Genomic DNA, 142140 nt, shown 5'->3' with positions numbered 1-142140 from the left:
GGCTTGCTCATCGGGACAAACTGACTCCCTGGCGTCTTTTAGGAAGTGGGGCGTTGAGGCGCAAACAGTACTAGGATTCCTGATACAGAGGGCTTCCCCAACTCTGTTGCCCCTTGACTCCGAGCTTGTCCAACTTGAATGCACAGGATTCACCTGGTGAGCTTGCCAGCATGCGGGTTCCTGGGCCCCCAGCCCCCCAGACTCAAGTGCAGTAGGTCTCACTCTTGCAAGGTCAAGAGAATGGCATGTTTCATGAGCCTGCCCCACCCCCAGCCCCCGGTGATTCTGGTATAGGTGGTCTTTGAACCACACTTTGGAAGCTCCTCCTTGGGTCTTCTCCCCAAGGACTGGGAGCACCAGGGTGGATCTGGAAGAGGTTCTGGTTGCAAAGTTGGAGGCCTCGTCTCTCCCAAGGCCCCTCAGACCCAGGCCATCTGGCTCCAGAGTGTCTCTGAAGGCTCATGCAGGCTGCTGGAATTGACCGACCCACTCTGAGCCAGAAGTGGGTCCTGTGAGGGGCCCCACAGTCTGCCTTAGAAGCCCCAGACCCTAGGCTGGAGCCGGAGCTCCTGAGAAGGGGTGGCAGTAAGGGCCCACGAGAGTATGGGGAGAAGCCCGGCAACAGAGATTCTAGACGCAATGGGCCCCAGGAGTGGGGAGACTGTGCCAGAGAGGAGGGGGTAGTGGCCATCCCCCACCGCCAGGACTAACTAACTCCCCTGGGCCAGCCCTGGGGGTGACAGTCACAGCCAGCGGAGCTGGGAGGGCTGGGAGATCAGCTAGCCCCTTCACAGAGCAGGACTAAGGAGTTTCCATCTTGAGCACGTACAGGATTCTTCCTGCAAGCACATGCCTGTAACTTGCTGCGATGCAATAAGCTCTGGGAACAGTGAACTCAGGGGACAGTGAACCCCAGCTCTGCTAAGTCACTGAGACCCTGGGAAGGACTTCCCATCTCCCGCACGCGCTGTCCCCATCTCCAGTGGGGAGAGCCGGTTAAACCAGGAAAAGCAACAATCGATGGACAGCGGTTTCCTCAAGCACGGAATGCAGAAACACCGGGGTAGGGGGTCAGGGCTAGGGGGCCCCGTGTCTGGTACGAGCTCACTGAACCCCCGCAACAGCACCCTGATAAGGGTTCACGCTCTCTCCACAGCGGAGAAAGCTTAGGGACCTTATACCAGGATTCAGTTAGCATGGGGCTGAGCCGGGGTTTGAACCTACATAGTCTGGCTCCGGAGCCTGGGCCCTTCCCCACCACATCACGCAGCCTCAAAACTGACAGCACGGAAGCTCCCCAGGAGTTAATGGCCTCCGGGCACCGCAGGCTGGGATGAGCGCACCACACATCTCAGTCTCTGCTGCCACATTTCCGCTCTATGGTTCCATCAGCCACAAACCAGCCCACACGGAGGAGAAGGGAACGGAGCAAGGCCACACCACAGGTCACGGAAGATTGGAGCCCAGAGCTGCCATGAGGTCCTCCCATTTGAGTTCACTGCACCATTTCATGCCTCCCTGGTCTAGCCTGTATTGGGGCCAAAGGGTGCCGTTTACTATTGCTTGCCAACTGCCTACCTAGTCCTGCCTCTGGGCCTTTGAACATGCTGATCTCTTCCTCAGAAACATCTTTCCTTCTTCAGAGTGCAGCTCGAATATTACCTTCTCCGGGAAGCTCTTTCAGATTCTCCTGCAAGGACACAGAGCTTGCCCTTCCTCCGCAGCCCAGGCCTGGCCCTGAGTCGCATCCCCGCTCCCGTATCCCCCCGGGGGGTCACAGCTCCCAGCTCCCAGGTCCCAGCTCTGCGGGTACCGCACGGAGCCAGGTGCATCGTAGGTGCTCAGTAAGAGACAAGGGCACTGAGGGGAACTGAAAGCCTTCAGGATTCTAGTTCATGTATTACCATCACATTTATTCTATCAAGCTTTTTTTCCTGAAATTAAAAAAAAAAAAAAAAAAGACTTCTAGGCCTGCCTGTGAATAAGGATTTAAAATCATATCAGTCACAGAAGTGTGATAGTTTCTCTCCCAGCATCTGGTCTGTTGACCAGCTGCCCTTGTCAACCACGTTGGGCTGCTGGTCCCCACTGGCTGTCGAATTTGCAAGTCTGTCCAGCCTGACTGACCCTCCTGAGCCTCCAGCCACCTGGGCCCTGCTGGGGAGTCAGGGCAGGGGGAGACCACGACAGATGGTCCTCTGCCTTCCAGGAGCCTCCAGGCTAATAACCAGGCTGGACACACACAAACACATTCATGCCCGTGCACGCACCGCTCCAGAAGTAGGGGTTCGTGGCCCAAGGCCTGCTGAGGAGAGGAAGTGCCAGGAGACTTCCCCATTTGCTCAGCCCTGGTTTCTTCTCCCTCTTCTTAGTTAGCACAGTCCTCTTCTTCGCAGGGCCTGCTGGGAGGGTGGACGGTGGGAGTGAGCCAGGTGACAGCAAAGGTGGGGCTTCCAGCGCGGGGACGAGGGGCAGGGAGCCCCCGGGCGGAGGCCCACAGCGGCCTCAGCACTTGTGGCTGCCCCGGAAAGCCATCCCAGGCCAGACGATTGTCCTGGGGCTCAGCCGGGATGGCACCTCCTCTGGGAAACCTCTCGGACCTCCCAACTGTAATAGGGGTCCCTCCTTTGCGCTCCCACACCCCCCCAGACCCCTCTGTCGCGGTGCTGATCATGCACACACTTCTGTGCCTGTTTCCTGTCGGTCTTCCCCCAGGAGAACGGGCATTCCTGGGAGGAGGAGGCCTGTCAGGTCCCGGGCAACCAGCGTGGAGCCCAGCAGAGTCCACATGGGCTCATCAGTGAGTGAGGAATGAATAAATGGAGTCGACGCTGGGGATGGGATTTGCAGGGCCTGCACACAGGTCTCTGTTGGGAACACCTGTGCATTCTTGCTCTCTGCACTTGGCATTTGACAATCACAAGTTCTGTATTTTCTTCTCCCTCCTACTTCATCTTCTAAACCCTGATGCAACACTACACCTACACACACTCACACATAGGCACACACCTCCACACAAACCATAGACACATGTACAGTTATACACACGTGACTTACCCACAAACTCTAGACAAATAACACTTACACACAATAGTACAGTGACGCCCGTACACCGCACACAGTAACACGCGCGCCCTCATGAGCAAACCACAGCTATGCTCTGACCTACCCGCACACACAGTCCCGCAAATGATACCCATATACACAAATGCAGACGTATACGCACGGACAGGCAGGCAGATATACCCACCACCTCAAGGACAAACTCAGAATGATGCGTTCGTCTGCTCTTCCATCTAGGGATTTCTTCCTTTGTCTTTCCTTTCCCTTAGATCTTGCTTCACAATGAACAAAGCAGTTGCTTTTGTTCACCTAACTGCCAACCCATATGAAGCTGATCAGGGCTCAGACCTGCCCTCGGGAGGTTCTCAGTCTAGTGGAGGAAACAGACACAGAAATGCCAGCCATAAGGCTGGTGGGACCACTGGATTCAAGAACTATTTCTTGAGGACTTACTGGGGGCTGGGCTTGTGCTCGGCTTTGGAAATCCAGAGGGAAGTAAGGTCCAGTCTCCCTGGCCTCAAGGAAGCTCCAGACCTGGGGGGGAGGGGAGAGAGACAGGTGAAAATAGAATAGCTTCCTATGATGTACACAGATCAGTGGCAGCCCAGAGAAGGGAGTGATTAACTCGGCCCCGAGATAATCCGGGAGGACTTCACAGAGAAGGTGGTATCAGGTTTTGTAGGATGGAAGAGCAGTTCACGGTGAAGACTTGAGCCTGGAACAGGTTGGCATTTGATGCAGCACAAAAGGCATCGACCTCAGAGAGGTAGACCAACAGTTCTGTGTGTCTGGATTGTAATGACGATGTGGGTTGGGGGTGGGGTGAGAGCGTGGAAGAGGTGCCAGGGGGAAGTTGAGGCTTGAGAAGATACACAGGGGCAGAGAACAACGTCTCCATTTTACAGTCGAAGAAACAAGCTCAGGTTGGTAAACGCGGCTGTCTTTGACCTTGATTGGACTCTTTCCTGTTCTTGGGGCCAGCTGCAAACCCCACTGCAAACCCCATTCTCTCCAAATGAGACAAGGCTGCTCGCTAGTAGCTGAACACATTAAAAGCTCAGAGCTGGTGGGAGGCATTATTATTGGTTGTGATGATTATTCTCTAAAGTCCAGCTTGGCAGATAATCAGCAGCTCAGCAGGCCCCAGGCTGGGGTGATTTGGGCCTTGGAGGTGGAGCGCCGCCCCCCCCAGCCCCGGCCCCCTGCCCAGCAGCTGGTTGGCGGCTGTGGGTCTCTGTCAGCTGAGTCCCTGAACCAGAGCGCACACCCCCTGGGGGTTCACTGGTTCTTACCCTCTGTTTGGCCCACCTCCCCCTCACCGCCAATTAGTCTGCGTCAGGCAATTAGCGGTTCCTTGTTCTTCCTGGGTTTCTACTTCCCTCAGTGCCGGAGCTGGTTCTGGAAGGGGCTGAGTCATTTTCCTGAAAGGAATGTTGCCTGAGGAAGTGGCCCGGTCCCCTTCTCCCACAGCTGTGTGATCTCGGGCCAACTACTTCACCTCTCTGAGACTCAGTTTCTTGGCCTCGAAACGAGGGTGTTAACCCAACTGGATAATGACTACAAGGGGCTCACACTTGGACAAGTCTCTTGGCCACCCTGGCCACCCTGGGCCACCCTGGGCCTCAGTTTCCCCCTTGTGAAATGTGGGGAAGGGGTGAGGTCAGAGGTCAGAACCTAGTGATGACTGAGGGACCAATCTGGCCAGTCATTTCTTTTGACTAACATCTTGTTTTCAAAAAACTTGCAGTTGGGCAGACCGTCTCTCCTTTGCTGTCTTGCCCACCATTCCCATGCAGTGTATTCAATAAACATCTAAAAAAAATTGCAATTTGAAGGTGCACCCCAGTTTGCCCAGGTCCCACCATTTTCTACAGTCTCACCCCGGCTATCTCCTATGGCCCCTGAGGGCCCCTGAGTTTGAGACCCCTGGACAAGCTGGTCTCAGAGTTTGCACAGGGCTCTTCTGTGGCCATGGGTTCTGGGGCGGCCAGCCCAGCACAGGACCACTCACCCATGAGCCTCCCTCCCCTGATCCAGGCCCGTGGACCTTTGCCAAAGCCTCCTCATGCTCTCCCAGCCCCAGGGCCCCCTGCTCCTGCCCTGGCTTCTGTCAGCAGGGTTTCTAGGAGAAAACTCAGATTTGATCATGCTACTCTTTTGCTGGACATCACCACCCATTGGCCTCAACTCCCAGTCAGGCATTCAAGGTCCCCACAATCCAGCCCCTGCCTACCTCCCCAGCCTCATCTCCCTCTCCCCCACCCTCAGCCTCCATTTCCTGAGTAGCTCTCCTCCCCATGTCCCTGCATTTTGCATAGGCAGATCCCTCTGCCTGGAACTCCTTCCCTGCCTTCTCCACTCTGGAAAGCCTGCAAGGCTCTCTCCCGCGTTGCCTCCTCTGGGAAGCTGTCCCTGATTGCCCCTGATTGCCCCAGGTGGAGGTCAGGACTCCCTCTTCTGGACTCCTCCCCCCTACCTTGGCTACAGCAAATGCCAAGGTATAGTGGAGGTGGCTGGGTCAGCGTCTTCTCCTTTCAATGTATTCAGTAGACTTTAAACATTGACCCCCTGATGTCAGCCGGGCCTTGAGCAGGAGGGCAGCAACATGCCTCCATCACCTTGTGTCTGCAGAGCCCAGAGAGGAGGCGGGGCACAGTTAGAAAGTGGTCAGTAAATGTTTGTTTCGGGAATCAACAACGAAGAAGGGCAGGAAGTCTTGTCCACCTCCCCCCTAACTCATTTAAAATGCAAGAGGAAAGAGAGCCGGCCACCGTGAAGCCCCACACCTCCCACTAATGACTCCCTCCCTCTGCACCTCTGTAAGACATCACCTGACAAAGCACTGTGACATCCTCACCATCAGTCTCCTGCAGACGGGAGATACTGTGCTGTGTCTTCCCTGCCCTGCACTCCGGCCCAGAGAAGCGTGATGCTTGCTGGGGGCCTCGATGCAGGGAGCCCCCACCTCCCTGGAGACCCTGCGCTCCTTCGCCCTGGGGGCGGCCTCCTTCTCCTGTCCCTCCAATAGGGACACAAATCCATCTGTTTGCTTCTCTGGGTCCCTTTGTCCTTCTGTGTTTCCCTCGTTCTTACCTCCTGTCTTTCTTTCTGTCTTGTTTCTCCAGCCCCCCACTCTTCTTTTGTGTCGCCTGCTGAGCCCTGCCTCTGTCTGTCTCTGTCCCTGTCTTTCTGTCTCTGTCTCCACCCCCCTTTTCCTTCTCCTGGGCTGTCTCTGTCCGCCTTTCTCTCCATAATTAGCCTCACTTCTAGCTTTTACTCTCAGGTCTCCTGGGTGGTGGGGGGCGGGCAGCGGGACAAGGAGGGAAACATCTTTCCAGCATGCAGAAAATGGGCCAATTAAAGCCACAAGGCTGCTCAAGCAGCCGTACAAGGAGGAAGCAGAAATAGCCCCAGGCGGGTCTAGCTGGAAAGATAAATAGAGAAACTGGGAGAAAGGGCAAAATGGATGCAGAGTCCCAAGTCACGGGTGCTCCTCGTCCAAACCGCCCCCCGCCCCCTGCTGGAGGTGGCTCCTTCCTTCCCAGACCCAAGGTTTGGATTCTGGCTCCTGCTTGTCAGGGTGTCCCAGCCTCACCCTCTACCCCTGGCCGGACCTGGAGGCAACCTCAGAGCCGGCCAGACCTCCCAGGGCCTCCCCCAACTGCACCTGTTCCCCCGCACACCTTTGGGCTGGGTTGCTGTGGCAATTGTCTCTCCTCACCACGTGGCCTCCTCCAGCCTCTGGGGACACAGGGAACTGGGAGATGCGGGTGGGGGAAGGCACCCCACCACCACCAAAGACCTTCTATCTCCTGCCCTTGAAGCCCCAGGAATCTGGGGCCTGCTGCACACCAGGCACGCCAGAGCCAGGGATGGGTTGACCAGGGATGGCCACAGAACAGCAACTCCTGCAAACATTCTCTTCCTAGGAGCTCGAGGTCCAGTGGGGAAGCCAGATAAACAGGCAAGAACTGGTGTGGTCCTGTGGGAGGGGGAAAGCGTCCCCCAGGAATCCATATCCGTCCCCAGCCTGCAGAAGCTGCAGAGGGGCCTGCACCGATTGGGGCTGTGGGAGCTGAAGGCTATCTCAAGCAGAGGAAAATGTAGGGAGCCGTTTACGGAAATGAAAGCAGCCCCCAGGAAGCCTAGGAGGGGTGTGGGGAGTAAAGATATGTGTGTGTGTTTGTGTGTGTGTGTATGGGGTGGGGTTGCTTGTAGTCCAGGACAAGGAGCTTAGAATGTATGCTCAGGGCCCAAGGGAGCCATGGAGGGCTATAGGCAAGGGAGGGGGGCCGTGATATGCTCCTTTATGGAGAGTCTGCCACCTGCAGGGGAGAGGGAGGACAGACAAGGCTGGAGGCAGGTAGAGCAGGCCAAGTGCTACCACAGACCATCAGGGAAGAGGGAATAAGGCCCTACAGTGGCAACGTAGGTGGGCCAAAATACTTGGAAGAAGAATTCGTTACTCAATCTTGTTTTTCAGCTGGCCACCGAGGCAGGGGCTGTGATCTGGCCCAAGCCCCTTCCTAAACCCTCTGTGTGTCCTCTTCCCACTGCCTTCCCCCCAGACTACTGGATTCCCTGGACCTGCCTCGACTTATTCCACCTCTGTGTCTTTGCTCCTTTGATTTCTTCCTTCTAGAATGTTCTCCCCTCTTTCTCACGTATCTAAATCCTACCCATCCATCAAGACCTAGTTCAGATGTCCTCTCCTCCATGCAAACTTCCCCCTTCTCCTTCCTCCAGGTGCTCAGGAAACCCTACCTGGGCCTCTCCTATGGCATAGGACACTTCGTGCCTTCTGCATCTTTTTTTGTACCCACTCCAGGATCCCCTACACATTCAGAGCACCTTCAGGGCTAAAATCTGGGTCTGATTCGATAGTCCTCAGGATAAGGCCTGACCCAGAAAGAGGTCTCTATGACGGCTTGGTGAAGGAAGGAAGGGAGGGAGGGAGGGAGGGAGCGGGGGGGGGGGGAAAGAGAGGAAGGTGTGGCGGGGAAGTGAGAGTCTATAGTTATGAGCTCACTGTGCATGTGTGAGACTTGAATCGCTTTAGCTGGATAATCCATTTCTCTGGTACTCCCTGCCTAGGTGTGTCTGCAATGCGGTTCCAATTTTCTGAGTCTGATCTATATTCTGGCATTCACATCAGAGAACCTGGTTTTCTTCTTTCCCTAAGACTTACTGTAACTTCAACCTCGTTTCTGCCTAGCCGTAGAAATATGTGGGTGGGTGGGTGGAGGGATAGAGAGATGGGTAGATAATTGAGTGGATGGATGGAGTGAATGGCCAAATTAAAAACTAAGAGAAAGCCATCCAAGAACTATTCATGATAAATTGTAAGAGATGTGATACCAGTATTTGGTGGAGATCAATCAAATTCTGGCCATGTATTCATTCATTCACCCGGCACTAACTGAGCACCCACCATGTGTCAAACACCATACCAGAACCCAGGGATCCAGAAGTGAGTAAAATACATGGTTCCGGCCCTCACAGAACTTATAGTCTAGTGAAGGAGACAGAAAAGAAACTGAGGAATTGCCAAGATAGTAGAACAGGAGAAGCATTATGATAGAGAACTCGTGGGACCATGTGGGAAGCTGTCTGAGCAAAGAAGAGCAGCGTACATCACACACTCATTCAGGAGTGTCAGGGAAGGCTTCCTGGAAGAAGTGACCTCTAAGCTGTACAAGGAGAGACTGATGAGTAGCGAGTCGGGAGGATAAGCAAGCCCGGCAGAGGGAACAGCATGTGCAAAGCACCGGGAGGGAGAGAGCACAGGACAGATTTTGTTTAGGAAACTAGAGAAGTTCAATCAACAGAAGCACAGAGTGCTGGGGTTAGCAGATGAGCAAAGAAGGGAAGCCCGAACCTACAGGGCTTGTGGGCTCCCAAGGAGCTCAGGTTCTGTTCTAAGAGGGTGGGGTTGGGGTAGAATCCCTTGAAAGTTTCAAGCCGGGAGAAATCTGACCACAAACACAGGAAGACGATTCATTGCATGATGTTTTTCAAAATTCCTTCTGTTAATGCAGAAAGATTATTTTCTTCTACTGTTTTCCCATAAATAGTGTTGTTGCCAAATCTATAAATCATCTGGGAAATTAAAAAGCAGGAAATCTTGTACTGCTTTTCTTGGCGATGAAAAACCAAGGAAATGAAAATTAACCTCACACTCTCAAATTTAAGTTTCTTATTGACCAAGCTAACATTGTTCTGTTTCAGTTTTACCATTTCAAATGGTTAAAAAGGTTAAAAGTTAAAAGTTTAAAAGACCACAAGGTTAAATGTTCAGAAATCAAAACTCAGGCCTGTTAAAAATTATACAAAGCTTCACTGAAGAAAAAGAACCAGAAAGCCAAAGCCTATTCTTTCGGTGAAATGGTACATTTTCCGGGTTGGATACATTTCAGAAATCATTCTCCAGCATTCACAATGGCTGGGATTAACTTATCTCTGGGAGTATAGAGTTCACATGCTAAATAAATGACTGCTTCCAATAGCTTAGGTAAATCCAGTTTTTTAAAAGTACCGTTGGATTTTCTGATGTAGCTGCAAAAAAGTGAATAGAAAACAGCACTTGCTGTTTAAAGACAACAGATGCCTGTCCAAAGGCAACCTACACCGATCTATCCTGCAATCAGCGTGCCTCATTGATTCAGCAGGACAATGGGGTGACTAATAAGCAGGGGCGTGGAGAGGTGCCGCTTCCTTTAGGCAGCCGTGGGTAGGGAAAGCCACGTTCAGTGGGTGATTTGCAGACCTGAAGAATGAGGTCTGACATTAGAAGAACCAAACAACCGGTGGTCCTAGGCCAGGAGGCAGATCAGGTGCCAAGCTCAGCGACAGGAAAATACTTAAAGGGAGATGAAAAGTGACAAGCAGGTTGGAATCCCCATGACGTCACTAACAGGCTGGGTGAATGCCGGCTCCCTGAGTGCTCCCCACTGCTCCCCCCGAGTGCTCCTTGTCTCCTGTCTGTGTTTTGCTTCTTTCTTCTTAAAGTCGGGGGAGAGGTGGTCCCAAGGCTCTTGGGGAACCTGCCTTCTTGGTCTTCTGGTCTACCTGTTCTCCCCCAGCTTCTGTCCAGACTGCCCTCCGGCTGCTGACACCCTGGCCATCCCAGACCTGGCTTCTGTTTTCCTTTTTGTGTTAACTTGTTAATTTGTACTTTTTATTGTGAAACATACCTACGTTAAAATAATGTATAAAACACATGCACATTTTAAAGAAGAAAATGTTTATTAAAAAATAAACAAATGAAGGCCGGATACTACCAGTCCTCTTAAGAAGCCACATTGCCAGAGCCTCCCGAGCCCCCTGTGCGCCCAGCCCTGTGCACGTTCCCTACCCCTTCCCACCCCAGTTAGCCGCTGGGCCCCGTGTGGTGTTGCTGAGGCCGGCCCACCCAAAACCCAGGAAGACACCTGCAGTAAGAAAATGTGAGGTTTCTTAAGCTTGTAGCTACAAGGGAGCATGCAGCCCAGCGAAACTCAGAGGTGTCTTGGTGAGGGGGATCAGAAAAAGCACCCCCGAGCGTCTGGGCTTGTGCCGGATGAATCCGAGGAAGGCTGGAGAAGCGAGCCCGGGTCTGGACTGAGTGCCGCCCGGAGGCTGACCCAGGAGGCCCGAGGGTGACAGCGGGGCTGGGTTTGTCACTTCGAGGAGCTGTAGGCAGGCAGAAAGGCAGTGAAAGGAGGGAACCCTATCATTATGGGGGCGCGGGCAGCCTGGTATCCGTCCGACTCCGAGCACCAGCACGGTGTCTGGTGTTCTGGAAGCATCATCACTTTGTCAGCAACAGACTGTCATTACTCCGTTCTGTCTCTCACTCTCTGTGACGGCCGAGGGGCTGCGACCTGCAGGGGCTCAACAGTGAGGCTCTGACACACCTTGTTCTGGCTCTTGCCTTTACGGTGCGGCTTCTGACAACCCTGCGGCTGTGAGCCTCAGTTTCCCCACCTATGACACGGGGCTATCAGTCACCAGCCTCAGTGATGGGTGGTGAGGTCCATAAATTTAAGTGCCGCCCAGGTGGTAAGCATGGAGTGGGAGCTCGGTGAACGGAGGCCCTTGTCCCCATCTGGGGGAGGGCTGGAGCCCCAGGCCAGCAGGGTCACCTTCCGCCCAGGCCGCTCCTGGAGGTGCTCTGTCCCAGCCCTGCCCCGGCAGCAGGGGGGCCCCCCGGAGAGTGGGGCACCCCACAGTGATGGGTATGCAGCCAAGAGTGAGGGGAGAGAGGAGAAGTTCTGACAGGAAAGGAGGATAAAAGACAGGAAGAAAGGAAATTCAGGAAGAAGAAAGGAATGAAGGGGAGGGAGGCGAGCACAGAAAGACTCCGGGAAAGAGGAGCAAATGACCGAGAGAGAGCAGTAGAGAGGGGAGGGGAGGCCTGGGGGAGAAGTAGAGGCAGGGAGGCCAAGAGGGAGGCCAACGGAGGAAAATGTTCCGTGTGGGACAGGACAGGAGAGAGTCTTCCAGCCAGGACCACAGGCCAGCCCTGCCTCCCGTCCGGGCCTGGGGGAGGGGGCGCTGGCTGGGGTGGGGGCAGGGCAGGCTGGCCTTGCCAGCTACTGAACCACCTCCCCCTCCCCCCGCCTGCTGCCACAGTGGGATCCCACCAACCTGCCACGCCGTCCGCTGGGAACAACGGGGAACTGTCAAGAGTTGTGTCACCAGCTGCCTCCCCAAAAGGAGGTGACAGCAATGTCTCCCTGCCCCGGGCCTCGGGACCAGGTGCCAGCCCAGTGAAAGCCCCGGGGGAGGGCCCAGCAGCTGGGCTCCTTCTGTCATGACTCCTCCCCTGGTGCCCACCCTCCTCCCTCTACTTCCTCCAGGCTGCTCTCCACAGAGGTTCCCCTACATTTGGCTGCTATTTGCTCCTCGTGGTGGGGGCACGCTGGGGCAAAGGGCAGAATGGAGAACACTAGGGTGTCAGGACGTGTGGGTTTCAGTCTCAACTTTGTCACTGTGACAGATACGGCCAGCTGTCCCTCATTATCTGTTCTCCCCTTCTTCCTGATGAATGGCAGCCCTAACTCTGGGCTGGGCACATAGCTGTCCTGAGTAAAGACTTCATTTCCAGCCTCTTTTGCAGGTAGCTGTGGCCACATAACCAAGTTCTGGCCAACGCAATATAATCACAACACCCAGGACATGCCCTTTTTGGGAAGGACACGTTCTTTTTCAACCTGTCTATTTTCTGCTCTGAAATGCAGACGCAATGGCTGCACCTAGGGCAGCCCTCTTGGGTCATGAGGTGGAAGTCACATGTTGAGGATGGTAGAGCAAATTAGGAGCAGCCTAGGTCCCTGATGATTGTGGAGCTACTGTACCAGCCTGGAATACTTACCTCTCTTTGTTTACTGGAGAGAGAAATAAACTTTTTAAGCTACTGATGTAGGGGTTTTCTTGTCACTTGTAAAGGTATATAATACTAATCGGTAGAGTCTGTAACTTATGGTATGACCTTAGGCAAGTCATTTTCTGCCTCTGGGCCTTAGTCAATCCACCAGAGCAATGAAAATTTCGAACTTGTAGAGTATCTCCAAGGACCTTTCTTGTTTTGAATTTTAAGGTCAGAACCTAGGGTGGAAGTTCATTGCTAAGGTTTAAGGGCCCCCTAGTGAATTGACTTTACAGCAGAACAAAAGACTCTGAAAAGTAGAAAAGTTTCCAAGCACTAAACGACCATCAAGACTGGGAGAAAGTAGGGACACCTGGGTGGCTCAGCTGGTTAAACATCTGCCTTGGGCTCAGGTCATGATCCCAGGGCTCTGGGATTGAGTCCTGCAATGGGCTCCTTGCTCAGAGGGGAGTTTGCTTCTCCCTCTGCCTGCCACTCTCCCTGCTTGTGCTCTCTGTCTCTCGGACAAAAAAAAAAAAAAAAAAAAAAAAAGGACTGGCAGAAGGGAATATAAATCAGTGGCTCACCAGGGCCCACAGGGTCCTAGCTGATTGGTGCCCTGCCCACCTCTCCCACCTCATCTTGTGTGACCCCCTGTCTTGCTGCCTACACTCTAGTCACACAGGGCACCAAGCTTATACCTACCTCAGGACCTTTGCACCAGCTGTTCCCTCTGCCTAGAATGCTCTCCCTTCCAGATCCTTATTCCAGCCTCTGCTCTTTGTTACCTCCTCAGAAGGGCCACCCCAACTCTCCTATCTAAGGGGAGATACTGCCTTCCACTCCCTATCAAAATAAAGCTCAATGTTCTTTACAGCACTTCCTGATAGTTACCATTTTCTTGTTTATTATTTGCTTCTTTTCTTCTGACTTCTCTAGTAAAACATAAAGTCCAGGCACCTGGCGCATGGAATGCCAGATCACCAGGACTCAGAATAGCCCCCGGCCCATGGTAAGTGCTCAATAAACACTTGGTGAATAAATATTGGTGAGGGGGGAAGGACAATAATTGACAAGGGGAATTGACATTTATTGAGCACCTACTATGTGCCAGGCACCGTGGGTCATCTCATTCACAGTTTCTTAACACTCTCAGCTGTTTCCAATCTGGAAGGGCAGTTCTCTCCTCACAGATGACTCGAACTGTGATCCCAGAACTCGAAGCTGTGGGACTGGGGGTGGAGCCCGGGTGCCCTGGATGGAGCGCAGTGGGCTTTTGCTATCCTGGCCAGGCCTGACTGTGTGCTCTCAGGAGATAAGAGGTGTCCTCAGATGTCCTTCATGCTTCGCGTTCAGCCCAGCCTCTCTCCACGCCTGCTGAGCAGCTCCCCATTGCCTTCCAGGCGGCCACTTCACTGGCTTTGATTTTCATCGTCTTTCCCATTATCTTCTCAGGAGAATGTGCTTAAAGGCCGTGGAATCACCAAGGTGCCGGGTGGCGTGAGCAGAGATGCTTCTTCCCACTCTGACATGTGAGGATTGTTTCCTTCAAGAGAAGGAAGAAGAGGTTATGATTTCCAAACACACCTTCTGCCAGGCCTGCTTCAGGAACGCCGCTCCTGCCAACGCTCCTCCCACCAGCTTCGCGCCAACCGTGGCGGGGAGGTAGCTGTGGAGGCTTGAAATGGTGGTTTTGCCCCTCCGGGCCTCCATCTTCTCATCTAGAAAATGGGGATAATGGTGACACCACCCTTGCAGGATGGTTGAGAGGTCAATGGGATGAAGGTTGGGCTAGGGGATTTGGTTTCAAGGCTTAAGCCAAGGGCATTTCCTTCAGCTAAACAGGAACACCCTGACCTCCATCCTGTGGACGACCCCATGCCTCTGCCTGCAGCTTCCTAGCATCATAACATATCAATAGCTCGTGAATTTGAAGATCCCCCTTTATCCTGCATTCTCGCCTGTCTTGGCCATGTGACTTTAAACAACTCCCTTCACCGGGCTGAGCCTGTTTCCTTGTTCATCCACCGAAATTCCAAAACTTCCCTATCAAAGAAAAGTCACACTTTAGTCTCTTTAATATGGGTCTCTGGGTGATGCGTCCAAGTTTGGAGGTGCCTACAGCTGTGGGAGAGCATGGTGGGCAACATGACAATTCTCCAAGGAATTTGGAAGGCAGGGGAAAGAGCCACACAGGAAACATCACGTCATTGGCAAAGGTGCCAAGGAAATGTCAGAACAAAATGTGCTGGCTGAGATTTGGAGATGAAAAATCCATTCCTGGCGGCCCTGAAGCAAATCCCCCCACTTCCCAGCATCCATCTCAGGCAGAGGAATTAGTCACTTGTCAGTTCTCTTCAGCACCGTGGACAGCACCCCCAGAGTCACCTTTCAGGTCCCCACCCCGGCCCTCGGCCCTCGGGGGCCAGTGACTGGCAGCACTGCCAAAAGGAGGGACAGCCTTGCCCCCCTTGTCCCCAGGAACTTACCATCTAGTTCCAGGGAGAAGGGTGACAGGCAAGGAGCACTCACTCACACAGTGCTGGGTGTTCACTTGTGCTGTGGAAGGACCCTCCCAGCCGACGTTGGACTTGTTTTCCATTCATGTGTTTGGCTGCTATTGAGAAGCTGCTGTGGGCTTGCTTCTGCACCAGGGTGCAGAAAAAAAAAAAAAAGCATAACAGGGGCATCTGGGTGGCTCAGTCAGTTAAGCGTCCGACTGTTGATTTCGGCACAAGTCATGATCTCAGGGTCCTGGGATCAAGCCCTACGACTGGGAAGTGTGCTTGAGATTCTCTCTCTCCCTCTGCCTCTGCCCTTCCCCCTGCTCTCTTGCTCTAGTAAATAAATAAATCTTTAAGAAAATAAATAAAAGCCTAACAAAGTGGCATCAGTAGATTTCAAAAGCATCAGTACAACTTATACTAAAGGATATTCTATTTAATAAGGTAGGGAAATAGGTCATGTTTTTTAAAAAATAATTTCATCCTAAGGTTAAAATATAATTTGAAAGTTTGAGTAATTAAAAGAGCAGACCCTCAGCTCTCCAGGTTAGCTAACTGCCCCTAGGATCCAGGGGACTGAAACTTTTTGGGGCCTTGCATTTTCAGGGCACCTTTCAGAACCCTGTCCTGTCCCTCAGCTTACCTGATCCTCACACCTACTCCATGAGGAAAATAGGCAGAGAGACCACCCCCATGTCACAGGAGAAGAAGCTCATGCTCTTCTGCTCAGAACCCGCCCAAACAGTTCTTCATCCTCAGGATCAGGCCTGGAGCGCAGGTTTCAAATGCTGGGCTCTTAACAGCCCTGGTGTTTTCCAACAGGGGTCCAAGGGAGCCCCACAGGACTTCAGCCTGAGAAGGCAGCTTCTTCAGACCCCTTTCCCCACTGCCCACCAGATGCACATACTTGCGGGCTAAGAGGAGCCCCCTCCCCACCCGGCCCCAGATGCGTCTTCTCCATCAGAGGAGGGGACTGGTGAGGAACTTCCAGCCAGGGAAGGCATGTGGCCAGGTCCTTAGACCTGGGAGACCGCCTGTAGGGCCTTCTGGGGAGCCCTGAGTTGAGGACCCAAGGCAGTGCTGGGCCATGGTCTTGAGCACCAAGGTGCTGCAGGACCTGAGCCATGGTGTGATTAATGAGCTCTGAAGGCTCTTCCTGACCCGCTTTCTGCAAGGCTGACTTTCTAGGGGCTGGAGATGCACATGCCGACTGGACCCAGATGAGGGACGACGCCAGACCAGCCTCTCAGCACTCCTAATTGCCTGCATAAGGTGAAGCATCCCAGCTGGGGCCCCCTCCAATCCAGCTACCCTGGGAAGCCGGGTGAAAGACCACCAACAGCCTTAGGCTGAGTCTCCCTCTCACTGAGTCATCACACAGGACAGCTGAGGCAATCGATGCATTGACTGCGCAGTCAGGGAAGGCTTCTGGCGGCGGGGGCGGGGCGGGGCGGGGGTGGTGGTGGTGGCAATGAGATTCTTAGGCTGGCTGACTAAATGGGCCGACTGGACGGGAGAGTCTGCCAGGTGAAGGGAGAGCAAATGCAGAGGCAGAGGTGGGACCAACTAGACCTTACTGGTAGAGAACGCGGCCCACTGAGACAGGGCAGGTCAGTGACTCAGAGAGCCGGTGACAAGGGAGGGGAAAGGGTCACACTAGAACCTGGCTTTCTTAGCTCCCAGTCCAGCGTTCGCCTCACTCTGAGCCCCAGCCTGCATTCCACCCTTTTGTCTGTCTGGGTGTCAAAGGACTGGGGCCTGGGTGGGGGTCACCTCTGTCATATCTGTTGACCAGGGCCCAGGATGACCACCAGCAACTTCCCCTGCCTCCCACCCAAAGCCCGAGAAACCCTGAGGGCTCCCCAGGCCCAACACCGGGCGCTGGGAGGCCTGCCTCAATTCTGCACTTGGTCCTTTGGCTCCATCTGGTGGTAAATTTATGAAATGACAGTAAGGTAGCCCTCAAGGAGAGGCTGCGGGGCGGAGAGGGAGAGGAGAAGTCGGAGGCGGAGGGCCAGGAGGAATGTGAGAGGGGGCAGAAGAGGAAGGAGAAGTCGCTGCCTTCTGGCTTATGTGGATCACCAGATGCTTGGGTAAGAGGCAGACTAATCTCGGTCCTACCCATCGGCAGCTGTGCACAGCCGTTCCCTGTGCCCCCAGTTTACTCATCTGTGGAATGGGCATACATAACCCCAACTTTATAGTGTTACCTTTGTTTTAGTTTATTTATTTATTTATTTATTTATTTATTTATTTTTTTAGTAATCTCTAGACTCAGCCTGGAGCTCGAACTCACGACCCCAAGATCAAGAGTCGCACGCTCCACGACTGAGCCGGCCAGGAGCCCCTTTGGCGTTACATTTGGCCAGGCAGTGACTGAGGGGTTGGAGGGGGCCTTCAAGGTGCTGGCTTCACAGGTGTAAACGGTCACTGAGCTGCACTCTCCAGGCTTGTGCACTCTCTATGTTATAAACATACGTATCAATACAAAGCAAACACTAATGATACTGACCTCACAGGGCTTTTGTGAGGACACAGGGAGACCACGTCACAAAGGGGCTTAGCTCAGAGCCTGGCACCCAGTAAGGATGCCCTGAGGGTGACCATTGCCGCTGCTGTCACCAAGCACTTTCAAATATAGCTGCGCTTCTGGCTTTATGATTCCGTAAGGTGACCCACATTTCACAGCTGAGGGACTGAAGCTTGGTGAAAAATGCTCCAGACTGTCTAATTCTGTGCCCTAGACTTTTTCTCCTAGGGCTTGCCCTCAAGCCAGCATGGGCCATCTGAGCAGTTCCTAGGGCCACTGTGCCCGGCAAAGCGCGGCGTCAAGGTGTTGACCACGGGCCCCCAGGAGCGTGGATGTTTTGGGTCACAAGGCAGCAGAGGGGCCCCTCTCAAGCAGAGTGAGTGGGAAAGGGCCACACTAGCCACTGAACACAGGGTGATGAGAGCAGCGTGAGAGTGTGGGGGGGTGAGAGAAGCAGGGCAGATCTGGGTCTCAATCCAGGCTCTGCTGGGTGACCAGAGACCAGTCATTTCTCATCCATGGGCATCGGTTTCCTCATCCCATATGTGTCCTTCCTGCTGCTCCAGGTTGCCATGGCAGCTGAGTGACACGTGGGGGGCGGGGTGAAGACACTCGGGTCCTCCCGCTGAGCTTGCAGGGCGCGCTAGCGCTGAGGACCCTGAGGTTTACAGGCTGCAGACCGTCTCGGGCTCCTACCTTAGTCCTCAGCCCCGGATGAGTGTGGCATAAACACAGCCCAGGAAAGAAAGGGGAACGAAGGTCTAGGGGTCTAGGGTCCTAAGGCCAGACCAGAAACCTACTAGATTCAATGGGAAGATGTGGCCAAAGGGACTGGAGAGTGAGGCATCCTAGAACACAGCCCTTTGCTTACCTCAGATCAGCCCTCACAGCCTGGGCCCCCACAGCTGCGGCTGACCCAGCCATCATTGGCAGCCAAACCCAGTGGAAGAAACAGGCTCCCAGGGTCAGGTCTGCTGAGGGTGGCCCGTCCAGGAGCCCCGCGTGGCCCTGGCCTGTCATCTAGTGGCCACACTGAGGATTGCCAGGACCAGACACCAGTGTCAGGTCCTGCCTTCCCCTTGGCAGGGCTGTGCCAATCTCTGCTTGACGTGGGGTCCATGAGGTTTCTCTGCATGGATTAGTTGGGGCTTCCCAGGTCAGGTCCTGCCTTCCCCTTGGCAGGGCTGTGCCAATCTCTGCTTGACGGGATCCCAAGAGTGAGTGTCCAGAGACAGCGAGGCAGAGTCGCTAGCCCCCAAGGTCACACAGCATCTTCTACCGTACTCTCCCGGGTGAGGCAGTCACCAAGTTGTGCGCAGGTCCAAGGGAGGGGCACAGGTCCTAGCCTTTGATGGCAGCGGGGTCAGGGTCACACTGAAAGGAGAATGTGGGATGGGAGATACTGTAGCCGTGTCAGGACAGCCCGCCGGCCACGCCACTGCACCTGGAGCGGTCGCTTGCTGAGAACAACAGGCAGACTTTTCCAGAGTGCCACCTTCAACTCCAAGAAGCAAGGCAGCGGGGAGCAGGGCGGCCGGCTGGGCTTGCAGAAGGGGAAAATCCCGCAGTAAGAGATGGAAGTTGGAGCTCAGAGGGGAAAGCTTTACTGTACCTGGGGTTCGGGGACCCAGGCGCCTCAGCCGAGCGTGTGACGCACAAACACAAACACAGAGTCTGAATTGTGGCCCGCGGTCAGCTCTGCCCCCAAGTTGCCGGGCAATCCCAGCTTTGTCAGCACACAGGTGAGGGTCTTCAGGAATGATGGGACTCAAAGTCCAGGCACTGCAGGGGTGGCTAGGCACAGGGTCACGGGGTCAGACACCCTTGGCTCGACACCTGTCGGCACCATGTGTGTGACCTTGGGCGGATGATGCCTCCAAGCCCCACTCTCTCACCTGCAACGTGGGGATAATTCAAGTTCATAGGGTCACAGCCTATTCTGGGACAAGGTCTACAGTGGTCAGGCAAAACTTGAGTACAGACACAACGACCCTGGAAAGCCCCTTGATTCCCCCCACAACATGTCCATATCCACCTGGTTTTGGGTGCGCAACCGCGAGGAGTGACTCTAATGGAAACTGAACTTGGAGAACCAACGAGCTAGGATGGAGAGGGGCAAAGGGGCAGCCAAGAGCAGATGGCTGGACTCTCACACCATCTGCCCCAGAGAGAATGTCCGAGCCCTAGCCAAGGGGAGCCTGATTTCTCCCTCTTCCGCTTTCCCATGAACCCTCTCGAATGTGGATAGGTTAGACTTCTGTGCTTTCGTGAACGTCGAACTAGATAACATACATGAAGGCTCCCAGCACAGTTCCTGGCACACAGTAGGGGCTCAATAAATGTGGGCTGGATTTGAGTCTCCATCTTGCTCCACGTGACAGGTTCGTTTTCAGCCAGGACAACTGTCCCAGTTACACCATCAAAACCTGTCCAAGGCAGTTGGTAAATAATTGCTATCCCATTCCCCTTGCATGTACCCCACTGTCCCCCAGTTTCCCTGGCCTCTTACCTGGGACCCCCATATCTCCCCATGATCCAGAACCTTGAGGGGGTGACCCTGGTCCAGTGGGGCGCCCAGGACCTCGTTCAGGCACTCAGGCTGAGGTCTGTTCCAAAGAGTTGGTTCCATGAGCTTCTAGGGTCAAAGATTTCGGGGAACGCCCTGCCTAGGTGCCCACTGCTCGGTGAAAAGCTGCAAGAAGGAGCTGACACCTGCTCCCAGCTCTTCTCAGCTGGCATGTCCTGCTGGGGCCTGCAGGTCCTCACTTGGCCTGCGTTCTGATTCCTACCCTTGGGGCCAGTTTCTATAGCCAGTTATGGCCTCCTGATGGGTCAGCACACCTGGGGAGGTGGGCATGAGGATGAGCCGACGCTGGCGGGAGCACGGAGCTGTGCGTAGGGCCCCAGCAGGAGCAGGGGTCTCTGAAGTGACCCATCGCCTCACTGGCCTGCCCTGCAGCTCGGGGGAGCCCCAGAGCCCGTGGCCAGACCATGGGTCCCAGGGCCTCTCTTCCAGCACTTTCTTCACTCCCCCCTGAAATGCCTGCTAATGCAAGCATGAGCAAGTTTACCTGGCAGGCCTGGCAACCAGCCCAAAGTACCTGCCACAAGTGTGACATTTCTTTGAAGCCTTGGGTTTTGACTCAAAATCACATACAGATTCTGCATTCTGCTCCATGATGTTTCCATTTTTGTTTTATCTAAAAATAGTGCTTGAAATTACTTCCACTGAAGAAAATCAGCTCTCCAGGAAGGTTCCAGGCTCATCCTGTGGCTTCATAGATGCCTCAGGCTCCCAGCCACAGACCTCTGGGCACTCAGGACTGGAAACTTGAAAATGTTGGCGCCACCCCTCAGGTGGGCTGGACCTCTGACTTTCGCCTCTGACCTGGGCATAGACACCCTTATGGAGCCACCTCTAATATCTGTCCTTCTGTCACTGTAAATAACCCTGCCCAGTGCCCTAGGGCCATCAAGGATTTGATGGTCTCTTTCTGCTGGGGACCACCTTTCCCACCCTGCCCAGAAGTGAAAGCAGCTCAGCCAAGGAAAAGGGAGCCCCAGCAAACAACAGCTCCCAGATGGCACCGTTGGCTCTCCGGGCGCCGGCTACACTCTGCTCTCCCAGGGGAGAGGCCTAGAAATTCCTCTTGTTTTACTTAAGCTGGGAGGAGCTGAGCTTTAGCACCTGTAGCTGGAAGAGTCCTAATTAATCAAGCTTCCCTAGAGAGGGGACCCCTCAGGGGACTTGCTCCTTGTCAAATGCTTGGAGGCCATCACGGGGGTCGGGGGGGGAAACGTGGGTCAGAACCAAGACCGAGATGTAGGGGACGGAATGGGGCAGATTAAGGATGGGAGAAAGAAATACTCTGAGTCAGATCCTTCCAGAAACAGCAGATAATGAGCTCCCTGTCACTGGAGGGAATGTAGACAGAAACTGGGGCCTCCTGGTAGGGAAAAGGTAGAGGGAGGGATGGAGGTGCTAGATGGGGAGGGATGGGCTCTTTGTCCATAAAGTCACTTCCCTTCTTGAATCTCTAATTCCATGATACTCTAAGCCCTGTCCAAGTGTGTCACCTTTTGGCTCCAGTGATGACGCCTGCCCGAAGTGGTCATTCCTCTCTCAGCTGGAAACACTATGTGGTCGGCAGGTGGGTGCATGGACCCTGTGAGACTGTTCTCAGCAGAGGTGTGGGAGCTGCTGTCCACGTGTCGGGATTCTAGCGAATAGGAAGACCCATGACCCTTGTCTGAAACTCTCCACTACGTGGTTTATGCCCCTCGTGTGCAAGCATCCCTGCGAGGGGCAGTGCAGTCTTGGCAATGCTAAGTTCAGCCTGAGGAATTTCTCATCCCCTCTCTGGCCGGGCAACTTCTCCCCCAGGAAAGATGAGACCAGAACCAAGAAGTGGACATGTTGCAGTTAGAAAACACAGACCCAAGGAAAGTGTGCTTAGGAGGTCTGACTTCCCTGAATCCCACTCCAACCCTGACTAAAATGACCTAGAAAATGTACAAGTGTGGGGGGTGGGGCAGGAAGCGGGGATTGTAGGTGCATTAGAATAAGGTAAAGAGACAAGTGCACACCATGGGTTTTGAGGAATTTCTAAACACAGCATAGATGAGGCCAGGTTGGAGAAAGTTCCTGAAAGTGAACCACAGCCCTATAGATGGCAAACATCTTGTGGGCTGGTAGGGCCTAGGGGCTCTTCTTCAAATGTGGGCAACAGCGCCCAAACGGAGGACAGGCTGCTGGTCTGGCCGCCCTGGTACGAGGACCTATGCCAGACACCCTGAAGACAAAGGACCCCGTCAGAGTGCCCCCCACCATCCGTGGGTGCCTGACGGTGGGGCCCAGCTTAGCTTCCCTAACCAGCGCACCCGCTAAGCCACCAGGCGGCCGGCGGGCTGGCGGGCTGGCAGGCTGGCGGGGTATTACTTCGGGATTCCAGCAGAGGGCGGTAAAGTGCTCCCAGAAGAGGCGCCTTCCCTGGATTAGCGCAGAAACCCTCATGCTCCTTAGGGGGCAGGAATCTTGGAAATGACAACTCTCTAGACTCAGATCTAAGGGCAAGATTCCTTTTTCTACTTACATAGCTCTAATTTTAGTCAAAGCAGTACATCACTTTTTTAGATGTCCAGTGGGTCTTTAAGCCTTATAACAAAATCCAGGGGTGCCTGGGTGGTTCAGTCAGTTAAGCGTCTGACTTTGGCTCAGATCATGATCTCAGGGTCCTGGGATTGAGCCCCATGAACCCCACGTCAGGCTCTGTGCTCAGCAAGGAGCCTGCTTCTCCCTCTCTCTCTGTCCCTCCCACTGCCCATGTTCTCTCTCCCTCTCTGTCTCTCAAATAAATAAATAAATAAAATCTTAAAAAAAAAAAAGACATAACAAAATCCAGCCTTTCTGGCTCACTTCATCCGCTCTCCATATGCATGCAACAGCTCTCGGTTAGTTGTTTCTAATGTTGTTTAATCACCATATTTCTAAATAACCCGCTTATAGTTCTAGTGCTTGATTTCTTCATTGTAGGCATCACTTTGACTTATGATGATGAAAGATGAAGAGATTTCTCTTTCTTAAAACCTTCCCCAAGTTGCCCCTTCATGCACGCACACACACACACACACACACACACACACACTCTCTCTCTCTCTCTCTCTCTCTCTCTCTCTCTCCTCTCTCTCCCAGGGCATTATCTCACTATTTATTTTTTATTCAATCAATATTCTGCCTGTGTATAGATTTCTGCCATCTCTGGACAGATGGAATGCCTGATTTGCCATCATGATTTTCTCCCTGACGTCGCTCCTGACCAAGATATTCATTGCATGGCAAAAGGGTGACAATGGACTTGGGCCCGTAGAAATCCCTCGTCTTACCCACACTACATCATCCGAAGCCAGCAGCCTCACTGGAGAGTGGAATGGCTTTCAGAAGACTCAGTCGTGCTTGTACTCTAGGGACAACACCCTGGGAAGTGGGGGCTCTGTCCTAGGATGCAGAATATGCTCTCACTCAGCCATCAGTACCAGGCATTTCCCTCCCACGTCCACAAGAACAGCACCAGAAAACAGAGCCTGGCAGTGACTTCTCTCCCTGTGATACCTGATAACCACCTGCACAATCTCTGTTGCTTATCCCCACAACTGTGAGCTCTGCTGATTTGGTAATCTCTGTTCCCCGGGGGGAAAATGCTTCCCCTGTGGAACCCAGCAATGGGCCACACTCGGTTAGTGGGTGAGACTGGGAATTCTGGGTTCCTCCTGCCATTGAACCAACGGGCCCAAGAGGAGGTTACTCTATTGCCTCATGCGATTGATGCTGGTCATCAAATGAGGCTGCTTCAATTCTGCAATGAATGAACAGCCTACGTCGGAAACCCAGAGGACTTTCTGAGGACACCTCTTAACTCCTCCACGTCCAATAATAGAAGCTAATGTAAAGCTACTGCAAGCAAAAAAGGCAGGATCCCTGAAAAATCAGGTTGTTGCAGAATGCACAGTTGGACCACAAAACCATCTAATATGGAACACGGCATGGATGGTAGAAGAAGGAAATTGTAAGATCAGCTCTGACTGGGTGACCCATAAGGGAAGCAAGGACTATTGCAATAATGTGTATTTGCTTCTTGCTTAGTGTGTGTGTGTGTGTGTGTGTGTGTGTGTGTGTGTGTGTGTGTGTGTGTTTATATTCGTATATATTGCTAATTTCCTTTTCACTATCTCCCTTTTTCCCCGTAGGATTTCATTAAAGGACTGTTGATGATGGTTGATTTCACAATTTAGTCTTTAGGTCACAGGATAGTCAGGTGACAGTGTGATTCAACTTGAAGAGTAATTAATATCCCCCAGAGATGAGCACTGTGACTGTCACCCCAGGGCTAGAGACGATGAATGTTAGGACGGTGTCTCCCGTTTTGAGACAGTTCCACGCCCACTCTTCTCTGCTCTGCTCTGTGATGCCAGGCTCAATCTGATCATTTCTTTTCTCACTTGTCAGCTGGCTCTCTGCCATCTGAGGCAAGAGAAGGGGAGGAGGGACTCACATCCCTTCCTCCTTGCTCGCATCCATTCCTGTCAGTATAACCCCAGCAAAGGCTGTTGACCTTGGCAGTGGCAGCTGGCTCTGAAGGACGTTGGTTCCTCTTTCCAACTTCCTTCAGGAGTCCCAGGAATAGCCTCATTGCATCCCCTTGGAGGTGCTAGCAACAGCTGGGCAGGGCCCCTTTCTTAAGGGTCAGAGTCTCAGCAATGTGAGGCTCTCCTCTGAGATCTCGATGTGCAACGAGCAGCCAACAGCACCCTCGTCCCAGGAGCCTAAGTGACAGCGATGCAGAGCCTCTCCTTTGAGCTCTGGAGATGCTAGCACTGGCCGGGCAGCAACCGCTCCAGCGAGGTCTGAGTCCCAGCCCCATGGGACACCTCCTCCACAAACATCTCTTCCCCTCCTCCCGTAGCCCTGGGGTGGTAGATATTTCCAAAGGCCACTGTCTCTGTGTGTCCTCAGAGCTGCTGTCCTGTGCTTTCAGTCCTCCAGGGCCTGATTAAACAATCCCCTCTGTACTTCTCTTTCTCTGGTAAACCAGGGTGCTTTCTGCTTTTATAACTGGGGTCCGAATGATACAGCCCTAGTGGGTAAATATGGCTAATCCCATATCTCGTGTTTGGAAAAAAAGAAGGAAGATTGTGCTCAAATTCTTACAAAAGTTTTTAAATTTTATTTTATTTCTTTGTTTGAGAGAGAGACAAAGAGAACAGGAGCATGGGGAGGAGCAGAGGGAGAGGGAGAAGCAGACACCCCGCTCAGTGGGGAGCGGGGCTCGATCCCAGGACCCTGAGATCATGACCTGAGCTGAAGGCAGATGCTTAACTGACTGCTGTACTCAGGTGCCCCACAAAAACTTTTTTTTTTTTAATTACCAAATAGTTTGTGATAAATCGCTCAAGGGACTAGCATCTAGAGGAAGAAAACTACAAAATGTTTGTGAGCAACGTAAAATATGAGAAAACCAATGGAGACATCTATTGTTAGAGGAGGAAAGTCCCAATATTATAAGGCTATCAAGCAATAATTGTACATATAAATCTACAGATGTAGGGGTGCCTGGGTGGCTCAGTCGGTTAAGTGTCCAACTCTTGATTTTGGCTCAGGTCATGATCTCAGGGTCATGAGATCGAGCCCCGTGTCCGGCTCTGCACTCAGTGGGGAGTCTGCTTGAGGACTCTCTCCATCTCCCCCTGCTCGCACACTCTCTCTCTCTAAAATTAATAAATTAATCTCTAAAAAACATCTACAAATGTAATGAAATTCCATTTAATATCCCTCAGGGATTTTTTTTTTGAAGCATAACCAAATAAGTCTGAAGTTTATCAGGATGAATGAATCATCAATAGTCAATAAAGTATTGAAAAGAAGGGGAACCTGCAAGACATTTTTTAAAATACATTACAAAAATACAGCTATTAAAATAGCATGAACTGGTTCCATGTCCAGTAACAATGAAATGGCTTTCATTGAGTTAAAATTTCCTTTGGGTAGTAATTATACACTCTGAACAAAATATAAAAGCACAACTATTTTGAGGTACTAAAGAGTGAATAGAAGTCAGAAATGAGTGAGAAGGGAAACTGTTTGAAAAATCATGTTTGTTTTTTGGGGCACCTGCATGGCTCAGTCGTTAGGCATCTGCCTTTGGCTCAGGTCATGATCCCAGGGTCCTGGGATTGAACCCCGCGTCGGGCTCCCTGCTCTGCAGGGAGCCTGCTTCTCTCTCTCCCGTTCCCCCTGCTTGTGTTCCCTCTCTCACTGTGTCTCTCTCTCTCTGTCAAATAAATAAAATCTTTAAAAAAAAAAAAAGAAAAAAGAAAAATCATGTTTGTGTTTTAACCTGACAGCACTCGTTGGTCCGTGCAGTATGGATGGCTAAAACTGAAGCAGAAAACTCTAGTCTCACTGAGGAGGGAAACTCCTGGAAACTGCCCGAGGAGTCATATGATGGAGTTTGGGGCAGCAAGAGCAAATAGAATATGACGGTGAATCCCAGAAAGGATGAAGCCGTAAAAGGAGGAACCAACAAACTGGGTATAAACTCTAAAAAATCCTGGGCTGACCCCGGAGATTCCAAGGTTACTGGTCAAAAGCAAGAATAGAGGTCTGAAAGAAATAACGAAAGATTTCAGCTGCTGCCCCTTGGAGAGGAGACAGTTTGTACTTCCAGTCCAGCCGAGTTAACTGATTGCCGGAATGAATATCAATGCTCTTCATGGGAAGATAACAGATTCTACACTCTCTCAACATACCATTCACAATAAGAAAAATTACAAGACATGTATGAAGAAACAGGAAAATATGACCCAGAGTTCAGGGAAAAAATATTAACAGAGACCAAGGTTTGGGGGCGCTTGGGTGACTCAGTGGGTTAAGCGTCTGCCTTTGGCTCAGGTCATGATCTGAGGTCCCAGGAAGGTTAGGCTTCCTGCTCAGTGGGGAGTCTGCTTCCCCTATCCCTCTGCTCCCTACTCCCCTATTCGTGCTCGCTCTCTTTCTCTCCCTCTAACAAAAAAATAAAATCTTTTTTAAAATTAAAAAAGAAAAAAAAAAGAAACCAACATTTGCATGACAAAGATGTTAGAATTTGCATAAGGAATTTAAAGCAGATATTATAAATATGCTCAAGAACTTAAAGGAAAAATGCTCATGATGAATAAACAGAAAACTAAGGCAGAGAAATAGAAACTCTAAAGAAGAATTAAACAGCAATTTTGAAACCAAAAAGTACAATATATGAAATGAAAAGCTCACATAACAACAGATGGGAGTTGGCAGAAGAGTCCGCAAACTTGAGCCTGATAAACAGAAAGTATTCCATCCGAAGGGGGAAAGAGGATGAAATAAACTAAGCAGGGCCTCAGAAATCCATGGGACACTATTATTTGGCCTAACATGTGTGTAATTAAAGTCTCAGAAGGAAAGGAAATTGACACTGGAGCAGAAAAAAATATTTGGAACAACCACTGGCTGAAAATGCCCCAAACTTGGTGGAAAACATAATCTACATATCCGGTAAACTCACTGAATCCCAAGGAAAATAAAGACAGAAGGAAATCGTACTCAGGCAGACTGTAGTCTAAAGACCAAAAAGAAAGGGGAAAACTTGAAAGCAGCTAGTAAAAACAAAGCAAACAAAAAAGACATATTGCATCCAGAGGTGTGCATATGAATGAGGGATGACATATCACCAGAGACCAGGGAGGCCCGAACAGAACGGACTGCCGTCATTACTGTGCTGAGAGGAAAAACTAAATCCAGAATCGTATACCCAGAAAAAAATATCCTTCAAACATGTGGGGAAAAGGACATTCCAAATAAGTGAAAGCCAAGAGAATTCATTGCCAGCAGACCTGCTCTATAAGAAAGAGTAAAAGAAGTTCTTCAGGCCATAGGGAAGTTACACCTGAAGGAAACTCAGATTTAGAGAAAATTAGGAACTCTAGAAATGGCAAACAAGGAAGTAGTTATTGAAAAAAAAGTTATTCTCTTAATTTAATTTAAAAGATAGAAATATAATTTAAAAGGTTTAATATAAATTGATAATTTATGTTATATATTATAATATAAATTATAATTTATATAAGATTTAATTTAATAGATATAATTGAAGTAAAAAATTATAATCCTGTATTACAGAGTTTATAACGTCTATAGTAGTAATATATATGAAAAAAGTAACACAAAGAAACAAGAGATTGTTACAAAGTTCTTACCGCTGATGGGAAGTGATAAAATATCTCTGAGAAGCTAAGGATACCTACTGGAGTCCCTAGAGCAAACACTACAAAATAATGCAAGGAGGTTTAGCTGAAAGGTGAATAGAGAAAAGGTTGTTTTTTAAATGCTTAATTAATCTAAAATAACAGAGGATAAAAGGGACAGAGGAACAAAAGAGGCATGGGACATATGGAAAATACACAGCAAAACTGATAGGCTTACACTCAACAACATCAGGAATTATGTTAAATGCTAATGAATTAAACATTCCAGTTAAAAAGCAGAGCTTATCAGACTGTCTTAAAAGAGCAAGAATCCTTATGATTTTCTTGATGACATTTTCTTTTCCTTGGCTTACTTTATTGTAAGACTACAGTATATAATGCATTCAACAAAAAATATGGGTTAATTGACTTTTTGTTATCAGGTTTCTGGTCAATAGTAGGCTATTTAGTAGTTACATTTTGGGGGAGTCAAAAGTAACATGCAGATTTTTGCCTGCATTGGGAGTTAGTGCCCCTAACCCCCCACATTGTTCAGGAGTCAACTATTAGATCAAAATCTAATCATCATTTGTAGAATACCACACCAAACAACTGCAGAATACATATTCTTTGTAAGTGCATATAGAACATTTACCAAGAGAGTCCATATGGTAGTCCATAAAATGAGCCTCAAAAATTTTCAAAATATTGAAATCTTACGAAGTCTGTTCTCTGTGAACAACAGAATTAAGTTGGATATTAACAATAAGATACCTAGAAAATGCTCAAATAATTAGAGATAGAACAATGTGTCTTTAAATAATGCATTGGCCAAAGAGGAAATCATAGAAAAAAATTAGAAGATATTTTGGACTGAATAATAACGAAAATACGACACCTCCAAATGCGTGGAAGGCGGCTAAAGCAGTGCTTATAAAGAAATGTATGCCATTAACTGCTTATATTAGAAAAGGAGAACAATTCAAATCAAACTAGGTGTAAATTTCCACCTAAAGAAACTAGGAAAAGATGACCAACTAAACTCTGTATAAATTACAGACTTCGGTTAATAATAAAATATCAATACTGGCTCACTAACTGTAACTACTGTATCATAGCAATGGGAAATGTGATTAATAGGGGAAATGGGGTGAGGAGCATGGGAACTCTATACTGTCTTTTCAATTTTTCTGTAAATTTAAACCTTCAAAAGTAAAATCTATTAAAAAGAAAAAATATTAACAGATGCAACTCAGCCACACATAAAAGTGATGGTACATCATGACCAAGTAAGATTCGTTCCAGGAATGTGAATTTGTTTTAACATTCCAAGATCAATCAGTATAATTCACCTTTACCAGTTTATTCTGTTAACAGAATTTGACAGACTTCAACACTCATTCATGATTTTTTAAAAAATTTCAACAAATTAGCAGTAGATGGGAACATCTTCCACCTGATAAAGGAGAGATGATAGATAGATGATAGAGAGATAAACTTTAGCTAATTTTCTATGAAGAAATGACTAGATGTTTTTCTTCCAGAATCAGCAGTAAGACAAGATATCTGCTCCTGTTACTTGTACTCAACATGGTGCAGATAGAACAAGCTAGTATAATAAAGAAAGAGGAGAAGGAATACATAAAGATTGAAAAGGAGGAAGAAAAACTGGCAGAGTTTGTATAGGATTGAAATGATCAATTTTGAGCATGGGCTGAGAATCTGGCTTGGCCCAAGCAGAGGGACTCTGGTGAGGGAAAGAGATATAATCCATTATGGTGGTTGCCCGGGTCTGGTGCACTGTTTTATAAACTGAAGGAGGTCAAAATGCAAGGTCAATATTCCCCCGTAGGAGATTTGCTGTGTCCTGGGGAACCCAGGAAGCTAAGGTGCTAAGCTGTAAAGACAGAGTGAAAACTCCTGGCTTAGGTGGTTAAGAGACCAACTCATGTTAAAGGAGGGGCCTGTAAGAACCACACACTAGTTTCTTTCTCAAGACATGTGTCATGTTTTGGACAGGTACAGTGTGGGAGGTGAAAGCACTAAGCGCCGAACACCCAAAGGGCAGATTTTTCAGGGCTGAGGAGACAGAGAGCTTTCAGGTTCTTAACCAAAAAACCTGGGAGGATCGCAGCTAAAGAGCAGGGATGAACCAGAAGTGGGCTGAATCCTATTCATACAGCAATCTATCCATTACATACCTCAGTCTTAGACTGAGATCAGCCTCTCCCCCTATTTTCCTAACAGAGAAAAGAAGAAATCCTTGCTACTGAAAGACATAATTTATATAGTCTCCATGATCCTTTTATACACAATGTCTGGCAGTGACAATTTAAAAAGTGGTAGACGTGCAAGGAGGTAGGAAAAAGTCACCAAAAAATACGAGACCCACTGATGATCCAGATGGCGTAATTAGCAATCATATATATATATATATATATATATATATATATATATAATTAATACATGAAAATAAATGGAGGGGCACCTGGGTGGCTCAGTCGGTTAAGTGTCTGCCTTCGACTCAGGTCATGATCCCAGGGTCCTGGGATGGAGCTGCGCATTGGGCTCCCTGCTCAATGGAGAGCCCACTTCTCCCTCTGCCTCTGTGCTCTTTCTCTCTCTCTGTGTCAAATAAATAAATAAAATATTTTAAAAAAAGAAAATAAATGGAGAAAAAGAAACATTAAGTGGCAAAAGGTAGTGAATTCCAACAGAGTATTAGAATATTTTCTAAAAATCTAGTGACCACTCTGGAATTGAAAAAAAAAAATCAAAATTTAAGAACTTGTTGGATAGATTTAAGAGCAGATTTGACATAGTACTTGATCAGATCAGTGAATTCAAATGAACTCAATAGAAAAATATCCAAATTGAGTATGAGGAGAAAAAATACAGGGGTCAGAGGGCAGAGCAGAGCATAACAGGAGATAAATATGTAAGACACATTCAAAATTCTAACACACATGTAACTGGAGCGCCAGAAAGAAGAGAGAATCATAAGGCACAATCAGTGTTTGAGGAATAATGCCCGAGACTTTTCCAAACACCACAGATTCAGTTGTATTCAGTTATATAAAGCACAGCAAAATCCAAGCAGGATAAATATACGGTAAATCACATGTAAGCTTCTAACGAACTGCTAAAAAGCAAAGACAAACTATAAAAGCAGTCAGAGGTGAAAGGAACCATTACCTTAAAAGAAGACAATTGATTTTTACTGGAATTTATGGAAGCTAGGGAACAGTAGAATAATCTTTAAGGTGCTAAAAGAAAAAGTTGCCAACTTAGAATTCTATACCTACCAAAAATGTCCTTTAAAGTTAGAGGTGAAATAAACATATTTTTGCACAAACAAAAACAGAAAACTATTACCAGCAAACCGGCACCAAAAGAAATCAAAAGGAAGACCTTCAGAATGAATGAAAATAACCCCAGAGGGAAGGACAGAACTGCAGGAAGGAATGAATGGTACCCAAAAAGATAAATAGGTAGATGAATATAAAACAATATTGATTACTTAACCCAGCAATAGCGATAATGTATCCTAAGCTTCGAGTAAATGCATGAGCACATGAATCACAATAATAGTAGAAAGGACAAGAGGAGGTAACGTTCTTGCTTTGTTCAAGAAGTAAAAGGTTGACCTTAAGGTAGGCTTCAATAATGCCGAGATGCAATTCAGATTCACTAAGAGAAAAAAACATATCTCTAACTAAAATGCTAACAGAAATGAAAAATATAAAAATAGTTGATAAATCAAGAAAGGCAGGAATGGGGGAATTCAGGAACAAAGAATAGATGATTCAGATAAAAATTGAACCACATGATGGAAGTGTTAAATCCAACCATGTCAGTAATTAGATTAATTATAAAGGATTAACAAGTCCAATTAAAATTTTAAATTGTCAAGTTGGACTACAAATACAAGACCCAACTATCAGTGGTTTATTAGACACACACATGATATAGGCGCACAAAGGTTGAGTTAAAAAAAATGAAAAGAGATATTGCATGAAACTATTAGCAAAAAGCTGATGATTATATTATACTGTCAAACAAAGTAGATTTAAAGGCAAAAATATTATTAAATGCAAAAAAAGAAGGAACTTTCCAAAATTCATATCCTCCCAGTTTAAAAGCTTCAAATATTTAGGGGCGCCTGGGTGGCTCAGTTGGTTAAGCGACCGCCTTCGGCTCAGGTCATGATCCTGGAGTCCCGGGATCGAGTCCCACATCGGGCTCCCTGCTCAGCAGGGAGTCTGCTTCTCCCTCTGACCCTCTTCCCTCTCATGCTCTCTCTCATTCTCGCTCTCTCAAATAAATAAATAAAATCTTAAAAAAAATAAAAATAAAAGCTTCAAATATTTAAAGCTAGAATAACAAAAGTTTTAAAAAGAAATGGAGAAATTCAAAATCAGAGTTATAGATTTTTTTTTAAAGTTGGGTATTCATCCTTTTTTTTTTTTTAAAGATTTTATTTATTTATTTGACAGAGAGAGACACAGCGAGAGCAGGAACACAAGCAGCGGGAGTGGGAGAGGGAGAGCAGGCTTCCCGCCGAGGAGGGAGCCTGATGTGGGACTCGATCCCAGGACCCCGGGATCATGACCTGAGCTGAGGGCAGACGCTTAATGACTGAGCCACCCAGGCACCCAGAGTTATAGAATTTAATATACTTCTCAGTAAATGATAAAACAAGTGAGCAAACAATAAAGTAGCAAAATATGGAATAGTTAAACAAAATGATTAACCAGATTGACCTAGTTAAGACATATATAAAACATTATATTCATTAACTTCAGAATAGATATTCTTCTTAAATGCTTGTGGAACATTTACCAAAATAGACTATATGATGGGCCATAAAGCAAATAACAAAAATTTTCAAAGGGTTAAAATTGTACAGAATATGCTCTCTACTGGAGTGAAATTCAATTAAAAAACCTATACAAAAGGACAACTAGAAAATGTCCAAATGTTTGGAAATTAAGCAACACATGCCTAAATAGTCCATAGGTCAAAGAAGAAATCACAATAACAATTAGAAAATATTTTGAACTAAAGACTAAGGAAATCTTCTGAGATGCATCTAAAAGTAGTGATTACAGAGAGATTTATGCTTTAGATGCAATTATTAGAGAAAAAGACACATGGAAAATCAACTTTTCTAAACTTTTATCTCAGTAAACTAGAAAAAAAACCAGCAAATTACACCTAAATAAAGAAGGCAAGACCTAATAAAGATGAAAGCAGAAATCAAATTGATAGAAAAAATACACAAGTCAACATGGATAAAAGGTAGGCTTTTTTTTTTTAAAGGTAGGCTTTTAAATAAATAAATAAAATCTATAAACCCCTGTCAAGACAGATCAAGAAAAGAGAGAGAGTGAGAGAAGAGAGAGAGGGAGAAAGAGAGAAAACATAGATTATGTCACTGAGAAACAAGATCATTGCTACAGATTCTATAAACATTAAAAGATATGGTGATATCAAGTACCACTGATTTATTTATGCCAGCAAATTTGACAGCTTAGATTAAATGAGCAAATTCCTTGAAAACATAACTTATGATACAAGAAAAAGTAGAAATACTACAGTCTGATATTAATTTAAAAAGCTGAATCTTTAATTAAAAACCCTCCCTCAAAGTAACCTCCCGGGCCAGATATCTTCACTGATGAATTCTTCCAAATATTTAAGGAAGAAGTAATGCCAATTATATATAAATACTTCCAGAAAATAGAGACAGAGAGAAGACTTCCAAACTTGTTTTATAAAGCTAACATAATTCTGATAACAAAATCTGACATTTTTATTATTATATATTATAAGAAAAGAAAGGAAAATTACAGGTCAATATCACTCATAAACATAAATGTAAAAATCCCAAGCAAAATATTAGTAAATCAAATCTAGTGACATATAAAAAGGGGAAATAAATCATGACCAAGTGGTTTAGTCCAGGAAGGCAAGGTTACTGTAACATTCTTTCAATGCAATTCACCACGTTAACAGAATGAAGAAGAAAAATTATATAATCATCTCAATAGATATAGACTTATTCTTTGACAAAATTCAATATTTGTTCATAATAAACGACCAGAAAACTGAGAATAAGAAGGAACTTCCTTAATCAAATAAATGGTACCTACAAAAACAGTTCGGTAACATCTTTTAATAGTGAAATAGGGAATGCTGTCCCCTGCAATTAGAAACAAGACAAGGAACGCTACTATCCCTGCTTCTATTCAGCATCGTACTGAAGATTTAACCAGTGGAATAAGGCAAGAAAAAGGAAAGGCTTAAGATTGGAAAGGAAAAAGTAAAACTAGCATTTATTCACATATGACATAGATGGTATATGTCAACAATTCAAAATGATTTGTGAACAAAATATTAGAATTAGTAAAAAACCTGGGAAGTTTGTTTAAACAAAGTGACTTCACAAATCAATTGTATTTCTGTATAAGCTTAAGATGAATTGGAAATAGAACTTTAACATCCACTATTTAGAAGTGGATTTTTAAAATTTAAGTGCCTCAGAATGAAAGTAATGAAAAAATTGCAAGATACGCGCACTGAAAACTATAAAACATTGTTGAGACAAATTAAATGAGACTAAAAGAAACAGAAAGACATTTCATATGTATTGATTAGAAGACTCAATACTATTTCTCTCCAAATATCAATTATCTCTCCTAATTGACTTATGGACTCAGAGACATCTCAATCAAATCCCAGCAGGAAATTGAAAAGCTGACTCTAACATATACACAGAAATGCAGAGCAACCAAAATAGCCAAAATCGTCTTGAAGGAGAATAAAGCTGGGGGACTCACACCACCAGATATTAATACTTAAAATATAAAGCTACAGTGGTTAAGAAGACTATATGGTTTTGACGGAAGGATAAACAGATAGAAGAAGGAAGTGGGATAGAGTCCAGCAACAGACCCACACTTCTATGGTCAACTGATTTTTTTTTTAATGGTAAACTGATTTTTTACAATGGCCACTGCAATTCAAGGGTTAAAGGATGCTTTTTAAATAAACGTTCAATGTTCTTCCATCAGCTGGATATCCATATAGGTAATAAGGAACCTTGATCCTTACCTCACATCATACACAAAATTAATTTGAAATGGATCATAGATCTGAATGTGGGAGACAAAAGAGTCTAATGCTTTTAGCTGAAAGCATAAAAGGATGTCTTTATGACCTTGGGATAGGCAAAAAAATTCTCAAACAGGACACCAAAACCATGAACCATAAAATAAGCTTCATTAAAATTAAGACCATCTGTTCATTGAAAGACATCAGGAGACTGAAAAAGCAAGCCCTATACTGAGAGAAGATATTCACAATACATATATGTGAAAAATCAATAAAACAAAGACAAGCAACTCAACTAGATGTGGGGCAAAAAACATAAGCACTTCACAAGAGAGGATATCCAAATGACCAATGAACACACGAGAAGGTGCTCAACATCATTATTCATCAAGAAAAAGCCAGTGAAAACTACAATGAGACATCACTACCCACCTTCCAGAATGAGAAAGAATAAAGGCTGACAGTACTAAGGGTTATTAATTATGTGGAACACCTGGAACTCTCTCACCTAATGTTTTGGGGAGTGTAAATTGATATGATTACTTTGGGGAACTTTTGGACAATTTTGTATAAAGTGAAACATACACCTATCTCATCACCAAGCATTTTGAATCGAAGGTAACTACCCAAAAGAGATTACTATACATGTGTCCATCAAAAAGCATCCAAAAATGTTACTAGTAGCTTTGTTCAAAATAGCCAAGAACTGGACAAAACTTAAATGCCCACCAACAGTAAAATGGATCCCTGGTATAGTCACGCAACGAAATACTACACAACAATGAAAGTAGCAAACTTCTGCTCTTCTCAACAATATGGGTGAATCTCACGGCTATAATGATGATCAAAAGAAGTAGATATTAAAATCTATACACTGTATGATTTCGTTGTCATGCAGTTCAAGAATTAGCAAAAACTAACTTGTGGTGATAGAATCCGAATAGTGGTTGCCTCTTGGGGTTTTTGTCTGGGTGGAGTCTTCTGGGGCTGGAAATGCTCCATTTCTTGATTCGGGTGTTGGTTATATGGGAACATACAATTTGTGAGCATTAAATCCGATTTGTGCAATTTTCCTTATGGATGTTGTACTTCAGTGACAAGTTAAAAAATAGAATGTTAACAAGGAAAGCTGATGACAACAGGAGGGGACAATGCTTCGCCATATACTTTCCTGGAATAATTATAAATCAATACAAAGTTTTGGAGGGAAAATTAAAGAAAAACCTTAATAACAGAGGTACTGTTTATCCAGTGATTTCATTCTTAGAAAATCCCTAGAACCAGACAAACAGGCAAAGATGTGTGCGCAAGGATGTCACTGTGATTATTACACGGTCATTATTATTACAATGTCCAAAAAAAATCGACAACACCTGAATGTCTTGTGACATGCTCAGTACAATGCAGCTATTAAAAATCCCACCACGGATGAAGGGCCATGGACTTGTGAAGATGTCTCTGGTATATTGCAACATGAAAAGATCATTTGACTCTTGCTTCTCAAACAAGGCATTTCTCCCTCCTGCTGCCTTCCATCTGCTTACATTGTGATCTGAGATTTCTGCTGCCTCCTCCTTCCACCCAAGGCGGATTTGGTGTTCTGTTTTTTTTTACATGAAGACATTTTATTATTTTGCTATATAACATATTAGTAAATATACTCAATTGCATTTTCTCAAATGGCAAATGAGACACAAGATAACATCTTTTCAATTCCTGAAAACCTCAGTATCATCTGTCTTTTGGAGGATCCAGTTTCCTACGCCGTCTATGATACTGTCCACGAGGATACCAACGGTGCTTAGTAGTAAAGAACATTTTGCTAAGTTGTTCTATCATGGGTCCTTGCTCAAATCGCTCATTTTTTTCTTCTAATCTGGTTTTCAGCACTTGGTCATGTGTTTCTTCATTATTATGCACAGGATCTGGCCGAGGGATAGGTTTTGTATGTTCATATGGAATGTCCACAGAAGGGTGGTAGCATACTATTGTCCTGCCATCCGATGTCAAAGCAAGCTCTACTTTGCAATTATAGTCATCTGGTAGAGAAGAATACGTAGATTTATGACAAACACAATATAAAGCTCCATTTTGAATTGGAAATAAATGTTTCCAGATAGTTCTGTTTGATATCGCCCATTTTACTGCTGCTAACGCCATGGTGAATCAAGATGCTTATTAGGTGGTGTGAAAGAAGATGATCTGAAGAGAAACTGATTTTAAAATCTTCTTCCAGATATACCTATTTTCATCCCTGACAGCTGCTTACCGCGAGCCCGCCATCTTACTTCAATTGGTGTTCTGTTTTTTCTTCTTCTTGTCGGAGGCTGGTCTTCAAGAAAGGAGATGGAATTCTTTTCGCTTCGCCTTAACTTGGTAGGCATCCATGAATCTTGGAAGGGAAATCTTGTCCTGTCAGCGTCCAATTATTATTCCAGGTAATGTTTAGAATAAAGTTGAAAGTTTCCCCTTTGGTCTGCTTCCCTCAAAAATATTCCATTGAGATTCTTTAAATGGGCTTTATTTTTTGTAAAAAACCTGTCTAGGTTTGCAGAACCATTGCAAAGATATTACAGAGTTCCCATATACTCTGCACCTGGTTTCCCCTATTATCAACATGGACGTTAATATGATACATTGGTGACAGTTAAGGAACCAATATTGATACATTTTTGTTAACTGAAGTCTAGAGTTTATTCAGATTCCCTTAGTTTTTCCCTGAAGATGTTTTGCCGTGGGACCCCGCTTGGGATACGACCTTGCTTTAGTTATCATATCTCCTCGGGGTCCTCCTGGTTCGCCAGTTTCTCACACTTTCCTTCTTTCAGATGACCTCAATTTTGAAGAGTAATGGTTGGATATTTATAGACTGCCCCTCTATTGTGGTTTACCTGATGTTTTTCTCAAGGTTAGATTGGGGTCACGGGTTTGGGGGAGAAAGCCATCAGGATTTTGATGGGATGCCATCACATTTATAGGATAATTTGAGCAGAATTGACATTTCCACAATCCTTTCCTTCAGGGATATGGTACGTTTCTCCAAGAGACTCAAGTCTTCTTTTACAATCGTCAGTGAAGTTTTATAGTTTGCTTCTTGTGGACCTAACATATTTCTTATTAGGTTTATTTCAAGGTATTTTATAGCTTTTGCAGCTATTGTGAGTAGGCTCTTTCTAAAGATCCTGATTACAGTTATTTCTAAGTTACCTTTATTTCTAAATTGTCCTTGCTGGTCTACTGGAAAGTCAATGATTTTTGTAGATTTATATTTGGACTAGCCATCCTAGAAAATTTGCGCATAGTTTATGATCGTTCCGACTTGATTCTCATGTTTTTTTTGATAGACAAGAATCTCTTACGCAAATAATTATTTTGCCTCTTTCTTTTAAATATTTATGCATCTTAGTTCATTTTCTTTTCTTATTACATTCGTTAGGAGCCCCAAAGCAATGGTGATTAGGAATAGAGACAAAAGGTATCTTTGGTTTTTCACTGACGTCAGCTTTTCGCTTGTTTTTATGATGTTTCTTATAGGTTCCTGATAATCTCTTCCATTTTGGAAATGTCCTTCTATTCCTATTTTAGTAGGATTTTATATTAGGAATGAAAATTGAATTTTATCAATGTCTTTTTTGATATGTGAGGATTAGCACCTATTTTTTTTTTTATATTAACTTCTTAGTACAATAATTATTGCTCTGTTTGGTTTCCCTTCATGGTGCCAATTTGCTTCCTGGACCAGGCGCCCTCAAGGGAACTTCTCTGCCAGCCTTAGCCCTCTGCAGCTGGGGTAAAGCTCACCCATACGTCCCTATACCTCTGGCCACCTCAGACGATGAGGCACATATGCGGAAGCCAAACAATGACCCACCTACACAATTGCTGACAAAGCTCCCATCAGCTACCGATGGTGAGTGCCCAAAGGGGGGCCATGGGAAAGGAGAACGCCAATTTGCCCACCCAGAACCACAGGAAAGGCACAGGGATAGGAGGGACCAGGGGCCTCAGAAGGTTGAGGTGAAGTCTATGGCTGAAAATACAGGAATCTCTATTCAAAACCTATGCAGGGAGCAGTATGAACCCCCCAGATTGCCCACCCCAACCCCTCCCATGGCAGTCAAGGGACTATCCCTCTCCTGTACCTGCAGACCATTAGAGATGTCTTTTCTAGAGAAATGGACACAGAGAATCTTCTAACTTGATTTCACCAGACATTGAAGAGGGTGGGAAATTGCTGTATTAAAAACAGATACTTGGGTGCCTGGGTGGCTCAGTCAGTTAAGCGTCAGACTCTTGATTTTGACCCAGGTCATGATCTCAGGTGGTGAGATCAGGCTCTGTGCTGGGCTCTTCACTGGGCATGGAGCCTGCTTAAGATTCCCTCTCTCCCTCTATCCCTCCCCAGCTCTCAAAAACAAAACAAAACAAAACAAAACAACAAAAATAACACACACACACACACACACACACACACACACACACACAAACACAGATGATTAAACAGAAGTCAGAGACCTCTAGCTTCTTCCCCACTCAAGTCCAAAATCAGGGGTCGTTCTGACCTGGTATCACTTTGAAGTCACCTAGGACTAAACTTATTACCCCAACTCCCACCTCTGTCCCGCACACACATACACACCGGTAGAGTAGAGGATCACTTTTTGCCAAGGAAGGGAAAGCTTGCATCACATGGACCACATGGAACCAGCCTACCATAGCCTCTAGTAAGCTCTGTCTACAAATCTACAAATCCACCCACCCAAGCACATAGAACCCATTTAGTGCCCTACTCTCAAAAAGGAAAAGGCAGCCAAGGATCACTGGACATTTGAAGAAAACCCCAACATGAAAGAGAACACAATAAATAGGGGAGAAAGCAGGTAAGGGAAGGAAAGAAGCAGATAAAACAGAGAATGGTGGGAGGGGGCAATATTCCTAGGGAAGAGACAACGTGGAGCCCATTAAAAATAAAAGAAGCTGTAAGAAACAGAGAACAAGAAATCTCGTTTCTATGGTTTTTTTTTTTTTTAAGATTTTATTTATTTGAGAGAGTAGAGAGAATGAGAGAGCACAAGCAGGGGGAGCAGCAGAAGGAGAGGGAGAGGAGAGATGATGTGGGGCTCGATCCCAGGACCCTAGGGTCATGACCTGAGCCGAAGGCAGATGCTTAACTGACTGAGCCACCCAGGCACCCCAAGAAATGTTTTTTTTTTTAAGATTTTACTTATTTGACAGAGAGAGACACAGTGAGAGAGGGAACACAAGCAGGGGGAGTGGGAGAGGGAGAAGCAGGCTTCCCTCAGAGCAGGGAGCCTGATGTGGGGTTCAATCCCAGGAGTCTGGGATCATGACCTGAGCCGGAGGCAGATGCTTAATGACTGAGCCACCCAGGCACCCCAATAAATTTTGTTCCTTAATAAAAATTTAAAATATGAGAGCTGAAAAAAATTTTTAAAGAGTTTAAATGTTGAAAGATAAGGTCATGGAAATCTCCCAGAAAGTACAATAAAAAGGCAGCAATGCTACCTACACTAAAAATTGACTAACTAAACTAATTAATTAACTAAAAATTAACTAACTAAACTAATTAACTAACTAAAAATTGTTGCTTGAACCAGCAACAACATGAATGAATCTCAAATATTGCTGAACAAAGGGTTGCAAAAAAACAAACAAAACAAATAGAAACAAGAAACCAAAATAAAAAGAATATGTGACAGAGGGTTTCCTGGGTGACTCAGTCAATTAAGTGCTCGACTTTTGATCTCAGCTCAGGTCTTGATCCCAGGGTCGTAAGTTTAAGCCCCACATTGGGCTCCACACTGGGCGTGGAGCCTACTTAAGAGAAGAAGAAGAAGAAAAAGAAGAAGAAGAAAAAGAAGAAGAAGAAGAAGAAGAAGAAGAAGAAGAAGAAGAAGAAGAAGAAGAAGAAGAAGAAGAAGAAGAAGAAGAAGAAGAAGAAGAAGAAGAAGAAGAAGAAGAAGAGGAAGAAGAAGAGGAAGAAGGAGGAGAAAAATATGTGACAGAAGTCATAGGTATCCCATGAAGCTGATAGTATTCACTATTTGACTCTTTTCAGAAGGTTTGCTGATCCCTGCTAGAGGAAAAAATGTCTCTAGGAAAAAATGAAACTCTGATATATAATCTAACAGGTTTGAGGATGTTGAAAATTATAGTGAAAGGCGTTCTCTATAGGGTTGGAGGGTGGATAAAATCTCAGTTGTTAAAAAAAAATAAGCAAATGAGAAAAGATGAGTCTATTGTGATCTATTATGAACTCTAGGAAAAACAAAAAGCTGTAAAATAAAGGAAATTTAATTATAGTGTGTCTTTGGCTCCACAGCTCACAATATTCATGTGGTCATTACAATGAAAACACAGAGTAGGAACACAGCCCAACATTGAGATCTGACCAAATTAAGCCTGTGGTGGTGGTACATGGGGGACATCATGGAAAAGAAAATGAATTAAAGAAATGAATAAGTTAAAGACTCTCATCTACCATGTCAGAAAAATCAACAGATAATATCTAAAATTGATTAATCAAAAGCTAGCAATCTAAGCATAAAATTTAGGAATATGGAGGCAAGTGCTATAACTGTACCAAAATAAATTCCAGATGGATCAAATATTTAAGCAAAATATTAAAAGACAATTAGAAGAAAATCGAGGGCAATGTTTTTACAATTTCCTGAAGGAGGTCTTTCTAACTATGCCCACAAAGCCATAAATAAAGGAAAAACAGAAAACTTTTGAATTTCCATATAGCAAAGGATATCATAAATAAGCTTATAAAAATGTCTGAATTGAGAAAATAAATTGCATTATATATTCAAAGAAAGGCTTTTGGTCTCCTTAATATATAACTACATTTATAAGTCAATAAAAAGACACAAGATTCCGAATTTAAAACGGACAAAGGATATGATCAAGCAATTCACAAAAGAAGTACAAAAGATAAACTTGTGAAAATACACTCATTTTGCTAACAAAATCATGTCACTTAAAACAACAATGAAATATATCACTTGCCCATCAAATTATTGAAGATTAAGCATATTGGTGATGTTCAGCCTGAGGGTGTAGAGAAACCAGCCCACTCATACACAGTCAATGAGAACTGACATCAGCTTAGTCTTTGGAAGGCAATTTGGCACAATTACTTCAGAATGTACAGCTGGGCATATGCTTTGACCCTGAAATTCTACTCCTGGAACTTATTCCAAGGGAATAATGAGAGAAGCACACAAAATATACATGTAAGGACATCTACTTCAGCATTTTTACAAGAGAAAAATATGAACTAACCTAAACATTCATTTGTTTGTGTGCCCTTACGTTGGTCTCCCCTGGTTCCCTGCGAACTCCACGTGAGTAGTGGCTCTCTCGGGTACTATCCAGTTGTGGTAGGTCTTAGTGTTTTAGGAACAGATGGTTGGATGAATGAGTCCATGAAAGAGGAGAGGGAAAAGGGAAAACAATGTTGAAGGTTATTTGCAGTTATCTAGTTTAGTGATTCTTGCATTTCTTAATTTCATATACTAAATAGACATTCCAAAAAATTGAGGGAACTAATTGCTATACGTTTGATAACTTTTTATTTTGCCAAGTAAGGTCACTGGGGGGGAAAACCCCACAAAGCTACCTCCATCATTTACATATGCCGTAACCACCAGTTCATAAAAGAAAGAACATTAACACCAAAATAATAGGGAACACATAATCTCAAATATAAGCTCCTTTAAGTTGAACAGATTTGCTTTATGAAATGATCCACATTGCTTTATGGTTTTCATCTTCTCCACAATCAGGGAGAAGTTCTTCCCTGGCAGAGGTGTCTCCACGGATTGGCATGTGAAAGCTGGCCTGTCATTTTACAGACTGTAAGACTGAGGCTCTGAGCAGATGTAGGACCCAACTCTAGCCCCCTAACAGCCTAACAACAGAAGGAGGACCAAAACTCACATCTCTTGACTCCTGTTTTCATGACAGTACCTACAACCCAGCAATATGGTTGCACTTTCCTAGAATCGAGAATATTCCCCTATTGTGGGCACTTTGGAACTCACCAAACCTGAGATCTGACCTGGGCATAAATTATCTCCACAAGAGCAGGAAACTCACTATTTGCAGTAGCAGCCCCTTTTGTTGTGGGAGTGGTTCCTTTGCTTCGGCAGTTGTCCCCCGCCCCCCCCCCCCCCCTCAAGCCCCAGCTGAAATCTGTCTGGATGTGGTTGCACCCAGCAGCCCTGAATCTGCTCCCTCATCTGCACGGGGTCCTGCAGGTTTTGGAATGTGTGGCATTCAGGAGTCTTATCCTAGAATTGGTGGGGAACTGGAAAACAGACTCTCTGATACCTCAATCTCCACCCCTCCCTCCTTTCTTACCCCTAATGGACAAGAAGAAAAGAACACTGGGAACATCTTTTATCATTTGAATGATGATTGAATCCAATCCATCCAAACCAATTTAGAGAGGAGACAGAGACTTAGGGAGAGAGAGAGCCGTAAAAGCCATCTGTTCCAACACCCCACATAGGGGAGGTCCCCCAAGATGCAGGGAGTTGCCCAGATTCTTGAATTTGGGAGCAGGACTGGAAGTCTAAGATCAAGGCTCTGGCTGATTCGGGGTCCGGTGAGAACGCACTTCCCGGTTCAAAGATGGCTGTCTTCTGTCCATCCGCTCACAAGGCGCAAGGGGCAGGGGAATCTCTCTGGAGCCTTCTTTGTAAGGGGAACCGATTGCATTCATGAGGGCCCCACCCTCAGGACCTAACCACCTCCTAAAGTCCCCAACTCCTGATATGGACACATTGGGGATTAGGTTTCAACATATGAATTGAGGAGGGGGGCACAGACATTCAGTCTACAGCACCCGGAAAGGGAATTCTGGTGTTTCTCCAGTGGGCACAGCAGAGTCACACCCTGCCTCCCCCCAAGCCTCGGAAGGTGGGAGGCTCCCCAGTTACTGGAAGGGACACCAGACGCTGGGCAACCAGAAAAAAAGAGACATGTCCACATCAACCTCAAATCTAATGTGAGGATAATTAAACAAGAGGCCAGGCTACTCACCTGGCACTCAGCAAATATAAGTCGTCGCATGGCAGCTCAGGTGATGGCGTGAAACATGAATCCATTCCTGAGTCTCCCCGCCTTGAGGATGGCCAGTGGTTTCCGCTGCACCTCAAGTCAATCCAAACTGTGGGAAAGCCTGGGGCCAGATCCCTGCACTTCTCCCCCTCATCTCCTTCCCTGCGTCCCCTCCATGCCACACTCTGGGCACACTGGCCTTCTGCCACCAGTGGGTCTGGTTCCTTCATCTGTCAAGACCCCACTGAAAAACCATTTCCTCAGTGTGGCCTCCTCTGTCCTCACGAGGTGAAGTTGCTCCTTTGCTGCCATTCCACTATCCCCCACCTCCGCCTCGATCGCCTGGGTGCATGGTAAGCAGTTGTAAGTGGTGCTCGCTCTTGCAGAAAAGAGGAGTCTGTTTCCTGCCATGCCTCAACAGGAGGAAATAATGGGGGCTACTTTCGGGGGCATAGGTAGGGGATCGTGGTTTGCGCTTCCTGGGGAGCTTGCAGGAGAGAGGCAAGCTGTTTGTCAGTTGAGCAAAAAATAGCAATGCTGATCTGACCCAGGGCATTAGGTCTTAGCCATCATCGGCAGCTGGGCGAGGAATCCCTTGGTCTTAAGCCAGTCTCTCCTTCCTTCCAAGAGAGGGATCCCTCAGCTGTTGGGCAAGTGAATAAGACCAGACCAGAAGAGGACCATGCCTGGCTTAACACAAGGCCCATGGAATCCAGGTCCGTTCAGAAACTCTTCCAAATGTGGATTTATTGTAAATATTTATTTCTTGCAGTTAAAAAGGGGGGCATCTTTAATAGAAGGCAGGAGAAACAAATCTGAGTCAGTAGGATTAGAAGTGGGAAAGAGGGAACAAGGAGGAAGCAACTGCTAAAATTGTTGGGAACAGGGGTGGAATTTGGCTCTGAGCTTCCTGGCAGCTAATGCAAAAAGGGAAACCGGATCAGTTATGGAGCTCTTTTTATTAGCAGAGGACATGCTTGCCAGTTCCATGGGTGAAATGCAGTTGATTTTCAGGTTTTGTGTTTTCCAGGCACTAAATCTTGAATGAAATTTCTCCCTTGAGGGTTTAAGAGGGATCATCAGCTGATGCCATGAACAACATCCCTGTTTTATAGCAAATGTGGAAGTGAATTGCTAGTGATCCAGGGGTTATTTAGCTCGTATCACTGGATGTATATTTTGCAGTATCATTATTATTAGTCGGTAAGAAAGGCCTCAGATTAGCTTTTCTTTCCAAAGAGCTGAGCTTGATTCCCTTAGAGCATCTCAGTGTCCTCACAGGGCCTTGGGAGTAAATCAGTTTGTTAGTACATTTTTTTTTGCAGGGGGAGTTCATGAAGTACCTGACCTCACACCATAAAGTTCTGATCACTTCCTTTTGTGTGATATTGCCCAAGAGAGAAATTTGAGAAATATTTTACCAACCATTAGGTTGGAAAGCTGCATTATAGAAAAGGACAATGAATCCAAAGTATCCAGGAGTGGAAGACATTGAGCTAGGGAGTCAGGCAGACCTGGCTTTGAATCTTATCCTATCTCTAACTAGCTGTGTGGCCTTGGGAAAATTTCTTAACCTCTCTGAGCATGGTTTCCCTGTCTGGAAAAACAGCGATGATGATATCTGCCTTGGATTATTGAGTCAAATGTTAACGTCCCGAAAGCTTGTGCAGTGTGTTCTATTCGCTTCCATCCGCTTCTCCCCCTCCCCTGCTAGTTTCAGGGAATTCAAGTGGAGCTCCCACCCTGCCCCTACTTCTTTGTTTCGGGCCCAACTCAGCCCACAGAGGGAAGCTGAAGCACAGCCTCACAAGACCTGCCTTGTCCAGACCACTTGTCTGTGGTGATTACCTTCAGACTCTGGAGCCACTTTCTGTCCATACTCGCCCAGAGCACCTGTGCCGACCCCTTGGGTTGCCATGGGTTCCCTTTGGGAGATGGTTCTAGCAACTCTCCCAGCTTTGTTTCAGATTCCTTCCTGTGCCTTGGTCCTGATTATGTGGCTATGGGGCAAGTTCTTGAGGGCAGAATGTGGGACCCCCTGGTCCAAACTCTTTGTGTCTTGCAGGAAGAAACTGGAGCCCACACAGGAAGAGCTACGCCTCAGACCCGGGTCTCTGACCCGTGCAGTCTCTCTGCTCTCCGAGGGTGACACCTGAGGCGCCTGCTCCCCAGCCTGCAGTGCCCGAGGACCCAGTCCCACTCCGCAGACGCAGCCCTGGGACCCAGTGTTCCTGGCAAAGGGAAGCCAGACTGGGCCACACAGATGGGGAGATTTAAATAGAAAACTAGCACCACAGGATAAAATTCCCTCTTTGCCTCACTTACCAGCTCATTCCCTTAAAGACCTTTTTTGCTTTTTCCTTTTTGACCACACTCTCTCTTTATCCACCTGGCTTTCTGGCCTCATCTCTAGTTCCTCTGCCCACCCACTCTCTACTCCAGTCACAGCTGACCACATGCCACGCACCCCGGCACTTTACCACGTCTAGGTCCTTGCTTGCGCTCCTGGCCTTCCTGAAAGGCTATCTTACCGCTGATGGGAATTCCAGAACTGCCCCCCGCCCTGCAAGACCCACTTCTGACATCACTTCCTCTGTGCACCCTACTCCTTGAAGGAAGGAATGGCTCCTTCCTCAGTGCTCTTCCCCTGCCTAAGCACTTGGCCTCCAGTATAATGCTTCGGGCTGTTGGGTGTGCATTAATCACTGAATTATTTTGAGTTTGCTGTGAGTACCTCCATCTCCCCACCCCCCCGCCCCCCGGGGGTGGAGACCTCCTTGAAGGAACCCGCTTAACTATCTGGGTAACCCCCTGTACCCAATACTCTGCCTGGCGTGGAACACATATACACTCTGGGAACGTTTATATTTGTATTGGTTGTTGTATAATTATGGCATTAGTTACTGTTAACTTGAGCATCTACTATGAGCAGCCTGGTGATGGGCCCTTTAAATACACTCTCAGGGCCCCTCACTCAGAGCTAGCAGGCGCAAGGCAGGTTATTAATGTGCCTCACTTGCAGAGGAGGGAACTGAGGCTCAGAGAGGGGAAGTCACTCAAGATCACCCAGCTAGAAACAGACATTGGATGCCAAGAAGCTGTGTTTTTGATGTCAAAGTTAAGGGGGAAAGATGATGTGGTACATAAAGTTTTTTCACCCTCCCTCCTCCCACCGCCTGCAACATCCAGACTCCGAGAGCCATCCAGGACATCCTGGGTCATGACCATGGACGCCCATCTTGGGGCCGGGCTCCCAGCCAGCGGCGAGGTTGACGGGGAACTTTATTCTCTTGGGAGGAGGCCTCCCTAGGGTGGTACCCACCGGAGGCCGCCTGTACCAGCTCTTGTAGGGCTCCGATCGATGGCCATTTTGGAGAGCGGGGTGGGGCGCCCCTCATGGGCAGCGCCCCACCTAGGCGCCTTCGTGGGACCGAATTCCTCCAAACAACCTCCGACTGGGGAGCGGGTGAAGGCGGGAGGTTAGAGCTCGCACAGCTCTAACCCCAGCATAGCATAGCAGAGCCTCCCCGGGCAGGAGACCTTGCAGTTCCGCCACAAGACTTGCAGACAATGCCAAGAGAAAGAGGTTATTTTGGGAATGGTTGTCCTGGTTACGCCATCCCTCGGTGTCCTCTGCCCCATAGCCGCCCCACCGGCTTTGTGGGCGCTGAAGGAAGCCTTTCAGACTTTTCAACACTTTGTCTTTATGAGAATTCCGCCCCACCTTTTCCTGGCTACCTTGTCTCTCTGGGATATTGAATCCCATTCACAGATGGAGAAACTGAGGAACCGAGCAACGGAGCGAGGCTTCAACGTCTTTTCCAAGTCAGCCAGGGACCCGCCTGCCTGATTCTCAGAATCTCAAACCCTGTAACGAATTTCGATTTGAACAACACGTTCGGTGCCCGACTTGAAACCGCAGCCCCACAGGAACAGTTATCATTTCGAGCGAACCCCCAGGTCCCTTACCCTCAGCTTGCCGCGGGTCTCCTGTTTAACAACTTTAGTTTGTATCTCCAAACTGCTGGGCAGTCAAAGGGTTAAAAGGGATCAGGAAGGGGGCCTGATGCGCGTGGCGGGGTGCCTCGAAAGGGTTAAAATTATAAACGCATTAATCCCCCCTGACTGTTTGGTTCGAAATGAGCAGCAACTGGGGCCCGGAGAACCGGGGAGACCCCCCCCCGCCCCCACAGAATGACTTTTCAAAATTCTAGAACTTTTGATTCCGACCAAAAAAAAGTGCCCAGTTCGAAAGTTCTTTTAACCTTTTCTTTTTTCATTTATTTATTTTTTTTCTCGATTTCTCCTTGGGCCGGATTATAAAACTCGCCCTCTCCTTTTGGGTTCGAGGAGCTAGGTTCCCCCCTCCGGGCAGCGCGCGGGGCGGGGGCCGAGGGGGCCCCGGGAGTTTTCTCCAGGGCCGGGTTGGGACGCGGCTGGTGAGTCCCGGCTCCGGCCCCTGAATTGGGGGGTCCGCGTCTGCCCCAAACGCCGCTTTCTTCCGTTTTCCATGTCATTTCCTGTACTAATAAGATGGTGGTCAAAGCAGGGGAGGAGAGCAGCAGCGAGTCGCCGCCGCCGCCGCCGCGCCGAGGCTGGCGCTGAAACTTTGCCTCGCCGGGGACCAGCGCGCCCACAGCGCGGCCGCTCCCGCCGCGGGGGCCGCCAGCCGGGGCCGCGCCGCCTCCGCCGAGCCGCCCGCCGGGCCGCCCGCGCCGCCCGAGCCCCGCGGCTGCCGCAGCATTCCCGGGAAGGTGAGTCAGCCCCGGTAGCCAATGTGGCCATTGAAAATGGCTTCGGAAAGCGCTCGGCAGTTTGCCAGCGAGCGCGGGGGCCGCGGGTGCAGGGGCTGCGAGCGGCTGCGGGGGGCGCGGGCGGCCGGGGGCCGGCGCGGGCGGTGCGGGGGGCCCGGGCGCGGGCTGGGGGGGGGCAATTCGTCCCGGCCCCGAGGTGGGTTAACCCTCGGCAGGTAGCTGCCGCCGCCGCCGCCGCCGCTGCGGGATTCGGGGGCCGCCCCTCCGCCTCCTTCCTCCCCGCTCGCTCCTCGCTCGCTCGCCTTGTTACAATGTAGCCTTTTCTCTGCGCCGACGTTCCGCCCGCTGACGGACGTGTCCGCCGACCAATGGGAGCGGCGGCTCGGGCCGAGTGTTCGGAATGAGAACGCGGTGACACGGGCGGGGCGGAGCGCGGAATGCTGGAGGGCTCTCTGCAGCTGCTGGCCTAGTTCTCGGGGGCACTTTCGGCTTGGCGCCCGGGGCTGCTGTGGGGGGCTCGGGCCCTTCAGGAGGCGGTGGGGCCTATTCCAACACAGCCCGCAATTTCCCGCGAAACGTGGCCGAGCCGGAGGCCGTTTCTATAAGATATTTGAAGTCTTAGTTGCCGTGTAGACTCTTAGGGAAATCTCTCTGGAGTGCAGCCTCCATCCCCCACTCGCAATCCCCAAGGTGCTCTCTTATGCAGAAACTGCAGAAACTTGGCGGCCAGTGACCTTTCTCCGGTCAAGGCCAGCACGCCCTAGGCAAGTCGCTGCAAGGAGAATGAATTCACATTGCTTGAGCGTTGGGCGATGCAGGTTGAAAAGTTGCTTGTGTCTTGAACTGGGTTGGGCCCTAGGGGCTTGACCCCTGGGATGGGCTGGGACTTAGGAGAGAAAAATGTTAAATCTCCCTTCTTAGACGTTTGCTCCATGTGGAGAAAGGCTGTGGTATATAATTTAGAGTGGCTAAGAGGAAACACACCCAGTTCTTTGTGCGCGAGGACAGGACGCAATAATGAGAGATTGCTCTTGATGCCTGGAAACCCTATAAACTTAGGGGTTTTTGTCTGAGCTGGGGCGAAAGGATTTTCCGTGGAGCCGGGTGCCAGTGGCACCCAAGCTTGCCTTTGTCCACAGTACCCCTTTAGAGGAAGGGAGGTGGTGGGGGTGTGGGGTGGGTGGGCCGAGTCTGTAACAGGTTGCGGTGACCTTATCTGTGGAGCGGGGGCATGGTCTTCACCCACCAGCTCTCTGAGAGGTGGGCAGAGTTCTGTGTGGGCACACAGCTGAGAACCTGCTGGGAAGAGCTTCAGCTGGTTGCTTTAGTTTAATGAAAGGGGTTTCTCTGTTGGAGTCCTTCCCCCCTCCACCCTATAATAACTGTATGACTTTGGATTTGGCACGGTTACCTTTGACCTCTCTGAACCTTGTTTGTCCATCCGGAAAATGGGGCCAACAGAGCCTGTCTGGCAAGGCAGCTGTGAGATTAAAGGCAATAGAGATAAAATGCCTAGTCCATGCTCCACACATGACATGATTTGAGAAGTGTTGTTCTCTGTACGGGATTATTGCCGAACCTACGATCCTGGGACCATCAGAATTGCCCGGCGGGCCCCACCCAGGACCATCCAATTCCAAACTGACAGGGCCTCCAAGGAGCAGCTGCGGCAGATTTCTCTTTCCTAATGACATTCTCAAAGAGGAGGGGCTCCCCACCCTTGCCCCAAGAGTCCCGATCAGCCACAACCATCACTTACATCCAATATTGGCATGAGTTACAGTTCTGGCCTCCAGACCCCTTGGATTGATGTGCTTTGTACATTTGTTCTCCTTGGTGTCAAGTAAGACTTCTGTCATCTGAATCTTTCCTCTCGGGGACTTGGATGCAGAGGCGGGGTTTCCCTGGTTCTAGGTCACTGGCAAGTGTGAAGGAAGTAAAGACTACTGGACTAGGAGTCAGGAGTCATACGTGTTTATTCAGCTGCCTGGTTGGCCTGTCCTCTTGGCTATCTCATAGTCATGACCAATGCATGGCATCCAAGGCTTTCCCTTGCCTCCTGTCTGTCCTCCAGGGCGGCGCTGTCTCTCCCCAGGACAACATTCCTGAGCCTTCCTGTCCATCTGCAGCCTCCCCTCCATGCCAGTCTCCACCTCGCAGTCAGAGCGATCCGTTCCGAAAAAGATCAAATCAGGCCTCCCATTTCTTGCTTAAAACACTGAAAAGTCTTCCCAGTGCTTTTGGGATAAAGAACCAAATCGTCCACATGACCTAAAAACTCTGGAGCGATCTGGCTCTGCCCTTTCCTCGGCCTCATCTCGCACCCTCCTCCGGATCTCCCCGCACTCCAGGTTTTGTTCTCTCCTGCATGTGCCCGCCCTCCTTCTAGAATACTGAACCCGTTGTGATCTAATGAGTGGGTTGAGGTTGGCAAGGGCAAGGTGGAGTGGGAGAGTGTCTGGTGGTCCTTGATACTATCCCCTAAACATTTCCAGTTCACCCAGGCACAGGGTAGGATTGAATCTAAGGCTCCTTGTGCTTGGGTGGGGCCGTGTGGCTGGCGGGTGAGTTGTGAGCTACAGTGACACAAATTACTTTGGGCCAAAGCATCTAGTGGCTGGTGCAAGAGCCTCCAGAGTGCTCTTTTCCTGTGGGGTGGCAGTTAGCAGTAGGTGGGATGGTGGCTTTTTGCTAGCCAGGGTCCCTGGGTCGCTGTGTGGGACGGAGCCCCTTGATGCCCCACGACAGACATGCAGCTCGAGTGATAACTAAACCTTTGTTGTTTTCAACCACTGAGATTTGGGGGTTGTTTGTTACTACAGCATAACCTAGCCTGACCTGACCGATACGGGGACCAGAGGAGCATCCCAGGCAGAGACAAGTACACACACACAGAGACTCAGGAAGGCTCATCCTTAGCAGCCAGGGTGACCCGTTTGATAAACAAATGTGAGTCTATCAAACCCTGCCTGAAAAACTTTCAGGGACTCCCACTGCTGTTAGGAGAAAGATAGAAATCCTTTAGCTGCCCTCCAGACCCTGTGGGGACCCCATTTTTCATCCCCCCATACGCTATGTTTCACCTGACATGGCGCTTTCCTCACGTTGCCCCCTCGGTCCTGACCGTGTACCGCACTCCCCCTTCTTAGGCTTCCTCATCCTTCATCTTTCAGCTTCCACCTCACCTCTTCGGGAAAGCCCTCCTTGATTAGGTCGAGCCCTCCATGACAGCCTCTCATGGCCCCATGTACCTCTCCTTTGCAGCACTCGTCTGTAGCGATTTTACAGTTGTGGGTGGGTGTGATTATTGACTGTGGTCCCCCTTTCATCAGACCAGGAGCTCTGCGGGGGCAGGGCTTGGGTTGGCTGCTATATTTCCAGTGTCTGCACACAAGGGCTGCTTCTGAAGAGTCCCTGAGCATTGACTGCAGATTCACTGGGTGCCAGGGGTGAGGAACAGGATAAATGAACGCTGCTTCCCCGGGCATAAGGGCAGGTGGGTCCAGCTGGAAGGAGGCATTGGGCATGGCAGGCAAACTGGCCCACAGGGTACAGGTACCAAGCTCCCCATACTTACAGGTGTCCGTGCCCCAAAAGGACCATGTTTCTGGGAGGTCTGAGAGGACACCCCAGGAGGGCAAGAGTGTGAGATTTAACAAACCCTGAGGCTTCTGCTGATCTAGAGAGTATATGATTCAGTGAAGGGGCCGCCGAGTAGGAGATCCAGGGATGATGGAGATAATGATGATGAAGGCAGCGAATGTTTATTGAGGGCTAATTGTATCCCACGTAGAGTCCTAAGCATGTCCCTATGCAGAAAACCACTCCACAACGTATGTATTATTATTTTCATTTCACAGATGGGTAAACTGAGGCCCCAAAAGGTGGAGTAAAGGATCCAGGTTTACACAGGGGTATGGCCACAATTGGAACCCTGGCATTCTGATGCCACCTCCTTAAGGATGCCCTCTTAGAATGAGGGCAGAGAACCCCAGACCCACCAAGGAGATACCCCTTTGGAAATGTCACATGGGGTTATAAAACCCTTCTTGGGGGGTAAGTTCCCAGGAGGTAATACCCACCTACTATTGGGGTTTGTGCAAGCTGGTTTCTGGCTCAGAGCTGCTTGGTGGTCTTGGTGCCAGGGCTGGTCTAGAACCATCTGGTGCATCTCCACCCCTGCTGAGGCCTGAGAGTCCTTGGAGGCCCCAGAGCCCCATGTTCTCAGAGTGGGGCCTGGGAGAGGCTTCCCCGCAGCTGGCTCAGGGGCTGTGCCGGAAAAATAAGCCGTGCAGAAAGAAGAAAAAAAAAAAAAAAAACAATGAGGAAAAAAGAAAAATGTGCTGTTATTTTTAAAAAGCCTGTTTCCTATTGCAGATTTGTATCTGCGTTGGAAAGCCCAGTGTTCGCGCGGTGCAGCCACACTCGTGGTGGTGTCTCTGGCAGAGGCTCTGTAAGAGGGGAAGCCTGGGGCATCTTTCAGTCCTTCCTTTCTTCCTCACGTGGTTGGGGCTCTTGTGCTGTCCCTGTGCTGGGCACTGTGCTGGGCTCGAGGGCATATGGGGGACCCAGTCTCTGCCCCTACCAAACTCATGGACCAGCATGGGAGGTTAGGAGTTAGCCAGGCAGTTACAGATTCTAGCAAAAGGGTGCAAGGCAGATGGCCACCGACTCTAAGTCAAGGAAGGCTTCCTGGAGGAGGAGATGGCCTTAGAGCTGGGTTTTGAAGGGTGAGGAGACAACAAAGAAGGGAGAGGCATTCTCGTGTGGGGTATAGGTCGTTCAAAGGCCCGGGCACACAGAAGGGCTTGGAGAAGCTCAAGTAGTTCAGTTTCCCTTCCCATAAATGGGGACAGTAGTATCAGTCCTGTGCCACATTCTTTGGAAGAAAGTTTTTTCCTCCCTGTTCTCATGACCAAATTTAAGAGGAACACATATTGTGCCCCATGAGGTCCCTTCTACATCCATTTATGGATGGGGAAGCTCAAGCAAGTTCAGAGAGGTTAAGTGACTAGCTCCAGATCACCCAGCTATAATCTAATCTTTCCAGTCACCTTGAGAAACCCACATTTATAAAGGAAGCCTCAGGAGTTGCCTACCTGTGTTACCTAACGATTCCCAGCAGGTCTCCTGGGTGCTTTAAATGTGGGATTTGATTTACAAGCCCTTGGTTTACACAGCTGGTTTCAGACCGCTCTCCCCCCCCGGGAACCTCATGGGTGAGAACTTGCAGGCACATTTGGACAGACCAAGAGTCTCCAATGAAATGACACGGGGTAAGGGAGGAGGGGGGGGCAGGAGACCACTGACTGTCCTGCTCCCAGCATCAGCCTCAGATCCTGGGTGGATGCTGAGGGGTGGGGACCCTGTATGCAAAGGCACACCTTTGGTGCCTTCTAGAGCTTTCCCTTCCACCATGCTCTTTAACCTCCCCAACCCGACCCATAAGGTCAATGGGCAGTCTTCCCAACTTCGCCTTTTTCTAGATCCCCTGTCAAAAGCCTGTGAGGCCGGCGGGCCGGCTCTCATGACCCCTGTTTTAGAGCTGAAAAGTTGGGGGCTCCCAGAAGGGAAGCAGCGTGCTGGAGGTTGTACCGTTTAGGGAGTGACCAAGCTAACCCCCCAAATCTAGGGCCCCTTCCTTTGCACCCACCGTCCTCCTGCAATCATCAGAGCAGGCTGGGGAATTCTGAGAACTTTTGGCCCAGTCTCCGTGCTCTGTTCTCCAAAAGGAGCGGCTGTGGGGTCACTGCTTGACTATCTGCAGTGGCAGCAGCTCCCCCCTTCCTGAGGGGACAGAGGCAGTCGACCCCAGGTAATGTGCATGAGGAGCTGGGCTGGGGAGGGGGGAGGGCCAGCGGGGCTTCTCCTCTGGGGCTCATGGCGGGGCTGGGGGGGGGGGGGCAGAGTGGGACCAGCAGACAAGGCGAGCAACTTGACCTGGGCACCGAGCTGGGCTGGTATGGACGTCACCAAGCAAGTAAATATGGAACCACCCCCACAGTGTCAGCTTTCTCAGAGTGGCTTCTCCCACTATCTCTCACTTTCCCCGAGGGAAAGGGGTGAGGGCCGGGAACGGATCCTGCCGCCCGATGCTCAGGGGATGGAGATGGCCGGCTTGGGAGGCTCTGGGATGGCCGAGGGGCCTGGGGAGCAGCCTACCAGACCCTCGGCCCCAGCAGGGAGTGAGCCTTTCGTGGGGGCGGCTGACTGGGACCCAGCCCGGGTGGACTCAGCATTGTCATGGCCCAAGGTACATGGAGGGTGGGCTCTGGTGGTTGGGTGGAAGTGGGAGGGGGAGGAGGTGTTTGCAAGCCAGGGCCTGTCCCGGACCTCTCAGCCCAGCCCTTCCGTGCCCCAACCCCAACAGGGCGGCATTTTCCCAGGGCGGTGCAAGACACCTCCTGAGACAGCTGTACCCCAGAGGAAAAGCCAGACCAGCCAGAGGGGCTGGTATTTAGAGAGGAGGTGAAGAGGTCAGAAGCTCAAGGTGTCCCAGGGACGGGGGCGGGGCACTTAGACTGGGGTAGGGAGGGCCAGGGGGGTGAAATCTGCAAAGGAAATCAGCAAACTTAGCAGCCAGGGAAGAATTTACTCCCCCTACCCCCTCAAAAAAGATGTTAGGTCTTGGGTGGAGGAAAAGTAGAAAGGGAGGACACAGGGCCAAGTTTTGGGCTGGGTGATTCAGACCTTTATAAACATCAGTAATAGCCAAACTTGGTTGAAGCTTTTAAGTGTCTGAAGCAGTCCTCTGCCCCACCTGCTCGTGTCATTAGCCTCCATTTACAGAGGAGAAAGTGAGGCCCAGGGAAGTGAAGTGACTTACCCGAGGCCACACCTCTGCGAAAGGCAGAGCTAGGACCTGAACCCAGGTCTCTCTAACTCCGGAGTCTAAGCTCTTTTCCATTGCATGGGGAACTGCTCTTGGAGGCTGTGCTGGGAGGGAGGGGGTGGGGCTGGAATACTTGCAGGCTCCAAGCACCTGCCCGGGTGATGCTGGGTAGTCCTGAGAAAGTACAGCGTGGGCCAGCTGTGGCATCGGTGTACTCCCCTGAAAACGGGCTAGTGCGGTGCCCCCTTGCGCTCTGGAGGGCCAAACATAAACACATGATTTGATGGGCCTTGTACCCAGAGAGGGTGGTCTGCGGACCCCCGCCCATCTGTGAGCTGTGTGTTACTGGTCTGCCGCGAGCTAGTTAACAACATTGAAAGTTAAGTGTCAAAAAGCTCTTACTGCAACTTGACATTATGCCTCGTTTTTTTTTTTAATTGTAATTTACAAAAGCATCAGTTGGCAACAGATTGGAAAACTTAAAAAAAACAAAAAACCTCTACCACGAATAGCGTGAGCAGCTCTGGCCCAGATCCTAACAGTGATTGAAGGTAGGAAGTGCCCTACTTGCTCGTGGATGTGGTGGGGAGGGGAGCAAGTGATTCTGCCACCAGCGGTGGGAGAGGGAGAGACTGTTAGGCTTCCCGGAAGAAGAGGCATGGAGCTGGACCTTAAAGGAAGAGTAGAAGTTTGCCAGGTGGGGGAGGAGGGCAGGACATTTTAGGCACTGGGAACAGTATGTGCAAAGGCAGACAACAAGAGGATAGGGCCGTTCAGGGAAGGGGCAAGTGGTCTTGGGTGTTTGGAGAACAGGTAGAGGAGATGGCCGCGGAGAGGGGGGCTAGGGCCAGACTGGGAGGGCCTTGAATGCCAGGCTGAGCCGGGACTTAAAGAAAGCAAGTGTCCAGAGTGTTCTGGAGGCGGAGGTCCTGAGGTGGGAGATAAAGTCACAGCTGAGGAGGTGCTTTAAATGACTGAAGGGGCCATCCGGGTGGCATTTCCTTTCTGTCTTCAGCTTTCCGGAAGGCTGCTTCTTGGTGCCCAGTGGGATAAGTTGCTGGAGAGCGGTTCTTCCTTGCCCCCTTCTGAGGCAGCCAGGCCCATGGTTCTGCTGGTGCCTGGCAGCCCCCGGGTCAGTCCTGGCTGGACAGGTGGGCAGTTCTTGGCTGTGTGAGCAGCAGGCCTTCCCGGGCTATCCTGGTCAGTGGGTTGGCCTCTGGTGTGCTTGGCTGGCTATGGTGAAGCCCTTTTATCCCCCTGCTGGATGCTACCCGTGCTGTGAGCTGTCAAAGGGGGTGTGCCGGCTGCCTCACGGAGTCCAGAGTCATGCCAGGGAGTGTGGGCAGGAGGAGGGAAGGCTGAGATCTGAGGCTGAGGTGGGGTGTTGGCCAGTCCCCTGGCGTGTGATGGTGTGGGGTCCGCATAGGGGGTGAACTGTGGACAGCCGCCTGAAGTGGCTTCCGGCTCGAACCCTCTGTCGGGTCGGGGCTGAGGCCTGCATGTGGGGCCGGAGGAGTAACGCTCGGTCGACGTGCTGAGGGATGATGGTTCGAATCCCATCTGGGCCAGCTCAGGTGAGCAGACAGCATGGTGTCGGGGAGCTGCTGCCGTGGTTCAGCCTTGGGGGGAGGAGAGCCAACCCTCCCTGTCTGGGGGCTGCCGGGAACAGCCCATGCTTTGTCTGGGCCTGCATGTGGCCACAGGTCCGCGGAGAAGGCTGGCCTGCAGGGAGGGAGGCTGCAGGCAGCGCCTCTCCTGCCAGCCCCACCTACACCCTCCTCCTCGGGGGGCCCCTGTTCAGAGTGGCCCCCCTCCCCGCTCCCTCCCTGCAGCTCCCTGTCAGCTGGGCCCCACACAGCAGGCAGGACCGTCTGGCTGCCATTCAGTGGGGAGTCCAGCCGCCCAGGCCCCTGCAGGATGCGGCTAGAAGGCATTCACCACAGCCTGGCTGCTGCTGGCCTCACGACCAGGAGTCGCTGAGGAGCTCTGGTTTTGACAATGGCCTGGGTTGTGCTTGGAGGCACAAGGCGCGAGTCCTCGGACCTCTCTGGCTCTCTGCCTTGAGCTGGCCCCACGCTGGACTCAGTACTTGCCACAGCCCACGGGTCTCCCCGAGGTGGGGTCAGGTGGCCCTGGAGCCGCTAAGCCTCCTACCTCAGGCTTCGTGCTGCTGTCTGCCCTTCCCCAGAGTGGGTGCTTTTCCCTGTGAGCACCAGGTGGGACCTTCTTGATTCTCAGGGGCCCCTCTCCCCACAGGACACCCTGAGCCTGTTCTGTGTGGCCCGGTGCCACTTCTGTCCCGGACTGGGGCAGCTCCCGTCCTTTGGCTCATGGCTTTCTCTGACTGAGCATCGCTCTTCCTCTTCCTGATTCCCCTTTGTGGATCCGTAGCCTGTCTGTGCCCCAGTTCCTGGCTACCGGTGAGGCAAGGACTCGCTGGCCCGGCTCCCAGGGCCCCTGCCCCCAGTTTCAGGTAGAAACTGTACTCTGGCTTGGCACCTGCTAGTGGCTCCCTGCCCTCCCTGAGCACCCTGGCCCTCGGCCCAGGACGGTGGCCAGGAAAGTCTCCCCTGCTCTTTCGGACTGACTCCTGTCTCCTCCCGTGCGTTCTTGTCTCTGTGTGGAGAAGTCCCCTGCTTGCTGCTTCCTGGTCCCTACCTGGGGCCAGAAACGGGCCCCTTTCCAACTACCCCTGGGCTCCCGGACTTGCAGCAAGTCTAGCTGCTTTTGGAGCTCAGTTGTGGCCACCTCCTTTTCTCAGCACCCAGTGTCCATGGTGTGGATGGGGGCCTCACATTTTTTGTGGGAGTCCACAAAGAGGCTATGTGGACAATGACCTCATTGTATCAACACAGCAGGCTTGGGAGTTAGGTACTCTCCGCCCATTTTGCAGATGAGAGGGTTGAGGGACCACAGGGCTCAGTGACTTTGTCCAGGTCTTATGAGAAGTCAGGGGCAGATGTTGGGACTCAACCCCATATCTCTCGGCTCTTTTCTTGACCCCATGGCTGTCTTGCCAGGTAAGGTAAGGGTTTCATCGACCTTTGCTCATTAGCCTATCAGGGGCCAGGGCTATGGCTGGGCCTGGGGCTCAGCCTGTTGGGGACTGGGGTTCACCGTGTGGCCATGGCCACAGCTTGGGCTCAGTGTCACAGGAACAGTCAGCCTTGTGAGCATCTCTTCTCCTTCTTCCTGAACTCTTGTCCCCAGTGTGAGGTCCTCCCAGAGACACGGCCCAGACCCTGGGAACCTGAGGCTAATACCAGGCCTGCTGGCCAGGGGCTGGGGGTTGTTGGGACTGAAGGGCTGGGACTAGGAGTCCCTGGGGGGCAGGGGAGAGGGAGAGACTGGCCTGTGCGTCCTTGCCCAAGTCATAGTGAGGGCCCATAGCCTCTCCCCGCTCCAGGGTCTGATGCTCTGTGCTTCCTTAAAGCCACTCTTGAAGCGGGCAGAATACAGGCTTTGCTCCTACTCCCCTGGTAAGGCTCCGAGGCTCAGAAGGGCCAGCTAACCCACTAGCCTTGTGTTCTGCAAATTCTTTCAAATCTTTCCACCCCAGTGCAGATGCTTGCATACCTCCAGGGACCAGTAGCTCACTGGTTCCAAGGCAGCCCACTGTGTCTTTTTTTATGCTGTTTTACTAAGTTTTTTAATTATGTAAGGAATATACAAATACGTTTTTGTTGTACTAAAGTCAAATATTATTAAAAAGCTAAATATTATCTTCCTTCATAACCACAATATTCCGGCCTCCTCTGCAGGGTTAATCATCACTGTTACTACTTTGGTATATAGCCGTCTAGATACCTCTCTGTACATCCACTCACAGAACCTTTGGGAGGTTGCAACATTACAGCGTGCATGCGTCTGTGTGTTTAAACAAATGGTTACAGATCATTCTGTAAACGCGTTTCTCACTTAACATTGGATCTGGGAAATCTAGTCATGGTTTTACATAGCAAGCTATCATAATTCTTTTTCTTTCTCTCCTTCTTTCTTTCTCTTTCTGTCTGCTACACAGTGGATTTAGCCATTATCCTACTGGTGGACGTTTAGGTTAATTCTGATTTTATTCTTGTGCCTCCCTGGGCTTACCTAGAGTAGCTGCTGCTGCACATGGGAGCCTGTTGGATTTTTAAAAAATGATTGCCCAATATTTAAAAGCCATCCACAGAGACTTTCTTTGCACGGAACCAAATGTCTCCCTGTAGGGCCCAAACTATTCCTGGGTCTCTTCTTTAGAGCCAGAGAGAGAGGCTGCTCCCCTGTCCCCAGGCAGTCCCCAGGGGGCTAGAAATAGTAGCCATGGCCCCTGGAGACTTTTCTCCTTCACACTTGGGTGTTTCTACCCTCACTCAAAGGGCATGTTCTTGAGTGATCCATCTCTTGGGTGGCTGTTGTAAGTGGACTTTGGGGTCACTTGGTTCTTGGTTCAAATCCTGGTGTTTCTGGGAAGTCTCCTTAACCTCTACCTCTGGGTGCCTCAGTTGCATCCTCCGTAAAATAGGACAATAGCATCTCGGTCACAGGATCGAGGAAGAAAACACATGTAAAGTGCAGACTGCTGTGCCGGGCACTCAGTCAAATCCCAGTAATAGTCTATCCTGGGGCCTCTCGTCTGTATTAGCTCCACACCCCACTCTGCGGGCAGGGGCCCTGTGTCCCCAGCAGGCAGCCTGCGATGGCTCTAGCCACCACAACGGTTTCATCCCACCGTCCACTCACTGATTTCCCAGAGGAGGCTGCTGCCTGGGATGCGGCGGGTGATCGGACTACTTCCCAGCTTGGCCCTGCAGGTTCTGGACTGGAGCCTACGGGGAGGGAAGGAGGTCAGCCTGACCCCTCACTTAGCGGTGGTGGCCGGGAGCCTGGTAACGTAACCCCACACCTCGGGCAGATTTGCCGGCTCTCAATGGGACCCGCTGTGGCTGGGGATTTGATCTCCCTTGGCCTGCAGGGTGGGCAGGAGAAGAAAGCAGCTTGGGGTCATCCTCTCCCCGGAGAGCCCTGGGGCCCCTCTGGGCCACACTGGCTGGTCCAGGCTTGGGTTTGCCTTTCTGCTCGGGGAGGGGCGGGGCCAATCTCTGCCGGTGATTGTATAGTTAGTGCTGGAAAGAGTGGCCCTTTTGCTCTTTCCTTCCCTCCTCCCCACCCTCCAAGTTCTACACCACCTCTCCTGCCACCATCCCACCAGCTTGGCATAGGCAGCCCGGCTGAGGCCATTTCACAGATGCAGACACTGAGGCTCCGAGCAGTTAAGTGACTCGCCCGCCCAGAACTTGGCGGTTAGCTGCCAGAGGCATTGAGAATATACCCAGGCAGTCTGGCTTCATGTCCAGCTCCTTTTCATGAGGCCACTGAATGTGATGGTGTTGGCAGAAGGTGCCCCGCCGGGCAGCCCTGCGTGACCGCTTGCCCTCCGGTCAGCGGCCTGTGCGGTCAGTGAGCTCAGAGGGTTGGGATTATTTCCTGAGAAGTGAGAAGCACCGTAGCTGGCCCAGGGCCCAGCCCTTCCCCAGCACCGGCCACAAACCCTCTCAGGGGCCCGAGGTAAGGTGGGGACAGAGTGTGGCTGCTTCAACTGCAGCCGTCTGCCCTGCTGGGGAGAGGGCTTACTCTCTGAGCCCGTCCTGTGGTGTGGGCAGGGGGCTGCAGCGGCCCTTGGGACTCGGGGTGCTCCTCCCAGGGAAACAGGAGCGCAGCCATCCTTGGGCCCTTTTTAGGACTGGAGAGAGCAAGGCTCAGAGAAGTGCAGGGGCTGCTCCGAGCTGGCAGTTGGCAGAGGGGAAGCTTGAACCCCCACCTCCTGATTCTGGATGTAGAGCCCTTACCAGTCCTGCCGTTGGGTCACACCAAAGACCTTGAGCTGGCCCATCTCTGAGTTATGAGCTTGGCTGGTGGGGTCAGAGGGATGTGGGCTTGGGTCCTGGGTCAATAATAACTTCGTATTAATTGAGCACTTACTATGTGCCTGGTGTTATTCTAAGTCTTGACCCGTAACATTTCACTTAATCTTCAGAATAACCTCACGAGGTGGATGCCATTATTATTCTCCATTTACAGCTGAGGAAACTGAGGCACAGACAGGCTAAGTGACTCCCCCGAGTCCTATGGGCGTGACACTGGGATTTGAATCCCAGCAGCGTGGCCCCAGAGGTTGTGTGTGGACCACTCCAGTGCTTCTTAGGGGCAGGAGGACCGCCCCCCAGGGCAAAACACACCTGTCTTCTTCCTGTCGGCGCCTGATGCACGGCAGGTGCTTGGCATACGCGTATCGAATGAGTAAGCAACTCCGTCTTTCTGGATGTCAGTGAAATGAATACCAAGCCACCTTTCCCCCAGCATTGATGGGAAGGGTCCGCTTAGTGTGTTGATATTTGGAAGTGCCGTCGAGCTCAGGGCTTGGGCCATGGCAAGCTCCAGTCCCTCTGGGGAGACAGGGCCACTGAGCCGCTCTGAACCATGTCCTATGAGTGAGTGGTACTGCTCCGAGCTACCGTACTGTCTGGCACTCAGCTGCCTGCCTGGGGGACAGAGGTGAGTTCTTTCTGCATGGGTGGCTGTGGGATGTCACCCACGGCTGGCCTCGGGCTTCCTCTGGGCCAAGCCAGGGGCCAGAGGGGCTGAGGGTGAGCACTGTGACCGCGTTCGTGAGGGACCCTGACATTCCTGTTGAACACTCACAGCTGTGGGGTGATTCACGTACACACACCTTTTCTTGTCAGTTTCCCGAGTCCGTTTCTCACCCAGGCTCAGGAGGTGAGGGGACTTGCAGGTTCCCACAGGCCTAGACTGGGATTCCACTCTGCTTCCCACTACTGCCTCCCGAGGATCCCCCTCCAGGTGCTCACGTGTCGCCTGTGAGTTCCAAAAGTGCGGGCCGATATCAGACATAACCAGATGAGGGGGCCCCAGGAGGTCTCTGGGATGACTGCTGCCTCAGCTGTCCCCTCAGATGGGGAACCCTCTCCCACTCAGATTTTCTGTCTTTATAAATAGTTTTGACAGCAAAATAGTTCTGTCTTTAAAAATAGTTTTGACAGTCCTGTAGCTGGACTCAGGAGATGCAGTTCCATCCCAGGCTCTGCCAGAGGTTTGCTGTGTGGCCTTAAGGAAGCCCCTTCCTCTCTCTGGGCTTGGTATACAGCCTGGGAAAGTGAGACTACAGGGCTCACTGATATCCACTGTTCTGTACCTCCATTAAGGGGTATGATTTATGCCCCACTTTCTCAACCCCTTTTTAAGATACTAGGATATTAGGGACCCTCCACCTAGCCAAGCTGGGACAATGGGGCCTGGTTCTGGGGTTGACTAGTCCTGAGAACGGTGAAAAGCATGGCTGAGGACTTGCCAGGGAATCCCCGCTGGGTCTGCTGCCCTCGGCCCACCCTGAGAACTTGAAGTTCATCAGATAACAGCCAGCGTGGGGGCGGCGGGGGTGGGGTGGGGGCAGAAGCACATCTTTTGGCGTGCATGAGATCTGGGTTGGAATTCTGGGTTTGCGCCAACCTTTGGCTGTCTACCTGACCTCTCAGCACCTTCGTTTCTCACCTGGGAAATAGACAGGGTGAAACTGTCCTCCTGAGACTGAGACGAGGATGGAGTGCTTGAGCTTCTCCCCAGCAACCCGCTGACACTTAGCAGGTCCCCGGTGGCAGGCATGGGTCTGCTGAGTGTGGTGGGGCGGGGGTCAGGGACCGTTCCGGAAGCCTTGCCAACAGCCCTGGAGGCTGAGTCCCGAAATAGAAGACCCCAGAGACAGAGGCTCCCGATGGCCAGGCCGGCCTCTGCCAGCCCCCGGGAGGCTACACTGAGCTGGCAGCGTGGGCCTCCCCTCCCTCCTGGGCCTGTTGGCTGCATAAATTACTCGGCAGCCTTTGGGCTAATTTTACCTTCTTGGTTTTCATGAATCATTTCCCATCCGGGGGCGTGTGAGAGAAATGGCAGGGGCTCTGCCAGCTGGATGCCCCGGCGCCAGCCGCGGTGAAACGGCCATGGGGGGCCCCGCTTGCGTGCTCACCGAAGCGAGGACAGGACACCCAGGGACCCCACGAAGGGCCCCCGAGGGCTAGCTCCTTCCAGCCGTGTCCCTGGACCTTTGGGTCATCACGATTGGGAGTAAATGAGCCACAGCAGGTCCCGGAGCTGGAACTTGGGCTGACTCTAAAGGAACTTGGCATTACGTGGGGCCTGACCATAATGGCCCTCAGGGTCTGTTTCGAGCTCGGTGGTGAAGCAGTTCGCAGAGAGACCCCCGTGGCCTCGGGTGCTTCTACGTGCCCAGCGCCAGTATTTGCCCAAATGCTGAATTTTCAGTGACCCAGTGCCCGAGCTGGCAGGTCCTGACAAAATCAAACCCAAGCACCTTGGATGAACTGGGGCTCGGATGGGGGGAGGGATTTGTCTAAAGTCTGTGCGATCAGTGGAAGAGGTCAGGCCAATAGTTACTTACTGACAGCTACCCCTTTGCTCACAGAACCCTATGTGACTCTTGTTATTTCCATTTTATAGAGGGGTAACTGAAGGCACAGAAAGGAAAAGAACTCCCTGCCCCCAATGACACAGTTGTAAGTGGTAGTAAGCATCCACACCGAGCCATCTCACCCCAGAACCTAGAGTTCTACAGCACACGGCCCCGGGGAGTGCATTGACAGGGTGGCTCTCACCCTGTCATCTGCTTCATCCACTCACCAAGTGTGTGTTGAGCCCCTGCTGGGTACCAGGGACCGTCCTGGCCCTGGGGGACTTGGGAGAGGCCAGAGGGGACAGAGGCAGGGAGGCTGGTGAGGTCCCACCCAACACCCCATCTTGCCTGAGGCCGGGTTCCCAGAGGATGGCGTCTGCTCAGCATGGTGAACTCAGATGCCGGGCTGGGCAGGGAACGCACCCGAGTGGCACAAGTTGGCTGGAGATCTGGAGTGTTAGCGCCTTGCCCGTTTGAGCAGCACCCCCCCCGCCCCCCAGCTGTGGCAGACTGTGGCCATGGGGAGCCACCTGCCTCCTGTTGCCAGTGCTTCCGATTTTCCAGAAAAGCTGAACATGGGGTTTTTTACCTGAAATCGTCTGTTTCTTCAGAGTTGGCAACTAAAGCAAGAATAAAAGTTGGAAACAAAAACAAAAACAAAAAATCAGCCACCAGTTTGTAACCTGTGGATCCTCTCTTCTGCCACCTTTCTACAGCCTGTCTCTAGTTGGAGCAGGTTCTAATTATCACCCCGAGGGCCACCTTTCTAGGGAAGTCCTTCACTACCTGACATGAAGCCCCATACCCCACCCCCTGATTGTAGTTTGTCACCCCCCATGTGAGACTGCCACCTGGGAGTAGTGGAAAAAGCATGGGCTTTGACTTGGATAGATTCCAGACAGCTGCTGTGCAGCCTTGTTCCAGGCACTTGTCTTCTCTGAGCTTCTATTTCCTGTCTGAAAAACAAGTAAGGTAAAACTGTACTCACTAGGTTTTTGAAAGGACTAAAGACAGTAAGACAGACACTCAAGTCAATCAGGATTAGGCAAACATGGAATTTATGCAAAGTCCAGGATCACGTACAGTTTCAGGAACAGTGGGATCCAGGGCTCACACAGTGTCCTCAGGACTTGGTCTGTTCATCTTACTCTGCTCTCTTTTGTACTGACTCCATTCGTAGGCAGGCTAGTGTCGGTGGTGCCACGGTGGCTGGCTGCAAGCAGATCCATAGTAACATTCCATCCTTTCAGCACGCCCTCTTCCCAGCAGATTCCTCCAAAGCCCCCAAATTGCCACTCATGATTGGCTGGGTCCTTTACCCTTCCCTGCACCATTCACTATGACTTGCAGGTTTGAGTGCCAACTGGCCTATGCATCCACTTCGTGCCAACCCTTGCGCTCAGGTGTTCCACTTTTTCATTAGGTCGCCTAATCCTCCCCACAACCCTGCAGGGTGGATTACAGCCCCTTTCTACAGCCGCTGAAATTGGAGCTCTACCTATCCATTCTGGGATAGGACCAACCAGTGTCCTCTCCAAGGACACCAGGCTCCTTGGTGCCAGAAGGGGGAATGGATGCTAGCAGGAAAACCTACAGACACTCTACCCAGGCTGCAAGCCTCATGAGGGCGAGGACCTAGTTCACCCTGGGGTTCCTAGCACCTAGGACAGTGCCTGGTACGCAAGAAAGTCAAGAATGAATGAAAGGATATCCTCAACAGCATGCGTCGAGCACCTGGCAAAGAGCCTCGCATCAGCCGCACCGTGGCCCTCGTGCCTCCTTCCTGGAGGGCTGGGATAAAGGTCTTGCACCCTTGCCAGCTTCACCTGTCTGATGGAGTGTCATGGTTCTGCAGTGCCTGCTCAGTATGGAGCTTGCTAGCTTAGCTCGGGGAGCCCTGGGACACCCGTTTGTTAGGCCCAGCTTGACAAACGGTGATTCTAATCATCGGTGAGCACACCACCTTGCATTCACAGGTATCTTTCCCCGAAATCATCTCATTCTTCGCTTCTTTACTGCCCGTGTCCAGATAATTTATGTTTGTTACTGTTTTGAGACCGAGCTAGATGAGCTACAGGTAGAGCTCCAATTTCAGCGGCTGTAGAAAGGGGCTGTAATCCACCCTGCAGGGTTGTGGGGAGGATTAGGCGACATAATGAAAAAGTGGAACACCTGAGCGCAAGGGTTGGCACGAAGTGGATGCATAGGCGAGGCCAGGTTCCCCGTGAATGCCTTCAAATCAAGGTCTTCGTATGAGCCTTTCCATGAAGACCTTAGTGAATGGCCACTGAGGACACACAGAGAGACAAATAGACATGCCTACACACACACACATAGAGTTAGGGAAGAACCCCAATCTTATGGCCAAGACTTTACGGATCAGCAGGACAATTGACTCCAGTGCAGTAAACAGTAAGATCATTACCTGGGGGCACTGGTTACTGCACTCCAAGTCCCCTGGGGTGACACAGTGGACCCAGACAGTGACTGTGTGGACAGTGGATTACACAGTGCCAGAAGAACTCGGAGCTAAGGGCCCGGCACCTCGGGTAGCCAGCGATGAATAAGCTGGTTCCTTTTCTCTGGGCCTGAGCACCACGCTGCGGTCGCTTTGACCTACTTAATTACCTACGTGACTAGCTACCGACGTGGCTCAGCGTCAGAGGATGGTGAGGACTTAACAGTTTACATACTCAGCAGGGATGCGCAGGACCCTTGGCGGACTGCTCACCCATCTCTCTCTCTGTCTCACACACACACACACACACACACACACACACACACTCACACACACTCACACACACACACACACACCCCTTACTTTTCCAAAGATGGGGTGGCGGCCTGGCTGCTGATAGTGAGCTCCTGTGGGAGGTATTCATCGCACTTGGTGATGACAGGTGCCATGGCTTTGAGCACCTTGCAGTTGCCATGCATGCTTCCCAACTCTTCTGCGCATGCCCACCACCTGGGGCGCCCTCTGGTGCAGGAGGTCTGGGGTGGAGCGCGGGACTCTGCCTTTCTAATAAGCACCAGGCGATGCCCCTACTGCTGGTCTGCAGACCACACATTGAGAAGCCAGGATTTTGGTGACTTCTGAGGTTTCTTTTAATTTTGAGATTCTGGGCAAGACTGGACGAATAGAATAAACAGCCACGGAGAAGGGCAGGGACGGGAAAGAGCAGCAAGGGAGGAGGAGGAATAGACTGCAAGAGAGGTGAAGGCAGGGAGCCAGGCCCACTGGGCCCCCCACGGCCCCACAGCGACTCCCTCCCCAGGCCTTCCCCTCTGGTCTCACGGTGCAGTGGGACCCTTTCCTTGGAGCCAAAACACCATGTGGGGTTTCCCCAGGGCCCTACCTTGCTAAGCGGAGGCTCCAGCTCCTTGGGGCAGGGGAAGTGTAAGTTTGAGAATGTGCAGGACACCCTGGAGAGGGGCCGGAGAAAGGAGGGCTGGGTGAGGGGCGGTTGCCCAGCACAGACCATGGCGGTGGGTTCCTATCTCCCACCACCTTCCTCTGGGAGGCCTTGAGCAAGTCACTCCCACTCTGGCCTCCGTCTCCTAGCCAAGAAAGGAGGGCCTTGGATCCAGTGGTCTGGGGGCAGGCTTTCAGCTCCGACAGCCCAGAGGCGGCGGTGGGATGCGAAAGCTCACTTTCCCCAGGCCTACTGCTTTTTTTTTTTTTTTTTAAAGATTTTATTTATTTATCTGACAGAGGGAGACACAGCGAGAGAGGGAACACAAGCAGGGGGAGTGGGAGAGGGAGAAGCAGGCTCCCCGCCGAGCAGGGAGCCCGATGCGGGGCTCAATCCCAGGACCTGGAAATCATGACCTGAGCCGAAGGCGGACGCTTAACGACTGAGCCACCCAGGCGCCGCCCCGCCCCCCCCCAGGCCTACTCCTTAAAAGCCAGAGGGACTTGGGTGCAGATGGCTTCAACTCCCTGCCTTGCCTTCCTCATTAGCATCATGGGGGAGGGGACCTAAGAAGCTGACCGAACTAGAGGCCCTGGGGGGCTCCAGCATCTGCCATACCGGGCGGGCGAGCCATCAGCGCGGCATGGCCCTGACCACCCTTAAATGAATCTACACATCCAGGCCTCTTTCACTCATGACCTCCTACCTTCCCATGGCATCATTGGCAAGTGTGGCCTCCCTGAGGCCCTGGCAGCCCCAGACCAGAGACCCTACACTGAGGCAGCCGGACCCCGACCCTCCACAGGCACCCCTCCTTCTCCCCCAAGCCTTATGTGTCTGTGCTCAACTTGATACTTGGGATCTTGGAGCCAGGCCGGCCTAGGGGAATTGGTGTGGACTTCAGAGTCCCCTTCCAGGGGGCCAGCAGGTGGTAGGGAGGAGCCCCCTCTTTCCACCCTCCCTCCATCAGCAGATGCCTTCCCCCCTTCTCCCTGCCTGGGAGGTGGCAGGGCAGCCTGCAGCTTATTTTTTTTAACCATGAATACTAAGATGCCTTTTACAGTTTGTTGTTTTGCAAAAAAAGATAGAAAAGTGTAATAAACTTCTTCCTCCGTAATCAATAACTCAGAGGCATTACTAATCTGTTTTTTCGATCAGAAATGCATGCATCTGGTGGAAAACTCAGTAAGAAGTAAGGCCCTTTCCTCCACTAGGCCTCAGCCCTAGCAGCTGTCACAGCTCAGAGCTCTTCCGTGCAGACGTGAGCACGTATACATGTGTATGTCCCTTCTATTTCATTAAAATAGGGCACGTTTCTTTTATATAACACTTATACAGCTTACTTACTTCTGTGTCAGATGCCATTCTAAGTATACTGCAAATATTAATTCATTTAATCCTCCAAAGAGCCTTACCAAGTAGATGCTATTCATATCCCCCAAGCACAGAGAGGCTAAGAAACCCCCCCAACATCACGCAGCATTAAGGGAAGCAGCTGGGAGTTCAACCTCGGGACCCGGGCGCCAGGACCTATGCTGTCAACCACCACTCGTTGCTGCCTCTCTCATTATGCAAACAGGCTTTACCTTGGTTTTGTTTTCACCACCAATTATGTAATCCATCCAACAAATGTTTATGGTGTGCTCACTTTGCACCAGGCACCGTTCGACTTGCAGGGGATACGGCAATCAACGGAGGATAAACATCTCTGCCTTCCTGGCCTTTACATTCTGGTTGGGGAGACAGACAGCAAAGACTATAAATGAGTGCTATGTACATTTGCTGGTGTGAGTCGAGTGCAGGAGAAAACTAGAGCAAGGAAAGCGGGATAGGACTTGTCGGGGGGATTGCAGTTCTCTCAGGGGGCAGAGGATGTGACATGGGGTAAAGGCCTGAAGGGAGTGAGGGAGAGAGCCCTGCGGGTATCTGGGGGAGGAGGCTTCCTGGCAGAGGGAAAAGGCACCAGCCGGGAGCCATGCCCCACGGTGGGCTGAGCAGGGCAGCCCCTCTGGCCATGGTGGGAGCGAGCGGCACAGCGGTAGGAACAAGGTTGCTCTGGAGAAGTTGTGCTGGGTGCCGGGCACGCGATGGGGCTCCGAGGAGGGTGTGGACCAGGGGCCCATTTGATCGGACTCGTTAGTTATTTCCAGTCTTTTGCTATTCTAGACAGTGCTGCAGTGAACACGCTTACACATGATGTGTCTCAGTGAAATTCCTAGAAGTGAAATTGGAGGACAGAAGATTATGTGCATCTTTTAAAAGGTTCCCAGGCTTCTACTGCGCTCCATAAATACACCAGCTTCTGCTCCCACCAGCAGTGCGGAGAGAGAGAGAGAGAGGGAGGGAGGGAGGGCTCCGGTTAGAGCTTCAGGTCAGGCCTTGGGTTTAGGGGAGAGCCGTGACTGGGGTGAGTTGCCGCAGGCCCTCCTGATCTGCCCCTTTGGAGGCCAAGGCAGCATGGAGGCCGACTCTTCACAGAGGTGCAGCCAGAGTTCTGGACCCCAGCCAGAGCAGGGAGGTGGGGGCCTGTCCCTGTGGTGCGGACGGTGATGGCTGCGTCGAGTAGAGGCCTGTCCTGGGGGGGCTTGAGTGACACAGGGGCCTAACAGGAAGTGCAGAAGTAGGGCAGATTCCAGAAGCAGTTGATTCCATTGTCAGTCCAAGTCCCAGTCTCTGAGGCGTTGTCCAACACCAACCAATTCTCCGATTCTCCGACACCGACTAGGTGCGCAAGGACTCCCTTTGGTTCTAAACCTCACAACCCAGAGTGAGCACCGATCCCACAGATGGAAGGCTCAGTCCCACAAGATGGTCCCCACTTCAGACACCAGCTGCGAGTCCTGGGACACCCGTGTTTCTGACCAACGTGAATCAGGGGTTTCCACCACCTCCTCCTCAGGTTCTATGATTTGCCAGAATGACTCACAGAACTGAGGAAAGTGCTTTATGGACAATCACTGGCTAATGATAAAGGGTACCCTAACCCTCCCAGCACCACCCCCTGTTCAACCACCCAGGAAGCTCTCTGAATGTTGCTCAAGAATTTTTGAGGCAACTTACTGAATGAGAGAAAATATTTGCAAATCATCATCCTATCAGAGAAAGGAATTCATATCCAAAAGATGTGAAGAACTCCTATGATTCAACAGCAAAAACAAACAAACAAACAAACAAACAAACAATGTGATTAAAAAATGGGCAGAGGATGTGAATAGACCTTTTTCCACAGAAGAGGCACGGGCCAACAGGTACATGAGTCACCATCATCATTGGGGAAATGCAAATCACAACCACAATGTGAGATATCCCGATGCTTGTCAGAATGGCCGTCATCAGGAAGGCGAGAGAGAGCAAGCGTTGGCCAGGAGGTGAAGGAGAGGGACCCCTCGTGCACTTCTTTGGGAATAGAAATTGGTGCAGCCACTGTGGAGGATGATAAGAAGGTTCCTCAGAGAAATTAAAAATAGAAATACCCTATGATCCAGCAATTCCACTCCTGGGTATTTACCCAAAGAAAATGAAAACACTGATTGGAAAAGATATCTGCACACCCATGTTCACGGCAGCAGGATTTGCAAGAGCCAAGGCTTGGGAACAACCCAAGTGCCCATCGACAGACGAGTGGATAAAGAAGATGTGGTAGAGATATGCAATGGAATATTATTTATCCATCTGAAAGAATGAAGTCTTGCCATTGGTGACACCATGGATGGACCCTGATAAATAAGTCAGACAAAGACAAATACTGAAGGATCTCACTTAGATGTGGAATCAGAAGGAAACAAAACCAAGCTCATAGATAACAGAGAACAGGCTGCTGGTTGCCAGAGGGGGGTGGGGGGGGTGAGGTGAAATGGGTGGAAGGGAGACAGAAGGTACAGACTTCTAGTTTATTTTATGACTAGCTTATTTATAACATAAAGAAGTCCTGGGGATGTAATGTGTAATGGTGGCTGTAGTTAAGAACACTGTATTGCGTATTTGAAAGTTGCTAAGAGAGTAGGTCTTAAGTGTTTTCATCACAGGAAAACGAATTCCGTAACCATGATAGATGTTAACTCGACTTCTGTGATCATTTTGCAATAATATATACAGATACCAAATCGTTACACCCGAAACGAATATGCTATGTCCATTATATTTCCTTTTAAAAACCAAAGGATTTTTGTAGACCTCAGTCTCCAGGCCCCCTCCCCTCCCAGGGGGTCAGTGGGTGGGGCTGGAGGTTCTAACTTTTTAATCCAGGTTCTGGTTCTGGGTGGGGTGACCGTGACCGGCCCCATCCCGAGGCTCTGTAGGGGCCCCACCCTTAGTCACTTATTAGCATAAACTCAGGTGAGCTAGAAAGGGGCTCCTTATGAATAACAAAAGACACTCCTATCACTTGGGAAATTCCAAGGGTTTTAGGTGCTCTCTGCCAGGAACTGGGGACAAAGAACAAATATATTACTTATTATACATACCACACCTTCCCTCTGCTCTGCTGTACTAGCTTCATCCTGAGGGTGCTTCCCGTTCCTTTGCACAACGTGCCTGCTATTTGTAACAGAGGCCGCATGCTTTCTTGTTCAAGTCGTGAAATAGAAGCCCTTTTCTTCCCTTGGATGGGCCTAAGTAGGTCAGGTGTCCGACCTTGGGGGAATGTCATGTGCTGATGAGTGAAAGGCCAGGTTCATGATCTAATAACTGGGGCGGGGGATGGGTATCACCATAATTGGCTTAGATTAATCAGAGCCCACACCGCCAGCTGAGGGTAGGCTCAGCTTCTCCTGAATCTCAGTAGGTCCTGGGAGGGAGGTGTCGCACTTGAACAATGTCCAGTTCTATTAGTGGGGAGGAATGGGGGCATGGGATCCAGGTAAGCCACCAGCAGTGTCTCCCTGAGAATCAAACACATAAAAAAAGGTGCCACCCTTGACCGCCTTCTGTGTTTGACTCAGGAACCTCTCCCAACCTCTCTTTTTATCAAAATCTTATCAATGATGGAGTCAACCTATTACCTTTAAAAGGTTCTGTAGGAGGGACCACCGTGGGAGAATGTGTTCTCTTGGTCCCCCACCCCCCACCCCCACTGCTCTGCAGTTGAAGGCCTGAAACCCAATCAGGAGCCTCGCAGCCCAGACCCCAGTTCTCCAATTGCGCAAAATCAGGGGCTGCGCTGGGTCAGAGTTTCCCCCGTGGGAGCTCTTGGCCCTTAGGGCCCCTGCAGATATTTTTCCTTTGTTTCTACTAACGTATAAATACATATAGAAGAAATGCACATATTATAAAAGCACGGCTCAATATATTTTCACAAACTTAACACACCCAGTGGACCAGCACCAAGATCAAGAAATAGAGCATGACCAGCATCTGACAAGCCCCTTGCTTACCCCTTTCTAGTTCTTCCCAAGTTCTTTCCGCAAACACTTCTAACACCATAGTTTTGCCCATTTTTTTAAAACTTTATATAAATGGAATTATGCTACATACTACATACTATAACATGTAGTTGTGGTTTGTTTAGTCTCATAGCTGCATAGTAATCGACCCACCGAAGTATTTTGTGAACATAAAGAAGCTTAATGAACATTGTACAGTTCCCTGTAATCAGCAGGACAAATGAATGAGCATGCCAGATCTCTTTGCTTTTGCTTAGGATGATAGCAACTAACCAGTGTGTTAACCCTGATTATCACATACCAGTGTGTATAGGAAAAGCTAGGAAAAGGAATTTATTTATTTATTTATTTATTTATTTATTTATTTATTTATTTTAGAGACAGAGAGAGAGAGAGTGTGCAGAGGGAGAGGCAGAAGGAGAGGGAGAGACAGTCTTAAGCAGACTCTCCGCTAAGCACAGAGCCCAACGCGGGGCTGGATCTCATGACCCTGAGATCGTGACCTGAGCCGAAACCAAGAGTTGGACGCATAACTGACTGTGCCACCCAGGCGCCCCGAAAATGAATGAGTGATTATACAATGTATACGGTCTTTTCGGTAGACAAAATCTTTCAAAATGGGAATCACAAAGCAAAGTAAAAATGGAAGTCTTTTGTGGTAGAAATATCGGGGCCCTTACGGATCCATCAGTCAATTTGCATTCATTTATCAAGTCTGCATCATGCCTGGTATTCAGTCTCTAATTTGGAGTCCTTCCTCCCAACCAATTGGTTGGGTCTCAGCATCCAATCACAAGTGTGTGAGGATGGCAGAACCTTAGACCTTATCTTCTCCAGCAATTTCTAAATTAAATGATGATAGAGTTCCTTGAAAGAGTTTTTAAGTGACTTTTTTTTTCCTCCTAAGCAAAAAGAAGAAAAGAGAAACTCTTTCTACCACACTGTGCCAACTAACTGCAAGTGATCCCCCAGAATATATCCTCCCAGACCGGAGTGTGCAAATCCATATGTGAATGTATTTCTAAAATGGAATTATTTTGTATCTATCTTTTCACAATTTTCATTTTTAAAAATAGGTTCTACTGTCTAGAGAAGTTCTCAATTCCCAGTAACGTGAGGGGGAAAGTGTAGTTTTCACATTCCCCCGTCCCCATACACCCGCTGTTGCCCCCGCTGTGGGGGTTACAACTGGTGCACCCGCACCAACACATCATTATCGCCCAGAGTCTGTGGTTTACATCAAGGCTCCTTGTTGGTGCTGGACATTCTGTGGGTTTAGACAAATGTATGATGACATGTGTCCACCATTATGGTATCACACAGAGTAGTTTCACTGCCCTACAAATCCTCTGTGCTCCTGCCTATTCATCCCTCCCTCCTGCTAACCCCTGTCAACCACTGAATTTTTGGTGTTTTTTTTTTTTTTTAAGATTTTATTTATTTATTTGACAGAGAGAGACACAGCGAGAGAGGGAACACAAGCAGGGGGAGTGGGAGAGGGAGGAGCAGGCTTCTGGCCGAGTAGGGAGCCCAATGCAGGGCTCGATCCCAGGACCCTGGGATCATGACCCGAGCTGAAGGCAGATGCCCAACAACTAAGCCACCCAGGCACCCCTCAACCACTGAACTTTTTACTGCCTCCATAGTCTTGCCTTTTCCAGAATGTCCTATAGTTGGAATCATAGAGCAGGGAGTCTTTAAAATTATCTTCTTTCACTTAGTGACTTTCACTTTTCATTAACAATGTGTTGAGCATGTGTTTCTATGTCAATAAATATTCTTCTAAAGCATTGTTAATTACTGTCTAATATTTCACTGTGTGCTATATATTAACTTCTCTCTTGCTTTCAAGGTGTACATTTTTCCCTGGTGTTTTGTTGTTGTTGTTTTTGCTACTAAAAATAGTGTTGCAGAGGACAGCCTTGTGGGTACATCTTTGCACACAACTTACTTATGTCCTTAGGAGAAACTCCTAGATTTGGCGTTGCTCCTACGAATGTCTTGCTCATTTCAAGTCTTTTCATATGTGTGGCTAAATCGCCCTCCAAAAAGGTTGTACCAATTAATTTTTCCAACCAGGAGGGTATGTAGGGTATTTCCTCCACACTTTTGCCAACTTGGAATATTATTGAGATTTTTTAATCTTTGCTAACTTAATAGAGGAAAAATGATGTTTATTTTAATCTATATTTATTTGGGTATTAAAGTTTTGTGGTTTTCCATAAAGCATATTGGCCATTTGTCTTCTTTTACAAATTGCTTTTTTAATATCATTTTCCATTTTTTTCTATTGGGATGAGCATCTTTATAGTTTAGATTTTTTAAAAGTGTTTCTCTCCTAAAGGTAGTAACTGCTTATAAAGGCCCCCTTTTTAGTGTCATAAATTTTTCATCAATGTGCCCACCTGATGCCTGTTCTACTTTTAAAACAACAAATAAATTGAATGATAATAAGAACCCATATTTATGGAGTACTTATTGTACGCCAGGTGTTATGCTGTGTAAAACAGCCTTATGAGATAGGTTCTGCCCTCAGTCCCATTGGACAGATGGGGAAACTGAGGTAGGAGTGGTTAATTTTCTCAAGGTTACATCGCTTGTAAGTGGCTGTGCTGGTATCATTTAATTAACCAAAGGCATGTTGACATTCGGCTTCTATGAATTCAGTAACATTTTAAAATAAATGTATCATTTGTTCATCCTAAAAATATCTACATACATTTACAAATCTGTCTTACATGTAAATTAAAGGCATATAATTTATTCTGTCTATAGGCAGTGCTTGCTGGGCATTTAATTCAACAACTCCCTGTAGTCATTCTATGCTCTTCCTCCATTACCCCCGTGGTTTACTGTTAAGAACGGTGTTGGACCTTTTATTCTTCAAGAAGGGGAGACTGAGGCTCAGGGCGAGGCAGGAAGCAACTTGGCACGAGGTCACCTAAAAAACTTCCGGCACAGCCGGGACTGACACCCAGAGCTTGGGATACCCAGCCTGGGTCCCTGTGTGACTTGGGCCAGCCCTCTAATCTCCTGTCCCTTGGTTATCAGAGGGAACAACACAGGATGCCGTGCTGGTACCGGAGCGGGCCCGTCACATTCTCAGGGTGCCAGCCGCGAGGGAAACCAAGTGGGCACGGATTCCCAGTCCTCAGGCCACATCGGCTGCCGGGCATTCCAGGACCCTGGCACCCCGCCAAGGGTGAAAACAGAGCTGCTGCCTCCTGAGTTGCATTCTGCCCCCTCCTCTTGGGTTTGCATCTCATTGCTGGGTTTGCAACATGCCTAATCTCTGCGTGTGCAGACTCAGAGGAGCCAGTTGAGAGGGAGCATTGCCAACGGCTTGGAGCCTCCATGAGGCCTGCTGACCACCCCTCCCCCAAGCCCCTCAGCGGGCGAACAGGTCCAGAGCAGACTCCAGAAACAGCTGCTGGAGCTTCAGCTGGCTCAGGCTCTACGGTGCCCGCTGAGATGGACCCAATGAAGGACACTAGTCTGGGGTGTTCTCTCTCCCTCTCTTCCCAAATGGAAGTCCTGCCACATCCCACCCCACCCCCACAGCCTTCAGTACAGACGCAGAAGGGAGTTGTAAAGCCCATCAGTCATGCAAGTGAGGCTGGGTTCTGGTTCACCAGGCAGCTGGACTCTTCCAAGAATGGAGAGAACTTAACTGTGCAGTCAATAAGTAAGTATCAAATACTGAGTACTCTGAAACCCATTGTATTTCCCTTTTTGCTCTAGCTGCCAGGAAGCTCAGAACTGAACAGGCGGCTAGATCACTAGCCGTCTTACAACAGATTCTTGGTATAATTGGCATAAATCTCTCTCCATGAAATCTCTGTTGAATATTATGTGTTTGTGTTTCAAGTCATCACGATTCTTTCACGTGATGAAGGTAGAATGTAAATGAAAAATAAGACATGAAAGGAAATGGCCGGTAGACATCTCTACTTTGAGATATAAATTAATGCTTTTCTCAGAGAGGATGGTTTTCTGTTTAAGACTTAGAAAAGTGGCTGCACGTCTCTTTTCCTCGCTCTCCCTCCCTTCTCTCCCTCTTCCCCTCCATCCTTTATTCTCTACTTCTTTTCCCTCCTTCCCTTCCTCTTTTTGTGTCCCCCCCTCCAGGAACCTCCCCCCCCCCCGGCCGCATCTTCTTCTTGCTCACTCCTTGCCTCTGGGCGGCCAGCTTAATACTGATATCCTTTACAGACCTGCAGCACTGGCTCTTGCCAAGACCTCGCCCCAGCCTTTACCTCATTTATTCTTCCCGGGGATTACCTGGCAATTATGACGATTTCCACTTTACCAAGGAAGACACGAAGGCCTGGCGAGTTTAAGTGATGTGCGCATGCTCACAGCATACACTCTATGACTTCCTATCACGTTCAGGTCCAGGACTCATGAGTCTAACCCATCACACTCTCTGCTGCACCTCACTGCCTCTCAAAGCCAGCCTCACCCACCGGGCCACCCACCGGGCAACCCACCGGCCAAGATCACTGAGAGCACCCCGAACAGAAGAGGATTCAAAACAATAACCCACCCACCCTGTCTTCCCTTCTGAGATCTCTTTAAGAGTTGAGATTCTCAGTGGGGCCAGCAGGACCTATTAAAGGGGGTGGTGAATTGCGACATGGGTCATTTGGTCATTCATTTGGTTGAGAATGCCCTATGTGCTAGGCAAAGCTGAGACTAGGGTGAGGCAAGAAGGCAGCTAAGGTGCCAAATTCAAGGACACGTTCATTTTCAGGTGCCATTCCTGCAAGTGCAGGACCTGAGAGGGGGTGTCTCCTTAAAGCTTACGCCCTGGCAGGTTGCTTGTCTTTCACTACTTCTGCCCTGGTACCAGGCACCTGGCTATTCAGTGGTGAGCAAAAGTGCCTGCCCTCATGGAACTTATCATCTATTATGGGAAACAGGTATTGATCAAATAATCATGCTAACAAAAGACCGTTCTAAGGGTGACAAGTGCCATGAGGAAAGGGACATGGGGCTGGAGAGGGTATTATGGTGGGGGTGGAGTGGGGAACGACAGTGAAGGCTGAAGGATCCGTAGTTTTTCAGGTGTGCTCCGAGTAGAGGACACAACAAGTTCACAGGTGCCATGGCAGGGTGGATGTGGCATTGGGGGGCAGGGGGAGGGCGTGCTGGTGAAGGATGGAGGGTCCAGAGCAGGAGAAATGCAAAATGGTCCAAGCAGTCTGTTTCTAATAAAGTGCCAGAGTCTGCAAATGATTGACTAAAAAAAACCAAATCCAATCCAATGAAGAGAATTCAGAGCCACCCGTTAATGAGGTCACTCATACCCACCTTCCTGATCAGCTTTCTTCATGTGCAGATATGCAAGAGACTGTGCCTAACCCCCTCCAAACTCATCTTCATCCATTTCCATATGGCAGTGTCTGTGATAGAATCTAACGTTGGCCACATTTTGCAGATGAACAAATGGGAGCATAGAGAAAAGCTGGATAACCCACTGTCTCAGTCGGCTCAGGCTGCCATAACAAAATGCCATAGATGGGGTGGCCTAAACAAGATTTATTTTTCACAGTTTCGGAGGCTGGAAGTCCAAGAAAAAGGTGCAAGCCAATTTGGTTCCTGGGGAGGAACCAGGTTGCTGGTTCTCTTCCTGGTTTCCACACTGATGCTCTCTCGTCCTCACCTGGTGGAGAGAGAGAAAGCACACTGCTATGTTGTCTCTTCCTTTTGGATTAAGGCTCCACCCTTATGACCTCATTTAACCTTTATCACCTCCTCACAGGCCCTGTCTCCAAATATAGTCACATTAGGGGTTAGTACATCAACATATGAATTGGGGTGGGAGAGCACACAAACTTTCAGTCCCTAACACCTGCCAGGGCTCACACAGCCAATCACTGGGATTTGAACACAGGCAGTGCCCCTTTGGGGACCTAGGCCTCTAACCACCAGACTTAACTACCTCAGGATGTGTTGTATGTGAATGCTGCCCATCTGAGAGAGAAGTGCTCCTCAGGGAAGAAGTGTTCAGTGATCCTTTACAAATCCAAAGGACCTTGTCCCCACCTGGCCTGATCCCACCCGAGGGTGATCCTGGTGATCCTTCTGGAAGAAGTTGGGCTGAGAGTGTGGCATGGAGGTGAACCAGACCTGAAACATAATGCATGAATCTGGGGGTTCTCCTGTTTCCAGTTTACTCAGAGCAGGCCCCAGGCTCCAGTCTAGATTCCATCAGGAATGGACTGCGTGACCTTGGGGGAGTCCCTCGACATCTTCCTGCCCTACGTTCCTGCCTCGGTGACCTCAACCCCTGTTCCCTGACCAGTGGCCCGCTGGGGGCCATTCCGTGGGCCAGGAGGTCGGTGCCCCCTCCCCCCCCCACCTCTGCAGGCGCCCGGTCCCCACCCTGGACCGCGCAGGTGGGGAAGGGGCGACAATGCGGCGCGCCCGGCGGGCAGGGATCGGTGGTGTCGCCCCGTTCGCCACAGGCCCCGCCGCAGCCACGGCGAGTCCGCTGCGGCCGCAGGGAGGGAGCGCGGGGGGCCGCCCGCGCACGTCGCCTACCCGCTCCGCACGCCCGCCCGCTCCGGGCCCGGCCCCCTCATCCCCCGCTGTCCCCGCCACCCCAGACGCCCGCCCGGCGCCCCCCGGCCCTCGGGGTGGGGGCTGGACTCCCCCCCGGGTGGGCCCCCGGCCGCCGCCCCTCCCGGGCGCCCGTTCCCTCCCGCTCCCCGCGCGTCCCCCTCCCGGCCGCCAGCCAACTGCGTGCCCCCGGGGCCGGCAAGAAGCCACATGCCCCCGCAAGGAATGCCGGGCCTGGCGGGCGGGGGGCGGCGCTGGGCAGGGCCGGGCCGGGCAGGGCAGGGAGCTCCCCGCCGGGAAGGTTGGTGAGAGGGAGAGAGCGGCCCGCGCCCTCCCCGGCCCCCCGCGCCACCCCTGCGCCCGGCCGCGGGACCTCACACTTTCCCCGCCGGACACGCGAGCGGGACGCCCCGCGGAGCTGCGGGGGCGGGGGGGGGCGGGGCGGCTCGGCCCGCCCGGGCAGCCCCCGCCCCCCTCCGCGCGCCCCCCCTTACCCCCCCCTCGGCCCCGCCGGCTCGGAGGAGGGGGCAGGCCGTCGTGTTTCCCCGCACCCCTCCCAGCCGCCGCCGGCTTTGGGGCCCCGGTGGGGAGCAGGGGGCTGATTAGCCGAGGAGCAGGGGTGTGGCCAGCGGGGCCCCGGGTAGTGAGTCACACACGCTGCTCGCCCAGTCCCGGGCCGCGAGCGCGGTCCCAGCCAGAGCCGCGCGCCACCCTGGCCCGAAGAGTGTCCCCGGGCTTGGCATGAGGACCCCGGGGTGCCGAGGGAGGGGCTGAAGCCTGGCGCAGTGGTGGAGGAGGGCGGTAAGCGGCGGCCTGGGGAGGCTCCCCTAGACAGAGCGGGTGGGGTTTGGAGTCAAGGCTGGCCCACCGGCCCGCACCAGGACCCCCAGGCCCCGCCTGTACCTGCCCTGAGCTGGCAAAGCGGGCCTGGCTGCATTCCCTGGCAGCCTCTGGGTGAGGGGGCTGTGCGACGCGGCGCTGAGGGGCCCATTTCATCCGCCAGTCCCCCTTGGCCCCAGCTGGACTTGAGTCGTCCCTCCCCTGCTCCCCATTGCAGACTCTTGTGCGGAGACTCCTGTGGATTCCTCATATCCTTTGCTCTTGGGGTCCAGGCTGTGCTATCCAGTCTTACCCCTGGCCTGAGCTGCCCGTCGGCCTCTGACCCCGTGGGGCTGGTGGCTCCAGTCGTCCCCAGGACCAGCCCAGGATAGAAATGGCATTTCCTCTTGGCCGGGCTACAGCTGTTTTTGTTGTCTCTGTTCTCAAGCGCTTCCTCTGGGGATGGCAGGGAGGGTAACCAGACTCCACGGGACCCCCGCTTGCCCTCTCTGACACTCACCCTTCTTCCCCTGTCTCTTTGATCCTCTTCCTGTGCTGGACCCGCCTTCGCGTCCCCAGGACAGAATGACTGACAACATGAAGGAGTGCCTGGCGCAGACCAAGGCGGCCGTGGGGGATATGGTGACCGTGGTGAAGACCGAGGTCTGCTCACCACTCCGAGACCAGGAGTATGGCCAGCCCTGGTGAGGCCCTTGTGTGGGGGCAGGAGAGGGAGAAGTGGGGAATCTCGGGGCTGGGTTGGTTGGACGCCCTGGGGAGAGTTCCCACTCCTGGCCCACCATCCTTCACCCGCTCTGGGCAGCTCCTGGGAGCAGACATGAGCGAGCGCAGGCTCTAGAAGACTAGAAGAACCCACACAGTGGCCCTAGAAGGCCTAGGCCCAGGTCTCAGAACTCCTACCTCTTCACCATCCCCTGCACTGAGCAGGCAGCCCAGCTGGGACTCCTCCACCCGCCCTGCATCCCCGAGTCCCTGTGGCCTCCTGGCCAGGTCCTCGGCTTCTCTGTCCACCAGCCTCCCACTCTCTGATGGCTTCTTTGCTTCCTTTCCTGGCCCCTGGCCTGGCCAGCTCTAGGAGACCAGACCCCTCAACCATGGAAATGGAGCCCAAGAAACTGAAGGGAAAGCGTGAGCTCATCATGCCCAAAAGCTTCCAGCAAGTGGACTTCTGGTGTAAGTGGAGCCTGGGGCTGTTCCTGGCTTTCTCCTACCTTCACCCCTTCACCCTGCTCCCACCCCCCGACCCCCACCCCACCTCTGCTTAGGGAATTTGCAGCCTAAGACTAATGATAGGCACTCGCCTATGATGTATCAGACACGGGTCCAGGCTTCTGTTAACCCTCACCCTGAACCACTGAGGTGGCTCTTAATTGGTCCCATCTTCCAGGTGAGGATAGTGGGGCTTGGTGGGGGCTAAGGACCCTGCCTCGGGTTCCACCGACCTCAGATGCACACAGTTGCAGTTCCAACCCAGACCCATCTGACTCCAAAGCTGCGCTGTAAACTTAAAACAAAGGGAGCTTCTGGTCTCCTCTGCATTGGCAGGCCTGTCCGTTGAGCCCCCAGGGAGGGTAATGGGTTTTTATCACTGAAGACTCAGGGGCCTGTGGCTGGCTGGGGTGGAGCCAGGGCCGGGACTCGTGGGTCCCACGCAGTGGGCTTTTCACTGCTCGATGCCATCCTCAGGGTGGGCCTCCCTGGAGCCCCTCAGCCTCCGCCGTGGGCGTCCTGCCTCCCTGCAGCAACTGAGGCTCTCTCGCTCTTTCCGTCCCTTCAGTCTGCGAGTCCTGCCAGGAGTACTTTGTGGATGAGTGCCCGAACCACGGTCCCCCAGTGTTTGTGTCCGACACGCCAGTGCCCGTGGGCATCCCAGACAGGGCTGCCCTCACCATCCCGCAGGGCATGGAGGTGGTCAAGGAAGCCAGTGGGGAGAATGACGTGCGATGCATAAATGAGGTCATCCCCAAGGGCCACATCTTCGGCCCCTATGAGGGGCAGATCTCCACCCAGGACAAATCAGCTGGCTGCTTCTCCTGGCTGGTGAGTGTTCCCTGGCCTGCGCCGCGGGAGAGGGTGCTAGCTAGTGTGGAAGGAAACCAGCAGGGGGAGCCATACGCTGGCCCAGCCTGGCCCCGAGAGCTTTTCTGCCATCACTCCGGGATGCTGGGATGACAGATCTCGCTATCCCCTTGCCCTGGCTGAGTGGCTTGCCACCCTGGGTGGCTGAGGGCCATGCTGAGGGGCCCATCCGGCTGGGGTTGGCAGAATCAGTGGTGGGGCTCTAGGGAGCCCATGGCCGGCCAGCCAGGAAGAACTCAGGGCGATTTCCCCGTGAATGTTAGTGTGTGTGTGTGTGTGTGTGTGTGTGTGTGTGTGTGTGTGTCTGTCTGTCTGTCTGGCGGGCCATTCTGTGGCATTTACAAAGGGTTGACCCGGGCCCTCCTCTGGAGTGGGTGACTTGGGTCTGGGGGCTGTGGGAATGCAGAACATGGCATTTAGCCCAAAGAGCGGTGGTGCCGGCTGCTGGGCTGGGTGCCGGAGAACACGGCCCCTGCTCTCAGGGAGTGGACGGTCTGGTGGGGAGAACAGGTACTGGACAGGTACGCACACATGTGATCATTGCCACAGAAGTGGGGAGGACAGGACACTCTAGGAGTAGAGGGAGATGGTGGTGTTTGTTGTGCTCGGGGATCTGGGGCCTGGAGCCCAAGTTCATTATGTCAGCCTGCTTTGCTCTTTACTATCAGACGTGACCTTCGATGAATCATTTAACTTCTCTGTGCCTGTTCTGTAACAGAATTATCATAGTTGATGGTGGAGACGAAGTAGGTCAATACTATGAAGTTTTTAGATCCGCGCCTGCCTTTGGGAAGCATGCGGTGAATATCAGCTATTATAATTGTTGTCGTTGGCCTACTTGAGGGGCTTGGGCAGGATTTCCTTCAGCTCGAGACTTGAGGAATGAGTAGCAGCTGGGGGACGGGGCATGGAAAAATGCTGTAGGCACACAGAGCAGCTGAGCGAGAGAAACTCCAACAGGTCCGGTGTGGTGCTAGCAACGAGCCCGACAGTCAGTGTGGTGAGAAATCAGCAGAGAAGGAGGCAGGGGCAGATCGCACGACGTTTCATAAGTCAGGGTAAGTGCGTGCTTCTCCTGCGGGCCAGGGGAAGCCACTGAAGCAGGCCAGGCAGAAGCCTTGCAGAATGGGGAGGTTAGGTTGCAGAATGGAGAACTGGGATGGGTAGGAGGCCTGGGCGGGGGGCTCAGGTCAGAAAAGATGCTGGTTTCAACTCGGGTGCTAGAGGCAGGCACATTTGCAAGAGACTTAGGAAGGAGAATCTCTGAGCTTTATTAATGGATGGGATGTGGAAGTGAGAAAGAGGGTTTGTAAAGATCTGAAGAGGAAGGATTGTTAGGGATGACTCTCGACTCTAGGGAGTCAAGCTTGAACAGAGATGGAAGAAGGTGGGGCCAGTAGAGAAGGTTGGGCTAGGGACTAAGAAGATCATTCATTAGTCATTAATTAAACCCTTCTTGTGGGGCTTTTTTGTGCTAAGCATTGAACTGGCCTTGGAGATAGAGGGGCCAGATCAGACATCAGTCCTGCCCTCATAGAGCTTATTGTGGGGAAGCTGGAATGAATCAAAGAATAAGATAAACAAATGTAAAATCATGACTCAGGTGATGAAGAGACAGTGAGGCTAGGAGAAAAGGGAACAACCAGAGGAATTGATGTGGCCAGAGGTCAGGGAAGGCTTCCTGATGGTGGAGCTGTGATTGAGGGGAGAAAATGCCCACCAGATGGGCAAAACAGCATGTGCAAAGGCCCTGTGGCAGGAGAGAAGATGGCACGTTTGCATAACTGGAAGAAGGTAATCGTGCCTGGAGTGCAGCCAACACAGGGGCTGGGAGGGGGAGACAGAAGCTTGGATATATAGAGCCCAGTAGACCAAACTGGGACTTTTGCTCTTTAAGAACAATGAGAAGTTTCGTTTATGTTTTGAAAGGGTGACTTTGGCTGCAGCCTGGCGAACAGATCAGGGGTGGGGGCATTGGTGGAGAATGGATACCCATAGCCCAGTTAGAGGGCTGGTGGTTCTCTACATCGGTGACAGTGGAGGCTTGAGCTAGGGTGCGGTGGCGACATGGAGACAGGGGAACTGGTTTGTGACCTCTTTCAGACATGAGCAAGAGTGATCTCTGGAAACAGATTGATCGGCCTAGGTAAGGCAGAGGGAATTGGCCAGAACAAGTCCTTCAGTGTTCTGCTCTCAGCAGGTCAGGAAGTCATCTCTGAGAAGTGGAATGCAGGGTGGGGCCTGGGTAGAGGGCAAGATCCCCATCCTGGTTTTGGACTCACTGAGTTGGGGGTGACGGCAAGGTCCCCAGTGGCTCTGTCAACTAGGCAGTTAGCTACATGGGTGCTGTAGCTTAGAGAGGTGGTTTGGAGGTGTCACTGCCTGAGTCACCTGTGCACAGGTGTCCCTGGGGCTGGGGGGTGTGGAGGGCAGCCCCCAGGGAGAACAAGTTAACAAGAGGTGGAGAGGGCCTGGGGTGAGCTTTGAGGAACGTCAACGGTTAGCGGTCCAGGAGGGGAGCGTGATCCTGCAAGGGTGACAGGAATTGCAGCCTGAGAGGTGGGGAGGCCAGAACAGCCAAGAAGAGGAGGGCTCAGAAGTGTCTGTCAGATTTAATGCCGGGGAAGTCACCGGCCACCTTAGCAAGAACTGTTCCTGTCAGACAGTGGTTCTCGACCTGGGGCCCTTGGCTCTCCCCCCTTCCGCCCCCGAGGTTTGGTACCGTCTGGAGACGTTTTTTGCCGTCGCAACTTGGGATGGGGATCCGCTACTGGCATCTAGAAGGCAGAGGCCGGGGATGCTGCTAAACCTTTCATAATGCACGGGACAGCCTCATACAACAAAGAATGGTCTGGCCTCGGTGGCCGATGGTGCCGTGGTGAAGCCCTTCGAGAAAGTGGCCAGATGGGAACGCTCTTAGAACCCGGGTGACCAGTAGAGCCGGGGAGATCAGTGGAGGAGAGACAGGAGTTGGGAGGGGATGGCTGCAGGCAGACATGGGGGGCAGGGAGCTTTGTTCAGAGAAAGACATTAACATCCTTGAAAAACCTGGTGAGGGGGTCCTCCTGGAGGGCTAATTGAATCTAGAGGAGCGATGGGGCGTGGTGGACAAGCTGTTCTATCACCGAGAAGGTTCAGATGGAGACGTTGCCTACGGAAGGGAGGTGGGTCAACATCTTTTCTGTCACTGGAGGGATATCCTAGAGGTTCGGAACAGATGGAGGGAGGGAAGAATTGTAGGGCCTAATCATGACCCCCCCCGAGGATGGCCACGTTCTAACCCCTGGATCCCATGCATATGTCCTCGTCGCTGGCCAGAGGGACTCTCGGGAAGGGATTACATTAAGGCTCTTGAGATAGGGAGATTATCTTGGATTATCAGGGTGGGCTCCGTGGAATTACAAGCATTTTTATAAGAGGGAGGCAAGAGAGTCAGACTCAGAAAAGATGGGAAGAGGTTATCCCACTGGCCTTGAAGATAGAAGAGGGAGCCAGGAGCCAGGGAATGCAGGCAGCCTCTAGGAGCTAGAAAAGGCAAGGAAGTAGAATCTTGCCGCTAGCCTCCAGAAGGAACTCAGCCCTGCCGACACCTTGATTTTTAGGACTCCTGACCTCCGGAACTGTGAGATAATAAATGGGCGATGTTGAAACCACGGTGTTGTGGCAGTTTGTTAAGAAGTGATAGGAAGTGAATGCAGTGTGCTTGCGTGTCTTGGGGGGGGGGGGCATCTGCTAACACATGCGGAGAGGTGGAGAGAGCTGGCTTGAGCCAGGGGAGCGGTGCAGGTGAGTTCAGGTGGGGTGAGCGAGCTGCAGGTGCCCGTGCCCATGAGACACGCAGGTGGTCTGTCCAGGGGCACGCTGGCGCATGCTGGTCAGCCGAGGACAGGTGTCTGGGCGTAAGGGACACAAAGCACATGAATGGATGCAGCTGAGGCCCTGGGAAGGGATGGGCGATGGGGGCCTGGAGGCAGAGAAGTAGGAGGGACTGAGGGCTGCTGGGCTTGCGCAGGGCACGGGGCTCTGTGTCCTGGCCACGGGCAGTTTTGAGATGAAAGCCATGCTGCTGGGGATGGAGGTGTGAATGGGAGGTGAGGAGAGAGCCAGCAAGGGTGGATGGCTTGTTGTAGAAGTCTGGCTGCTGTGAGCAATGATTCTAGGTCAGCTGTGTGCCACGTTCCTCCTGCAACAGCCCTGCAGGTGAAGGTTGCTGGCCTTCTGGTTCTGATGAGGGAACCCAGGACTGAAGAGGGTAAGCACGTGATCCCCACCTCCCGCGGCTGACACACGGTAGACCGTGGCTTCTCCACGATGCCAGGCTTTAAGGATGGGAGGCGAGGTGGCCTGTTGCCAACCAAGTAACGCCGAGGCAGGGTGTCAGTCCCTGGTGGTTGTAGTACTTGTACAAGGCTGTGGGGCCAGGGAGGAGGGGAGTGGATTTTGACTGGGCAGATTGAAGATGGGTCTTGAAGGATGGGTAGAAGTTCAGCAGAGGCGAAAATCTAGGGCTGTGCTCCCTCCCCTGCCCACAAGAACCTACACCTTGGGACAGCCCAGCTGGGCAAACTTAGGGTCTTGAAAGCAGGCAGCTTGCCCGGGTTTGCGGGCCCGGCATGGGGCTGGGGTCTGGGGAAAAGGGAGAGGGGGAATCCCTGGAGTTTGCAGCCTGGTCACAGACCAGCTCTACCGGTCGAGAGTGGGCATGGCCTGCATATCAGGGCCCAGGGGCCAGCCCTGTTGCTCCGTTGGAGGTTCCTTCCTAGGGCCTTGGAGCTGTGAGCTGTGACATGTGGATGGGTGCGGGGACGGAGTGGCTGGAGGTGGCGGGACCATGTGGAGGCTCTGACCTTTGTGATCCAGAGAGGTAAGAGACGTTCAAGGCCCTGAGAGAACAGACGTGCAAAATGGCTCAAGAAAGCAGGGCGTGTGTGTGTGTGTGTGTGTGTGTGTGTGTGTGTGTGTGCGCGCGCACGCGCGCGCATGCATGCGTGTGTCCTCAGTCAGGGTTTCAGGTGGGGAAAAGCAGGAATGAGGTTGGTTGAACGGAGGGAAGGGGGGAAAGGTGGGGTGAACTGCAGCACTGATTTTGGACCACGATCTGGAAGCATCGTATCCCCAGTAAACTGGATTCATTTGTCAAATCCTCTCTCAGAGCCATACTCGATGTCCTTTCTTGACCTTCTGCTTGCCTTCGAAAGCTCTGGCCTTCATCCAGCACAACACGTTTCCTTCTACAGCGCCTCAGTGTGTACACTCTACTCCAGTAGAAATAACGGTGGCGCTAAGGATGAGCACCTGTTCCGGTTTCTTGAGCACTTACGATGTTGCTGGGTCTGTGCTCAGCACTTGACAGCATGATCTCATTTGATGCCCCCGTGAAGTTAGATATTATTCTACCCATTGTACCGCTGGGAAAACTGAGGCCTGGAGAGGGAAGTCATTCTGCACAAAGCTAAACACCTAACGAGTAGCTTGAGCTGGGGTTGCAACCCAGCAGTCTCGACTCCAGAACCCACCCTCTCGTTCTGCCTCCTGGGCCTTCTCCTCCTTCCTTCCTTATCTCCCCTGTGCCTCCCTGCTGGCCTCGGTTGACTTTATTCTACTCATCCTTTCTGCCCAGCACTGGTTCCCTCTCTTTCTCCCCTCAACCCAGAGGAAAGCTGGTCCCACGGGCCAGGGCCTGCATTTAGATGGACCCGGTGTCCATGTCTGCTTCACATCTCTCCACGGCCTGGCCGCCTCTGCCGGGGTTTTGCCCTCACCTCTGGCTGCTTAGAAAAGAAATGTCCCCTTCCTCTGCCTTCTCATCTCATTGGGAATGATAAATCCCAGAAATCCTTGCCAGGGTTGCCAGGCCACCCTCAGCCACCGGCAGCCAGCGACGATGCTGCAGGCCTGAGGTGTTTGGGAGGGCAGGCAGCTGTGTGGTTTGGTGACGGGAGGAGGAAAGAGGAAGCCAGCACAGGGTGTCTATTTACATTTCTCGTTTAGACTCAGTCTTGTTCCAGAAGGGATTTAGGGTAGCCTAGCAGGACACATAAAATAGAACATCATAGCATATTAAAACTTGGAGAGACAGAAGAAAGAAAAGCAAGGGCGGAGACCCTAAGACGAGCCAGGAATGAGGCTAAAAATGCAGACCATAATGACCCATGTATGTGCTTTTAGCTATAGGGGGTCCAAATCTGGCAGCCTCTGGGGAAAAGGCAAGCCTGGTCAGCTCCCAGTGCCAGAAGTGTCCATGTCGCAAAAAGTCCCTAGTTAGCGCCTGGGGAGTCTGCCCTTCTGGGCACTGACACTGGACGGGAGATTTCCCGGGGGTCCTTATAATGTGGACGCCGTGTGGTGGCATTGTTCACCTGCTGTTGGTCAGCCCCTCCACCTGCGAGACTCCTCCTGTTCTGGGGGAAGCCGAGGTGAAGTGGTATTTCCAGCGTTTCTCATTTCAAGTTCCATTGTAAAATGGAGATTTATTTTGGGAAGCTTGAAATTGGACGTGCCGAAGCTCGTGACACAGCTTCCAGGACAGAGGGACAGGGAGAGAGGGAAGTAGAGGCAGACCCTTGCAATGTTGTGAGATGTCAGCGGGAGCAGGCAGGTGTCACCGAGTTGGGGAGAGCGCAGAGAAGGCAAGAATAACAGGCTAGTCCGGGATGAATAACGGGCTTGTCCAGGAAGAAAAGAAGGAACATTTGAGACAGGGTGGCTTGTGTGTGTGTTTGTGTATGTATGAGCAGATACTTTCCATGCTTGTTTGCTCATTTCTATTAACTCTTTATTTTAAAACTTCAGACTCTGTGGAAAAGTTATCAGGATAGTATAATAAACACCCACACACCCTGCCCCTAATTTACCCATTGCTAACATTTTAGAACAGTTGCTTGAATCTCTCTATATATATACCGACAGGCGTGTGCACACACACACACACACACACACACATTCTTTTTTGTTTTGTTCTGTTTTGTGTTCTGAGCTGCTTGAGAGATGGTTATAGACGTCAGGCTTTATGGGCCACGCGCTGTCCGTCACCACTACACCACGCTGCTGTTGCAGGGCAAAAGCCACCAGAGACAGTACGGGAATAAATGAGTGCGGCTGCGTTCCAATAAAACTTTATTTGTGAAAGCCAGATGTGAACATCACATAATTTCAAATGCAATTCACATTTCATCTACATTTCATACATAAAATCATATAAATGAAATTAATATGAAAAAACGTTTTTGTAATCATTAAAAAAATGCCAACCCCAGCTGTATAAAAGCAGGTAGGGGGCTGCATTTGAACTGCAAGCAGTAGTTTGCTGACCCCTGCCTATGTCCCCATAATAGAATTATTTTATGCAGGAAAGTTAACCGTGAATATGATACTGTCTCAACTGCAATCCATATTCACATCTTCCCAGTGGCCCTGGGGAAGTGGCCTTTACAGTCTGTCCCCCATCCAGGACCCACTCAAGCATCGCACGCTGTGTTTAATTGTCATGTCTCATTAGTCTCCTTTATTCTAGAACAGCTCCCCTGCGTCGTTTTTTTCTCTCTCAGGATATTGACTCTTTGGAGAAGTCCTGGGCAGTTGTTTGCAGAACGTTGCACAGTTTAGATTTGCCTGATTGTTTCCTCTTGATAGATTCAGATTGTAGCTTTTTGGCACGAAGGATGTTGTGTCTTTCTCCCTGTAGATAGCAGGAAGCATGTGAGGTCAGTTTGTCTTATCTTTTACCCAGTGGTTTTAGCATTACTGTTGATGATTCTTGCCTGCATCATCAATTATTATTCATAGTTTAAAATGACTTACATTCGGAGCGCCTGGGTGGCTCAGTTGGTTAAGCGACTGCCTTCGGCTCGGGTCATGATCTCAGGGTCTTGGGATCGAGCCCCGCATCGGGCTCCCTGCTCCGTGGGAAGCCTGCTTCTCCCTCTCCCACTCCCCCTGCTTGTGTTCCCTCTCTCGCTGTCTCTCTCTGTCAAATAAATAAATAAAATCTTTAAAAAATAAATAAATAAAATAAAATGACTTACATTCTACATTTACTACATGATGTCCTTCTGCCAAAAAAAAAAAAAAGAAAGAAAAAGGTGCTCAACATTCTTCTTCACCCCATCCCTCATTTTTAAAGTTATTTTTAGCATCAGGATGGACTCTTGAATCTTTTTTTTTCTTCTGTGTGTTCTACTCCATTCTTGTCATTATTCATTCTGACGTTTAAATTGCCCTAGATTTGGCCAGCAGGAGCCCATTCAGACTGGCTCCTTGTCATTATTTTCATACTTCTCTTACTTTCTGGTACAAAAAGATGTTCTAGCCATCTCTCCCAGGAGCCCTAATTTGCTTTAGTGGAAATGGTGTGCAGAACTTAATATCCCTGGGCACTAAGTGTGTGCATGGCTACTGGGGTCTCCTTGCTTCTAGGCCTGAACTAGGTTTTGAGGGATGAGTTGCAGCAGGGAGCACGGGTGATGTTGAGGGGGGAAAGGTGATAGGGGATAGCGGAAGTACAGAGTATGCTTAGAAGGAAGAGTGGAAGATGATGCTAGAAAAGAGTTGCTTTTCTCATGTTCTAAGATGTGATGGATCCTTAAAACACTATCAATTCAATATCAGCTTTTCCAGGAATAAAAGTATGTACATCAATCTTAAGATTCCTCTTAAGATCAGAAGCATTAAATGGGCTTGCCTTGTATAACTGTTTGACAAATGCTGGTTGTTTGGTTATGAATCACAAACCGAGCCAAAGATTCCCTGCAAATATGTACTATGCTGGTGAACCAATTTTGGCTGGAACTGTCGTTCTCAAAATCTATAATTTTGGAATAGAAGAGCATGAAAAACTCTTCAGAATTGGCCCAGTATTTCCAGTGTGAAGGAGCTCCTAACTTGACCTTCACTGTTCCTTGTCTTCTCAGCACTTCTGTGGTGGCGTTTCTCCCCTGTGTCATATTGAGGTGACTTTTTAAGTACATGAATGACCATAGTCACTATGCTGTATGTTGCATAGCCAGGGCTTACTTATTTCACTTTGATCATCTTCACTCCCCACCCTCTGCCTCTGGCAACCACCAATCTCTTCTCCATATCTAGGAGTTCAGCTTTTGGTGTTTTTCTTTTTTAGAGTCCACATATAAGTGAGATCATACGGTGTTTGTCTTTGTACTTATTTGACTTAGCATCATGCAGTGAAGGTCCGTCCGTGTCATTGCAAGTGGCAAGATCTCATTCTTTTTCACGGATGAATACTACTCCATTGTATATCTCTACTACATCTTCTCCAACCCTTTATCTTTCCGTGGGACACCTGGCTTGTCTCCACATCTTGGCTGTTGTAAATAACTCTGCAGTGAACGGGGGGTGCACGTAACTTTTCACTTTAAGTGTTTTTCTTTTTTTTTTTTTTTAAAGATTTTATTTATTCATTTGAGACAGAGAGATACAGAGAGAGACAGAGCATGAGCAGGGGAGAGGCAGAGGGAAAGAGAGAAGCAGGCTCGCAGCCGAGCAGGGAGCCCAATGTGGGGCTCGATCCCAGGACCCTGGGTTCATGACCTGAGCCGAAGGCAGACGCCCAACCATCTGAGCCACCCAGGCGCTCCTGTTTCTTTCTGATAAATATACCCAGACGTGGAATTGCTGGATCACATGGTAGTTCTATTTTTAAGTTTTTGAGGAACCCCCCCATGCTATTTTCCGTGGTGGCTGCGTCCATGTACATTCCCAGAGCCGCGCTCAGGAGCTCCCTTCGCTCCACATCCCCCTGGCCGGCACTTGATCTCCCTTGTTGCCTTGATGTTAGCCGTTCTGAAAGGCCTGAGCGGATAGCTCATGGTGGTTTTGATCTGCATTTCCCTCATGGCCAGTGAAGTTGAGCACCTTTTCCTATATCTGTTGGTCAGGTGACTTTTAATGTTCTGGGCGGCGGGGGGCGGGGTGGGGGTGGCGGGGGGCGGTGTCCCAGTGTTACATTAATCTCATGTCAATGTTACTTGAAAAGGTATAAGCGCAGGTGTACGTGAAACATTTCTTCTGGCTCTTAAACAGCTACAACTCCCAAGGCCAACTTACAAGTACAAAACGAACAGAAGGAGACCAACCAACTTAATTCAAACGAATGAAATCAGTATAATGTGTCGGATGATGTTTCACTGGAACAAAATTGCTGTTTATCGGGTGACCCCTGTATTTTCTCTGTCTCTGTTTGAAACACTGGGGAATCTTTTAGTGCACCTGTTTCCTACCCTTTTCTTTGCCAGAAGGCACCCTGTGCTTATTAAGTGTGCGTTTGCTCTTCTTTCTCTGGCTCACGGCAGATAGCAGTAAGTGGTGTTTTTCTGGTCAGCTGTGCCGTCTAGAAATGCCTCCAAATTCGGTGGCATCGAACTGGGGTTGCACACTTTCTGTGTAAAGGGCCAGATTGTAAATATTTTAGGCTCCGTGGACCCTACATGTCCTCCTCAGTTCTGCCCTTGTAGCGGGAGAATAGTCGGGTGTGGTGTGTTCTAGTAAAACTGTTTATGGATGCCAAAATTTGAATTCCATATACCTTTCACAAGGTGAAATATTCTTCCCTTGGTTTATTTCCAGCCACTGAGAAACACACAAACCGTTCTTCGCTGGTAGGCCATCCAACACAGGTGGTGGCTGGATTCCCTTGCAGGCCATAGTTTGCTGACCCGCGGCACAGAACTGCAGTCTGGCATGCTTGCTCATGTATGTGCTGGCCCATCTGCAGTTCCTCAGTTAGCCTGGAGTGTCTGCTGGTGGCCCGTGGGGGGCTGATTTCGCTGGGTGAGGCTGGGCCGCTGGGCCACAAGCCACGGAGCGAGCTTGTCGCCTCACTGTGGAGCCAGGTCTGCTCCATGTTCTGGGCCCAGGCTGAAGGAGCAGGGGCTCCCTGGGGAAGCTCTTCTCCCGGTCAAGGCAGAGGCCCCAGATGCAAGCCCACCCTCACAAGCACATTTCCAGTCTTTGCTTGCTTGGTGTGTCCTAACATCCTATTGGCCAGGTAAGTCACAAGGCTGAAGCCAAGGTCAAGGAGAAGAAGTACTGGCCACCTGTAAGAGAGAGCCCAGTGCAGAATCACATGACCAAGGCCCATGGGAGGGTTGGGAATCGGGGCCAAGAATTCAGTCAACCAGAGGTGCCAACCAAGTTACAAGCCCAGTACTCTTTGGGACGGAAATCTCCTCGTGATTCCCGTGTATTAATTTTTTTAATGAAAACATTGAATTAAAAATTTTTAGAGCAAGCTTTTGGATCTTGAGAACATATCCAAAAACCCTCGTTTTGAGAGACACTAATTTCTAGTGAACTTCCTGGCTTTAAGAATAGGGGACTTGGGGTCTTCTGGTGTTCGAAAATTCCTTTAGGATGGGTCTTGTTGGAGCCCGATTCAGCAGCCTTAAACCCCCGGGGAGTCCTCAGCAAAAGCTAGTGAGGCTTGGCCGACAGCAATACCTCTAACAGCCACCAAATTGTTGCTGTTCGTTGGGCACTAAAGGATCTGTGTGCCGTAGCTCTGTATCCTCACAACCATACCAGCGGACGGGTACCTCTCCCTCTTTGTCCAGATGGGGAAACTGGGGCTTCAAGGGCCAGATTACTCGTCCAAGGCTGTGCCACTAATCCTGGGGTCAGGACTTCTAACCAAAGCTCCAGCTCCTCATCTCCAACCCCATATGCGAATGCCCACATACCATCCCCTTGGGTCTTCCCACTCACACGGAAACTCCTGTTTCTCTAGGGAGTACTTTTCGAGCAGATAGTATAACGTGGTTTCGTTCTCCTTGTCTGATGAATATTGGGCAGATTTCTCTTTTTTTTTTTTTTAAAGATTTTACTTATTTATTTGAGAGAGTGAGCAAGCAAGCTCGAGTGGGGGGAGGAACAGAGAGAGAGGGAGACAAGCAGACTCCCTGCTGAGCGCCCAGTCTGACTTGGGGCTCCATCCCAGGGCTCTGAGTTCATGACCCGAGCCGAAAATCAAGAGTCGGACGTTTAACCGACTGAGCCACCCAGGTGCCCCTTGGCAGATTTCTTAAAACCACTTTATTGTGATATAGTCACATACAACACATTTCACCCCTTTGAAGTGTGTGATTGAGTGTGTTTAGTTTATTCCCCGCTGTATGCAGCCACCACCCACCGTCAGTGGTAGGACACTCTCATCACCTCAGGAAGAAACTCTATCTTTAGATGTCACCCGACCTTGCCCCCTCCCCCCTCTCCCTTCCAGCCCTCAGGAACCACTGATTTACTCTGTCTCTGGAGATTTCCCTGTTCAGATCCTAGGGGATCAGTGAATTCATATGAATGAGTACGTGGCCCTTTGTGACGGGCTTCTTGCACTTAGCTTGATGTTTTCCAGGTGCACCCATGCTGGGGCAGGTTAGCACTGTGTATGTAGCATTATCGTTCCTTTTTGTGGCCTTATGACTCCATTGCGTGGACACAACACATTTCGTTCCTCGATTTACCTGTCGATGGACAGTTGGGTTGTTTCGATCTTTTGGCTCTTCTGAACAAAGCTACTATAAACGTTGGTGTGCAACGTTCCTGTGTAGACATGTTTTCTCTTGGGCATCTACCGAGGAGTGGAATTGCTTGGTTAGTGAACTCCATGTTAGTGAACTCTGTGTTTAATCATCTGAGGACCTGCCAGACCACGTCCCCGAGCACCTGGACCATTTTGCATCCCCGCCAGCCATGTGTGAGGGCAGGTCCCTCATCTCTGTCAACTTTTGCTGTCAGCCAACGTTCTGATTCTGGCCATCCTCATGGGTATGAGATGCTGTGTCAGTCTGGAGCTTTGCTTTGTTCTCTGCTTTTTTTTTTTTTTTTTTTTTCTGACTCTCTCTCGTTCCTTTCTCTGATTATGGGGGACGGAGGTGCTGCTTGTGTTCCGGGTGCTTTCCACATCAGCCCTGTCAGCTGCCTCCCTCTGACCGGTTAACCTGGAAGACCCTTGACATCTGTAGCATATTTAAAGTTTGTTTCTATTTACTTTCCCTCTGTCCACAGGCCCCTTTCTCACATCGCTGCTATTCCAGTCCTTTTGCCCAAGGGCTCAACCCACTGGTTTCACCAAGAGGCAGATTTATTTTTTTTTTTAAAGATTTTATTTATTTATTTGAGAGAAAGAGAGAGAGAGCACATGAGAGAGGGGAGGGTCAGAGGGAGAAGCAGACTCCCTGCCAAGCAGGGAGCCCGATGCGGGACTCGATCCCGGGACTCCAGGATCATGACCTGAGCCGAAGGCAGTCGCTTAACCAACTGAGCCACCCAGGCGCCCCCAAGAGGCAGATTTATTGAGGTTGAGTGTGTCCAGGGTAGCGGGTAGTTGGTCCTGAGGCTGGTAACAAGGCCAGGGGGACCTCAAGTGGACTTGAGTGGGGAAGAGCTGTCTGAGCTGGTTACGGGGCTCTGGACTCAGTCATTCCTACCGCTTGAGGGACGTGCGTCCTGGGGCCAGGCGCTTACTTTCTCGGAGCGCTGGATTCCTTCTGCCTAACATGGGGATCCACCATCTATTGGAACATACCCTTGTAAGTTGTGAGTCTTGAGGCTGGTTGCATGCAGGTGCATAGCAGGTGACGAGCAGATCGCAGATCTCTCTGTTATCTCCAGTTGGCGTCACATGGGCGTGGTGAGTGATACTACAGTATGTAAAACCCGGATGTGGAATTTGGGATTGTATGTGAACACACCTCATTTACCAGGTCTCCAGGCCTTTTTTTGAAATTAAATGAAAGAGTTTTAGACCGATAAAAGGAGGCACCAATTCCATTATCTGTTAAAAGGGGGTGAGGGCGGGTTAGATCTGGTTCTTGAGCAGCTGGAGTCACCTAGGAAGTTATACTCATATACCAATATTCCCAAAGCGCTGTACACATTTTAAGGGACCTCCCCTTCGCCTTGCCAGAGGCCAGCTGTAGACACCCGGCTAGGAGGCCAGGGCCTAAATAACCTCAGAGGCCCCCCTTCCAGCCCAAGTGTTCAGTTCAAATTCAGGTTCAGGCCGGCCCCTTTTTCGCTCTGCCATTTCAGTTTGCTAGATTGGGAAGTGGCTGGAGAACAGAAGCGTTTGCTGTCTGCCTCCTGGGGTTCTGGGAGGAGCATCTGAGATGTGCAAGAAGTGCTTTGTCAACTGTGAATAGCTCCATAAATCATTTTTGTAACCGCTTTGCTCCAAGAAGAGGTGCAGGGCTGAAAATCAGAATGCTTTATGGATTCCATGGGTTCCTGGAAAGTTGCAAGCAAATCAGGTTTTTTGAAAATCTAATCTCTGCAGCATCCGGTGATGGCACCATTCAGAGGGGCCCAACAGCGAACCCTTAACGGCAGTGGACGTCCTGCCACCAAGCAGAATGTTCCTCTGTATTAAAATGCAGATCTTCACGTAGCAAATCTGCTCAAGCCCACAGCATAACTGGGAATTCTGAGGGGGTCCCCAGGACTTTCCTGGTTGGTTCTGATGGGGTCATCAGAGGGAGCTTGGGGATAATGCCCATCTCTCTGCAGAGTGCTTAAGAGGCGGGCTGTACCAGCAGGGACGGGAGTTTGAACAAACTCTGGCTTTACCACACATTTCTTCTGTGGCCCCAGGCAAATAACCTAGTGGCCCTGAACCTCAGTTTCCTAATCCACAAAATGGGAATCATGATCGTAGCTAGTTCACAGAGTTGTGAGAATCCAGGAAATGGTGTGTCAGAGTCCATGGCACAGGGAAATTTGGTTTGTTTTTGTTTCTAAACTGGCTATATCTTTTTAAAGAAGATTTATTTATTTTAAGGAGAAAACACACTCTTGCACGCGAGCGGGGCGAGGAGGGGCAGAGGGATAGGGAGAGAGAGAATCTCAAGCAGACTCCTTGCTGAGCGTGGAGCCAGATGCAGGGCTCGATCCCACGGGGCTCCATCCCACCGACCTGAGCCGAAATCAAGAGTCCACTGATTGGACACAGTGGTCCACTGAGCCACCCAGGTGCCCTTGAAATGGCTTTTTGAATGGTAGCCACTGGCGTTTCGTTACTGATGTCTTTGTTAATCATCAGCACGGTTGGAAGTAGCACCCTGATCCATATGGGGGCCCAGACTCAGGTTTTGTATTATTTTCTGAGGCTCTAGCCACATAGAATCATACAATCCGAGTTTTAGACAGAATTTTAGAGGTCGTTGAGGACAGAGTGAAGACACCACCTCACAAGAATACTCATTCAGGCCTGTGCCCCTGTAAGTTGTCCTGCCCCCCCCTCTCCTCCCATGTGCTGGTCCTTCCCACATTTGATGACGGCTCTGCTTCCTCTCGCCTCTTCTTCCCCGGGCTAAGGGACCCCCTTACCGCGCCGGCCACCCTTCTTCGGTCAGGCCTAGGTTGTCATCACGGCACAGGGTTCAGAGCCCAGGAGGGTCCTAGAAGTACTGGGTGTAGAGGGGCCAAGGAGTTGACCTTGCAGGATAAGGTGAGGGAGACACTGGGAGACCAGCCTTCTGTGGGCTTGGTCCCGAGCCTCTAGCCCTGGCTGACCATTCCTGGACCATCTCCGTCTCAGGACTGGAGGCCCACAACCTGCTGTCTACTTAAGGTGGCCTGGGCTTCTCCGTGACATGTAACATGGTCTGTAAGCTCTGTGTCATCCTGCCCGCTCCTACTCCTTCTGCCAGAACGCCCTCACCTTCCTCTTCTCCAAGACTTCCTCTTAGATTCCACATTTCCCAGGAAGGTCCTCAACTGACTCCCAGATCCCGGCTTCAGCTCTGAGTTCCCCTTTCCACCGATTTGCCTGCCACCGTGCTGCCCATGGGCTGTCACAGTGGTCTCTCTCCTGTGGCTCCCTGGACTCTGAAGTTTTGTGAGAGCAAAGACATCATTGTCTCCCTGGGCCATCATTTTTTTTATTTTTTATTTTTTATTTTTTTAAAGATTTTATTTATTTGACAGAGAGAGACACAGCGAGAGAGGGAACGCAAGCTCGGAGAGTGAGAGAGGGAGAAGCAGGCTTCCCGCCGAGCAGGGAGTCCAATGTGGGGCTCAAACTCAGGACCCTGGGATCATGACCTGAGCCGGAGGCAGACACTTAACGACTGAGCCACCCAGGCGCCCCACCTGGGCCATCATTTTATCCACAGAGCTGGACACTGTAGCCGCTGCCTCAGTGGTTATCTGTTAAGTGAATGAATGAATGCTCGGTTTGAGAAAATCCTGCTTGGTGGGAAAGATAAGGCCAGAGCCATCCCTCAGCAAACCTCCAGATCTGAGCCAGCATCAGAGGCCTGAGGCGGTCCCCCCATCCCTCTCAGCTCCCACCAGTGCCTGTCTGCCCAGTGGAAGCCGTAAAAAGGCAGATCACAACAACTCCGTGTTGACCCTCAGACCTCCCACTGCCCAGAATTGATGAGAGCTAACAGTTAGTTTCTTCATTAAGAGACCAGAGATTGTGATTACGGTCATGACCAAAATGCTAATGACAACCGTTTACTGAGTGCCTCCCACGTGAGTCATTACGGCAGGGCTGCAAGGGCTGGCCTTTACCCCATTTTACAGATGTGGAAGCTGAGGCAAGGCCAGTGGAGGCCAAGGCCACTCACTTATAAATGGTGAAGCTGAAATTCTAGCTGATTCCTCTGGCTCCATGGCTCTTAACTACCTGCTGGGTGCTCCTGTTGCTGGCTGCAGGGCTTAGAGATGCTTTTCTTTTTCCCCAGGAGAGAGAGGAGCGATCAGAAAATGGTAACATAGGGGGATTTACATTATGATACAGTACAGGGTTTTATGAAGTTCCAGGGGAAGGTCCCTGAGGACTGGGGCACCATCTGGGGAGACTGTTGGGGTGTGGATGGTGGGGGGCAGAGCCTGAGCTGCATGTTTTCTCTTTTGGTCTATCTGAGAATTTTAAGCTACAAAGGCAGTATGGCCTTATACATAAATAAAGCAAAAGCCTCATCTTGCTTTCTTCTTTTGGTTTCCTCTAGAGGTAACCAGGGTTGAGAGCTCAAACGGTGTTTCCCACACTTTCTGTGCACATACAAACACACGCTAGTCACCGTGGTGGTGGTTGGGGGTGGGGGACGCAAGCCGATTTCCATGGTGTAAATGCTCCCACCATGGCCCATTTCAAGGTTCCGGCGTGAAGTCACTGAACCGGGCGGTGGGAAGAGGTAGGTACTAGCAGCTATTCCGTAGCATTTCTACTGTGCAGATACAGTAGATGCCCATTTCCCTCAAGAGCACCGATGATAGTAAAATAGAAGATAATTAGGAAGTGGTAAGCGTTGAGTATTTATTACCTCCAAAGTATCATTTCTTGAATTGTACGTTTATATAATTAAATTTCTAATAACAGCTGTTTAACAACTGGTTCATGAAATTCTGGAAGATTTCAGAGTCCGTGCTTATTAGCCACTGCCAGCCAGCTTCAGCACACCACTCATTTCCTTTTTCCTAAAATGTCAACATTAGATCATTTTTTTTCAATTCACTTTTTCCTTAAAAGGCTCTTCAGCCAACCATTCATTCGTTCAGCCAGGATTCTGTCCCATGCCATGTGCTGTATGGAGGATCTGGGGCCAGGCCACCATCATGAACGGGTGCTTTGTCTTCACTAGCTTATGGTCCAATGAGGGAGACAGTCGATGGCCAAGCTGACAAATGAACACCATCAATGTCAAAACTGCACTGTGCAATTAGGTCTCTAAAAGGAAGTGACAGATGATGTCATAGAGATAATGCTGTGGGGGGCTGGCATGCGGAGGTCAGGAAGTGGCAGGGGAGAGCCTATTTTAGGTTCAGGTCAGGAAAAGCTTCTTCGGAGGAGGAGGTGACAGAAACTGAGACCCAAAACATAAGAAGAGACCAGTCATGCAAAAGTCATTGGGGAGAAAGGTACAAAAGGCTATGTTCACTGGGGATATGTTCACTGGGGTATCTGTGAATTGTACAAACCTGCAGAACCATTCTATACATTGTTTCTAGAAAACTCCTTGTGTAGTAAAAATGGGAAGGCCCCCCACCAGCTTCACGATGGTGGTTAACCTTGGAGAGAGAGGGTGAAGTTGGAGGCAGAGATGGTCTTCAGCTATGTCGAGATGTTTTCTTGAAGCGAGCAAGGCAGGGGACGGATATGGCTGGAGGTCATTTTTGTTGGCGGCCACATTATTCTTTATAATTTCTGGATGCATGAAAAATTCCGTGATTGTTAATTTTTTAAGAGTGGGGCAAAGAGGTCGTAGGCAGTGAACCATCCAGTGTAAAGCCTCACTGTCAGGTGCTGTGGCCGCAGCACATGAAGGGGAAGAGGGAGGCCCACGTCGGGGAGGTCCGCAAGCACGGGCCTTGGAGGCTGTGACCACGGGTGCAGATTTTATTGTAAGTGCTGCAGGTGATCCTGGGTGAGTGACGTGAGGTGCTTTACATCCATAAAGATGACAGTCGCTGCTGGAAGAAGAACATGGAGAGTGCAGAGCACCATCAGGGGAGGGAGTTAGAGTCTCCTGTAGTTGTCTGGAAGAGAGCTAATGGCTCAGACCAACATGGAAGCAGGACGCAGTGGAACCAGAGGGGCAGTTTTGACATCTGATGGCAGGACTTGCTGAGAGATTGGATGGGACGGGGGGCGTTGAGAGAGCAAGGGATGAAGGGTAACTTTCTTTGTTTTTGTTTTTGATTTTAACAGCTTTTTCAAGATATAATTTATGTACCATATAGTTCACCGATATTAAGTGTGCCATTCTTTGGTTTTTGGTAGTACGAATGGCTTTCTTTTTGAAACCTGAGTAGATAGTGGTTTCAGATACTGTGATGAGGACAGTAGGAGGGGAACAGGCGTGGGAGTGGGGCCTGGGGGGGTTACATTGGGGGAGGTAAGTTTGAGGTGCCCGTGAGACAGCCAGGAAGGGAAGTCACATGGGAAGTCAGATAGTCTCAGCTGGGGCTTGAGGTGAAGATTGTGAGTAATGAACAAGTTGAGAGTCTGGAAGTAGATGTGAATATCCAGAGAAAGAGTATGGGTAAAGAAGGTGTGTGTGGAGGGGGCAAAGGGGCTTCTAGTCCAGATGCGTTGAGAGTTCATGCTTTGACCAATCCCCACCCTTTTTTCCCCAAACATTACAGTGAGAGTCAAAAAAAAAAAAAAAAAAGCCCCCGCCCCAAGACCAAATCGCTAAAACTAATGAAGACAATGTTAAAAAGACAGCCTCTGAATATCAATGACAAGTGAATTCACTCTAAAATGAAAATTGTATTCTGAAAATGAATTTAAAATAACTGTTTAGGATCCATATCAGGAATAGGTTTGACTGTGAGTAACTAAGATTCTAAATAACAGTGGCTCAAGCTAAATGGGAGTTAAATTTTCTTTTATGAATACACTCTAGGCCTGGTGTTGTGGCTCTGTCCCACTAAGCTCTCAGGGAACCAAGCTCGACCCCAGTTCATCACTATCTCAGTGCTTGGATTATCCTCATAGTTTAAGTTGGTTGCTAGAACTCCAGCCATTACATCTGCATTCCAGGCAGTAGCATGGTGGAAAGGCATCTATCAGCTGTCTTTTGAAGAAGTTTTCAGGAGACTGACACATGACAGTTCTACCTACATCCTATTGGCCAGAACGTAGCTAACAGAGAAACTAAGAAATGTATTCTGTTTTTTTTGTTTAAGTTTATTTATTAATTTATTTAGTAATCTCTACACCCAACATGGGGCTCTAACCCATGACCCCAAAATCAAGAGTTGTATGCTCCCCTGACTGAGCCAGCCAGGCACTCCAAAATGTATTCTGTTCTTACAGGTAGCCAGGTGCCCAATTATAATCCAGGGGTTCTGTTACCATGGACAAAGGAAATAGTAGATAATGAGGGATAATTAGCAGTCTCAGCCTTAGGATCCTTAATAAAGGAAGGACAACACGCATTAAAAAGAACAAAACAGTGGATTTTTGTTTGAATTTAAAACCTCTGCTCTTAGATATCATTAAGAGAATGAATAAACAAGCCTTAGATTAGGAGAAAGCATTCGTAAATCATATGTCTGATGATGGACTGGATCCAAAATAATATTTTTAAAAAACTCTCAAAACTCAATAATAAGGAAAAAACAACCAATTTTAAAAATGAGCAAAGATTCGAATAGACTCTTCGCCAGAGAAGATATGCAGCTGACAAGTAACTGCACGAAAAGATGCTCAACATCATTAGTCATCAGAGAAATAAAATTAAAGCCACAATGAGATACTGCTTCATGCCTATCAGAATGGCTAAATGAAAAAGACTGTCCACACCAAGTATTGGCGAGGATGTGGACCAGCTGGTGGGTCCATACGCTGTTGTATGGGAATGTAAAATATTGCAACCGCTTCGGAAAAACAGTCTAGCAGTTTCTTAAAAGTTACACATATACTTACCATGTGACCTAGGCATTCCCCTGCGAGGTATTTGCCCACAGGAGATGTGTGTGTCTACAGAAAGACTTATAACTGGATTCTGTTAGCAGATTTACTTGTACTAGCTAAAAACTAGACAGAACCCAAATATCCATTAAGAAGTAGATAAAAAAGCAAATTGTGGCACATCCAAACAATAGAATACTGCTTTGCTTCCCACCACAAAGGAATGAAGTCTGATACACACATCAATAGGGACAAATCTCAAGATAATTGTGTTGAGAGCATGGCTTCTATTTGGTATCATTTATATAAAATCCTAGAAAATGCAAAGAAATTTATGGTGACAAGGAGAAGCTCACTAGTTGCCTGTGGACTGGGAATGGGAGGGATGGAGAGAGGCAGGAGGGGACGATTCTGGGGCACAAGGAATGGATGTGTTTGTTTTCTTGATTGTGGCGATGGGTGTGAACAGTTGTCAAAGTTTATCAAATGGTACATTATATGTCAGTTATAGTTCAGTAATGCTGTTGGGAAAGGGAAACAGAAGGAACGTGACTTTGTGAAACAGAGAGGTGGGATGAAGAAATGAGGGATATGAAGACTTTGGGAATGAAAAATATTCATTGCATTAAAATTGCTTATTTAAAAAGAAAGGAAGAACGTTAATACGTGGATAGATTTTCGACTGGACACGGTCAAAGAGAGAATTAGTGAACCGGAAGAGAGTTCTGAGGAATATTCTCAGAGCACTGCCCAGAAAAAGAGAGAGAGAAAAATAGACAAAGGTAGTTAAAAGACATGGGAGATAGTCCCAAATATGTTTAATAGAAATTCTACACGAAGACACTGGAGAAAATGACTGAGAAACTGTACTCAAAAACTTAAGAGTTTCTCAGAATTTTCCAGAATGGAAGAAGAGATATGTCTTCACCAAGGAATATGCTCATCAAGTAATGAGAATTTTAAGGAAGTAAATACTCCACTTCAAAACCACAGAGGGAAATTGCATTAAATCAAAAATGAAGGGAAAGTCTTCAATTTTACCCTCGACAGCCTATCCACAAAAGAGTAACAGTAGCTTCCTGAACAGCCTGTGGCAGCCTTTTGGGCAATCTTCCAGGGGCTGAAAGAAAATTAAACAGTCTGCTTCAAACTCCATACCCAGCTGAACCCTGATTCAAGAGTGATGAGGAAATCAGGACATTTTACAGAAGTGAAGGGCCCAGCCCAGCCCTGCGGGGCTTGACCAGTTCAAGATTGGGGAGAGGAGGAAGCCCCTCTCACATGTGCTTGGTCATCCAGTGATGGCCTCTGTTTCTCACAGAAGCTAGAGGGAGAGAAGAAGGGCTGGATCTAACTTCCAGCGTTGCAGTGCGGGGCTCCTGGAAGTGCTGCTCATCCACCATGTTCCCAGTCTTCTGTTAGGACAGGAGAAGGAGATGGGATTCCAGGCCCCAGCTCGGTTTTCAGTCCTGTATCGTAGCAGGAGGGCAAGCAGAAGGGAGGGAGGCCCTGGCTTGGGGAGGAGCCCAGGGACATGAGAGCCTCTCGAGGGTAGAGCCTTCTAGACTCTTTCTCTGTCTTCCAGATTGTGGACAAGAATAACCGCTACAAGTCCATAGATGGGTCAGATGAGACTAAAGCCAACTGGATGAGGTGAGTCCTGCTTTCTGCTGATTTCCCGGGAGCCTTGCCCAAACTCCGGAAAGGAAGCCAAGGGAGTGTGCTGGGGCCTATGAGGTCTCCAGTGGTGGAGGCCCCTGAAGGCCCCGGGACTGCTGTTTGCAGGGTTTGGGATGTGTAGAGCTCTGGGGGACCCTCTGGCTTCCCCAGCCTTCCATCGGGGGGCTCTGGAGGAGGCCTGTGGGTTACAGAGGGACCCCTAACGTCTGCACATTTGTCTCTGTGTCTGGAGTGCCCGGGGCCCCCAGCTCTGGGCAGCATTGCCGCCACGGAGGGGGCGTCCCTCCACCTGGGACTCCGACCCCTCTCACAGGGCTGGCTCCTGCCGGAAGGGTGCAGGACTCACCCCAGTGCGGCTGCCAGCACTTGTTGAAGTGGCCCCATGGAAAAGGAGGCTTCTGGCACAGTCTCTAGCTCAGTTTTTGATGGTACTTGCTGCCCAGGCATGAGTACTTTTAAGAGTGGTTTTACTGTCGTGCCGTGTTTGGGACAGAAGTTTGCACCAGGAGGATCCTTCCTGGCCAGCCAGAGAGAGCAGGAGACTGGCCCAGGGCTGCCCAGGGGTGGCTGGACTGAGCCTGGAACTGAGGACTCAGCCCACAGCTCTCCTGTTGGCTCTGTGCTGCCGGCCCGGGCAGGGGTGCCAGGGCCCTGCCCAGAGGGGTCTGTGCGCTGTGTGGGAGGTCAGACTTGCACTGGCACCTCCTTGGTGCCCCTCTCTGGGCCCCAGAAGGGGTGACGGGGTGTGGATCTGGGCTGGGAGGGATAGGAGGGCCTCGGGTGGGGCCCTCTGTGGGCGTTTGTGTGGTTCTGTGACCTGTGGCAGTGGGGGGATGCTGGAGAGGTTGTGCTCAGAGGGAGGGCAGTCAGGAACTTTCTAAGAGGGCGTTTGCTGTACTTCAACTCTGCCCACCTTCCAAGCAAATGAGGAGAAGTTGGTTGGAGGTGGGGAGGCTATGGTGAGGTCTGCTGTCCCCTTCCCCGGAGCCTTCCTGCCCACCTCTGCTCCCCACCTGAGAGCTGTGGATGGGGGGCTGGGAGGGCGAGAGGGGCTGCAGCTTACACTCTCCAGAGCACGCTGGGATTTGTCCTCTTATTTGTCGGGGCGGCTCTTCTCACTGCCCCTTAAGAGGGGCAGAAGCAGAGGTGCCCAGGGACAGGTGGACCCCTCCCTCCAGCCCCCTTTCACATCATCTGGTGCGCTGGTGCCCTGCAGGGGGCTCCGAGAAGGCCACAGACACACTCCTAACCACCTTCTCCCCGACCACCCGGTGCCAGTCAGCTCGGCCCTTGTAAGTCCCCACCCCCTTGCAGAACCGATCGTGTAACGGGGTGCCCTCGATGGACTGGCCCTCCCGCTCCTCCCAGGACTCCCACCTTCCGCCGTGGAAATTGTTTTTTTTTTCTACTGCCGTTGTCAAATGAAGGCACAGATAATGTGCTGCAAGGGCCCAGATGACAGAGCAGGGGGTCTTTGAGCTGGGCCCTCCCAGGGGCCAGGATTGCATTTGAGGGCACTGTGACCAGGGACACAGAAGTGGAGACCAGACCACCGGCCTGGGCTTCTGTTCCCTGTGGCTCCCGTCTGGCTCTAGGCAAGCAAAGGAGCGTGTGTCTGAGTGCAGTCTGGCTTCAGGGCCTTTCTGCACCGTTGCTTCCGAGGCTCCAGAAGCTTTGCAGGCCAAGCGGATTCTGTGCCTCGATGCCACCCATCTCTGATCTTTCACCCTGGGGACAAGGCTTTACCACAACCCTCGGGAAAGACATCATCTGAGCTAACTTAGCGATCATCCGACACCCCAGAGATTCTGACTGCATCGGGCCGAGGATGAGCCCACGGTATTGGTATTTCTAAAGCTCTCCATAGCGAGTCTGACATGCTGCTCTTGAGAACCTCTCCTCTGTTCTGCCCTTCCTGCTACAGCGGTAACACTGAGGTCCAGAACAGGGCAAGATCTTATGCAAGATCATGCCGTCAGGGGCGGAACCAGGACTTGAACCTGTCTCTGGACTTCTGGGCCCGTGTTCTTTCTGCTTGTGTACAAGGGCCCAGGCAAAAGCATGGCCTCCTGGGCTGTGGGTGGGGTGGGTTCTGCTTCTGCTGCCTTGCTGGCCTGGGGTCTGTCCCCAGCCCCTCCTGTCCTGTCTGCCAGCTCCATTCTGATGCAAGATGGCCCCAGGGCAGTCACAGCTGCTGGGGCCCCTCTCATTCAACACTCAAGGAGTAGGTGGGGGTTGGGGGTGTGGTTTGTTGCCACGGAGCTGTCCCTCTGGTGGTAGTTGGAGGGGAAAGCCAGTTCATGCTGGGAACCTGCCTTCCCTCTTAATGTATAGCTTCCTTTTGCGATAGCTCACTCCTGTGTGCAGACATCTTCTCTTGTACTGTGACAACTTAGGGTCTTGTGCGGGATTGGATGGAGTTGGTGAGTTTTTTCAAAAAATTAAGTGGTGGGCCGGGAAGAGAACGGGCATCAAAGTAATGAGTGTTGACTTTACGGCATCCCTATGCTAGGGGCTCTGCATTCATGAGATCGGTGGTCTGAAACCAGGGGCTGTTTTGCCACCCGCCATGTTGGGTGGTCACAGGTCTGCGAGTAAATGCCAAGGATGCTGAGAAACATCCTACATGGCTCGGGACGCCCCTTCCCACTCACAAAGAAGTTTCGAGCCCCAAATGCCAATAGTGGTGAGACTGAAAAACCCCTCAGGAATTCCTCCTGGCAGCCCTGGGAAGCGGCTCTAGAATTAGCACCCTCATTTGATAGAGGGGGAGGCGGGTTTGCGCAGGAGACTCAGCGTCTAGCTCCAGGTCACTCTGAGTGAGTGAGGGTGAGTGACGATGTTGAGGGGCCCGGGCCTCTGGCACTGTCTTGGCTTGGTAACAAAGCCCCAGCCTTCCTTTACCCTGAGCCGTGGTGTTCTGGGTAGGTGGGGTGGGGAGGTGAGGGCTGAAGGATCTTTGTGCCCCCTAGCCTCTCGCCGCGGTTGTAGGGAGCAGCCGGAGGAGTGACTCGGGCTCCGGGTTTCTCCTCCGCACTTTGGGTTCCTCTCTTGGGTGGTTCTTGCTCAAGGTTTCAGTCAGTCAAGCAGCCCCTGGCTACTCTGCAGATGGAAGCCAAGGTCACTCCTGGCCTCCGTCAGAGCGGAACTTGTCTCCCTGTGGGCGCTCACGGACTGCTCCCGTTCTACCCCTGAGCGGCCTAAAGGCCACAGCGGCCCACCCCAGAAGAGCTGCTGCTAGCCAGGACTGTAGTCGAGGGGAGCCTCCACACACCCAAAGGTGGAGGCCTGGGGGGCACTTGGGAGCCAGGGAGGGAGACGAAGAGAGCCACAGGACAGAGTGAGCTTTCTGTGACCACACCCTAATCACGGGCGTCACCAGCAAGGCCACACACCGGGAAGCCCGCTGTAAATAGTCGCCCTGTTTAAATATTCTTCCTGTGAGCCATCTGTAGAGGCAATGGCCTGCTCCTAACCCCAGTAAGGACCCTTTGTTCCTGTGGAGGGCTTTAAAGCTCTCGGACATCATTCTGCTTTCCCCTCCCTCGTAACGACCCCGAGGTCCGTGTGCTTGTTACTCCTGACCCGGCCGGGGAGAGGGTTCTGGAAAAGGCTGAGTGCACAGCCCGGGCTCTCCCAGCTAGCCAGGGCTAAGGCAGGGCCCGCCACCGAAGGCGTCTGACTCGGGCCGCGCTCCCACCCACTGCGCCGCACCTCTCCTGCCCTCCTGCCCTCCGAGGAGTAGGGGAAGGGGCCTCTCGCTAGAAGGAGGGTGTGGTGGTGGTGAGCGGGCGAGGGTGCCCAGGTGCTTCCTGGCTCCCCCGCTGGGGGCCAGCAATTAGGAAGGAGGAGAACCACCCGCCCTGACGGTCATTTACCCAATTGTGCTTTGTGGGATATTCAACCCAAGGAATGTGGCGCCCCTGGCTGAGCGCAAGAGGAAACCCAAGTTCTCCAAGGAGGAACTGGACATTCTGGTCACGGAGGTGACCCACCACGAAGCGGTTCTCTTTGGGCGGGAGACCATGCGGCTGTCCCATGCCGACAGGGACAAGATTTGGGAAGGCATAGCTCGGAAAATCACCTCCATCAGCCAGGTCCCCCGCTCCGTCAAGGACATTAAGCACAGATGGGATGACATGAAACGGAGGACCAAGGACAAGCTGGCCTTCATGCAGCAGTCCCTGTCAGGCCCCGGGGCTGGGGGCCGGGCCCCCACCATTGTGCTCACTGCCCACGAGAGGGCCATCGAGTCAACCCTGCTCACAGCCCGTTCCGGGCACAGCTTCCCCAGGGCAGAACTGGATGGCACCGACAGCCCCTCGACCAGCTGTGAGTACTGCCGGCCTCCCCTCCCCGGACCCCCGCTGCCTGCACCCCTGCCTCCTCCTCCTTCTCGGCCATTCCCCCCTTCCCTCGCTTTCTCCTCTCTTCTGCCCTTCTCTGTCTCATCCAGTCTTCCCATGCACCCTTCTCTCCTCTCGCTCTGTCTTCTCCGCCCCTTTCCGTTCATTCATTCTAGAATACTTCCTGAACTCTGTGCCAGGAGCTGTGCTGGGACCTGGGAAGACAGAGTTGTATATGTAAAACCTACACCGGCCCTGCTCTTGGGTTGTCCCTAGACTCGTGGGAATACATGAGCTTTAAGTCGTTGTATGAGGACAGTCGTAAGGAAGGGCTGAAGGGTGGACGCAGGAGGTCCTGAGAGCGGCGCTGACTTCTGGGCGCACGACCGCGGCCACCTGCGCAGTGTCCCTCGGGCTCTGCGTGCACAAGGCACCATGCCGGCTTTAACGCGTTGCTCTTCCCTTCCTGAAGTTCCTAATAGCCTTTGAACAAGGGGTCCTGCATTCACATTTTGCATTTGGCCCTGCCAGTTCCGTAGCAGCCCTGTCTGACGGCCTGGGGCTGAGGATCTGGCTCTCCCCCCCGCCGGGGGGGTGGGGGGTGGCGGAGAGTGGAACTGAGAGGCGCAGGGTGAGTAAGAGTTAACCGGGCCTCAGCATGGGGCGCGGGGAGGGGAGCGGGGAGCCTCCAGGCCCAGAACTGCATGTACAGAGGCCCCGCATCAGGAAGGCGCTTGGCACGTTCCAGGACAGAGAGGAGCCAGGGAAACCCAGTGTAGCAGACGCGGGGGAGGGGGTGCGGGAGGAAGCCAGCCAAGTCTTCAGGGCCCAGGCCATGATTGGCGGGGGGTGGGGGGGGGGAATCATTCCTTTCTTTCTCTCTCTCTTCCTAACGTCTTTACTTCTGTGTTCTTTTGCTGAGCCTCTGCGCCATGCTGCCCACTCCCACTCCTCACGGTCCTCTGCCTCTGTCTTCCCCACTAAGGCTCTGGTGAGATCTGCCCCTCTCACCAGGTCCGCTCCCCGTCCCTACTGTGCCCACACCCCCCTCCACATCTCTTCTGCCCCATTCTCCTGGGCTTCCTGTGTCCTGGGATGGACTTGGATGCCAGGGGCCCAACTGTGGTCATCTTTGGGCCCAGCAGCTTATAGTTGGGGCTGTGGTTCGAGCTGGGGCTCCCCTGAGGGGGGGAGCAGTCAAGACCCTTCCGTGCTGGGGCTGCACCCCCTTCAGTTCTGACTTCTGCACACACCCACCGCCCACCCTCGGCCCACAGTCCCAACGGGAGCCCGGCCTCTGAGAGATGGAGCAGGGCGGGAGGACTCCAGGGAAGTCAGCGGCTGGCCAGCCCCGGGAAGGTGGTTCACAAAGACCCTGCTTCCCTTCCAAGGCCCCTTGCTGTTGGGATTGGGATTGTGCTAATTTCCTGTTTGGCTAGGGCTCCTGACAGGTGGCCATTCGGAGTCAGTTCTTCAGGACTCAGAAAGGAACAGAGACCATCAAGTCTGACTTCCTTGCTGTGTAGACAAGGCAGCTGAGTTCCAGAAGCAGAGGTGGCCCCCGAGCTAGATTCAGAACCAGGACTCGAGCCCCGGTCCTGCCAGCTCCCTGTGAATCAGTGTTTTGCTAAGTTTCAGGGTGATTCAGCCCAGTTTTGAGAAAAAGAAGGGGGCCTAGAACCCAGTGAAGTCCATTCCCTAAATCCTGCCCTGCTCTCTCCTCCATCTCCCTAAGACAGAAGGTAATGAGGTTACCAAATGTGACCTGGGCTGGGCAGGGGGCCCAGGACCCCTCCCCTGCAGGCTCGGCCAGCCCCCTTTTCCTGGCCAGCCGACCAGCTGTTAGAGCACGAGGCCAGGGGCTCTGTGGAAGGAGGCCCTAGAAGGAAGGAAGCACTATCACCTCAGCCCCGCCCTCTCCTTCCAGCCCTGCCCCGCCAGAATGGGGGTCCTGGGATCCCGGGGGCGGGGGGATGGCAGCTGTCCCACCAGGTGTGGTTATGAGTAACTGGGCTCTTTCCCAGCCAGCCCAAGCGAGGCCCTGGGACCCTGGGGAGGTGTGCGTGCGGCTGGGGGCAAGATGAGTCTGTCTGTCCTCCCCGTCACCTCCCCTGGGGGTGGTTCTGAATTTAGCCCCTCTGGGACAGGCAGGGAACCTGTATATCTTTTATTCCTGCCATGGGAATCAGCTCCTAACTTTGCTCCCAAGAGAGCCGAGGCCGGCATGTGCAGGGGCTGGGCCCCTTTCCCTGTGACTGGCTGCAAGGGGGAGCCATCTGTGTGAGGGCGCCTGCCAGCTATCAGACACTCCTGGGTGGCCCACCTGGAGGGTCGAGGTGGCTCTCTTGCTCTGCACCCTCCAGTCTGGTCACCCCCACACCGCCCCGTGCCTCCCAGCTCCAGCCAGGCGGCTGCCCTCTGCGCTCACTTAGAGCTGCAGATTCTTGCCAGGCCACAAGGGGGCCCAGGCAAGGCGGCCTCGGCCGCTCTGAGCGCCTCTGGGCAGGTGTGGCTCGTGAGGCTTTGCCAAGCTCCTTCCTGTCCGCTCTCTTGTTTAGTTTCCTTGACAACCCTGCTAGGTGGGCAAGTGGTTGGGTAGGTGGACAGGGCAGGTACCATCCTTGCTCTGCCGAAACTGAGTCACAGAGAGATGAAGGGAGCCACGGGGTCCACCTGCCACTGTCACTGGGACTGGGCTCTCCAAGTCTCCTGACCTGGGCTCTCCTGCAAGAGTGGTGCCGTTCCTGCAAGAGGAAGGGGGCCTGGGCAGTACTCACACCCACCCTACTCCCCAGGGGCGCCTGGCCCGCATGCCTCAGGGATTTGGGGAGCAGGGGCGTCTCTGTGGGTGGGTGGGGAGCAGGCAGGTGCTGAATGAGGCTCAGGGGTGGCAGGGCAGGGGGACTGGAGAGTGACTTCGGGGTGGGCCCAAGCCCAGGGCTGCCCCCTTTCTCTCTGTTGTAATCATTTGCCCTTCTTTGTTTCTGTCCCCCAAGATGATGAAGATGAGGAGGCCCCCGGGCCCTCGAGGCAGCCTCTGCGGGTGCCCCTGCAGCGGTCCGCGGAGGAAGAGGCCCACCTGGCCAGGCCTACCCTGCTCCGCTCCTCCTCCTCCTCAGACCAGTCCGAGATGGTGGGCCCCAAGCCGGAGTCCCTACCCCGGCCCTCACCCCAGGCCCAGGCCACCTGCAGGACCCCTCGGCCACACCCCAGCGCGCCCAGCACGGGCCTTGACTGGCAGCTCCCCCATGCCCACGTCCAGCAGACTGAGGCGTTCCAGCAGATCTGCCGGGAGCTGGTGACCGTGCACCGGGACATGGCAAACAGCATGCACGCCATCGGCCAGACCATGGCTGAGCTGACCAGCCGCGTCGGTCAGATGTGCCAGACGCTGACAGAGATCCGGGATGGAGTTCGGGCAGCTCAGCGGGGGCCCGACGGGGTAGCCCCCACGGGCTCGACCCCTCAGGCTGAGACCCCCCCGGCAGAGCCCCCGCAGGCTCCCCCGGCATCGGCCCCTGCACGGACTACCAGGTCTCGGAAGAGAAAGCACAATTTCTAACCCAGCCAGTCTACAGGAGGAGGAAGAGAGATGGAGGACGGGTGTCTGGCCTCGAGACAGGAGCCAGTCTCTCATGTCCGGGACCGATGACCCCTGTAGGATACCGGGGAGACTGCCATCTCCTCCCCACGCGCAGGTCGGCGGCCCTGGGCTCCAACAGAGTGTGCATCCAGCCCCAGGCCCTCATCTTTGGCCGATGCCGAAGATGTGGGCAAAGTTGCCTGCCTGACGCTTGCTTGTGCCAGAGCGGCGGCCTCCTCCTGGTCTGCGCCCCCAGCAGCGGGCCTCGTGGGGAAGAGGGTAGCAAGAGCGGGGAGCATCTGAATGGAATCCTGCTTGCCAACCTCAGGGCTGCCACAGCCGCCTCCCACGCCCTGATTCTGCTGCTTCCGAAGGGGGTGAAGCCTGAGGATGGGCAGGGGGAGCCGAGCCCTCCCAGGAGGGGCCCGTCCTCTCCTTCCCCAGGGCTCCGAGCGCGGCGGGTGGTGCCCCTGCCTTGGCCTTCCGCTTGCCCTTGCGGTGCGTGTGCTCAGCTGCTGTGCTTGCCTTTTGTGTGGAATGGGGAGAAGAACGGGATGGCGTCGGAGGAAGGAGGAGGTACCCTGGCGTTCGTAGAGCACCTTACGCTTTTCCTGCATTTGCAGATGTGTGATCTCAGTGGGTTCTCGGGACAGCCAGAGACACGGCCACGCCCGGTCTTCCTGTCACCGTTATGACCAGCATCGCCTGCATTTCACAGATGACAGATGACACAACAGTTAGTCGGCGGGGGTGGGGGGAGGGGGGGCGCCAGGCCCGGAAGTCAGGTCTGTGGATTTGCCCGGCTCCCCCCCGCCCCCCGGGTCAGAGGCCAGATCCGGAGTTGAGAGGGGTGTTGCTCCTTGCCTCCGCTCTCCTGGGTGCCCGTGGGAGGCAACAGCAGTATTTAGGAGGTGAGTCCCCGACCCCGCCCTGGCACTAAGGCCGATGGCCGGGGTGCGGGGGAGAGGCAGGGCCCAAGCCTCGGTACCTGCAAGGTGACTCCTCCTCTGGCTTCTAGAAGAGCCCAGCAGGGTCCCTGTCCCATCCAAGTTCCAGCATGCCTTGCCTCCGCTTGCTTGGGCTGCATATGCATCAGCTACACACATCTCTAGCTTCACGTTTCATGTGGGAGTGCGGAGAGACAGCCAGGTTCCTCGAGCCAGCGAGTGAGGTGGGGTGGCAGTTGCAAGCTTAGCTCTGACCCAGGTGTAGCTCAGCTCTGTGTCCTCTTTGCTCCCTGGCCTGAGGCTGACCCCAGCAGAAGCTCCCCCCCGCACCCCCCCGCGCCCCTCCCCCCGGCCCACCGTCTCCCACGTCTGCCCCCTAGAGCCATGGTGGGGGCCGGGAGGGCCACTCTCCCCAGTGCCTGCTGTGGCTGTTTGTGGAGCGCCGCTTCTAAACCCAGACCACGCTTTGTCCCATGTCGAGAGCGTGGGGGACACCTGCAATGTCCCTGTGTCCTCGGCTCCATCTCCCCACTCTGTGGTTCTTTGGGGGCTCCTGCTACCCCAGACCGAACACTCCCCTGTCCGACAGCCCAGTGGCTTGATTATCGCCCGGCATTCCCCTGCCTTCCAATGCTGGAATCCAAGATTGCCTTCCCAAGTCTTTTTGTTAAGATGGCAATAAAAAGAAATTGATCTCACACTTGGAACGCACCCGGTCTCCAGGATCTTTCTTTGGTGTATATTCTCTTTCTTCGCTTCCTGTGAAAACCTCGAGGCCCCCAGAGCAGGGCTTAGATGACTGAGGGAAAGCATGCCGGCCAGAGGGGCTCCAGCGCCGTCGGCATTTCCCAAATCCGAAAGTACTCAGATGCCCTGTGTCGGGGCGCCATGCTAGCTAGCCCTGTGAGGGAAAGGACGGAACCGAGGAGCGGAGCGAGACAAAGCAGCCACATAGGAAACCGTGCAGCCATGTTTAAAGTCTCTGCACAGCACAAGCAGGACGTGGCTGAGTGAATTTTACCTTCTGCTCCCTAAAAAATGTTAGGGGTCCTGGAAAAAGAAAAGTCACCATCTCTGGCAGGAGACTCCAGAAGGATCAGGGGCTATCCATTTGCCAGTGTACTTCAGGGACCAGCCTGAGGCATGAACTTTTTGGGGGGACACCTCCCCACTGATCCTGGTATCTGTCTGTCACAGGCAAGACCCTGCCCTCCGAGAGCTGAGGCTTTCAAAGTAACCAGAGCGGGTCCTCCGGGTCCCTTTGGGAGACTCCTTAGAAGAGAAGGGGCCTGCTAACCTGGGCGTTACTCCCAGTCACACAGAGAGGTCCTCCCAAGCAGGAAATCCCCAAGTCCTGACCAGGGATCTATCTCCTCTCTGGAAGGTTCCAGCCCGCCCTTGACCTCCTGGGACCCAGGTCATCCTCTTCTGTTCTTGGCCGAAAAGCATGGCCATGGAAATCAAACTTATCCGATTTCTGCCACAGGCAAAGATACTGTGAAACTGGGCCCAGGGTCTTCTGCAGCCTGGTCTCTAGGTGCTGACCAGTAACTGGCAGACCCCTCCCTCTGGTCCTGGGGAGGGAAGGGATCAAGTTGGAAGCAAAGGGGACAGAGAGATGAAGAGCCTGTGACCTTCAGATGAAATTTCTGTAGTTTCTTTTTCTTGGCTTCGGTGGGGATTGTGCGTCTAGCACATCAAAACAGGAAGGCGAAACTGGGACCAGTGGTTAGAAGTGAATTTCAGTGTAAGGTAGAGAAGTCCCACCTAAGGGTCTGAGGCCTCCAGCCGCTTTAAAGGCTGGCTGGGTGATGTTCTGTCGGAGGTTGGGTGGCCATCTGGTGGGTGGATGCATGACCCAAAGACCTGTCCAGCTCGAGACCTAAACGCATGTGAGAAAACGGAGCTCAGCCTCTTCTTGGTCACTCTTTCCCATTTCTGCCCTCCGTGACTGGTGCAGTTTCCTTCCATCAGAGACATACCCACTGAGCAGGACCGTCTGAGCCTGGCCTTTCTCTGCCCCCACTCCAACAAAATGGATGCCCCGTGGGTTATTTTCTCTCTTCTGTTGGAACTGATAGTCATTTCCTGACCCAGCGAGAAAATATGGTGCATTTGATAAGGCACAGTGGGTGAGGTGTGAGAGTGTTGTCTTAGTGCTTATCTATCCAGTACCCAAAGTCAGCAGGAGTTCAGAATAAAAACTATCCATTCTCATCATGAAACTTTCAGTCGAGAACACATGCCCCCCCCCACCACCACCACTACCACCCACCCCCTTGATTGCTTCAAAGGGCGTCAACTCTGTGGGTCTGATTTGAAAAGCTATCAGATGAGCGCTATTTGTAGAGTGGCCTGCGTTAGCCATTTTCCACCTCCTTCTGACATACACTGTGCCTTCTCTCCAACGAAGTAGTGACCTGGAAACTCAACAGATACAGAGATTTTCACTCTTTATGAGCCTTGTCTTCCAGGGAGAGCTCTCGGAATGGGACGGGCGTGGCTCTTCATAAAGGGATTGTCGCATGGGGACAGAAGGAGTCTGTGAGTGGATCAAACCATTGGGGGTTACTGCAAAATACTTACAAGAGGGAGATCTGATTTGAGGTCATTTGTGTTGGGACTTAGCTTGGCTCCATTCAACATCTTGAGGGGACTGGTTGTTAGGATTTGCTGAGAGTTGCCATATATGTCATATTTCACATGCCAAGTTTCAAAACAACCAGATATAACCAGATGCTAAACAAATTTTGATCTGTCTTGGAAGATTGTGATTGCTGCAAAGATTTGGAGTTCTCTTCCTAAACCTTGATTTTTATCGGGCAGGAAACCACCAGGAGGTAGAAAGGGAAATTGACCTGAATCTTTCTAAAGTTTCGGACGTAGTCTAGAAGTTGCTCTTTTGAGGAAATCCCTGATAGTTACGTGTTCCTCATCTCTTTTTCTCCTAAAGTTGGATGCCAGAGAAAATAATTCTAGCTTTTAGAGCTTGATGATTGCTTAAACACCCCCCCAAAAAGAGAAGAGTGTCTCTTTCCTTGTGCTCTGTGATCCAAGTGATTCTTGTGAGGGAAGATGAATGAATGGTTTGCCTTCCGAAACCGGGAGTGGGAAACTTTGGATCTACCCCAGTTCTGTTCTGTACTAACCACAAGGGTGATTAATTTTGGATGTCAGACCCCAGGCTCTCGCTAAAATTGGGGAGTGGAAAATATTTTGCACATTCAGAAGGAATCTCAGATCCGGAGAAAAGCAGACCCCTGTGCTAGAGAGTTGCGACTCGGAAGTATTCGTTTGGAAAGACATCTCTAGGCCAGGGGTCCTCTTTTCCTTTCCCCAGGTTCTTCGTTAGTGGCATGACTGGGCATCCTGGATATCACAGTATTGTCTTCACAGCTCAGGGAGACCAGTGCTCATGTCTGATTCTGACAAGCGCAGATGCGTTGAGGCTAAGTTCCTGGACCTAAGCAAGTTCTGAGGATCTAAGTGCCACAGATCCTGCAAATGTGACCCCCCCCCCTCCCCAACCTGCTTCTCTAAACACGGGTGAAGCAGCCAAAAGCTCATGTTTGCACTCCTGCCCCCCTTGGCCTCACTCCCACAACCCAGGGGTCCACGCTGCAGCCTGTTACTAGGTGGCTTGGTCCCTGGCCTCTAGTGGTCCCCCTTGTAAGGTCATGGCCTTCTCCAGGGCCGAGTAGAACAGAGTCCACAGGGGACTGTCCCCGACGACACGGGGCAGGATGTGCTCAAGGGTGCTATGCCTGAGGCTCGGTGAATGTAGATTCACAATGTGGCTGGCCACCAGGACCACCACCAGTCCTGGAATTGGCGTTCGTGTGTGTCTTTTTTTTAGGGGGTGGCCATGGGGGTAACTGTAGTAATTGCTTAACGAGGAAAACTTGGAAAATACAGAAAAAAAAATGATAGAGCAGATCCACCTGTAACGGATAATCAATCACTGGTAAAACATTGGTATATTTCCTTCAAGTAGCTTACCGAGCGAGGCTTGTTTTTAAAGCATGACTGAAACTGTAGAGTAAATAGCTTCCGGACTTACCGTTCTCACTCTGCATTCTATCAGGACAGGATCGTTCTTCCACGTCAGGAAAGATCCACTGAAAACATTCTTCTATAGATGAGTAACATTCCATCGTACGAATGAATATACCACGGTTTTCTCCAGTCTTAGACGTTTCGGTGTCTTTCCTTTTGCATATTGTAAACAATGATACAGGCAGGGTGGTGGTCGGTAGAGTTTGTCTACTTGGTCTGCATCTTATGGTCCCTTTTTAAATTTTCCAAAAATTGCGACAAAACGCACGTAACATAAAATTGACCGTTTTAACCACTTCTTTTTTTAAGTGTACAGTTCAGCGGCATTAAGTTCATTTACATTGTGCATCCATCACTACCATCCATCTCCAGAGCTCTTTTCGTCTTCCCCAACTGAGACAGAATACCCATTAAACCCTAACTTCCCATTCCCCCGCCCCCACACAGCGGCACACCCCGCCCCCGCCACCACCGTTTCGCTTTCTATCTCCATGAACTTAACTATTCGTCTAAGTACCTCATATAAATGGAATCTTACAGTATTTGTCCTTTTGTGACTGGCTCATTTCACTTACTATGTGTTTTCAAGGTTCATTCATGTGATAGCATGAATCAGAATTTCCTTCCTTTTTAAAGCCGAGTAAAATGCAATGTGTGTGTATTCCACATCTGTTTATCCATTTCTCCATGAGTGGACACTGGGGTTCCTTCCACTGCCTGATTATTGTGAATCATGCTGCTATGAACGTGGATGCACGAATACTTGCTCACGGCCACATTGCCAAATTTGTGTCCCAAAGGGTCGTGCCAATTTACTTTCTCCCATTAGTGTGGGAGGCGCTTTTCTAGCCAAGATGGGTGTTATCATTAAAAAAGAAGAGAGAGAGAGAAATCTGTGCCAATGAGACAAGGTGCTACTTTGTGTTCCGTATTAGTGATGCCGAATACTCATTTGTTCATTACCCCCTTGGATTTTTTTTCTGTGAATTACTGTTTACCCCGGACTGCTCCAAGTTAGGCCAGTCAGACAGACTTTGATTTCTTCCGTGGCTTTTGAGACAAACCATAGCATGAGGAAAAGAAGTTCATTTTTGACTCCAAATTTCCTAGATGCTCGCATAGCACAGAGCCTTAAAACTCCAAACGATTTCCTCTTTTGAGCTATATGCTTCTACTTCTCTGTACGTGTTACGTCATCCCCTCCTTTGGAGGTGGCTGGGTGGATGTTGGAAATGTCATTTCAGGGAGAGCTGGGGAAGGGAGCGATTCTGAGGGTTTGGCGCAACTTTCAAGGTTATCTGGGCTTTTCTGAGTCGGTGCTTTACAGGCTTACATAGGAAAACAGACCTCAAAGCTCCACCTCCCATTTATTAGCTGTGTGACCTTGGGCAAGTCCCTTACCTTCTCTGAGTCCTAGTTTCCTTACCTTAAAATGACTTAGATTAATGAGTAGTTGCTAACCTTTTCTTGTCTCTTATTTACCTCCCTCTTCTGTCCGCACTGGACAGCCACTTTTTAAAGATAGTGATCTTTAGCATTTATTAATTGACCTTTTGGGCACCCTTGTCACATGGGTTATTTCTGCTGGACTTTGTGAAATACTGGAAAAAGTCCAAGAACCCCACACTTACCACCATCAGAGGCCCGCGGGTGTTTGGGGGTCCGTGCGCTTGAAAGCTACTGAGGAAGAACTGACCTGATCTGTCCAGTTTGCAATCATTTTTGTAGCTGGTGCTGAATTGTGTATCTACCAGAATCTGGGAGGTAGGCAGGGCAGCTGTCATTTCTAGTCTCAGAAAACAGAGATTCCTAGAGGCTCGGGGACTTGCTCGAGGTCCCACAAAACGGTGACGTTGAGACCAGGGACTGGCCCCTAGCCGGCGTCCCAATCCTGGACAGGCGGGCTGCCCTTAGAGGCTTTTCAGCACATGCCACAAGCTTGTGGACCTCCGACCTGCCACGCCTGCCCAGCACCACGCCTGGCCCTGGCAGGCACTCAGCCACGAGTGGCCCGTGCGTTCTCACCTGTCCCCCTCGCCCCCAGGTACGTGGTCATCTCCCGGGAGGAGAGGGAGCAGAACCTGCTGGCGTTCCAGCACAGCGAGCGCATCTACTTCCGGGCGTGCAGGGACATCCGGCCCGGGGAGCGGCTCCGGGTCTGGTACAGCGAGGACTACATGAAGCGTCTGCACAGCATGTCGCAGGAAACCATCCACCGCAATCTGGCCAGAGGTGAGTGCCCACCCCCAGGCGAGGGCCATGACAGCCACCCCACGCAGGGGGAGCCAGAGCTGCTTCTCTAGGAGCTTCCTAAGAAATCTGATGGGAAATGCAGTCTACCAGCAATGGGGAGACCCAGAGGGACTCGGGGGGCGGGGGAGGGGGATGGGCAGCCGGTCTGGGTGTGAGCGGCAGCTCAGAGCAGGGCGGCGGGCACTCCCGCGTGTTCTCCTCCCCCAGAAGCCCTGTTACAGATATTTGAGAGTGTCGAGAGAGACAAGGCCCCAGAGCCAAGCACATGCGTTTTATCAAAATGGATCCTCTTTCCCCAAGTCCAGCTGATGGAAAGATGCTAGAAGGTGCCACTGGCTCAGTAGTAGCTAATGCTGACTAAGTAAGTCACACGCGCAGAGCAGCCGTTCTGTAGCGTTCACGTGCTGATCACGACAGGAGCGCCTGCCTGGTGAGCGAGCTGGGAGAGTTAGGTGGGTACTCCACAGAACACACCGAGAACAATGCCCGCCTTGACCACTGTGAGCCCTCAACTGTAAGCTCTTAATTCTAACGATCCCCTGTGGACTGTGATCCCCATCTCACAACTGAAGAAACTGAGCATCAGATGAATACAGTGACTCCCCCAGGGTCACGTGGCTAGGAAGGGCAGCGCTGGGTTTCTCATGCACATCGGTCTCTGGGCAGGGTCTAGCCTCTAACTGAACGTGTTACACGGCCTCCCTGACAAAACTAGTTTCTTCCCTGCTTCCTCCTGGTCTCCTTCTTGGAAGTCCTAATCCCAGGCTCTGCACGAACGGTCTCTATTAGAAGAAGAAGGTTGGAGGGAGGTGGGAAGGGGACCTTAGGTGTGGGTGATGGCCTGGTGGGTGAGATGTCCATCCAGGCTCCATTTAAATGAGCCCTTGGAAAGTGGCTTAAAATACTCCCCAGGCCCTAGCCCTTTGCCTCAACCCCATCCTCAGTCTGGCCAAGGCAAACTGGCGAGTCTGGCTCCTTCTTTCCTGAGGACTTTCCTTGCACTAAAAATGCACATTCAAATACCCAGAGTCCGTGTGGTTCCAGGAACCAGGGCTATACCCAAGTCCCACCATATCACATTCCTGACCAAACTACTTCTTGGAAATAAATCTTCATGTGGAGTATGAGCGGAGAAGATGAAGAGGGGGTGGGGTGGCCCATTGCAATTAAGCTATTTTTAAAAACAAAACAGAATAAAGCAGATTGTGGACATTGAATGCACAGCTGCTGCCTGACTTGGTAAAAGGTATCTGTGATTGGATGGGCAGTGAGGAGGCCCAGTAGTCATACTCATCTCTTGTCTCCTTTGGATCTGGGGGTTGGGTACAGGCTGATTTCACTCGGGAAGGCATGTTTCTATGATGAGACGGCCACGGTTTCCATTTGACCTCCGAAGATGCCTTATGTAAGCGTGTCTGATACCTAGTAGGAGCTCAATAAATCTTTGTCAAATGGATAAAAGAAGAAATGAATGAAGACAGCCAAAAAGTCTCCACAAGAACCATATCATCAGAAGAAAAGAAAACCAAGCAAAGTCATATCTGAGGACACAGGTTCCGTCCCTTGGCCATAATCGTCTTGAATTCTGGATTTATAATGTCCTTCCCCCCCCAGGTGTCTTCTCCAAAGCACCTCAAGCTGCAATCATCCTGAGAGAGCCCTGAGACCCAAGGGGAATGCTCAGAGAAGGGAGTGAGCTTTCAGGAATGGTTCAAAGGAGGCATGGCAGAGAGATTTGAAATGAGATCCACGAAGACTTGTGAAGATACAGGAGGAAGGAGGGTCTGTTCCTGGCCAGGCTGAGCAGTAGGAAACAGGAAGGAGACCGAAAGGCATCGTGTGGGGCAGGGCCAGAGCAGTGAGGGGAGGGGGGAGTGTTGGTCCTAAAGCCCTTGGGAGCAGTGGTGAGGTCAGTGGCCTTTGGATGTGGAGATGTCTCTGTAGCCTGTAGCTTTGGCAGACTCTGCATAGTTGGTAGAGGCTTAGATTGGTGTGCCAGCCCCACTCTGGAAAGGGGATCGCTACCCTCAGTCACTGAAGGTCTTGCGTGGAAGGTGGTTTCTTCATAATTGGAGGCTGGAGCCCTGAGAAAGGCCAGAGCATGAATTATTCGTTCTTAAGCAGGGACATTACTCGGAGTCCAGAACTGCTTCCTGAAGACAGTGTAAATTATACCTTTGTGGTTATCTTGTAAAAACAGGATTTATCTAATACAGTGTATTCAAAAAATTTATGTTAGTTGATCTACTTAGAGTCACTGATTGACTTTATGGTGTTTTCTCCATATTTTATGGAGGCTTTGAAATCAGCTTCATGGTGCTTAAAGGTCTTTTTTGGCCCTTAGATTTTTCTGGAAGCCTTGAGTCCTAAGAAGTCTCCCACACATCCTAGGAAATCTGAATGACCTTGTCTTTGAGCAGAGAGGCATGAGGACTCCTGGTGATGTGTAGCCTTGACCTCGCAACATCCTCAGCTCTTTGCTGCCTGATTGGTCCGTGAGACATGAAAGGGTGGCCCTTGATGTTTAGAGATTCTACATGGGCAAGTGTCACAGCTGATCTGTAACACAAATATGTTGCATTTTTTACAAGCGTTCATCTCCATCCTTTCTGCCCCTCAGGTGTTATAGAACTGTAGGCTGTGAAAGCCACCTGACTTTCAGGGGCCGTGAACATGAGGTTGCTCCTCAGGCATTCATGTGAGGGCAGAAGAGCGGTGTCCGGAATAGGTTACCCCCATTTGTGCTGTTACCTGTAGGAAACCCGGGTTCCTACGTGGCCCGGGGCACAGTACGCCTCGCCGGCTGTGGGAAGCCAGGGCTCTGTCACAGCCTGGAACATCTGGATCGCTCACAGAGATCCCTTGGCCTTCACTCAGTGGTTTTTCAGCAAACCCAGTTTTCGGAAGCCTAACTGCAATATTTAATCAGGCCGAGTCATTGCCCAGAGTCATTTCCCGGGACCCTGCCCTGATCTAGGAAGCCTTTGAGATTTCCCAGCCCCACGGGCTGCTGTCAGGACCTTCTGAGGGTCCCCCTTTAGCATCTGCACCCCCAGGAAGCACACTTCTATAGCCATTTATGAAACTGTGTCGGCTGTTTTAAAGAATCAGGCTAAAATTACTGTTGGGAGCTCACCAACGTCTTTGAAGTCAGTCACATGATGGAAAGAGATAGAAAAGGGAACGTCCTTTGAAGGATCAGGTAAGGAGACACAGCTGTCTTTCAAGAATGCTTTGGGTCAGTGTGGTCACGCGGCTCTTTATCTTGTTGGAGGCTGCTCCCCGGGAGCCCTCAGCCACCGGAGGGGCCCCGTCTTCCCTTTTTCCTTCCCGCCTCGGTTGTCAGGGAGAACCACAGACGTTCAGGTCACTTTCTCTCCCGTGCACCTCGTCCTCCGAAATCCTGGGAGAGTTAGAAAGCACGGTTGCTGCGGGTTGGACTTGGCCCCACAGGGCCGTCTGGAGGCAGTCAGGGAGCAGGAAGGAGCGGACGCGGTGTTTCCTGTGTACCTTTTACCAAGTCGAAGCAGCCATCTCTCAATTGCCAGGACCGGACAAGAAGCCTGGAGGGCGGGGGTCCCACACGTGCTGAGTTGTGAGGCGCGCTCCCACCTACCCAGTCTGATCGGTGGGGTGTCAGCCTCTGGGGTGACCGCACTTCCAACTGCCCTCCCCTCCAGCATTCCCTCAGCCTACAAATGTGTAGCTTATAGATGTAAGGCTCCCTTGAAATGGTCTTTTTCAAGAATTCTTCCCACTTTTTTGGGTCCCACTCTAGACCCCGTGATCCACGGAGTGACCCGCCTCTCCCTTTCTGTCACGCCTGCCCCCGCAGGGCCAGCCCCAGAGGGATGTGTCCAGTGACTTCCTAGCAGGAGGCCTGCTTTGTTTTCTGTCGGTTTCTCCCACGTCGGGGCTTTTCCCCACGTCCTCACACCCTGGTTTTCCTTCCTAGGAGAGAAGAGGTTGCAGAGGGAGAAGTCTGAGCAGGCTCTGGATAACCCAGAAGACCTGAGGGGTCCCCTTCAGCTCCCCGTGTTGAGACAGGGCAAAAGTCCATACAAGCGTGGCTTTGACGAGGGGGACGCACACCCCCAGGCCAAGAAGAAGAAGATTGACCTCATTTTCAAGGATGTGTTGGAGGCTTCACTGGAATCCGCAAAGGTGGAAGCGCATCAGCTGGCCTTGAGCACCTCGCTGGTCATCAGGAAGGTCCCCAAGTACCAGGATGATGCCTACGGTCGGTGTGCAATGAGCATGTCGCATGGCGTGCAGAACGTCAGCCGGACCCAGGGGGAAGGGGACTGGAAGATTCCCCAGGGGGCTTCCAAGGAGCCCAGGGGGCTTCCGTTGGAGGATGAAGAAGAAGAGCCTTCGTCGTTCAAGGCCGACAGTCCCGCCGAGGCCTCCCTTGCGTCCGACCCTCACGAGCTTCCCACCACCTCCTTTTGCCCTAATTGTATTCGCCTAAAGAAGAAGGTCCGGGAACTCCAGGCCGAACTAGACATGCTTAAGTCTGGGAAGCTTCCCGAACCTCCCGTATTGCCAGCACAGGTACTGGAGCTCCCAGAGTTCTCGGACCCTGCAGGTAAGTCGGTGTGGATGAGATGGTGGTCGGAGGGCAGAGCACCCTGTGGGCAGTGTGAGGGTGGCCTGGCGCTCTCTGTGGGAGCCACCTTCGGGGAGACCCACGCCCGCAGGTGCCTGCTTCAGACAGGCTGCTCCGCGGCCCCAGTGGGATGCTTCATGTCTCGCCCTTGTATCCTCCTCGTCAATAAAGGAAGTTCCACTGCAGGAGGGGTGTGTGCTGTGTTCTTGACCCGTTGCCTTTCTCTGGCGGTCCTGGTGGTGTCTCAGCCCCACGCTCAACTTCTAAACCCAGTCTTTGTCTCTTCCCCAGTCCCAAGCAGGGCAGCTCACCGGGGGGAGCTCCCGGCCTTCTCAAACTCAGTCCCGGGACACGGCCTCGTTCTTCTCCCGAGCTGCTGTTCTGCCACACATGGTCCCCCCCACCCCCCGCCTGGAATTGTAGAAAGCCTGGGATACGGGACGTTTGGCTGCACGCCTTGGCCTTTTTCTGTTGGCTGTCTGGATCTTTTAGAACCGATCGACAACCAGGAAGGTTTTTTCAGTACACAAATGCAGCTGAGTCCGAGTATTTACATAGCATTTCCTATTTTAACCACATCCCTTAGCTCAGAATGAGGTGTTGCAGATATTCAAAGCATGTGTCTTAACTCAACTGCATTCTGATCCTGAAATAAGCTGGGGCCGTGGCAAGCTGCCTGCACGCCTGCCCTGAGCACGTTAGCGCCGAGAGAACCGAGCCCCACGCCCTGGCTGTGTGACTTGGGCAGGCTGAGTGAGCTGTGTTCTCTCCCGCAGATCTGTTCCTGCGGCTGCTGGCCCTGCTGCTCCGTTGGTAGAGGAGGTTGAGTTCCTTGAGCGCCCACTAGCGGAGGGTAAAGGCAGGCAGCCTGGAGCAGGACGGCCACCAGGCGTAATCCCCAGAGGAACCGTCACCCATGGATAACAAGAGTGCTCATGTATATATTTAAAAAATAATAATAATAAAATTCTAGGTTGGGTTTCAGTCTGTCCTCGGAACTGGCCTCTGTTTCACACGGGTGTGGCACCGACCTTCCGGGCCGTGTTCCCGTTCATTCTGGAAGAGCCGGCGTTTTTTGCCGCTGGGCTTTAAATGTTTCCTTCCCATTTGTCTTCCAGCCTCCGAGAGCATGGTCTCCGGCCCCGCCATCATGGAGGACGATGACCAGGAGGTCGACTCTGCAGACGAGTCCGTCTCCAATGACATGATGACCGCCACCGACGAGCCCTCCAAGATGTCCTCCGCCACCGGGCGCCGCATCCGGCGCTTTAAGCAGGAATGGCTGAAGAAGTTCTGGTTCCTGCGGTACTCCCCGACACTCAACGAGATGTGGTGCCACGTGTGCCGTCAGTACACCGTGCAGTCCTCCCGCACGTCGGCCTTCATCATTGGCTCCAAGCAGTTCAAGATCCACACCATCAAACTGCACAGCCAGAGCAACCTGCACAAGAAGTGCTTGCAGCTGTACAAGCTCCGCATGCACCCCGAGAAGACGGAGGAGATGTGCCGCAACATGACCCTGCTCTTCAACACCGCCTACCACCTGGCCCTCGAGGGCCGGCCCTACCTGGACTTCCGGCCCCTGGCCGAGCTCCTGCGCAAGTGCGAGCTCAAGGTGGTGGACCAGTACATGAACGAGGGCGACTGCCAGATCCTCATTCACCACATTGCCCGCGCGCTGCGGGAGGACCTGGTGGAGCGCATCCGCCAGTCGCCCTGCCTCAGCATCATCCTGGACGGGCAGAGCGACGACCTGCTGGCCGACACGGTGGCCGTCTACGTCCAGTACACCAGCAGCGACGGGCCCCCGGCCACCGAGTTCCTGTCCCTGCAGGAACTGGGCTTCTCCAGCACGGAGAGCTACCTGCAGGCGCTCGACCGGGCCTTTTCGACCTTGGGCATCCGGCTGCAGGACGAGAAGCCCACCGTCGGCCTGGGCATCGACGGGGCCAACGTCACGGCCAGCCTGCGCGCCAGCATGTTCATGACGATCCGCAAGACACTGCCCTGGTTGCTGTGCCTGCCCTTCATGGTGCACCGGCCCCACCTGGAGGTCCTGGACGCCATCAGCGGGAAGGAGCTCCCGTGCCTGGAGGAGCTAGAGAACAATCTGAAGCAGCTGCTGAGCTTCTACCGGTACTCGCCGCGCCTCATGTGCGAGCTCCGGTCCACGGCGTCCACCCTGTGCGAGGAGACGGAGTTCCTGGGGGACATCCGTGCCGTGAGGTGGATCATCGGGGAGCAGAATGTCCTCAACGCGCTCATTAAAGACTACCTGGAGGTGGTGGCCCACCTCAAGGACGTCAGCAGCCAGACCCAGCGGGCCGACGCGTCCGCCATTGCGCTGGCCCTGCTGCAGTTCCTCATGGACTACCAGTCCGTCAAGCTCATCTACTTCCTCCTGGACGTGATCGCCGTGCTCTCGCGCCTGGCCTACATCTTCCAGGGCGAGTACCTCCTGGTGTCCCAGGTGGACGACAAGATCGAGGAGGCCATCCAGGAGATCAGCCGGCTGGCCGACTCCCCGGGGGAGTACCTGCAGGAGTTCGAGGAGAATTTTCGAGAGAGCTTCAATGGGATTGCAGTGAAGAACCTCAGGGTGGCCGAGGCCAAGTTCCAGTCCGTCAGGGAGAAGATCTGCCAGAAGACCCAGGTGATCCTGGCTCAGAGGTTCGATTCCCGAAGCCGGATCTTCGTGAAGGCCTGCCAGGTGTTCGACCTGGCCGCCTGGCCCAGGAACAGCGAGGAGCTCCTGAGCTATGGCAAGGAGGACATGGTGCAGATATTTGACCACCTGGAGGCCATCCCGACCTTCTCCCGGGATGTGTGCCGGGAGGGGCTGGACCCCCGGGGCAGCCTGTTGATGGAGTGGCGGGAACTCAAGGCGGATTACTACACCAAAAATGGCTTCAAAGACCTGATCGGCCACATCTGCAAGTACAAACAGCGCTTCCCGCTCTTGAACAAGATCATCCAGGTCCTCAAAGTCCTCCCCACGTCCACCGTGTGCTGCGAGAAAGGCCGCAATGCCCTGCAGCGAGTTCGCAAAAACCACCGCTCCCGCCTGACCCTAGAGCAGCTCAGCGACCTGTTGACCATTGCTGTGAATGGCCCGCCGATCGCCAACTTCGATGCCAAGCGAGCCCTGGACAGCTGGTTTGAGGAGAAGTCGGGCAGCAGTTACGCGCTGTCCGCCGAGGTCCTCAGCAGGATGTCGGCGCTGGAGCAGAAACCAGTGCTGCAGACCGTGGACCACGGGTCAGAGTTTTACCCGGACATCTAGGGGGCCGGCGTTCCAGAGTTCACTAAGCTGTTGAATATTTTTTTAATCTATACTCATAAGCTTTGATATATTATATAAATATATATTATATTATATATATATATATATATATAAGCCCACACTGAAAATTTTTAAAAACCAAGGTGACGTGTCCACCAGAAGCCACTGGGAGCTTTCACAAAGGAATGATGTTGGAAACGGACTCTCATCTACAAGATCTGGCAGCTGCAACCTCCGTGGCCATCCTTTTCCCTCACGGAAGCACGTGCTGGGGCCACACGCGTTCCCACCTAACAGCCAACCAACGGCCTAAGCTAAAATGACGGGTCTTTGTCATCACCTCTAGGTGGTTTGTTGTATGTTTTTGCTTGGGGGTTGAGGGGTTTGGGTTTGGGTTTACGTTCTTGCCTTTCCTTTTCTCGTGTGGTCTGCGATGGGGTTCTTGGCCCCTTCGTGGACACGCTGGTGGAGCTGAACCCCATCTCCGATCGGGGATGGGGTGGGTGGTGTATCTGGATTGGGGTATGTGACTCTTTCCCTCTCCCACCTGATTTCAGCTTGAGAGGTTTGTATGCATTTCCTGATGAGCGTTCCTTCACTGTCTTAGAAACTAAAGTGTCAGTCAAACTGTGACACCCACCACTTCCCCACCTCTGTCACCTCTCCCGTCCCTGGGTTATGGATTCCTTCCTTCCGGCCCCCTGGATCCTAAAGATCTTACCTGTTATACTGAAGGCAAAATTGCCTTACCATCGAGCTTGAAATCCTGGGGAAGGGACAAGGTGTGTGTGTAAGGGGGGTGGGGGGGATTTTTTGCATTCCTGTTCTTACATAGTGTGGGGTAAAATAATATAATTCCAGTCAGATCCAGGACTGGGGGGTGGGGTGGGGAATGAAGAGCCAAGAAATCCAGACCCTAACAGGGCAGTGATTTTTGGCTAAAAACAAGTAAAATGAAAGGTATGTATTCCATTTACATGAATTATTTATGCTCTGTCTTTATAATCACATAATGTGTTGGGGGTATTTTGTTGTTGTTGTTGTTCCTTTAATAATCAAATGCCTGCTCTAGTTCAGTGGCAGGAGATGTCAATGCAAATTGTGCCCTGGGTTATGCGTGACTCGAAGGAGGGTCTCGAGAGCTTGAGGCCTTCTTTTGTGACAAGGCTGGTACCAAACCCTTCAGCCTGGCAGGAGGCAGTGGGCAATCAGGCGTTGTATCTATGCTGGTGAATGCTTCCTTTTTTTGAACAGGGTAGAGATGTCCTAAAGAAAAAGGAATAAACAAGAGGCCAGACAGGACTCTCAAGGCATCTGCCTACACACACACACACACACACACACACAACACACACACAACCATGATTATAAGCTTTAGAAATAGCCACTTGCCTACTCCCTGGGGCAAGTAGTGGTTTAAGCTAGAGGAGTCTGATCAGTGCTCTTTTGTTCATTTAACTACCAGTATACCTCGCAAGGGAGTTTAAAAAAAAAAAAAATGTGCGTGAGCTGTTAAAAACTTCTGTTCATGTTTCCACATCTGATTTATGCATATTGGATATGCAGAGACCTTGTATTGTGGATGCAGGTCCGATGTGGGGGAGGGAGGAAGAGCTGCAGTGTCCGTGGTCAGTTCTGCTGGGAGCCACCCCTCTCCCTTGGCAGAGGGTGGGCAAAGGACGGTGTGATCTGGCCACAGGCAAGGCCCCGTGACCCCAGCCTGCCCGGCTCAGACATAAAACTGTGGTGGCTTCCTTCCTTCTTGGTTGATCTTGTCTCTGAGGCCTCATGCCACTGTCGAGAACCATAGTGGAAATGTCATCAACACTGAACATGTCACTACCCCTTCCTCGTCCTGCCAGTGCCCTCACCCCCCACACATCCCTTCCCCCCACCCCTATGGTCTTGGTGCTAAGATAACTTTAGAATCATTGCTGCTAGTCGATAGCTTTTCATTATATAAATATATTATATATATATATTATATATTATTTTTGAAACTTTTTTGTTCGTTTTCAACAGTGATGTAGCATGTTAAAAAACAAGAAACAAACAAACGAAAAACTGGTTTTCTCCGACTGTCCCACTGCCAGGCCTCATATGCTGCCTTCTTCAACAAATCAATGCACCCCCACCTGGTAACATTCACCCTCCAGCCTCCTCCCCAGTCCCACATACTTCCCCACCCTCCTCTGAACAAGGAGAGAGCAGGAACTAGCAAGGAAATGTCCAAAGCTCTTTCTGAGGCTTTGAGCAAATTCCCAGCCTTGTACCGTGTCCCTGCTTTAAGCTGATGAGCCCCCCCCCAACTAACCCCTCCCCAACCTACCCCCCTGCTTTGTCCCGTCCCAGTCAGTAATTGTGGTCAAGTGGGATACTGTTGCAAAGCACAAGGTTTCACCTTTCCCTCCCTGATATCCTCTCCACCACATACATCAACTATCACGTCTGTGGGAGCTTTCTTTGAACATCGCGCAGACTAAGTAAGATGGGTTGAGGGCAGAGATGGCTGGCAAGGGGGCCTTGGTGGGGGCCAGAAACAGTAGGTCGGGATCCTTTCTTCTAGCCACCAGATGCCTTACACCTTCTCCTTTCCCCTCTGCCCCCCTCCACCCACTACACTGGGGAGCCATCCCCTGGGTCACTCATTTGAAAGCCAGGAAGAGAGAATGATTGATGTCTGCCTGAGCACTGGTAGGGCTGTGGCTGTTTCAAAGAGGGCCGTGGCCAAAATGAGCTCAAATTTTTATCTGGTGGGGTGGGGGGGGGGGGGATAAATCCTTTGGGCCTACGCCAACATCTACCCTGTGTCTCCCGAGAGAGCAGGGAGCTGGTGAGCTGCCTCTGGGCTAGAAGCACGAGCTGCTGCTAACAGCGTGGGACGGCAGGTGTCCGTGCGTCAGGCAGGGCGAGCTCTCTTGGGGGGTCTCGAAGTTTGGCAAGGCGCTCTAAAACTCGGGGTGCTCACGACCTCTGTTGAATCCAGCCAAGCCTGGGCTGTGTCAGGCACTCTGAAGGTCACTTTGCCTTGGGACAGGGAGTAACCAGGGAACAATTTGGGTGACACACCACTGCAATTTACACAGGGTCTTTTTCAAGCTGGATGCTCCCAGGAGGCTCAGTGCTTCCATCCTGTGAATGCTGCACGTGATTTCTATCCTAGGAGTTTCCACTCTTCTGCCTCCTTGGGAAAGACTCTTGGGCTAATGGGACCCACAGGGTCTACCCTAGGGAACCAAATGCTTACCTAGCCTGATCTCCCTTTGGTGGGCGTAAAGAGCTGTGGCCGGGCGGTCCTGGCATCTCGAATGTGGTCACTTCAGATGCAGTCGAGCGAGCCCTTTAGCTCAGCCACTGGCTTAAAAGGACAAGTTTGTCTCTCGGGTTGAGACGCATCCTAGTTGGGCTGGCTGACTAGTGACTTTCTTCGGCTCGTAGAGGCGGGTGGGAAGTGAGTTCAGGTTCAATGGCCATTTAGGTCAAGCAGATACATTGCAGAGCCCGGGAGCCCCAAGCCCTTGTGATGAAAATGCTTTGCTTCTCCTCCGTGGAGGAAAAAGACCCCCATGGCCATCTGGTATCTGTGAACCCTGAGGACAGCCGAGCCCTGTCTGCAACTCTTACCATGTAGAATGCCCGCATTTTGCCTGCCTGGTTGAAGGTGAGAGTCTAGGCATCCAAAACACCCGCTTTTTCTTTTTCCTTTTTTCCACATCTTGTAATGTAGGGCAGATCCTTTACTTTCTCATCCTCACTGGAGAATGAGAGCAGGCTTGAGCTCCAGGGCATCTGCATGGCCGGCTTCGGTGCTGGGTCCTGAGTCTAGGGCATTCGGCGGTCTCGCCCCAGCCCCCACTACAGGTTTCCACGTTGAGTTGTCTTGCTGAGCCCCCTCTCCTTGACTTGCTTATGTCAACCCTGTCGTTTGGAGGAAGGACCTTATAATTATTTAAGGTCATGTTTAAATGTTTTCCCTTTGTTTGGACATGATACCAAGAAGGAGAAAAGAGGGAGAAGTGTGTTGGATGTCACAAATGATCGTGGCGACACAGAAATGGACTACAGGCTTGGCCCAGCTGGGCTGTGGAGCTGCTGGTCACCTGGAGCCCCGCGGGGTCCAGGAGGCAGCCTGGGAGTTGAAGTAGAACTTCTAGATTCCTCCCCCTGCCTGCCCCCCAACCCCTGCCCTTCCAGGAACAGGAATTCTGGATCTGGATCTGGATCTGGTTTTGGCACGTCGTCTGAGTTGATTTCCAAGTAGAATTTGTGCTTTTTCTAGGTCCCACACCCAGTTTGTGGTGAGGGCTCCAGTTACACTGGACCTCATGCGCCTTTGCCCCTTCAAGAGGCTGCCCTAGCCAGGCCAGCCTGGGGCAGACCATGCAGGGAGGCCAGGCCTCCTTAGGTGGGAGTGGCGTGTTTGGAGGGCAGGTGACCTGGGGACGGTCCTATTCCAGACACCAGCCTCCTGGGGGAGGTGGTTCTGGGTCACGGATTCTGGTCCGGTTTCCTCCTCACATCTTGAGGAGGGAGGACTTTGTCCGGAGACACACAGGGCCCTCCTTCTGCTTGGAGGGAGACCCCTCTCTTGCTCTCCGTTCACAGGGTCCTTTAGCTGAGTGGATGGAGCTGTGATATTTTAAGGAGCCTCTGAGGTGATCCTTGTGCGTTAGCCAGAGGGAGAAAAAGTGCCCTTTGGGGAAGAAAATGGTACGGCCCTCCTCTTCCATCTGGCTTTCCCTCTCCCCACCCCCATCCGCCGAAGTGGTGTTTTCTGGAAATACCTATGCAATCCAGTCTCCCTAGGAGAGCGAGCGCATGGAAGCAGGGGGTATGTGCAGTGTATAATACAAATGCTACGGCATATATATTGTATATATGGACATATACAGTACGGATACACACAGAGTAAGAGATTAAATCACGTCTATATATCTATAAATAATATCCTATATATTTATACATTTCTATGTTTTAAATAGATATAAAAAATAGAGTCTATAGAGAGCTGGGAGAGCAACGGGAAAGCCTGTCGCCGTGCCGTGCGTGGGGAGGTGCGGAAGGCAGGCAGGTGTGCGGAACGGGACCTCCTACGCAGAGTGTAGGAGAGGAGAGTGACGGGGTCCCCGCCCTCTCCATGCACTTTCTCTCCTTCACGGCGGGCTTGGGTGGCGGCTGCAGGGCCCCCCTTATCCCTCCTTACCCCCTGCCGTCCGACGCTTCGGTGGTCAGGGCTGCGTGGCCCTGGGACGTGGTCTCTGTGCCCCAGTGGAGGGACCGCTGCACAGTTTCCCCCAATACCCTCCCCCCCCCCAGCCCCCACAGGAATGAGCAGCCCTGGTGGCAAAAGGAAAGGTGCACATTGGACCCAGAGGGGCCCAGGGAGGTGGCTGCCCTCCCCACCTTAGGTGCTTCTGCTGCCCCCTAGAGGCCAAGCCTCTGAAGTAAGGCCGGCCCAGCCTCCCTCACCCCTTCCTGCACCGGGTGGGCCAGGGCCCCGGAGGAGTGAGGCGGGCAGCAGGAGCGGCACCAGCCGGTGCTGCCCACCGTGCAGGGTCCATCCGGCCCCAGGCAGGGGGCACCAGAGAAGGGCGGGAGAGACATACCCACGCACTCATAACTTCAGTGGCAACTCAAGTTCAGAAGCAGGGCTTTGGCTCAGCCCACTTTGCACAGCTGCTGTTGCTGGCTGTACTCAGGACAACGCTCCCCTCCCCCCTCCCCCCTCCCCGCCTCCCCGCCTCCCGCGTGGAGGTCCAGCGACCCCTGCAGCTCACCGCCACCATAGCCGGCAGGTTTAGTTCATGTACACTGTTCTCGTTCTGTGACTCGAGGCAGCGGCTGAGCCGGATGCCCCAAGCTTATCCGCTTCCACTGGGGAGGGTGCCTTCCCTGGCTTGTCCCTGCTCCCACCTCAGGCCGGGAGGGGATGTCTGGAGGCCTGGCGGGGAGGGGGGCACTGACTGGTGCGGCTGGTAGCAAGACGGAGGGCTTGTGCGGCCCTGACTGAATCAGGAGCCCGCGTAGCTTCCAGGTTTCTCTCCACCGTTTCTTGGCCCTGGAGGTGGGAGAGGAGGGGCTGATGGGGCGGCAGGTGACAGGAGACAGCCCGCATTGGCTGCATCCTCTGCGCCCCAGACCGGCCTGGGCCTTTCAGCTCTCCAAAGGCACTTACCTCTGTCCCCCGAGCCTCCTGTGACCCTGTGACCCCATGTCCTCCTCTTTCCTGCCATCTGCCAACGTACCTCAGTCTCCAGCAGACCCACCCCTATACCTATCGTCTGGGGCAGGTCTGTTCTGCCAATGCCCACCTCTTCTCCCCTCCACATCTGCCTGGGTCTCCTTGAGCCACAGCTGGCTGCCAGCCGGGCCTCGGAACACCCACCAGTGCCTCCAGAGAGACCAGGCCAGCCCGAGCCTTCCTGCCACGGAGGTGGGTCAGACCCGTGGCCAGGGGGTGGGCATCCCCGGGGAGCAATCCACGATGCACTGTACCTCAGAGAGAGAGCATACCCTGGGGCCTCACGGGCACCGGGCCCTCCGTCCAGGGGAGGACAGCCGGTTACAATACTGCTCACAAGAAGACAAGGGCCGGGCTGCCCTCAGGCGCCCCTCCGTCTTCACTTTGGTCTCTGGGGAAGAGCCAGCAGTCTGATCTGCTCTTTTTGCGGCCCTCTCTCCTTCTCTCCACCCCCACGCTGCTGAACCGGTTCATTTCAATCACAAAGGAAAAATAAAGTGGGGGTGGGGGGGAAATACTTAGGAGTCTATTATCACACACATATTAATATGTTAATACTTTCTTTCTTAAAAAAAAAAAAAAAACCTCTTGATGTTATTGTTTTGCAGACTACGCTTTATAGTACCTGTGTGGCGGGGCCTAGAACACTGGATACAAATAGAGCTATGTTGGTTTATCATAATATGTACGCAGAAACTTTCCTTTTGTCATATTATCCTTGTAATGTAAGAAGATTGTTAATAAAAGCATTTAAATTTACTCACCAAGGTCAAATCTCTGCCTCCTTGCCTCCAACCCAGGTCTGGGCTCTGGGCAATTCAGAATCGGTCCCATCGCAAGGGCTCCAGGGTCAGGCTAGGAGCCGGCCCGCTGCCACGTTGGAAGGAACTACAAGAGACCTCTAAGTCCCTTCCTGCCTGTCTCTTTTCCTCCAGTCGAGCCCATTCCAGCAGGTTACCTACGTGCCTCACCCACCCATCTGGCCAAAAGGAGGTGTAACTGAAACCGTTTAAAATAAATCGACCTGCCCCCGCGTGACTTTATCACACAGAAAGCTCTTCGAGGAAACACGCAGAGCTGTCGCAGACAGACTGGTGTCGGATTAGCCCTCCGACTGCCTTGCTCAGGTCTCCACACGCTGACCTGGCCCCTGGGGAGACGCTTGCCCTGGTAGTTTGCTAACGGCACTGACATGGAGGTGGGCAATCAGCGATGCTTTGCCCAAATTGTTGTAGAATGAAGATGGGCCTAAATTCAATAAAGACACAGATAAGTGTTTTTACTCCTTCTTCTCAGGATGCTCAGCTCTCCTACACTGAACTTCTGTTCCCCCTAGTCTGGCTTCCCTTCAGGGGCTGTCCCTCTCCCCCTTTCTTAACCTCTGCCTTCCTAGTGTCTGCTGTCTTCCTCCCAGCCTATGACCCTCCCAGGCCCCTCAGTTGGTCACTCAGAGGCTCCCTGTTGTGAAAGCCACTCCACAGTTCCCGTGGAATGTGCTGGTTCTCTTCTTTTCCCAGAGGAGGACGACCAGGGAAGGAAGGAGCAAAGGGGCATACCTGTCCCTGTCTGACCAGCCCGGGTGAACCAGGGTCGGCCCGCGCTCCGTGGCTGGCCCTCCGGATTTGACCTACATTTGCATCTAGGAAGCAAGGAACGGAAAGATCTTCCATCTGCGCTTGGCCATGAGGTCGTTCCCCCCAAAGCAGGGCTTGGAGGATGGGGTAAAGACCATGAAGTCTCGCCCACTCCCTTCCTTCCTCCTTCTCCCCAGATGCTCCCCACCAACCCTCTCCAAGGTGCAAAGGACAAGTGGAGTTCAATTCCGAGAGAAGACTCAGGACATTGGCCAGTCATCCGAAGACCCAAGGGGCCGCTATGCGACAGTTTCTACAGTGATCTTTTGAAAACACAGATCTAGTCATGACGTCCTCTCTGCTTAACACTCTCCAGCGTTAAGCCTTGGAGCGCATTCCAAAGTCCCAAGCACGACCATCGCCTTGCGCAATCTAGCCCCTGGCCTACCTCCCGGCCCCGGCTTGTGTCCTCTGCACGGGGCTCCAGCCACACTGCCCTCCTCTGTTCCTCAAGCTCACCAAGCTCTTCTCTGCTTCAGGACCTCCCAATACCCTGTACCCTCTGCCTGGATGGCTTCCCTAGGACAGTTGTATGGCCGAGCTCTTCTCGTCTTTTAGGGTCCCTCTCTAAATAGCCACCCCCGAGGCACTGTTCAGTGTTCCCCCTGGTATTTCCTTTCATGATATTTATCTCTGTTTGCCACCTTGTGTGTGTGTGTGTGTGTGTGTGTGTGTGTGTGTGTGCATTTCCAGTCACATAGTGGGCATTTAATCGATGTTTATTGAAAGGGTGGAATGAATGACTTTAAGAAGCCCATGATACAAGTATAATCCCATTCATGCTGTATTGGTCACGGAGGAAATCCTGGATTCTTCCACTTCCTCTTTCTCTGTATTGGTTTCTCCTTTGGATCAGGATGATCCTGCACCTGACCCTGGGCTACATCTGGCCTTGACCCGGCCTCTTCTCTATACGAAGCTAGAGGTTGCCCCTGAGATGCTTCTTTGAGTTATACTCCACTCCAGCTTGCTCGTCCCTTGAATAATGGTCCCTCCCAATCCAAGCAGGTGTCCCCTCTTTTCCCCAAGAAAGAGAACTTTGAGCTCCTTCCAGCTTGGCAAGTCTCAGTCCACGGTTCTAGGCAACATTTGAAAGCCACTGTGAGCGCCTCTAAGTTACCTTAGCAATAAAGACCCTTGGTCACTGGCTGTATGTCAGAGCCTGGACTTTAGGGTTAGAGAACACCCCATTCAGTCCCCGCCTCTTACAAGCTGTGAGACCTTGGGCAAGTCACTTATCTGAGTCTGTGTCTTCAGTGCTTAGCACAGAGCGGTGGGCTACTCCATGCTGTGTATCATCATTATCATTATATTGTTACCTCTTCGATAGAGTAGGATGGAGAGCCTCTTAGGATGGAGTAGGTGCTAGGAAGTTGTGTGGTTTCCCACTGCTGTCCTTGTTCACCCGGAATTCCTATAGCTACCCTCGATGAGGGGTTGCCTGTGACTTGTAATACAGAGCCACCCACACTTCCCTTGCCTGCTGACTTGGACACCTCTGCCTGAATGGGAGTCACTTTTCCCTTCTCAGCCTAAAGACCCTCAGGGCAGTTTCTTCTGCTTCCAGAGCTCATCCCACCCGGCTTTTAAGGGAAAAGGGGCTGCAGAGAAGTTTTGTTTGTTTTTTGGCTAGAAAAACCAGTTTCTCTTTGCTTGTCCCGGGTTTGAGCCCCCGGATGTCTGAAGCAGGATTTCTGCCAACACCCACTTGCCAGTGGGCTGTCCTGAAACACCAAGAAAGAGTGCTGGGAAACTGGAATGGGAAACCATACTCCAGCCTGGGCTGCTTGCAAGGAGACCACACCCAGATGGAAAAGAACCACCCCAGGGCCCTGAGCACAGTGTGGCCACCACTAGACAGGTTTCCTTGGCAACGCCTGGCTTCCAGCCCCAAGACTAATTTCCTCCCACTTCCCCCCAGGTAGGTGTCTGCCTCCATCTCTGGCTTGGGGAAGCTTCTGAGGTTCCTGCCAAGGACCATCTGTGCTGGCCCACCTGCAGGAGGAAAAGGAGGGGAGAAGGGGGGCAGTTCTTCAACACCCGCACCAAGAAAATGCCCAGCCGCCTAAATCTATCCACAGCACATCCTGTGGCTCTAGCCTTGCCGGGTGTCTGCCCTGGAAGGGAGACAGAACAGATGCTAGGGTTCTGAGCTTCTGGAATGGTGGTGCTTCCAACTGGTGGTAAAAAAAAAAAAAAAAAAAAAAAAAGGAACTCTTGGATGGAAAATTACCACCAGTTCCATTAGCAGTGAAGTACATGAGAGAGGCTGACTCAGAGCCTCAGGTGACATTATATATTGCCTCAAGGAGTGGGTGACTGTCAGAAGATGCTAGGGGGACCTACCAGGCATGGGACGGAGAGGGCAGGTACACAAGTAGGTGGGTTTAGTTTGTTTTATGCTCCAGACAGGAGACTGAAACTATGTGTGAAAAGTACATTGTTGCCAGTCTAGGTCAAAGAATCCTAAAACCTTAAAGTGAGTGATCATTTGGTCCAAATTCATTTCACAGATAGGGACACTGAAGCCCAAACGCAAGTGACTTGCCCAAGGCCATGAAGTGACATAGCCACGTTGGGTTGTAGGTTCTTGGCTCCTGCCTGCAGTGCCCTAGACTTGAGTCAATTTTATACGCAGGGGCAGAGCTTATTATTTAAGGCAGTTCAGTGGAAAGCCCCATATACTGTGATTAATGAACTCGTCTCCTCTCTTCCAGACTCTCAGATATTAGTTTTAGGCTCTGGTGGGCCATATTCATAGGTACCTGTGAAACAGTCTGTATACTCAGCTCTCTGTGGGACAGGACCTACTTCTACTTAATTATGAAACTAAAAATCCTGGCTGTCCTTACAATATAATAAATATGTGTATAATATAAAATAAGGAATTGCATGCATTTGGGAAGCAAAGGCATCTCAAGGCTTTCTTCATGGATTTTTTCTCCATTACAAGAACTTTAGTCTTAATCAGCCCTGGCTAATTCCCTACTGACTATAAAATTCAGGCCCTGCCCTTTGCCTGATGCCAGGGCCTCTGCCTCCAGAGGCCAGGGCTGCAGCAGCCACCAGGAGGATCTAGGGTGACAGGCCTCCAGGAGTCCCCTTGTCCCTACCCACCTTCTGGAGGGCAGGAGAACCATTGGCTGATGGACTGACCTTCCAGTGATAGGAGTATTTCTTTTGGGGATGTTAGAGAAAGAAGTCTCTAGTTCCTACCTAATTTTTTTCTCAAGAATGAAGTCAGAGCCCCAAGAGGCCATGCCCGTTGCCTGCATCCCTACTCGCGTACACCTTGGATTTGGTGCTCAAGCAAAGCCACCAGGGGCGTGAGTACACACACACGCACACACACACACATGCACGTGTATGCATAAAGAGCACTTTACCATTCAGCAATTCTACTCACTCCTAGGGACATGCCTTAGAGAAATTTGTACACGGGAACAAGGGGACATGCACGAGAATGTTCCTAGCAGTCTTGTAATGGAAAAAACAAAGAAATGTCTAAATGTACATCAATAAGAGAACGGGATGGTGGCCTCTCCATACAATTGAATATTATACAGCAGCAAACAAATACATAAGTTAATAAATAAATAAACAAACGGGTTAGAGCTAAATATGTCTGCATGGGTGAAGCTCAGAATTTTAATGTGGAACCCAAATAGTGGGATGTAATTTAAATAAAGTTTAAAACACAAAGATACTCTTATGCTGCTCAGAGCTTATGTATACATGGAGGGAAGGGGTGAAGACACGTTTGGGGCGGGGAGAAACATGGCACTCTCCTGAGTGAAACCGAGGGGACTTTGATGGCATTCATCAAGTTTTATAAAACGTGGTAGTGGCTTATGAGTGTTTAGCAAATTATTGTTTGTGCATTTGATGTGTCTCAAATATTAAGTGAAAAGGAAAAAGAAAACACGGGGCACCTGACCCAGTCGGAAATGATTTATTTACCACGGAAAGGTTTTTGCTCCCAAGTGTGACACCAGACATATGACTACAATGTCTCATGCGTCTTTTTGTGCTTCAGTTCATGATTGCAAAACAAATACACACTTAGCACTGACAACAGGAAACACAGGCGGCAGAAACAAATCACAAGGACTAGGTATCTCTTTTGGGGGTCCTCGCCTTGATTTGGCTCAGGCTGCAGCTACCGCCCCTCAAGACTCCTTTACATCCCAAAGGAACTGGCCCTGGAGAGTTTCTCTTTCATCTTACCGTCTCTACATAGCGTCATTTGGAGTGATGGGTCACTCAACCCACGCCAAGGATCATATCTCAAAGTGAAATGGACAGACACGTGCAAGGTCTTGACTGATGAGCACTCGGCAGATACACTCGGATTTGATGTGAGAAGTAGAGTCACAGATTAATGAGGGTGGACTCCCAGTTCTCTATCCCCATCACTGTATCTAGGAAAGAACCAGGTCACCTTGGGGTCCCCAGCTGGGTCTACGACGGGTTCTCCCTTTATTTTCACCTCGCTCCATGCCCTTCTTAGAAAACGCTCCCTGGCCAAGTACAAGGGGTGTCTTTCAAAAACGATCGGTTGATTTCACACAGACTCAATCACTCTAAGTTGGTTGTAAATCGCACATGTGTCTGGTACAAGACACCCAGATGGGAAGATTACTGAAGTTTGTTGATTTGGTGGTCTGAGGTCTCCGGGCAATTTAAAATTCACCAAGACGGAGTTTTGGTGGAAAACCGTAGCAATTATATTCTCTTCTATCGTTTGTTACATTTGTATGGAGATATATGAGTGGTCATTAGGTGATGGGAGTACTCACCTGGGAACGTTTAGGCCGACTGCTGAGATGGCTGATGCTTTTACCATTGAGAAGTCAGGGCAGAGTGATTTTTATGCCACTTATGGTCTCTTTTTCTGTCCAGTCCCCTATCTATCCTTCACTCATCAATTCATTCAACAGATATTTATTGAGGGCCCACGAGCTAGCTTTATTCTAGGTTCTTGGAACACACCAGTGAACACAACAGACAAAATCCCGTGCAAGACCTCCCTCATTCCTGGGCAGGCGTGCTAAGTGAAATGGTGCTCAACACTGAGATGTTCTGTGGTGGCATCTGACTCCTATCAGAGACAACCTTGAGCTTGGATTCTGGAGAACAAAACCCTTGCGATACAAAGAAATGGATGCCTCGTGATGGAATGACCATAGGCAGGGCTGCTATTTCTTGACATCAGAGGTTCCCCAGCCTACCTCAAACATCCTTCAGTATAACTGTGAGGCAGGTGCATAGGTTTATAAGGAAGTAGAACCCGTGTTTCCTGATGCTAAGTCTAGAATCCAGACTTTTCTACATTGGAGTAGCCGATGTTACCAAGAGGAGAGTACCGGTCAGCCCATATTGGAAATGTTTTGTTTTCTTGTGGCCGTGCCAACCAAAACCAAGAGGCTAGAGCGTGAGGGGAGCCTCAGAAACATGTTATAGGAAATCACTAACAAATGATTTACCTAAAAACAAACAAACAAACAAACTTGGCAGGAGGTGCAGCCTTAATGAGCAAGATCTTCAATTATCTGAAAGACTTCCCAATTAAACAGGGATTCGATATTTTTTCTCTTTCTTCAGATGCTTTTCTACTTCTGCACAGAAACGGAAAGTCATGACCAAAGGTGATGAGGCCCCTGCTCCGATTCTCAGGGAGAGGCCAAGAATGGCCTGCCATGTTGCAGGCATGAAGCATGGCCGTTAACCCACCTCACCTAGGGGTTCCCTTGTAGATCACAGGACTGGGTGATATTTGAAAGCCCAGAGGTGGGTGTCAGTAGCAAGGAGCCCAAATGCAGAATCCTTGGTTCTGGAAGTGCCTGGGATTGTTCTGGCCCCTTCCAGTCACCATCAGCTGCCATCTTGACGCTTAAAGATGACCTGCAGGTGGCTGCAGTTCGTTTTTAGCCAGAGAGTGCCTACGGTTTTTGAGCACTATTTCATCTACCACATCATTCACAGAGACACAGCTGCCATGTCACTGGCCCCATTTTACAGATGGTCAATAACAGAGAATAACCCGGGAATCCTGGTTCCTGGGCAAATATTATACCCACGCAGCAAGACTCAGCATCTAATTGACCATATGGACCACTGTTTGGAATAAGAAGGTAGGAATTTGAAGCCTAGCTGCTGGTTACTTACTGATGAAGGTGGTGGGCCCTGAAAATTGAGGAAGGGAGACACATTCACACAAGACTCTTTCCTATTTCAAGTTCCCTTCTTCGGCCACTTCGACGCAGCCAGATGTAATAGACTAAATCGGTATGTGCCTCCACTGAATTCCTCCTGCAATGGCTGGAACGCTGAGAAAGATGGATCTGTCTCAGAGGGTCACTTTGGTGATGCTGGTGGGTGTGACTACAAGCGC

At 51.1% G+C, this 142140-nt stretch overlaps 2 protein-coding genes across 3 annotated transcripts; one reads left to right on the top strand and one right to left on the bottom strand.

Annotated features, from left to right (window-relative positions):
- Nucleotides 1-36938: 36938 nt before the first annotated feature.
- Nucleotides 36939-37593, bottom strand: LOC114215314 (large ribosomal subunit protein mL42). The gene is given in 2 exon segments (XM_028111244.2): nucleotides 36939-37120; nucleotides 37123-37593. Coding segments are annotated over 2 exon segments (390 nt in total). The 5' UTR covers nucleotides 37478-37593; the 3' UTR covers nucleotides 36939-37085.
- Nucleotides 37594-49081: 11488 nt separating this feature from the next.
- On the top strand, nucleotides 49082-127916 carry PRDM11 (PR/SET domain 11). 2 transcript variants are annotated; one of them, XM_088017668.1, is made up of 7 exons: nucleotides 49082-49161; nucleotides 81217-81341; nucleotides 81728-81831; nucleotides 82436-82698; nucleotides 104700-104767; nucleotides 108705-109126; nucleotides 112137-114372. In XM_088017668.1, the coding sequence occupies exons 2-7, from the start codon at nucleotides 81223-81225 to the stop codon at nucleotides 112700-112702; spliced, it is 1542 nt and encodes a 513-aa protein (XP_087873794.1). In that variant the 5' UTR covers nucleotides 49082-49161; nucleotides 81217-81222; the 3' UTR covers nucleotides 112703-114372. The 2 variants fall into 2 exon arrangements, with proteins under 2 accessions (XP_087873794.1, XP_027967146.1); XM_028111345.2 differs by lacking the exons at nucleotides 49082-49161; nucleotides 108705-109126; nucleotides 112137-114372 and adding exons at nucleotides 119771-119958; nucleotides 123935-124567; nucleotides 125707-127916 and having other exon boundaries at nucleotides 81198-81341.
- Nucleotides 127917-142140: the final 14224 nt, after the last annotated feature.

This window comes from Eumetopias jubatus, unplaced genomic scaffold, assembly GCF_037043125.1.
Source record: "Eumetopias jubatus isolate StellerSeaLion01/CBP00866 unplaced genomic scaffold, mEumJub1_p1.0 scaffold_13, whole genome shotgun sequence".
Classification (NCBI taxonomy): Eukaryota; Metazoa; Chordata; class Mammalia; order Carnivora; family Otariidae; genus Eumetopias; species Eumetopias jubatus.
Note: the sequence above shows the minus strand (reverse complement) of the source record. Positions and strands in the feature narration are given on the sequence as shown.

What these genes read in the sequence shown, in the direction of transcription:
- PRDM11 (XM_028111345.2), top strand. Translation starts at nt 81,223, where the DNA reads ATGACTGACAACATGAAGGAGTGCCTGGCGCAGACCAAGGCGGCCGTG. An exon ending in CAGGAGTATGGCCAGCCCTG is followed by an intron (nt 81,342 to 81,727) that starts GTGAGGCCCTTG and finishes TGGCCTGGCCAG; the next exon opens with CTCTAGGAGACCAGACCCCT. An exon ending in CTGGCTGCTTCTCCTGGCTG is followed by an intron (nt 82,699 to 104,699) that starts GTGAGTGTTCCC and finishes TCTGTCTTCCAG; the next exon opens with ATTGTGGACAAGAATAACCG.